We start from the raw sequence: 129,635 nt of genomic DNA, 5'->3' as shown, positions 1-129,635 counted from the left end.
TTAGCTTCAAGCTAAATAAGTAGCTTGCTAAATACTTACAAAGCTAAATATGCAGTTAAAATCTTTACTCAGGTGTGCAGCTAAATATTTAACTTGCTAGCTAAATACTTTGTTTGAAGCTAAATATTTAGCTTGATAAATAAACTTTTAGTTTAAAATAAATATTCAGTTTTAGATTGAAGCTAAATATTTAGAAGGCTAACTAAACATGGACATACAATTTAAATATTTTTGTTGTTTGTAATTAGCACACTAAATATGTAGCTTCCAAATAAATATGTAGCTTGCTAACTAAGTATTTAACTTGCTAATTACTCTTATGACAGGCTAAATAACTCAAATTATTGCTGTTAATCTTTGATTGTGTAACTTTTCAAATGGCTAATAATGAAATGAACTAATAGACTTTAGAAAGGTAAGACGTTTTTCCTAGAAAGGATCCTTCAAGCTTTATACACTGTTGGTTAACCTTTAGGTGTTAAACTTTCAGATTAGTTTGTCATTCCTGCATAATCTCTGGTCAACAGGTGTTTGACATCCCAATGAAACTGGAATATCTATTCCTGCTTTTCAAAATCCAACACATTTCAAAGACAAATGTTTCAGTGACGTTTTCCCACTTGGTATCGAACCTCCTCACTAAAAAAGTATCGAACCCTGGGAGGCAGCAGCTTCCTGGTTTTCAGGTTGTTGTTGATTAGAATCATTGGTGTTTTGGAAACTGTTAGAGCCAAAAATAAACCCTGATTAGATGTGGACAGATTATCTGCTGCTGGTCATTTCAGATCCCTGAAAGCTGATTTTCATAGAGGTGAAGTGAAACCAGCAGCTGGAGGAAACTAAAACCAGATCCAGATCAGTTTCCTCCAACAGAGGCTGATAAACGATAAACGAGACGGCCTTCTCTCAGATCGATCCGTATCATTGACTGTAAATCATCAGATTTAATTTTTTATCAGCTCAGAGGTAGATGGGTTCCTCTGTTTGATGCTGCAGGATCTAAAAACAGAAACAGAGTTTCAGCTTCCTGTCCCCACAGATAAACATCACAATGATAAATCACTGCAATGTTTGCTGCTCCAGCATTTATTCATGGCTCTATGTGCTGAGAGAAAATCAGGACAAACAGAGAAAAGGTAACAATTTATGTACAATAAAGAGGAAATGTTTTGAGAAATGCACAGAAAAATGGCAAAAGGCATTTTTTGATCCAGAACATTCAATCTACGTCAAATTGGTCCAGTAAAAGCTAAAAATGTCCTCAAAATGCAAATTCAGGGCCAACCTGAACAGTTCATACAAATCATGATAGCTCCAGTTTTTCACATTATAAAAGCTTAAATCTGACTCTATCTGAATGGTGCAGATGAAATCAGGGTTCATTGAAGCAGACAACATTTTTCCAATCAGTCACCATCTAAATTTGGCCATTTTGTTTTAACTGTGGCTTCAGTTTCCAAAACCTTAAATTTTAGAGGTTTGATGATGAAGTCTGCTTTAGTAGGACAAAGTTTCTCCAGAGTTGGACGATCAATGATTGTATTCTGAATATCTTGGTTGAAAGAAGTAGGAATTTGAACATTTGATGAACAGAGTTGCTGCCATGTGAGTGACTGAGTCATAAAGTAGCAGAGCAGGTGTACCTGATAAAGAAAATGGAGAGTGCATTTGTAAGATGAAGCATGAAATCCTGTCCTAAAATGTAACATTCAAGGCTTTTTAGAAGAATTTATATGGTGGAAAACTGATACGTCAACCTAAACAAGTTTTCTAGTTCTGAACTATAAAAATGTCAAAGTGTTAACTAGAAGGCAACTTGACATTCTGTATTATCTTGTTTTGAAGACATTTCATCTCAATTCTAAAAGAATTTTCAAGCTACTTTCCAACTATTTACGGACTGAAAATCTACACCTAATTTAAACGTAAAAAAGAAGGATTGTAAATAAAACAAAAAACATTACAGATAACCCTGAGCATCCTCTTCATCAGAGTGTCATTTAACAACAAAGTTTCTTCAGTCAGAAGCTTCATCAGAATCGCTGTAACACTGACTGCTACAGGAAATCCTTCCTTCTTAATGCCATCAACATCTTTGAAGAATATTGGATATTTTCAGAGAGAAAAACATCAAATCTCTCTTAAGGGATTAATAAAGTATTTTTGAATCAAATCAAACTAAACAAGATAATTTAGATTTCAGCCTGAACTGAACATTTAATGTCTTCAAGTGACCAGAGGACCAATCTCCAGAATAATTGATCAGTCTTCAAAACCTTAAATTTCAGATGAAAAGAATGACTCTTGACCATAAAAAGTCAGTAAATTCACTGAAAGTTGACATTTTACAGCTAGTTAAAGATACCATGAGTACATAAATATCGATTCGTGACAATAAGTCAGTAAATTCACTGCAGGTTGAAATTTTAATTAAAGACTCTATGATTACATAACCATTGAAGAAACCCATCAGTGAGTGTTTGAATCACTGAGGCGTCGCAGGTTTATCTCCGTCTTAAACACCAGCAGATGTAAAGGAGGCCGAGGGAGGATAAATCTCGTTTTATCCGACATCAGTTTCAGCTGGAATTCCCCTTTAAGCTCCTCTGAGGCCGTCTGTGTGTTTTGGTGCAGCAGCAGATCAATGCAGGATGAATGGAGGGAGGGGAAGACAAGTTCAGAAACACGGCTCACATTTCAAAGAGGCAAAGCACCAGAAACGTCTGAGCTACATACAAAAAACACAGAGGACGATCCACTGGAGAGAACATTTGGTTCTGGACTCAGAGTGTCATGATTTTTGGTCTTCAATAGTTTGAATTATAGATTTGAGGTTCTAATTAGCCCGATATAAACCAGTATCTTGTTCTGCGATATTTGCTTTGTACAGAGGGTCTGGATTGATTACCCAAAGCTCAAGTATTAAACTTTATCCAATCAATAATGTTTTCACCAGTTTCACCAGAAATTGCCTATGCTGTAAAGAACCATCCAGTGCAAAGAGAGAGGGGCCGAGCTGAACAAGATGGCTGTCCCTGGTGTATAAGGGCCATTGTAGATAGAAAAAGGTAGAAAATTTCAACCAAAAAACTCAGAAATGTTGAGATTAATCTACATTTTTTTAATGAAAAAACAGAAACTCCTGAGCTCCAAAAGTTGAGAATATGAGTGAAACACCCCCAGACATTTTTACATTATATTTTCTAGAAAAAAATGCAGACATTTTTGAGTTTTGAAAGTCAAAAGTCTAAAATCTTTGGCTTCTCAACATTTTTGAGTTTTGAAAGTCAAAAGTCTAAAATCTTTGGCTTCTCAACATTTTTGAGTTTTGAAAGTCAAAAGTCTAAAATCTTTGGCTTCTCAAACTCAGAAATTTCCAAGTTCTTTCTCTAGAACATGCTTGAGATTAAACTAAACATTTCTGAGTTTTTTCTAGAAAATTTTCAACTTTTGAAGTTCAGAAATTTCTACTTTTTTCTAAAAAATTAAAGGGGTATAGAAATAAATGTGTTTATTTATTTATAATTGTATATTTTGCTCTGTCTGATTTCTAGATATTTTTAAACATCAAATGATTGATGTTTTGATAACTCAGGACTTGAGTCGCCTTTTTTCCAAATACCTTTTTACTCTTACTTGAGTCTTGGACGTCTATAACTTTTACTTGAGTAAAAATATGTTGAAGTAGTTATACTCTTACTTGAGTACAATATTTGATAAAACTCTGTGGCCCATCTGTGGTCCTCAGTGGATTTAATATCCCCTTTTTCCTGAGGCTGTCTTGGGAAACTACCTGTGCACGGCCTCCAGCTCTGGCTTCGGACCGAGGAGGTGAGCAGAGCCCAGGTGACCAGCAGGGGGCGACACGCCAACATCGCGCCTTCTTTAGCGGTTCTGGTTAACTCAGCGCAGCTTCATGCAGCGTCATGTTGCTGATGAGGATCAGAGATGAATGAGGATGAGGAGAGGATCTTCAGAGGTCTGAGTGGAGAAACATCAGAAAGAAAAATGATTATTTTAATAATCGATTTTTTCATTGATTATTCTGTAATCGGATTAAAAAAAAGTCACATTCTACAGATTTTTCATTTAGACTCTTAGGCTATATTTATATATCCATCCATCCATCCATTTTCTGTTCACCCTTGTCCCTAATGGGGTCGGGACCCCATATATTTATATAATTTTAGAAAAAACAAGTAATTAAATTCTTAAACAACAAAATAACCATTTTAACCTCTAAAATACAATAACATAGCAAACCTTTAGTAATTTATTTTGTACAGTTGTGCCTTAATTTAATCTCTGAATATGTTGCTTTTTCAGCAAATTATTTTTTTTGAGTCTGTATACTCCATTTAGTGATTAATTGATTACTAAATTAGTTAACAATTATTTCAATAATTGATTCATCACGATTAATCAAGTTAATCATTTTAGCATTAATAAAAATCTGAATTTATCCTGTGTTCCTTTTTATTTCATAAAAAAGTGGAGGTAGTTAAAGTGATATTACATTATTTACCAGGATAAATCAAAGTTGTTGGAGGTTTTCCAACTAAATATTAATTAGTCTAATTTGCAGTTTTCAGGAACAAAATGGACCAATCAGAGACTCCTCTGTGTTGTCTCCAGGCAGATTTTGAGGAGGTGATTACTAAATACGGGATAAAGTTTCTAAAATAAGTGAAGATTTAGCTTCATCTTTTTAGATCTTTGGATCAATTCTGCTCAGATGTTCTGGTTTCAGATGAATAAATCTTCTTCTCTTGCCATTAAATAAACTGTGGAGTATTTAATAAATAAAAGAGCCAAATTAGAAGCAGCGGCAGGAAGTTTCCTTCCAATAATCTGAGAGAAACTTTCACCTATTAACCTATAAAAACGTCATCAGGGTCTTTGTAACTTTTTGACAACAAGCCAGAGCCTGAATTCACTCAACATGCAAACAGGAAAAACTACAGGTGAAGCTAATTTTACATCTTTATTTCATGCATGTAATAAAAATTATTATTTAAGTGTTTATAGAGGCGATCCTGAATAAATTAAGCACCTGATCTGCCCACTTAACCAAACTTCCAGTTTCCCAACAAAACAAATTTAATAATAATAGTAATAAGATAGACAATCAGCTATAATTTAAGAGCTACAAAAATTGATTAAATATTACATGGTTGATGGATTGATGGATGGCTGCTCATTTATTGCGTTTTATAAAGTACAATAAAAGTCTCATAAACGCCAAACTCTACTGTAAAAAATCTTTATTTAGCAATTAATAATCCAGTTAATGTCTGATTACTCAAAATATTCCATATTTTTATTGTAATCAGTAAACCTTTTAATACATCATCAATCTGCAGCAGTGGCTTACATTCTCCACACAGAGGGTCTCCACTATTAAACATGCAGAAAAACAGAAAACTGGTTTAATTTGTCATCTTATTTGTCTCCTGGCGCCCTGCTAAGTATGCCCTCCTGGGCAGAGAGCCATATCATCAATATTAATAACCATGACTGCATGTATAAATGCCTTTGTTGGACGTTAGACGTTCATACATGCAACAAAAACATTTCAGAGTTTGTTTTTCTTGTTGTTACATGAATGACAGTTTAACAAAGGTGGTCATGAAAGTAAAAAACTCACAATTTTTCAAAAAAAGTTATGTATCTTATATCATATTTTCTTTAAATCCAGACCAGACACAAGATAAAACACATCTTAAGAGTTTTACCGCCAGTCTTTGTGGTCCAGATTGTATTGAGCAAATTCTTTTAATTTTATGTTTTTTAGGCAATAATTTAGAAGCTTTCAGTTTTGTAAAAGTGAAACAAACAGAAACAAATCTGTAATTTCTTGATAAGACTAAGATAACTCTGGAAATATTTGAAATGTAAAACTTTTTAATCTGTTTAAAAAGTTCAGAAGAATTATAAATCGGCTCTAAAACAAGTTTTTATCTCCTTGTTTCTTTAGATCAGCAGATTCTGAAGCTTTTTAGTAACATAAAGTCAAACCTGGCTGAAAAATTATCATTGAAGTCCAGTTCTGGTTCTGGTTCTGGTTCTGGATCTTCTGATGTTTAAGAGCAAATCCTTGTCATAACCAGTCCAGATGGAATAATCTGGTGTCAACCCGTCAGATTTAAGAGCATCTAAAAACAATCACAGAAATAAAGATGACTTTTTTCATTTTGGTCTTTAAAATGTTTCTGATCTGCTAAAAATTCAAAAACAAAGCAGCCGAGTTCCAACCTTAAATCCTAAAATCAGAACGATGATGATCCATTTTTAAAATTCCTGTGCAGAGTTGAGTAGATCCACCTGTGCAGGTGACGGCTGCTGTCTGCAGCTGATCTTCAGGTGGAGTCCCACTGAGGAGAGAGAGAGGCTTCACCTGCAGCGGGACGAGCTCGCACGACCCACATTTAAATATAAAAGAGAGGGAGGAGCTGGGGGGCTGAACACCTGAACACACCTGGGGAACAAACATGTCAGATCAGTGATCCACCTGCCTGGACACACCTGAGGAGGAAGATTCAGATGATGATGATTGTGATGCATCCAAATGGTTTGAAGCAGATTGATCTGAGGATGAAAACAGGTTAAAGTTTTAAATGTTTTAAATTAAACGGAAGAAAGTTTGATTCTTTTCAGCATTTCTGCATTCAAACACAAAAGCAACATGTTCTGTAACTGATGTAAAAAGAAAAAGATTTCCTTAGTGAAATAATTGGACAGCTTTCAGAATATCATCTGCATATCTGATCATCACTAAATGGAAGAGGATTAGGGTCACTGAAAAAAAAGTTCTGATTTTTTCCCCCTCAGTCTTCTGATATTTTCCATCAGAATTTTGAGGGAAAAAAAGTCAGATGTTACAATTTTCAAAAAAGTAAGAATTTTGTGACCAAAATCAGAATTTTAAGATCAAAATCTGAATTATTAAAATCAGGATTCAGTTTTTTCTTCATATAGGCCCTGATCCTATTATTTATTCATTATGAACTGAATAGCAGTGGTTCTAGTAGGCATCTTTGTGGCACTCCAGTAGACAGATGCATCCACTGTAATACACCAAAGAAGAAAACTGAACTAAAAATGGTTTGAAGTACTGCCCTCTGCTGGCTGTCGGACAGACTGCTGGTTTGTCATCATTTTGTAAATATGAGAGCCGATACCTGTTCATACATGTTGGTCGGAGGCCCTGAGGCCTTGTTTTCAGCTCGCTTCATGTCACTCCAGTGAGAGCTGTAACACATCCACACCTTCTGGGATGATAAATGAACCTCTGAGATGAAGCGGCAGCGGCGGCAGCATCCGGGACTCTGTGGAAAACAGCAAAGCTGCAGCTGATCTGAGGTCCGTCCAACAGACGGATGTAGCTCCGCCCCCTCACCTGTCTCACACTCCTACAGGTGTGTGATGTCTTAAAGTGTGACAGCGTGTGTTCTCAGATGTGGAGCTGTGAAGTTCGAACTGGGTAACAGGACGGAGCGGCTGGGATCTGAGAGCTTTCAATCCCAGTAATCCCAGTTTAAACATGGAGGTGGATCCAGTCCGGCAGGCTGAGGCAGGACTGCACTCAGGAGACTTTCGGAGTCACGTGACCGCACCGCACTGTGGTCATGTGTACCATTACGTTAGTAATCGATTATTCTGACGATTAATCGGGTAAAACCTGGCCCATTCTGCATTTTTAAGTTAACCACAAAAGCTATTTTTATACATTAGAAATACTACATTAAAATGCAAATAAACTAATTAAATTAATTGTTTTAATGAATTTAGTTCATTAAATTCATGAATGAACTAATTAATAAATTAGTTCATTAATTAGTTCTTTAATTTAATTATTTTTTCTTTAATTTTAGCCAATTAAAGAAAAAAACATTTAATTGGCTAAAATGTAATAACAGAAATCCTTTAATGTATGCTTGATTATTTGTAGCACAGGATGCATCTGCAGCTAAAAAATATCATATGTCATAAGCCTGATGTGTGGTTTATTTTTCAGCCTAAATAATTAATAATTTGATAGAAAAAAGTGCTTAACATCAAGTTTATCTACAGACTTTGAATCAGGCGAAGCTAAATCTGACACTTGAGTTTTGGGTAAAACATTTACAGACAATGAAGGCAAAGGCTTTTTAAAGTTTTAATTGCAAAATATATATGTAAATTTTTTGTACAGTTTTGGCTTAATTGCTACTCTGACGATATTGTTCTTTTTAGTAAATGACTTGTTTTTGAATCTCGAGTGAACGATTAATCGATTACAAAGTTGGTTGATAACTGTTTGTCATCACAATTAATTGGATGCATTTTTTCAGTCCTAATGAAAATGTGAATTTAATTTATTATGTTTTTTAAATTTATGGACAAATGAAGATAATTAACGTGATGCTCCTTCATAATATACCAGGATAAATTAAAATTATTTTAGACTTTTCAGTCTGAATGTCATCTGCTTTGCAGTTTTCAGGAACAGAATTGGCGAATCAGAAATTCCCCTGAGTCGTCTCCAGGTAGATTGAGAGTGACCTTCAGTCTACAGTTTGATCATATTTTAGGAACGCTTTGGTGATCTGAAGTGCAAATAAAACACTAATAAAACTGGAGGTGATGATCATTACTGCAATTAATATTTTCTACACCTGTCATGTGACCAGAGATCAATAAACCAAAGATCCTAAAACAGAAACGCTGCTTTATTAAGTTTAAGTCAACATGCTATAAAATCAGTTTGACACCAGAAACAGAAACAAAAAGAAGCTCTTAGTTTCTCAACAAAGAAACTAATAAGAAATCAGAGAAACAAAGAGATCAAAATTCTGTTTTCAACCAACTATTTGTGAAAGGAAACTTAGAGAAACTCCTTCAGCTCAGCTGTAAAAAAAAAAAAAAAACAACAAACTGAAGTCCACCACGGTGACCACCAGGAGGAGATAAAGTGCAAACAATCCGCTGAGAAACTTCAATCTGAGCCAACAGCAGGGGAAGAGGGGCGACAAACAGGAAATGAGGTCATGACAGGCTGCTGCTGGGTCTCCTGGTGATGTCACTGTATCCTATCAGCCTCTGATCCATCAGTTCATTGAGGTATCAAACTGCAGCTCTGCGTGTGTGTGCGTTGAAGGTTTCCATGGTAACAGTGTTGATGCTCCACAGTCTGTATCCGAGCTACGCGCCACCACACACACGCAGAGCGGCGTGATGACATCATCTCTACAGGCCCAGCGACTTGCGAACGATCTTCTGAGCCAGTTTGTAGAACTGCTCTCTGTCCTCGCGCCACATTTTAGACGCATCGACGTTCGCGCCGCTCTCATCGTTCGGCTCTGAGGAAAAGAAGAAGAAGAAGAAAGAAGAGTCATTTATACTATATGATGACTCATGGCAGACGTGTGATGTGGACTGAGGATCTTATTGCAATATTTTAGTGGTCTTATTGTGATAAAGACAAATATTATGATTATGACAAAGATTATTTTCCAGGTAACTGTGGTTTTGACTGCGTGGCACAGAAATCACAGCATCACACCTCACATTGTTCTTGAAAAACAGGATTCTTCAGGATGCCACATGCTTAAAAATCATGACTTATATCACTAACCTGCACACACTTCGTAACTGCATTTAATTATATTTTCAAATTTACTGATATTATGCTGGAAGAAATAAAAGAGAAAATACCACAATATTTCTGAACATACTGCGAATTTTATTTACCATCAAGTTTCTTATAAATCAGAAAGAGAAGTCTTCTTATATAACTTTCTCAAATTTCATTAGCTTATTTAATTGAGTCAAATGTTTTCTATTTATTGTTTATATTGCTTTTTGTTTATTTATTTTGTATATTTGGAGTTAATTGCTCATTAGAGTTTATCAATCTTTGAGAATGTGCTCATGCATTGTTACGCCATTACTATTATATAACTTAAAAATGATCTTAAAACAACAATAATATTGTTTGTCACAATAACTTCTGGGATAATTTGTCATCCTGTGACAGATGAGAAGTGAGGTGACTTTCAGTTTTTATTTGTGTTTTCAATTAATCTATAGAAACAAAGTGTATCAACTTGCTGCAGGTGTGAAATAAAACCTGTCAGAGATTTTAAATAAATTATTAACGTGTGTTAATCATGTAACAGATGTGTAATAAATACATGACAGTACGGTTTGGTTGGTCATGTGACAGGTGAGCTGCTCTACCTGCCAGCATGCTGACCACAGACAGCAGGATCTTCTCCACACTCTGGACCGGACTCCACCGCTCTGCGCTGCTCTCATATCCCATCGGGTCGTCACCCGGAGCGTGAAGGATGGAGATGCAAACCCGGCCATCTGGGTAGACTGAGGAGGGAACAAAGGAGCAGAACAATTATATTAGAAATCATTTATTCCATCGATTAGTCGATTAATCGAATAAAAAAATTGGCAAATTCTGCAGATTTTTCATTCAATCTCAAGTTTTTTTTTTACAAATAAAAATGTTCAATAAAATGAACATTTTATTCATGTAATAAATAAAATGCAATAATGTAGTATTACTTTAGCAAATTTGAACCAGGTGAAGATAAAACTGCCACTTGAGGAATTTTCGGTAAAATATTTACAGAAAAATAAGGTTTTTATGTAAAATGCTAAAGGTATATAATTTGTGTAATTTTAGCTTAATTACTGCTCTGAATGTGTTGTTTTTTCAGCAAATGGCCTTTTTTTGAGTCTGAATATTTAACAGTTTATCGAATAATCACGATCAATCCAATTAATCGATTCAGCCCGAGTTAAAACATGAAGAGTGTTTAATGTCAGACTTTTGTGTTCTGATTGGATGAAACATTTCACTTTCATTGGGCTCCACTATGGCTGGATTATATGGCTTAAAAAAACTAATTACAATTAGCGAAAATATTTTCAAAAGGTGGGTTTTATTTCAGTCAACCCTTCTAATACTTTTACTCCATAGTTGTACGATGGAGTATTATGACCAGGTTACGAGAGTTTTGATTTAATTACAAGAATATAGTAATAATGTTAGCAAAAAAGATGCAATTATACAAGAAAAAGTCTTAAAATTACAGGTATTTCTGTCTGATAAAACAAAGTTTCTGCTACCAACATTCAGACATTTTCCATCATATCTAATGAACAAACTGCAGGTTCTGATTGGTCCAGCTTTCTTCTTCATGTGTTTATGATGTTGATGCGGGTCCAGAAGATACAGTTCAGCTCAGGGCCATGATGATTATGATGATGATGATGATGGTGGGGAACATGATGACGGGTCAGAACCGAGCGCGCTGTCCTCTAATCAGAACTGCGCCATGACATCATGGCTCCTGCCCACTAATCTCGGCGTTAATGACAGCAGGCTAACGAAGCGTGTTCTGACGGGTCCAATAACAGGGTCCAGACACAGGCTGTTTTTATCTCGACGTTCTGAGCATCTACACCCGCCGTCGGGGGCGGAGCCTGTGGGAGACTTACTGTTGGGGTGAAACATGTCACAGGTGAACCTCATCTTCGGAGGGCTGAGAGGATAATCCGAGGGGAAGCTCAGGATGGCGGGGAAGACGCCGCCTTCGAAACACGTGTCCTCTGGACCCCTGAGACACAAACAGAGAAAATCACTGAGAATGTCGCGACGCTGCGGCAGGAAACAGAAGCTTTTAGTTAAATGAACCCAGTTTCAGTTTCTGATCACGACACCCTGAGTCATAATCAGGACTGAAGTTTGAATATCTGATCTCAGATCTGCCTGACCTCCTTCCCTGAAGTTATTTCTGACTCTTTAAAGCATCAACTGATCTCTGACCAGATACCGTCTGTTTATCAGGACAGTAGTTGGGAGTAGCAAGTCTTCACACTGCAAAAACATAAAATATTACCAGGGATTTCCGTCAAGTTTCCAAAGCAAATATCATAGTACACCTGAAATAGAACAATACCAACCTATATGTAACTTTTCTGCAAAAAAAGATGCTTGTTTAGAGTCAATAACTCCTCAACATTGATGAAAAGGTTCTAGTCACAATGGCAAAATATTTAACTTATAACTCAGACTCGGATATTTATTTATGTCCCAAAAGGCATAAATAAAGTCACAATAAAAACAACAACACACCAACAATTAATATAAAACTGGGAGGTGTTCTACTAAATTTCACAGTTTCCACTAATGGAGGTTAAAAACACAAAACTTGTCAATCAAAAAAATAAATAAATACAGATGCTGGTAAGACCGAAAATGTGAACAAAAAATAAACCAATAAATAAATAATATTTACAATTTCAAATTTCTCACTTTAAGAGACAACTATTAAAACTCAGTTTGTGTTAAAAACACAAATTGTTTTCATCAACCATAAGACTACCTGACTAACAAGTTAGGTTTCTCTTACTTCAAGTGTACTAAGATATCTGCACTAAAAACTAGATCAAAACACTTGGTAAGATTTTGTGTTTTTACAGTGCAGAGTGCTTCACCTCCTCTCTATGAGCTGAGGAGCAGAAAAAGGAAGACAGAACAATGAGGGACAGAGGACTGAGGTATAATGACAGGTGTGGTGTCTCGGTGATGTCACTCTGCTGACTGAGCCGGTATGTGGACTTGGACTTTAAATGAGCAGCGGGGTAAATTGAAGGGCAGACTGAAGCTGCTGTCACGCCGGCATGGAGCAGGAAAATCTAATGATGGTGCTTTCAATGACATCACGGACTCTGCAGTGTCTCCTGTCAGCCATGCATCAGGCTGCGGAGGATTTATTTTAACTAAGAGTCATCACTATAAAAACACAAAATCTTACCAGGTATCTTAGTCTGATTTTTATTGCAAATATCTTAGTACACTGAAAATAAGACAAAACTAACCTACAAGTTACTTTCCAGCAACATATCAGAGCTTGTTTTAAGTCAATAATGATTGAATATTGATTAAAATGTTCTACTGGTAGATTACTTCTCTTATAAAAAGATTTTTTTCTCATGTTATAAATTAAATAGTCAGCCAGAACTATTACATTTTCATGAATATTAAGGAATTAATGCCTCATAACAAGCTCCTATTTTGTATGTTAGGTTTGTCTTATTTCCAGTGTACTAAGATATTTGCACTAAAAAAATAGACAAAAATATTTGGTAAGATTTGATGTTTTTGCAGTGAGATACAGATGAAAATATCTGATTTAGAGAACTAGCCTGGTCTTAAAGGGACAGTTCGGTTTTTTTCCAGTTGAGTTCTACTGAGAGTAAATATTTTTACCTCCGTTAGATACTCTGGCTTGCAAAAATATTCACCTCCTTTGCACTTTTCCACATTCTGTCAAGTTAAAATCACAGCCTTCCATTTATTTTATTAAGGTGTTTTTCTTTATTTTAATCTATTTTGAAAATTAGCCTCACCTCAGTGAGATTGAACAGAAAGCATTCTTCAAATGTTCCTGCTGACTGTTAACTGGATTTAGGTCTGGACTTTGACTAGGCCATTCTAATACATGACGTTTGATCCAAACCTTGGATATGTTGAGATTTTTAAAGAACTGCAATTTTATTTCTGTTTTTAGAATTTAAAATAGAACATTTAGCAAGAAAGAACGGATCTCTTTCTTCTGTGGGATGGAAAATGATGTAAGAAATAAAAGAAAAACACAGATTACCACCTCATGGTAAGAAAATCCCATAATTTCACAATCAAGCACCGCTTTGTGTTGATTTATCTGATAAAATCCAAATGTAAACACGTCTGCCTCAACTTTGAGCTGCTGTCTGAATCAGCAGTGACACCTGCTGGTCAGAGTGACACATTGCACCTGGAAACACGTGAAGAGTTTGGCAGGTTGGATAAAATCGGTTTGGGTTCTATGAGCATCGAGCATCTCAGGTTAAATTATTCTCAGTGAGAATCAAATTAACAGAAATGAAGAAGGGCAGTGCATCATGTTGGTTTCCATGGAGACGTCCTGTCATATATGAGTAAAAAGGCTCCAGCCTGTACTCACATGATGAGCGCCTCCCATTCGAAGAAGTTCTCCTCGTTGGCCGGACCTGGAGAGCACACAGAGGGAGAAATCGGATCATCGTCTCATCCTGATGTTCTGTTCTGATGTAACCTGTTCGGTTATGGGTCAAAGGTCGGATCAGGAGGGCTTGAACTGAGCTTTTAACCGCTCAGGTGTTCAGATGTAAAGACGGAGTCTCACCTGCGACGATGCCTTCAGGTGGGTTCAGGGTCAGCTCTGAAAAACCAACATTATGGATGAATCCAAGAATTTCACAGAGACAATTGGAACCCGTTTAGAAAAACTGGTGCTTTTCTAAATAAAATCATCATTATTAGTGAAAGTCCAACATATCTTATTTTTCTGAAGCATGATGTAATGCAACATGTACACACTCACAATAAACTGATTAAAAAAAACAAACAAACATAGTCTCAACCTTCTTAGGACGTTTTTTTGGCGACCACATTGATCTCGGGCAGCAGATGGAAATCATCTTGCTCCAATCAGAACTAGTCAACACCAGTAATGTGATTAAAATATTTTTTTAAAAATGTAATGTTTTCACCCAAAATTAGGAAATAAATGTGGAAATAAGTGTAAGACTAATCTTATTTTACAGTATCTTTACCAAAGGTGGCAATAAATGGAACTGTGTCTCTTTTATTCAATATGACAGTTTTTAATCCGTCCTTTAACGCTATATTTTAAACGGTTTGCATTGTAATTAATACACTTTCTTACTTTAATATAGACTATAAACTAAAAATACAAAATAAAAACAAAATAAAATCCTAAACATTTTTAGTAAAAACGCTACGGTGGCAAATTTATTATGAAAGAAAATATTAATAAACAAAAAACGGATGTTAATAACCCGGACTGTGACCAGCTGCCAGTCAGACTTTAACAGTTCTTGTATTAATCCTTCAAACTGAGTCCAGATCCAAACATGCAGATCATCGGAGAGTTAACCGGTTTTTGAAAGTTACTGGCTAGTTTGATAGTTTCTAATGTTTGCAGCACTTCTTATCTCACAGTTTGAGTCTCAGTTACATAAACAGTCAGGGAAGAAGGTTCTGGATGAAGCTGAACAGTCGCACCAACAGATTATAATAAAATCGCTAAATGTGTAATTCGGAGAGATTTAAGTTAAAAAAACACTGATGCCGAATCGATCAAAGTGATCAGTTTCCATTGAATCTTTATAGATTTTTCATCTAACTGTGTCGAATTTAAACCCTGGAGCAGAAAAGCTGTTAAATCTGTGGAAACTGTATCGGAGTTTGGTTCAGCCGAACTTCCCCCTAGCTTTTCCTCACCAGCTGGAGCTTCAGTTACTCACGTTTGTATTCAGCCATGAGCCTCTTTAACGCGGTGCCGGCCATCTTGTTTACCGGACACAAAGCGTAGACAAAAACAACTAAACAAAAACAAACAGCTCCGAGCCAAACCGCTAACACCAGGCTCAGGACCTTTCCGCTCGCTGGATGAGCAGACAGCGCCCTCTGCTGGTGCGGAACCACCACAGAAGTCAGCGTAAAAAGTGGATTACCGCCACCTACAGGCCCGGAGGGACAACATGAATTTAACAGAAAAAGCTACTTTTAAGTTTCTCAAACTTGTTTTAAAGTTTAAAGTTTCTCAGACTTAAAACAAGTTTCTTAAACTACGGTTCACGCTTCCTTATACTGGCTTTGTAACAGAAATTCAATTTTCCAACATAAAATGTCCTAAATAGACATTTTATGTTGCTTTTTCAAATTAGCTCAAGATTTGATTTCTATCAGGCAATTAAAAAGGTGAATCAGTAACAGTAATTCTTTTTTATTTCAATTTGTTTTTACATACATTTTTTTTTTACAAACCAGGAAGGCTCCAGATGAAGAAATAGGGCCTAAAACCAAAACTATTATGTAGATTGAATTCCGTTTTTTTTATCCTTAAATATCAAAAGAAAATACTTTAATTCAATCAGTTTTCCTGCTGCCCAGCAGTCGCTTGATGTATCCGGTGATGGCGCTCATATTCAGGCCGTACACTACCGGGTTGAACACGATCTGAACCAGAATGACCAGCACCAAAGTGAGCATGGAAGCTGCAGGCTGGTTTCTCTTCTAGATTAGCAAAATATTTCATCCTTCTTTTTACATTTTCACGTTTACTTCTCATTTAAAAAAAAGAATAGGGAAAACGTTCTATTATGTTTCTCAAAATGGTCTATCCACTCTTCTATTTATCCCATTTCGACTAGACCTCTTTCTCAAAACTAAGTCATAAACTGATATTTGCCATAACAATTGTTCAGGGATGTTTTTTGCTGCAAGAAATAAGGCAGTGGTGATTCAACACTTTAATTTTAATCCATAAAATCAAAATTTCTTCTAGATTTTTTATTTATCATTGCAGTTTAGCTCAGTTTTCTTACTACACATGTGACAATATTTCTGATCAACATAAGCTGTTAATCATGATTACTGTACAGATCAGGAAAAGGTCATTCTTAGTTCTGAGTTTATTTTGATTAACAAATAAAAACCTATAGAGAACAAAATCTACACATATGTAAAAATTTCAAGCAAGAAACTCCTGTAAATGCAGAAATATTTCACAAAGCAGCAGTTTCTATACATATGTTCTTAAAATCGGTGGAAAAACGCATGGAAAGTGCAAAACAGAATTGCATCAGAAATGTTAAAAATACATCTGTAAAAAAGGACGGAGTGATTTATTTTCTTTAAGCTATGACTCTTTATCCTGTAAATATCCAGAAACAATCTGTTAACATTTTACAGTCGTTTTAAATCAATCGGTTTTCCTGCTGCCCAGAAGCCGCCTGATGTATCCGGTGATGGCGCTCATATTCAGGCCGTACACTACCGGGTTTAACACGGACTGAGCCAGAACGATCAGAACCGAAGTCAGCACAGAGGATGCAGGCTGGTCTGCGCCTTGCAGGCGGCGCTGCAGCAGCTCCACCGCAGTGCAAACGCTGTAGTTTATGAAGACCAGCAGGTGCGGCAGGCAGGTGCGTAACGCTTTGCCGCTAAAGCTGCGTGTGCGGCACAGGCAGACATAAAGGATGCTGCTGTAAGAGAAAAGTACGAAGGCGACGGGCAGCAGGGCAGTAGCAACAGAGGTGAATACGGCGAAAACGTCGCTAACCTGCGCCGCATTTCCGCCGCAGCTGAGTCTGTTTAAACTGTAAAGGTCACAGAAGAGCCGGTTAATGTGAGAGCGGCAGAGCGGCTGAAACGCGGCAAAAAGCACGATGATCAAAACCATCGTGGCGGGCAGCAGCCAACAGAACAGGAGCAGAGCGGCCACCGCGCGCGGCGACACCAACGCGGCGTAGCGCAGCGGGCGGCAGATCGCGACGTAGCGGTCAAAAGCCATGGCCGCAAGCAGCATGAAGGCCGAGCCGCCCACAGTGTATACAACCCACGCCTGGCACGCACACGCAGACAGTGTCACCAGGACAGAGCCGCTCTCCCACAGCAGCTCCCGCAGCAGCCGTGGGTAGACCGCGAAGCCACCCAGCAGCGAGTTCAGCAGCAGCGCGGCCACGAACACGTACATGGGTTTATGGAGGCTGTGGCGCGTGCAGATCACGATCAGCACGAGGCCGTCGCTGCACAGCGCGAACACAAAAGCCATAAGGAAGAGAAAGAAGAAGAGCAGCCGGTGACCAGACAGCTGCTGCAAGCCTTCAAGCGTCAGCGACGTCTGCGCGACGAACAGCGAGACGTTTAAAGCCGCTGCGGACATTAGATGGGCGGAAAGGAAACGAACTAGATGGAGGAGAGCAGATGAACTTCACCGCAGCTGTAGACCACACACACACACATTTGATGAACAACATATAATTACAAACGTCTAATCAAAACATCTGAACAACAATATTGAGAAACTGGATCATCTGAACAGGAAACATTTAAAGTGATTTACAAACATTCAACCATCATTTAAATAATATGAAATGTGGATCCTAAGTGACTTAATCTTCACATCTAAGACATAACACATAATAACACGTTGACCAGCCGACCATAACAGAGTCGGAACCTGAAGAACTTCTGGTCCGATGAGCTATGAGTTACTTTATGGGTCTCTGGTCTCTGTGGAGCTAATTAGTGATTGATTTTTTTCATAACCTGAGAGTATGAAACAAGCACTTTAATGTCAAATCATAGAAACTTTGTAAACTATGAAAGTCTATGTGCAAGAATGAAGCACAGAAAGTGGGAATTAAACAAACTCAATGTGTAAATCATTCAGTTAGAAGGATCCTAGATTAAATTTAGCCATTTTTAGCACCTATAATTCAAAATGAGGAGGCCACCACTGAGATGGTTTTAGGTAAAATATTGCAGAACTACATAAATCTACACAAAAATGTCATATTTTGCAAAGAAACATAAAGATAACACTCCTAAGAACCAATTTAGACAATTTATCAGGAAAATAAAATCGTTGATTTGGGGTCAGTTACACTTTAAAACTCGTCACTTGCCCCAAGATTCAACTAAATCTGTATGGAAACTATGGTGGTGATGTTTTTAACAGGAAAAGGGCTAAATCAAATTCAACAACCTTGGGTCAGTCCTGGTTTGGATCATAAACAATCATTCTGGTTTTACATTCATGAAGATATGAATCTTCTTAGTAACAGCAGAAAACTACAACAGATTTTAATAGCAGTAGAAACATTTCAAAAGGTTGTGCAGGATGAGGATAACCCTAAAACCACCATAATTACTCCACATACCCTTTGACTTTAAAGCTGCAGCATGCAACTTTTATAAAAATATTTTTTACATATTTGTTAAAACTGTCACTATGAGAAATATGAGACAGATAATCTATGAAAAGATCGATCGCTTCCACCTTCTCCCTGAACTGCTGTCTGAACAAATACACTGTTAACAACCAAAAACAACCAATCAGAGCCAGGAGGAGGATCTTAGCGCTGTCAACCAACCTCATGAATGAGCTGCTAAAAGTGCTAAAGGGGAAGAAACAACTTACTGTTTCAGGAAAACTAGGCTAGCATTCATGATAGGCTGTAATATCAAGAAAAAGCTGTAATGTTGTGCATGTAAGGGTGATTGACAGCGCTAAAACCCGCCCCCAGCTCTTATTGGTTGTTTCTAGTTAGCACTGGGAGAAGTTGGAGGAGGTTGATTTTTTTTCACAGATTATCTGTCTCATACTGTCATGAGATAGGGACAGTTTTAACAAATATGTAATATATATATATTTTAAAATGTACATGCTGCAGCTTCTTTTCAGGGGTTGAAGGATTAATTCTTGCGCAAGTTGTCCTTCATTTTATTTGGGTGACATCTTTGAGACTAGCAGCTCTACTGGGTTTTTCAACGCCTACTGACACACAGCCTGATTATAAGCCCAAGAAAACGCCCGTGTGGATTATTGGTCCTACACCTTTGGGTCAAGGCATTTCTGCAGAGATATATTATCAAATAAGCTTCAGTTTCTGTCAAATTTATTGCTTTCTCAAACTGTAAAAGATTGCAGGAGTTTTTAGGAAGGGGTAATTTTACAGCCCTTTTCTCCACATGGCAGCAAAATTTCTACAGCTGCTACAGAAAACGACAGCATTGACTGGACCCAGAAATGTCTCCAGACATTTTTCAATGCTATAAATCCATGTTTGGCCCACACCTCACCATTGGCGCAGATCTTATTTGCACCTTTTGGTGCTATAAGCTAAGGAGGTCTATCCCCACAGGTTTCCGTCAATCCAAATGACTGTTTCTTTCTCGTTTAGGGTTGAAATAGAACACAAATAATACAAACTTAAAACAAAAAAGAGGCAAAGCAAAAGTAAAATAGTCAAGAATCAGAAAGTAAAGTTTAGTTGTGTTTTGATCCTCAGAGGAAGATTAATGGAAAAAACCCAAGAGTCAACTAACAAGAATGATGCAACAGCGTCCATGTTGTCCTGAGAGGACGGATTAACGAGCTGCTGGTCCTAACAGAGACATTAACGAGCGGCTCTCAGGTGAGCTCATTAAAGCCGATACAAACTGACCAGGTGCCGTCCCTCAACACACACACTGATGTTTTTCATGAGACTAAATCAACAAGGTTATTAAAATAAACTGATCTGTATTTGTACCAGTTTTGCTCATCGATAGCTTGTGTCCATTCTGATAATCTGAATTCTTAAACGTAGATCTCTTCTGTCTTACAAAGAAAAAAGCCAGAAATAAACTTTTTAAGACACTGTTCATCATCTTTGGAGTTCCTCAGGATGTAACCATCATCTCAGAAGAGAGGGAGACAAATTCAGAGGCTGATTGATTTATTGTTCTCTTGCATTGAATCACACCTCTCATTAATGGAAAAACATACATTAACTAACAGGGATAGTACAAGAGACCTAGTTAAGTTCTCTAAACTATATACTAACCAAATCCTGTTTTAACTGGAAGAGTAAGGATGGGTTGACAGAATTACCCTCAAATATCTACACAGTAAATAGCCAGGTCATTGTGCTAAATGGCATTTCTGCACATTAAAATGTTCAGTAAAACACAATTCTTTGAGGCAAATTAATACTTAGCACACAAAATGAAATGAAAGTGACAATGAAAAGGGTGACAACACTAAACACATCAATATTTTAGCGAAATGTGACAGATGTGCAAAATTAATCAAGAGAAAGAAAAATTGCAAATATCTGAAAATAACAAAATGTCCAAATATAGAATACACATGGCCTTCTCCCTGTACTACCTCTGATAAAATATTTTGGCGTGTGAATGAGAGTAATTCTGAAATATCAGTGAAAACCCTGTCCTGATATCTAATTGCTGCTGGCGAGTCTGAAGGAGCTGCTTGAAACTGCAGCTCTGAGGAGGAGCTGCGTCTCAAAGGCGGAGCTAGGTACAACCAGGCGTTTTACACAGCTGAATGGTTGCCATGGAGATTAAAGGACTCTCAAACATGAAGCAATAAGAGCAACACTCCAGATATGCTGTTGAATCACAACATAACATGATGTAAAGCTAAAAACTATATAGACATTTTACACACTACCACCCTTTAACATTATCTGGATTCAACAACAGCAGCTAATTTACAGTTTCATTGCTAAAAAATGAATTTTACTTTTTTTTTTACCTTCGGTTGGTTTCTTGAACATGATTCTGGTCAACAGGATGTCTCAAGGTGATCCAGATGTGTAAAACCACTGTTAGCATGTGTACACTCACGGTGCATTTAAAGACAGTCGAGGCCAGCTAGCTAATGCTAGCTAGCTGGCATTAGCATGTGTGCATTTCAAGATGGCGGAGGCAGCTACAGGAAGTAAATTTTTCTTCCCCCATTTATGTTCAACTGTTCATTCTTGATAAGAGTTATGAGTCAAACAGTAACATTACAGGCTTAAAAATAACTGCTTTGCTGCATAAATGAATGAATTACATATGAAGAGGCTCTTATGGGCTGTTTAAAGAAAAGATATTCTATGATAAACAGAAAATATCATCCATAAACCTGATTTTGACACATACAAGACTACATTTGTTTAGTGATAAAAATTTATTTGTTTTCTGTGAGTAACTACAGTCGTAGTGTTCTCATACAGTTCATCAAACTGGTATATTTTTATAAAAATTAAAGTAATTAAATCTACATACATCTAATACAAAAACAAAACAAAGAGTGAGTCCACCTCTGCTTTAATAGGCGAGGACATGAAGTGCTGCAACACCTTTCTGGAATAATTATCATATAATTAAAAATCTGTGCATTAAATAACAAAAAAACAGACTCCGAACACACAAACCGGATGGTTGAAAACTGCAGAGGAAACACTCACACACGCATACACGCGCACACAAACACCCCTGTGAGTTAGCAGAAAAAACACAAACATCTTTGGTGTCTGATTTTTAAGAGGAATCAGATTTCATGAAAAGGTTCAAACACAAACAGCTGGAATGTGACTTTCACCCAGAGTTTCTGCCGCCACACAGAGAGACTTCACAGCAATCCAATGAAACATTTAATCTGCTCCTATGCGATGCTTGGAGTCAGAAACTGGGGAATTCATGCTGAGGTTTGAGATTTTCCTGATTTATGAACAGTTTTTTAAGGCCACAGAGGAAGAAAATCGTCCCGCAGCGTGACGGAGAAACTCTGACTCAGGGTGACGCTTTAAGGCTAACAGCAGGAGGCCAAACGTGACTGAAGCTTCGCAAACCTGCAGCTGAAACACAAAATGAAGATAAAGAGTGAAGCTGGATTGTCGGATATCAACAGGAGAAGCTCAGTTGCAGAAGATAAAGAACAAATGTGATCACTGCAGAACCTCCAGTTCAGACTGGGCTCAGCGCAGCGTTAAGGCACAGAAACAGTGACCTGAGCTGAGTAAAGATGGCCGCCACACCTTCCTCAGATTAAAGGAAAGTGTCAAACGTTTTTCATTTGTGTTGGTGTCATTTTAAAGATATTAATAATTGTCAATGTATAGTACTTATTTTTAGAATTATTTGATAGATTGTAACAGTTTTTATGTTTTTGAAAAGTATGCTGCAGGCGCCTCTTGTAAATGAGATAATGAGTTTCAAGAGATTTTTCCTGTGTAAAGGAAGGATTACATTTAAATGCTTCCAGAGGTCAAAGGTCAATCAGCAAGTCCACGTTTACAAAGTAAAGAAAATTTAGTGTCAATAACTGAACAAACTAGCAAAAATAATTTAGATCAATTTTGTTAATGTGGGAGTGGAAGGGTAAGTTAATTTCTGGTGGCCTCTGGAAACGTTTGTCTTTAAATCTTACAAATTATAGCAGCACAAACAAAAACGCTATGCAGCACAAACAGCTAAATTAACGTATATTAATTTTGATTTAGTTAATGTGGCACTGTGAGGGCAGGGTGATCTCTGGTAACTTTTTTAAATCTTGAAAAGTATAGCGGGACAAAAGAAAATTTTTGCAGCACAAATATCTCAGGTAACTTTTTTACATCTTCAAAATAACGGACTCTCAAACAGTTATGTTTGAGCATAAAGTAGTTTATACTAGTTTGTTTGCAAACTAGCATAAACATAGCACATTTGATTGACACCACATTTAATTTGATATTGTAAATATGTAAATTCTGCTTAACCTTTGATGACGTTTGGAAACATTTATTAATGTCTTTAAAATCAAAGTGGCACATGAAAATGTTTGCTGCACAAACATTTGACTCTAATCATGTTTAATTTAAAGAAGGCGGGTCGGCCATCTTCACTCTGTTCCCTCCTGCACTTGGATCAGACAAAAAGGTTAAACTTAAAGTGTTGGCAAACTTTCCTCATGCTTTGGAACGTTGTTTTCAAATCAAACAGGGACAAAGTGAGGCATTATGAATTAAACATGTACAGGTTAAAGTTCAGTGACATCACAGCTTCCATAAACTGAACAATCGTATGAAAGCAAGCTGTAAGGCAGGAAGGAGCCTGTTGGAGGAACCTTCAGAGTCCACGTGAGAAAGATATTTGATGTTTTTAAATTGTGAATCTTGTAAAATCAGGAACTGGTTATGGCTGATCTTCATGTGAAACGGCAGGAAGTGTCTGTGTGGTTATTTTGGAGGAGCAGTTGTTCACAGGAAGACAGTTCAACTGATGTGACCTCATATGAGATGGGATGGTGGGCGGGGCATCAGGTGGGCGGAGTCCAACACAGGAAGCTGCAGGGATGAACTGTTTGGTGCATTCACACCAACCCTGTTTAGTCCACTTTAATCAAACTCTAGTTCATTTGTCTAGAAAGTCTGATTTGTTTGGAGAGATGTGAATGTAAAATAAACTCTGATGCAAACTAAAAAGCCAGAACTGGTCCGTCTACAAACTTCGGTCTCGGTTTGATTGAAGTGAACTCTAGTGCAGTTCGAATGTATATGTGAAGGCCAAGCTTACTGGAGACCGAAACAAAAGCAGGAAGCAGACTACAATGCAGGGCATTCTGGGTAAATACAACCAAAGCAAAGGCAAGAGTCTACTGCTACTGGGAGAAATGGCTTTTGTTGAAGACTGAAGAGAAATCCTACAACCGCTAAAATCTGATGCTACTCCATTTGTTTACATTTCCTGAAGAAGGAAGTTGCACTCATCTCTTCTTCAGAGGTTTTTGTGCTGTTTCCTTCAGTAGTTCTTGTTGCAGCGCCCCCACAGACTGGGAGGGGAACATCTTTTTAAATTGTTTTGGTTCGTTTGACATAGTGAACTGCACCTCCTGAAAATGAAACAAATGTTGCAGTTTTGGTCTCCAATTGAACGGAGTTTACCAAACTATCATGTGTGAAAACACCCTAAAACAGAGTGTTAAAGCCAAATATAGGAGCTTGTTGTGTGAAAAAGACATTTTGGTTTATAATATGGGAAAAATTTAGCATGTTTCAGTCTTTTACGCTTTACTTCCTGTTGGAATCAGGGCCCAGCTTGATGTGCTTTAAGATTGTCACACATCAACCGACCAATCAGAGCGAATCGGCTGCAGATCTGCACATGCTCAGATTCAGGTATGAGAAACTCCGCCCACCTGTACCTCCCACCCCTAAATGTTACTGTGGGTGAATTTTCTGACAGGCTGAGGAGCAGCAGGCCTCCTAAATGTCCAACAGGAATCTTTATTCTTCCTCTTCTTCCTCCTCCTCGTCCTCTCCAGCCATCACCTCCACCAGCAGATCTGCTGTGCACGTCGCCTCGCCGAGACTGTTGACGGCCTTCACCATGTACTTGGCATCATCGTCACCTGAAACCTGCAAGTTAACACCAGAAAACAATAAAGCACTGCAAAAATATACAATCTTAAGTATTTTTGGTTTAATTTTAATGGAAATATCTTAATACACTTCAAATAAGACAAAACTAACTTAAAAGTAACTTTTCAGCAAGCTATTGTAGGTCACTTATAGTCAATAATTCCTTAATATTGAAGAAACGTTACCATTTCCACTTATAACTTGGGAAAATGTTTTGACAGTGAAAAAATCTGCCAGTGGAACTAGAACTTTATAAAATCAATATTAAGTAATTATTGATTTAAAACAAGCTCCAATATATTTCAGAAAAATTACTTGCAAGTTAGTTTGTCTTATTTCAAATGAACTAAGATATTAGCACTAGAAACTAGGTGAAAAATACTTGGTAAGATGTTGTGTTTTTGCAATCAATAAATATAATTCATTTAAATATAGCAACAATATGTTCAGAAACACTGTTGTGTCATGTTACAACCATATAATTCATTATATTTCAGGCGGATTTTATGTGATGCAGCAACACAAAGTACAACAAAACTGCATGATGGAAGGAAAACAAAACTTTAAGTTGCAGAAAAGTTGAATTGTTATTTCTGACCGACACAGCAGCTTCAGTTTCCGGGTCGTTCAAACTAAAAAAAGCGGTGCAGCACCAGATGAACTCTGACCTCTGAAATGATCAAACTGCAGTTTCCTTCTTCATCGTAGTCGATCTGGAAATGTCGGGTCTCTTTGATTGGCTGGTCGTCTTTGTACCAAACCACCTCAGGGTCAGGGTATCCTAAAGCAGAAAGTTTATAGAGTTAAAATCAATTTTTATTTGTATAAAATCAATTAATATGCTTGTCCTCCAAAAAGTTACGTTTACTGTAAATTGTTAATAGCATCTTATCTCTTCTTAATGTTTCACAGTTTCCACTCTAATAATCATCCTGAAGAATGTTAATCTAGAATATATATCAGTGAGTGTAAAACTGGAACCTAAAGATCAGGATTATTTAATACTGAACTGAAGGACTTTAATAAAACAGAGCCAGGTTTATGATCATCAGCTGATCAATGTGTATATTGATCGGCTGTACCTTCTATTTTGCAGTCGAAGCGAGCGGCGCTGCCTTCCACCACCTCCACGTCTTTAATGACTGAAGTGAAAGTGGGTTTACTCTCCGTCTTCTGTTCGTACTCCAAACACTCCAGGAACTGATTATCCTCTGAAAACAAACAAGATCAATTCTGTGGCTTAGAGAGACGGTTTGTTTGTCTTGTTTTATATCAGTGTTTGTTGTTTTCTGTCTGTTGCAATTTTGCCGATTTTCAGGCATTTTGAGCTTCTGATCTTCAGATTTTGCACTGCAAAAACAAAATTCTACCAAGAATTTTATTTAGTTTCTAGTGCAAATATCATAATACACTTGAAATAAAACAAACAAACAAAAAAAAATAACTTACAAGTAATGTTTAAGTAAGATATAGAACCTTGTTTTAAGTAAATGATTCCTTAATATTTATTAAAAACACACTAATTCTACTGGCAGATATGTTTACTAATAAAGTGGGAAAATGTCTTTTTATAAGTTAAAAAAATCTGCTATTAGAATTAATACTTAAAAAATAGTAATATTAAAGAATCATTTAGGAGTTTAAAATAAGTTCCTAAATCTTGATTAAAAAATTACTTGTAAGTTAGTACACCTAAAATAAGACAAAACTCAGATATTTGTACCAGAAACCAAAATACAAAAATACTTTGTAAAATTTAGTGTTTTTGTAGTGTGTTTACTGTATTTAGTAAACAAAACCCATAAGTTTAGAAGAAACATATTTCACCTGTTTCGTAACTATAAGGTCATTTTTGAGTTGTTTTTGGGTCTCGGTGTTTGTAATTGTTTTGAAGACTGTTGTCCATAGTGAGCCCGGTTCTGCTGAAAGTTTGTTCCTGTTAAAAACTAGTTGTTTCTTGTCACTTCACCTCATGCATTCCTTAGATACTTTTTACCATCTGACATTAGACGGTCAGCTGAATATGAGTCCTAGTCCTAGTGTTTGATAATTAGGATTGAATGGTGACAAATGACTCGATTGGGTTCGGTACCTTCAGTGGGTGAGCCTTTCTTTGCACTAACTCCAGCCATCATGGCCATGGAGGAGAGTCTGCCAATCGCTCGAACAGCGTGACCCGTTTTCTGTCAGAGAAAAAGAAACATTCATGTTCAAACATGATAGATGACGTTTTCTGTAGGTAACGTGTTAAACTTAAAGCCCAGCCCGCCGTAGCTTTTTATATGTGACACACACAAAAAAAGAACCTTCAAGGTAACAGTGGTGACTCAAATATTATTTTATCAATCAAATCAAATCAGTTTTTATCTGTACACTTCCACATTACATCAATCAGTCCATCCAGTTTTTAGCCATTTTGCAATTCTGGAACAAAATCAACAAATCCCTGAATTTTTTCGAGCTAATGCATCATTTTGAGTTTACTGCAAATTTTCTGCAAAAATGGTCAAAAACATTGAGTTGGAGTGATGCTAACGCACACCTGCAGGTGACAGTATTTCTTCCTTCTACTACAATGCTGCATCAGCCTTACTAGATGTCAGGTTATAGTCTGATTGACACGAGTAACAAAAACTCAGATCTATTGTCATACATACACAATTAACCCTTGAAAACATTCATGATCTTGATAAAAATGGCCCAAAGTGAAACTGAGTTTTCCAGTCCTGCTGTGGAGTGTTTCGCTGCTAAATATGATTGATCCTCATGTTGGTGTTTACCTGCCACTTCCTCCTCAGGATGTACTTCTTCATCCTCTCCTTGGACAGCTTGGTAGTCTTCATGGTGTTGGTGTCCTGTTTCAGCCAGGGGTGTTCAAAACACTGAGGGCAGGACAGCCGAGCCCTGAGGAGTCGCATGTTACACTGTAAACACTCAGAGTGATTGCAGATATTCAGCTTTTATACTGTAAAAACATCAGGGTTACTTCATGTCTTTTTTCAGCAGGTTGGTGATGAAGTCTTTGGCGTTTTCAGAGATTTCATCGAAGGCCTCGTCCTCAAAGTCCCAGGTTGCCGAGGTAACATTGGCCAGAGTCTCGTTGTCGTTGTCGCCCATGAAGGGAGAGAGACCGCTCAACCTGAGGGAATGAACAGAAAGAAAACCTTAGCCAACGTTTAGCTAGCTGAGTCGGAGTTAACAGAGTGTCGTTTCCTCACAGGATGTAACAGATGACTCCTATACTCCACATGTCTGTGGGGTAACTGATGGCTTCATAATTTATCACTTCAGGAGCCACAAACTCTGGAGTCCCAAACAAAACCTTCAAAGTTCCAGCGTTTGCTGTAGGGGGATAAAAAAAAAGTTAAATAATCGCCATTAGAAAAAGAAGAAGAAACAGGAAGAAATACTGACAGAAGTTGTTAACGGTTTGTGTCAGTAGCTGCGTCTGTTTCCATCAGAAATGTACACAAGTCATTTTATTCAATTCCAAATCAATTCTCAAGTCTTCAGGGAAACAAGCCTGTTATATTTTTGTAAACAATTAAGAAAAAATGGTGTAGTAAGTGTGCCGGGCCAATCGGTGGCGCTGTAGCACTGCCAGAGAACAGCATCAAAAGCACCAAACTGCATTGTTGCTTCTTTTAAACACGTTGGGCTGGAAAAAACTAGTTTGTGCAGGTTACTAATATTTAGACTACATTTCACAACATTTGATGAGTTTTTAGAAAGTATTCAGATAAAAATGATTTTGAAATGCTTGTAGCTGTGCAGAAGAAAAGCACAAGACTTGTACATTTAAATAAATGGTGTTCTTGCACCAGTTTTATTAATTTATTTTGAAATAACTAGAATCTGTTGAACTTGGCTAGTCAAGTGTTATGTAGTTATATTAGTGATATTGTAAAGCAGAAATCAAAGTGCAAATTCATGATTTAAAACGACATGGCGGCACAAAAATATATATATAACACAAAAATAAAAAATAAGTCTGGTCGTGTTCAAAGAGTCCAATTCCTCCGCAGTCCAAAGAGGATATGGTTCTGGACAGAACATCATAAAGGACAACCAAAACGTTTGGAATTGCAAATATAATTTTGCTTAATGGAAACCGGCTAATTCTGGAAAAAAAAGAAGTTTTTTGATAAAAGGTTTTTGTGCTAGGATGAGGTGGATTTTCAGCTGCATAAATATTAATGTATTCTGCACAAAACTGCAATGACAAATTTTTTTGCATCATACGAGTCACATGACCAACAACTGGCAGAAAAGATGAAGAAGACAACAGGAAGTAGTTGGAGGACGATTGCGCAGCATGTTTTTAATGACCAAACTTATTTATGTCTGACTACAATTGCGTTTCTTATTTAATGGAAACTGTAAAATTGTGTTTTTTCAACATGAGCAGCATATCGCCAAAGTTTTGCATACATTTCTAATGGAAACGCAGCTGGTTATATTAATCTGAGTCTGGTTACCGAGCCGGCGGGCGAGGCCGAAGTCGATGAGTTTGATCTTGCTGCCGGTTTTGTTGACACACATGATGTTTTCTGGTTTGAGGTCGAGGTGGACGATCCCCTGCTTGTGGATGAAGTTGACGCCGTCGATGATCTGCAGCATGTATTTAATCACCTCCCTCTCCGTCAGCTCAAAGTCCTCGTCGATGATCCGCTCAAACAGTTCGCCGCCAGAGATCCTGCAGACAGAGGTAACGACTCAAACTGATTCATTACTCCATTTAGTTACTTCGCACCCTAAATGGTTCCTATATTTGAGGTTTTGTAATCGACCAGCACAAATTAGCACAAATATGAAAGTGTAATTTCTTAATACTGATGAAAAAGAAATAATTATAAGTGAAATAATCGGCCAGTCTAACAAGACATTATTATTTCATCGGTTCTGATGAATAAATTCTCAGCAATATTATTTTTTCACCAATGACCCCCATGACCATACGGAGGATTTTCTCAAAATAAAAAACTAAGTTTGATTCTCTGGTGAAACTTGTTTGTTTGTTCCTTCATGGTGACGTCTGCTGCTGTTTCCATAGTGAAGCTGCAGACTGAAATGCTGCAGTCAGATAATCCGACTATAAACACATCTCTTCCTGTTTGTATTCCCAGTTTTCATCGTGTCAGCACTTATTTGTTGCTTCCGTTCTAATGTTTATTTATCAGAGTTAAATCGAAAGCTAGATGTTGACTTGTTCCTGTTTGACATGAGAATTTCTTCTGAATGAAAATCAGCTGAAAGTTCAGCTGGAAAGCAGGAATGACTAAAAAAGAAATATGTTTTAGGATGAGATGAGGTCAAACTCTGGCTCTAAAATTAGCAGACAGGAAATATTTGCTCCTGAATTCCTCTCATAGCAGAGGAGGAAATTGTTTTCCAGTGTTTTTCACTGAAAAAACATTTTGTACTTGGAAAGAAAACAGCGCAGAGATCTGATCTGTGATATTCTGCTGCAGGTTGACATAAGGGATAAAAATGAAAAACAAAATGCTGTGATTTTTTTCATCTACTCAATAATAAGCCAGCGGTAAAACTTTAATCAAACAGTAAAGTAGTCTTATTTTTTTATGGAAGGGGATCTGTAAATTATTGCAGATCCAAAATGTAAAAATAGTTTTTGCAGGTTTGCCTCAATAAAAGAAAGGAATCCACTTTGGAAACTTTTAACGGGACTGAAAGTAATGCAATTTTCTTTTTGTCAATTCTGAGCAATAAAAACAAGATTTAGGTCACTTTTATTAAAAAAAAATTTTAAATTAAAAGAAGATCTGGGTGCATCACAAGAAAATACAAAACATTGCAAAAACACAAAATCTTGTATTTTTTATCTAATTTCTACTTAAAGTAATCTAATCTACTTAAAATGACAACATTAACTTACAATTAACTTTTCGACAAGATATAGGAGCTTGTTTAAAGTCAATAATTTCTTATTTTGATTAAAAATGTTCTTCTCTGGCAGATTTGTTCACTTGTGGGAAGAATGTCTTCTTATAAGTGAAATAATCCACTAGTGGAACTAGTCATTTTTAAATCTATACTTAAGAATTATTGACTTAAAACAAGTTTCTAAATCTTGCAGAAAAGTTAATTATAAGTTAGTTTAGTCTTGTTTTAAGTGTACACAAGAAACTGGTCCAAAAATACTTGGTAAGATTTTGTGTTTTTGCAGTGAAAGCTGATCTGGGTGCTGGATATTGAATACATTGTAGCCAAGATTTTCTGATGTGATATTTTCATTTGTCTGGACTAATTTTGCCCGGATTAAAGATCAAAAAGTCTCAAATGTCCCCCTGGTCTATGAGGTAGAAGCAAAGTAAAACCCTGCAGAGGGAGCACCTACATCTCCAGCACCATGACGATGTCGGATTTGCCCTCGAAGGCGTCGACACACTGGACCAGTTTGGGGTGATGCAGGGAGTTCATGATGCTGATTTCCTGTCGGACGTTCTCCTTGTCTTTGGCCGAATACGCCTTGATAAACTTCCCAGCCCAAACCTTCTTCGTGGATTTCTCCAGCAGCTTGAAGACCTGACCGAACTTCCCCCTGAGACAGAAACGACACACTTTACGCTGCGCTCGCTCAGTCGTGGTTGCTAGGCGACGGTGGGCGGAGCCTTACGTTCCCAGCCGCTCCTCCACGTCGTAAAGCTCCTTCACCTTCACATCGGTTTTAATGGTCACGTCTCGGTACTCTGGCTCTTTTTCCGAGTCTAAACACAAACAGGAAGCAGGGTGTTGTGGTTCTCATGGCTGATAAACATTGTGGTTAGTTTGTTTATGTGCAGACAGAGGCTCATACCTTCATCCTCCTCCTCTGCCTCAGCATCATCCTGGTTATCTGTTAGAGGAATTAAAGTAGCAGCCGTGTTAGTCCAGTTAGTCGTTTTAGTTCAGCCTCCGTAATTCAGCTGACCTGCTAAAGCCCAGTTAGTCAGATATGGTTCTGGTTTAGTAGCAGATGGATTCAGATTAGAATTGGGTAAATCAATTAATCAATTAATCACAGGATAAATTAAATTGAGCTCAACAATTTCCATCTGAATATTGTTTTTTCTCTCTCTTTCTACCAAATACAGGATAAGAAAAGTCTTCAGTCTGGTGCTTTGGCCTGAACTACCTCCTTATTTCAATTAATAGTTCATTTTATTTGTCGTTTCTGTTTTGTTTATTTATTTTGGATATTTAAAATGTCGTCCAGTTAAAATGTTATATGTAATGAGAAATTAAAGTTTATTAATTTCTAAAAATATGTTTTTGCATTATTATGCCACACTGCAAAACACAAAATCTTTCTAGTGCAAGATTTTGTTAAACAAATGTTTTAGTTCACTTGAAATGAGAGAAAACCAACTTAAAAGTAACTTTTCAGCATAATATAGGAGGTTGTTCGAGGACAATAAAAATACTAGTAGCACCAGCAGATCATTTCACTTGTAACAAAACATTTTTCCCGGGTTACAAGTCAAAAATCTGCCTGTGGAACTAGAAATTTTTCATCAACATTAAGGAATTATTGACTGAAAACAAGCTCCTATATCCTGATGAAAAGTTACTTGCACATTACTCGTTTACGACAATAAACAGAAACTGGACCTTCAGTCAGAAACCTTGTTACATGGATTTCTGTCAGAACATCTACAGAAAGTTTAGTTTGAGTTTCTCACCGTCGTCCACTAGTCCCATTGTTACGGCTTCAGACTCGGCACTCGGCTCTCCGATGCCGTAAATGTTCTGAGCTCGAATTCGAAACTTGTACTGTCGTTCTGGAAGAAGGTTCTGGAAGCACAGACACTCCGTTTAACCTCTGACCTGAACGGCTCCTGTGTTGGGTTAGGAGATGAGAGCCCACCTGGATGTTGTAGGAGGTGCTGTTGCAGGACACCAGCTGCTTCCACTGCTGGTCCACGGAGTCCCAGATCTCCAGATGGTAGGTCTGCACGGCGCTGCCGCCGTCGTAGGTCGGCCCGTACCACGACAGGGTCAGGCTGGAGCGCCGGATGTCAGAGGTCGCGGGGACCTTTGCTGGGGGGTCGGGCTTGTCTGATGAGGATTTACAATTATGAATATTATCACTGCAAAAAACACAAAACCTTAGCAAGTATTTTTTTTGTCTAGCCTCTAGTGTAAATATTTTAGTGCACTTGAAACAAAACTAACATACAAATGACTTTCCAACAGGAAAAAGCTTGTTTTAAAAATAACCTATAAAGATATTCATTACACTTTTTGCACAAAATCATCTCAGCTAATGATATTTTTATCTGTTTTAAAGCCTTTTATCACTTTAAATCCAAATAAGCTGCTCTTGTCCACAGCCTCCAACTCAACGTTTCCACTCACATATGAAAACAACTGCAAACAGATGGGAAATTGTACAACAGTACATCTTTGAAATGCATAAGTGGAGCCTCCTGCACAACCAACAACAATGCAGCAAGTGGTTTCTGGGTGGTAAGTCAACAACAAAACACTAGTCTTTTCCAGCAGCCATTGTAGAGCGTATACTGCAGTAAAACCAGCTGACCAAACATGCTGGAGTTCAGCGAGTGTTTTATAATTAGCTGGTTTCAGCCTCTCAGCAGACGTATTTCTTTACCAACGATGGTGAGGTTGAGTGCGGCCTGTCGGAGGCCGTAGCTGTTCCTCAGCTCCACGGTGTAGCAGCCGCAGTGCTCCTGCTGCCCGCTGGTGATGGTCAGCTTACTGCTGCTGTCTGTGCTCTCTATGGAGACGTCCGAGGATCCCTCCTGGATCTGACCCACACAAATACAGCAAACACTCCCAGTCAGAAGGTTTCAGGCTGAACCAGTGTGTGTGAATGAGAGACTCACTGGTTTCCTGAACTTCAGCCAGGTGCAGGTGATGGGTGGAGCTCCGGAGTATTTGCAGAGGATCTCCACCTTTTCTCCTGCCAGGATTTTCATATCTTCTGGGAACTGGAGGATCTGAGGAGGCAAAGCTGCACAAAAAACCCCAAATAATTAATAAAAACCAGTAGATAACATTCAGTTCAGATCCATGTATGTTTTTGGTTATCAGTTGGTGTGTTTCACCTTGTTTGGGAGGAGTCTTTGGAGTTGGCTTCTTTATTCTGGCTTCACCTGAAGGAAACAAACAGAGCCGTCAGTCAGCTACTGTTGTGACTTTTTAGTTGTTTAATTCAGTTAGTTTTTTTTTTTCTCCGAAGAGTTTTTGTGGCGCTAGTGGCTTGTATTTTTTGTGACAGTAGGCAGACAGGAAAGAGGGCGAGGAGAGGGAGGAAGACATGTGGCAAAGGTCGCTGGGACCGGGAGTTGAACCCGCGACGAGGACTAAGGCCTCCAAACGTGGGGCGTGCTAACCCCCTGCGCCACCACAGCAGTTAGTTTCAGTTAGTTTTCAGAGTGAGCTTGCTAGTTTTTATTAGTTAAATTATGCCGTAACGGGAGATGAGAGCCCATCTCACTCTTTGGTAGTAACCGGCTTTCCACCGGTGTGGAAAGCCGGTTACTTTCCACACAAGTAACAGGCTAGTGTGGAAAATACAAAATCAATTTAGCTTCAGTTCAAAAGGCTAATAAATAAATTCATAAGCATGAAAATGAAGGAGCAGAAGACAAAGTTAAATCCATCACAGTTAATTCTGTAAACATTCAAAATCTGCTCCTTCATTTTAACAACTCAGATCTGTTTCACTCTGGTAGTTTATTCACATTTTCCCATCAAATTTTTTTACAACTTGTACCATAAATTAAAGTTTGATTTGCTCTTCGTGTGATTGTTTCTTCATGTGTGCAGGAGTGACGGTCTTGGAACAGAAAGTCCGACTCCATCAGAGAAAAGCAGCAGAACAAAAATGTCAGACGGCAAAGGAGCGTCTCTGACGACCATATAAGGACAACCTATTAATAGTCCCTCGTGAGCAGGAAGTAGCTCATGGAGTTTGTTATTTATTCTCCAGATGAATAAGAGGCCAAAATCTTATGATGTTGAAAGGTGAAGGTCTGCCTTCTTTCTCCGTATTGTTTCTGATTTATCATTTCAGAGAAGGCCGCCGTCACTTTAGGTTCCTATAAACTCCACAATCAGGAGAACATCTGGTTTAAAAACAGAAGCACAAAACTTTTTCCACTTCACACACACTCACTAACTCATCTCTTTTACAAACCCTGCTGGCATTTCACTGTTAATAAAACCCGACATGTGACAGAAGCTCAGCAAACACCTTAATATGGGTAACAAAACTTTATTTACTGCCTGAAGGAAGAAAGGATGAAACAGGGACGAGAATAAATCAGACAAAACTGTAATTCCTTATAGCCCAGATGGTGGTGTTGATGCTTCAGTGTTTAAATACAAGCAGCATAAAAAACCCTTAAAGTGCTTCAGAAGCAGGAGGATTTATTTCTCTAAAAGTCTTTAATCAGAGAAAATAGACTGGAAGAAAAAACAGATGAGTCCCAGATTGATATACACTGCAAAACATCAACTCATACAAAGTATTTTTGGTCTAGTTTCTAGTGGAAACATTGTAATACACTTGAAATATGACAAAACTAACTTATGAGTAACTTTTCACAAAGATTTAGCAGCATGTTTAGAGCCAATAATTCTTCAATATTGATAAAAAGTTCTGGTTCCACATGCAGATTATGTCACTGTTAAATCTAATATAACTAAAGCAGAGTTATCACTAATGAGTGAATTTCTACCCAGAAATAAAAACTAAATATTACACATTATTATGTGTCTTTAATGAGCCAAATTCATGTAAATGTGAGCGCAACGCCCCCTGCTGCATGCAGGATTACTAACAAGAGAAAAACTGAGCTATAGTTTTCCAATTATCTTTTTCTACAGAACAAACAGAACAATTCACAGCTTTTATCGATAAATAAGGTTGTAAATATCTCAGATCAGAAAAATATGATCTACTTTGCAGAACAAACAGAACCAGAACACAGAGAACAAAACATTTCTTCTCAGCTACAGCAATTAAAGAGACCTGCTTGATCCTTTAAAAAAATCTTAAAGCCTTCAGTCAGAAATCTGGGCTTCAGTTTAATGTCGCCGAAACACATTTCAGGCTTTTTTCTCATTAATAATCTTAAATTTCCTTCCTGAACACCTGAAGTTGCTTAAATAAGTGACGCAGTTTTTAGTTTTTTAAAGGACAAAGTGATTTAAAGTGAGACTGAAGCCCAGAGGAACTTTTCATCAGGTTAGTTGCAGCCACAGTTAACGAAGTGCTTTCAAAGTGTCAAACAACTAAAATGAAAGTGTCAAACTTGAGGTCTGGGGGCCAAACCCGGCCCACCATAACTTTTTATGTGGCCCTCACTTAAACAAAACCTTCAAAATAACAGCTGTGTTCTTAAATTTTTATCAAATCAAAACCATTTTTAGCTGTATTCTGCCAAATTATATCAATATGAGAAGATGTTCAATATGGGAATAACTGATTGAAAGCAAATTCAACTATTTATAAATATTTTAATTGAATAGAAACAAGCCTAATTGCTCTGCACAGGGGAAATTCAAGCGTAGCAGCCGCAACAGGCAGAAAGGTTCACACAAAAACATTCTTCGTGTTAGAAACGATATAAATATATATAAAAAGATTAACAAGATCAATACATGATCAATACTTTCTGCTACAACTGACCCTTTGAGGACATTCATGATATTAATGTGAAACAAAATGAAAATGAGTTTGACACACCTGAACTAAAAGAAGAAAAAATAAATAAAATATAAAAATCAACAAAAGTAGAACAACAAACACTCTATAAACACTCTAGCTATAAGAGAAAGCTGCATTTCCATTAACTTTAGAACATTTTCAATATCAGTTTGCTTAATTGAAACATGCTTATTTTTTTAAAAAACACGTTTTTCAATAAAATTGTTTTTGTGCTGGACTGAGGTGTTTTTAACAAAACTGCAATGGAAACACTTTTTTCGCATCACACTAGTCATGCAATTTAACAAAGAGTACTAGTTAAAAAAATATCTTGTTTTATGTGAAATAATCTGCCAGCGGAAATAAATGTTTTAATCAATATTAAGAAATATTTGTCTTAAAACAATGATTCCTTCTGTAGCTTCTATAGCCAGCTGAAAAGTTACTCTTAAGTTTGGTTTGTCTTATTTCAAGTTGTACTGAGATGCTTTCAATAGAAACTGGATAAAAATACTTGAAGAGATTTTGTGTTTTTGCAGTGAAATAATAAAACAAAACCAGCTGAATGATCCAAACTTTCAATAACTTTCTGCTGTGTGAAGCTCAAGCTGCAGAGATGCACTTGTTTAAAAACAACAGGAAATGTAAGTTTCTGCCTGAGAAATCACTTATTTCCAGTCTGCTAAGTATTTAGACCCTAACTTGGAACCAGCAGGCTCAAGAAGATGAGCTTCTTAAAAGGAAAGCTGCTTCACTTTCAGGCTTTTCATCTGTGCTGTGAAGTAAAACGACATGCGAGTGAGGCAGAGAGCGCAGGCCTTAAATGGAAACGAGGGAGAGGAGCTCCCAGCCTCCATCTTCATCCCCCTCCAACCTCAACACCGCCATCCTTCCTGAGGGGAAAACTCTGCAGAGGAATGAGAGTCTCCGCAGATCCGACAAGCTCCGACCTTCAGGGAGGTGTCCAGGATAAAAATACTCTGAAAATATTTCACTTATCCTCCATTCAGTTCATAAATGAACCTTCACATAAATCAAACTGTTTTTTTTCTCCAGATGTTCTTGCAGTTGCAGGAATAATAACGATTTATGAATAGTGATGGTTTAATGTCTCTAAATTGTTCAGACTGTTATATTTGTATTTACTGAGAGCAAACAATTTCAGCAGGGCGTTGTAAACAGCCATATCACAGCCATAAAAGGACTGCAGAAGAAGAGTTCAGCTCTGAAGGCACACAAGAATGTGACGCAATCAGTCATTTTACAAGCCCTGCAGGGAGAAACACAACACTTATTATGGAACTGATGCAACAATTTCAGGAGCCAGATTCAATTTGAAAACTAAGAATAAATGCAGGTGGTTAATGGTGGCCTATTATGCTTTTTATGCTAGTATAAACATGTTCATTAACATTTCTTTGCACAAAATCATTCTTCGATAATGAGGTTTTGCTCACTTCTGTCTATTTTGAGTTCCATTTTTAGGACCTCGGTCCCTTTATATCCAAATAATCTGCTCCTGGCCACTCCCCCAAACTCAACGACGACACTCGCAAGTGCAAATGACTGCAAACAGATGCGCAATTATACAACAGTACATCTTTGAAAAGCATTAGTAGAGCCTCCTGCACAACCAACAACAGTGCAACTAGTGGTTTCTGGATGGTATGTCAATAACAAAACTCTTGTCTTTTTCAGCAGCCATTGTACAGCTCTCACAGCGGTAAAACCAGCTGACCAAATGTACTGGAGCTCAGCTTGGGTTGCCAGGTAACAGGCTAGGCTTCTGGAGTTGCTAGGTAACAGCGCAGTGATGTTACATCCCTGAGGTTTTTGAAATGGCTCAGTAAAAACATTTACTTATTGGCTGGATGTTATTTTTTTAAGTGCTTGGGATATTTTTTAAGCAGAAGAAAACTCAAATAAAACAGATGAATAAAACAAAATAGAAGTTTTTTTGTTTTTGCTGATAAATGAACTGCAGGTTGTCTTTTATGAAATTAAAATAGTTTGATATCTTAAACATAGAAAAAGGGGGAAAAAAGCACAAACAAGAACAACAAAAAATTGTGCAACAGGCTGATTTTTTTTTTACAGTACTGTACATTTATGAAGGTCTTGTATTGATTTCTAATATGAATTAATCTCCTTCAATTAAAGCTCAAGTTGCAAATGACAAAGCTTAAAATTTTTTGTTCTAACTTTGCAGGATTTTGCTGCAGGTAGGAAGATTCCTGGTGACAAAGCTGCAGTTTTATACAATCTGTCATTTCTAATGTTTCCCTCCACATTAGAGCCCAGCTGAAATAACAGCAGAGGCGTCGCCTTTAGTTTACATAATGACGGTTCCATCCGCTGACCTGCTGAGACCAAATCAGTGATTCCTCAGATGGGAACACCAGGCCTGTATTTCAGACCAGAACTGGTTCCCACCATCTAACGCTGGAAAATCTGTAAACAACATCAGTTTTATGGGGAATTAGGCCAATTTAAAATTAATCAAATAGAGCAGGAGTGATATAAACAGATTGAAATGAGCTGGCAGCGACTGATCCATGATGTCATCAACTATTTTAGAAAAACTTGCAAACAAATTAAACTTTACGGAACTTCATACACGTCTCATTTCTACGGCAGAGTATTAGGGCCATGTGAAGAAAAAAAAAATGAGAAGAAGGTTTTAGCAATGCATGCTTAAAGTTACACAGAAATAAAGTTGAAATAATGAGCAGAAAGTTGTAATTATATGAGAAGAAAGTCATTATTAGAATAAAGTCTCACAAGAGGAAAGTCGAAATAATAGGAGAATAAAATTACAATATTTTGAGGATAGTCATAGTACTGAGAATAAAGTCATAAAAGAATAAAGTTGAAATATTATAAGAATAGTTGTAATAATATGAAAATATTATTTTGAGAAAAAGTAATTATACTGACTTTATTCTTGTAATTTTATTAGTTTTATTTTCTTAGCTTTGCCCTAATACTCCGTCATACATCCCAGCTTTAAATCCTCTGTTGTTCTTCTGACTTTAATGTTTTAATTATCTTCTCTGGGTTCAGTTTCAGTTTTTCTCTCTCCGTGTTTTCCCAAACGGACCGTATTATCGGATCAGATCCTGCAGAGTGTTGATTTCTGGACGTCGCTTTGATGAGAAAAACTCTGCTAACTGACTCAGGATTTAATGCAATAACCCCACAGAGTCAGGTTTTATGTGTCGGTTTCTGTTCTGTGGAACAACAGAGAACGATGTTGCGTTTTATCATCTGGTTATTGGTTCCAGCTGCAGCGGCGAATCGGACACTTAGGAATGCACACGTGCTCAGATGCACATCAAGCAGAAGGATTTAGAGTCAGATCATAAAGATAAGAGCAGATTTTCCACTGAGGCTGCAGACAGAAAACAGAAAACGTCATAAAACGCTTGTGCAACATATGTTTAACTGATGCCATGTGATGGAGAAACTGACTCCATGCTGCTTCAAACAGGACAAATCGGAGCTATTAGTTTAAAACAGAAAGATTTTCATCATGGATACATGTTCACTTCTCACTGAGTCACATTTGTTTTCTTACAATATCAAAAACCTAAATCTAAGTAAGATTAAATATCTTAGATTAAGGGGAATTATGTTTTTTTCTTTTCTGAAAAGATCATTTTTCCTCACAGAGAGGCTTTTATGTTAGAACTTTTCCCTCATTTTAAGTGTTTTGTCAAGATATTAAAGCTTGATATTAAGAAAATACCACTTATTATGAGTAAATGTGTGAAAGAAGCTAAAATATCAATAATTACAAAACAAATTTCACGTCTAGAACTTATTTTCAAAGTAAAAAAAAAAATCTTATTTTAAGCACAAAAAAATCACTTAACTAAATCTCTTCAGATAATTAAAACAGAAGTTGTTGACAAATAGCATTCTGACTCTCCTAGTGCTGCACACTGTTAAAATTGCATATTTAAAAAAATATTTAAATGTTGTTCCTCTGATATACAGAACAATAATACCCAAAATGTTGCAAGTATTTTGGATCTTTACCTGGAATTTTGATCTAGACAAAAATTGTCACACTAGCGAGAAAAACGAGATTATTTTCGTTTTGTACAAATAACTTTGAAATATTTGACAATTTTCCAAATGCATATGAAGTTATTTTGTATTATCAATAGCCATATAAAGCTTTAAGTTCAGACCAAATGTCCACAAAATGGTTGTCATGCGGTGTGAGACTATAATGTACATTTTGAACAGGCAATAGTTTGGACAATCTGATGATGAAACTAGAACTGGAGAGTTTTGAATTGTCATGAGAAGAGATCTGTTATTTTGTATTATTTTTAGTCAAAAAACTATAAATCTGACACCACCTGTAGTGGTCGATGTTTGGTGTGACATTATTTAAATCAAATTTTAATATTTCTTACAGAATTTTTTTTTTTTTTTGACTAATTCTTAAAAATGATTGTTTCTACGTGGCTAATTATGAGCTAGCTGCAGGCTAGATGTTCCTAGCTTGCTAATAAATTAGCTTTAATGAAAATGTCATATGTTGTGACATAATGTTAGAGAAATGTTGAATGCAGACCCTGTGAGGAGAAAAAACCCAGTACTCATATATTTCTTTCTTACTTTAAAGCATCTGACTCTTTACCTACACTGCAAAAACAGAAAATCTTACTAGTATTTTTATCGAGTTTGTAGTGCAAATATCTTAATACACTTGTGATAAGGCAAAACTAACTTACACAAGTAATTTTTCAGTGAGATATAAGAGCTTGTTTTAAGAAAATAATTTCTTAACATTGATAAAAAGTTCTAGTTTCACTGGCAGATTATTTTACTTATGGAAAAAAAAGTCTTGTTATAAATGGAGCTAGTACTTTTTGGTTTGCTCCTATGTCTCACTGAAACATTACCTGTAAGTTAATTTTGTCCTATTTCAAGTATAGCCAGATGTTTCTCCTAGAAACTGGACTAAAATACTTTGTAAGATTTGGTGTTTTTTGCAGTGTGAAGCTGAGATCAGGAGAGAGATGTTCCAATATTCAGAGGACGTCCACCGTTTACTGCAACGGAGCTCTGAACAATAATCTGACAGTGATTTACGAACTGATGTTTCCAACGATACACAGAGTCGCTTTAAAATAGAAACCTCCCGCTGCGTGTGTGTGTGTGCGTGCGTAGGCGTGTGTGTGTGTGTGTGTGGGAACCAGTAATCCCAGTCTGTAGCTCCTTATTGGGACAAAAGGAAAGAGGCTGGCGCGGCTGCATATTTTGGAAACTCACTCTCTGAGGTCGGAGCTGCCTTCTTAGACTTCTTGTCTGTCGGAGAGTTTTCTGGTGGATCTGGAGGAGGACACACACACACACACACACACCCACACACACACACAGAGGAGACTTTAAACGCAGGACAAACAGCTTCACTCAGTGTCACAGTTTACATTCTAGGAGTTTTGGTTGGAAACCTCTCAGAATGAGGCAATAACAGCTGCAGAGCCTAAAATCAACAGTTAGTATAAGAAGTGAGAGTCGATTCTGATGATTCCAATGAACTGAAGCAGAGTTGATGGACTCAGACCTGAACCTTAAGAGCAACACAAAGATGGTTAGAAAGTCGGCCTTCTATCACTTGAAGAACATTTCCAGGATTAAAGAACTAATGTCACAGCAAGATCTAGAGAAACTCATCCACACGTTTATCTTTAGTTGCATTAATTACTGCAACATGTGTGGTTTGGATTTAATTTCTTATTTAATGGAAACACTGCAATTGCAAAATTGTATTTATTCCATTTTAACAGAATACGATCCATCCTGAGCCGATATGTTAACTGGTAAATATCATTCTGATGATTCTGTTACATCTTCACAGAAAAAAAAGAAAAATCAGAGAAGAAGAGCATCCAGCTGTTTTTTCTTTACTTCTTCTCCAGCAAACCAAACTGCTGTTGTCCAACTCTTCATGTAATGAAGAAGCAGCTGATTTCCAGTCAGCAGTTTCCTTCTTCCCAGTAACCGTTTGTGATAAATGCTGTTTGTTTGTGTTCATTTGTTCTAATTACAGGAAGCTGCAAACAAACGGAGGCTCCTTAGGAATCAGGGAGGAGACCTGAGGTTCCTGAACTGATCTCTCTCCAAACCTGCAGCTCCTTTCACAGACTCAGGTGTTTATATTAATTTGTTCATTTTAGCAAAAAATGCTCATTATTGCAGAGTAATTTTCGTTTTCATTTTAAGTCGATGCTGGAAAACGCAACTTCTTAAAGGCCTTTCACTAAATCTTTATGTTTACTCCCTCGCATGTTCTCTGCTCAGTCTATGGGTTGCGAAAAAACATAAAATGATTCCTACAGGAAGGAAAACTAAATGAAACCAATGATTTTCTACTATCAGTGTTTGTTGTACTGAATAAAAAGAAAACTTTTTTCCCTTAATGGAGGGATGAAAACCCCTCTAAGGCTGCAGTCACACAGCAGGTCTGGGTGCACAATTCCGATTTTCTGCTGAAATAAGGTCTTTTTTTGCATGTTACTAATTAAACATGACCGTAATCAGACTTCTGTGTGAACAATTTACGACCTCAAAGCGACCAGCATGTGCAGAAGAAGAATGTTCACGCAGCAAAACTTTTTTTATGGAAGTAATAATGGATATCGCAGCTTATGGATCAATTTTAAAGTTTATTCAGCAACAAGACCCGAGAGTATAGTCACAAGATCGTAAGAACCCGAAGGAAGATAAGAAAAAGAAAACACAACTAAGAGGATCAGCGTCTCAACTTCTGCAGAGAGTCTGTTTGGATATGTAGTCGGAACCAAAAGTGGTGGGATTGTGATGTGATGCGCTTCACTAACGGATTGCTTTCTAAAAGTGAATAATTATAATTTCATTCGCATCCTAATTTAAACCGTCTGACTCTTTCTGGTACAAAATGTTGACTCATGTCTCGCATCCATGACATAAATGCCAGATAAAATGTAGACATCACCGTTCTGAAGCTTTGAAAACAACTGGATACAAATCCAATTTAAACCCACATGTGGATGGTTACAGATTGGATTTTTTTGGAGTGAAAAGATCGGAATCGGGCCGCTCAAACTGTAGTGAAAACGTGAATTTGGATCATTTACCTGCTGTGTGAACATAACCTAAGGGGCTTCTTTGTGTCTGAACAATTCCCTTTAAACCACTAAAACCAGAGTTTATCTATTTTAAGTCTCGGTCACTTATATCTAAAGGTGTGAGAGACGATGAGGTTCTTACCGTCGACTAGAACCATACAGGAGCACTCCGCTCTGCCGGCCGAGTGCTCAGCTCTGCATTTGTACTGGCCTTCGTCCTCCGGCAAAGCTTTGTCGATGGTCAGAGAGCAGAGGCCGCCTGAAAAACACGACAGAAAACATTTATCACCCAGAACACTGAGGATTAACTAACCAGCTGGATTTACAGCATCGAGATACAAATCCAGCCCTTATTTGACCAGATTCCAGTGACCTTGATCAACAGTCTTCCAGATTTTCTGGAGATCTTTCAGACTTTTTCCTTTGACCAATAAAAATCCAGCAATAAAAACTCTCTTAAACATAAACTCAGCATTGAGCAGATACTCAGCTCTCAGGTGATCGTTATACGGTTTAATTTATACTCCACATTTCCAATTTACTTGTTTTGAGGAAAAACAACAGAATTTTGTGTTCATGACAGCATGAACCTGCTGTCATGTTCATGCATTTAAAAATAAAAGTCCCACAGACATATTTTTAGACTTTTGCCAACAGTAAAGGGATAAATCCCCAGCAGGATTGGATTCTAGATCATGAAAGGATTTGCTTTAATAAATCAATGTCACTATTTATTCATTTTCAGACTGTGGAAAATAAAGGGGACAGAACGTTATAAAAGAGCAAATAATAAACTGGCTGTAAATTTTTAAGTTAAATTTATAATAAAATTAAAACTTATTTCTTCACACTATAGTTGTTGCAGATACTTTTTATCTTGTGGAAGGAAATCCAATTAGTTCTTATATTGAAGAAAAAATATAAATCTGTTTTTGGGTCAGTTTGTGAATAAAGCAAACCCAGAAAGTCATAATGAAAAAAACAAAAACAAAACACAAAATCTTACCAAGTATTTTGTCTAGTTTCTAGTGAACATTTTTTAGTACACTTGAATTAAGATAAAAGACCTTAAAAGTCTTGTTTCAGCAAAGTAAATAAGTGTGTTTTAGGTCAATAACACTTGAATATAAATGCAAAAACATATTAGTTACACTTTTCCACTTTAAACAGGAAAAATGTCTTATGTGTGGAAATAATATTTATTTTTCTCCTACTGAGTCTGAGCATCGTCCCAACAGAAAAAAACCATTAAATCAGCAGGAAAATTCAAACCTCAAACATTTTATGATGCAAAACAAATGAATGCTTTGATGTTTCACCACACAACATCTGAGAGTTATTAATACTGCTGCCCATGTTGAAACAGTTTCACTATTACAACAGGAAATCTACTGCCTGATTCAGATTACTAAACACATTAGCATTTAAAAAACAATCTAGTAAATCAGTTGTGTCCAATTTACAAATAAATTATAGAAATTGTTTGGAGCCCTCGGTCTAAACTTGCCGCTACTTTACATACTAAAGTCCACTGTCTTATAAAAGACTCACATTCTAGTTATTTAATACTGGTTTTAGTTCGTGTATATATTTTTTTATTTCTTTTTTCCCTTTTGCATTATCCTGTTTTTCATTCCAATCATTGTAATCTCTTTGTAATGAAATTGGCATTACGTTGTGACTACATATAAAATTTGCTTCCTTGTGAATCAATAAAGATAAAATAAAAAGACAACAATGACAAAAAATACATTTTACACACTTTGAAGACTGATTGATATACTGAATTTAATACGTCAAGTTTTATTCCAACTGAGACTTCTTAAATAATCATATAGAGGTTACAGAATATGAATTTGTGTGGTAGCCTTTAGCAAAATATAACAAAAATTATGAGAAGTTTCTAAATGCTACATTGGTTCATGTGCCTGGCATCAGTCAGGAAAACTGTCATGCATGAATAATGTTCATAATGAATAATGAACATTTTTTTCACTGTTATTCTAACAGTGAAACTAAACAGCCTGACAAGAGTTTTCTGAACCAGAGATCTCACATGTTGTTTATGAAGGAAAATAGTTCTGCTTTAAGGAATGACAACTCAACTCGACTTTTTCTGCCGAGTCAGTTTGGTCAAGAGGTTTCAGGTCATCTGTGTTAAAATGTCTTAATTTTGTGGATGCCACCGTCTGACTGATAAACTTAAAGGAGTAGAAGGACAAATGGGAAACTCAGCAGGTTACACAACTGAGGATGGCAGAGAGAAAAGTCACCTTTTAGATCAGATTTCACCATAATCACACAACCACAAACACTCCATTAATTACTACTTGTCCTTTCATATCATACAAGATGATCTGTTGAGATCATGAGCCATCTGAGACTTCAGATCATGCAGCTGGAGTTGCAGAACCAAAACGGGGGTGGCCTAAAACTCACATCATTCATCTGTGAACATGCAGACATGTTAAAAATCTCTTAGTGCTTTTACACCGGATAGTCCAATAGTCTCGATTCGATTGGGGACCAAAGTTACATTTCTTAAATTTTGAGCTGCTGTGGTTCACTTTCACGCTGCACCAAGTCAAAACCAAACCCTTTGAGTGACCTGTTCCCCCCTGGACCAAGAACCACTGAAGGAAATGAAGTAAAAACGTTTGAAGACACTGAGTTCAACTTTCTTCTTCACAAAATGAAAACAAAAACGGAGTAGCATCAAATTTTAGTCATTGCAGGATTCCTCTTTTGTCTGTGCTAAAAGACTTTGAGTCATTTCTCCCAATAGACTCTCGTGTTTGTTTTGATTGTACCCAGAATGCCTTGTGCTGTAGTTTGCTTCCTGCTTTTGGAATGGTCTCCGATCCACTTGGAGGACCAGAGTTCACCTTTTTCACTGCAAAAACAAAATCTTACCCAGTAGTTTTGGTCTGGTTTCTAGTGCAAATATCTTATTAGTGGAAATACAACAAACCTCTTATAAGAAAGTTTTCAGCAAGTTATTGGTGCTTGTTTTAAGTCAATAATTCTTTGACATTGATGAAAGAATACTTGTTCCATTGGCAGATTATTTCACTTATAACATGTGAAAAATGTTATAAGTGTTATAAATGTATAATGTTTTATAAGTGAAATAGTCTGCCAACAGAACAAGTACTTTTGAATCATTATTAAGAAATTATTGACAAACAAGCTCCTATATCTTCAGAAAAGTAACTTAAAAATTCATTTTGTTTAGATATCTGCACTAGAAACTAATACTTGGTAAGATTTTGTGTTTTTGAAGTGTTGATCCACATCAAGAGTTTCATTATGCATTTACATGTTTCAAATCAAATCAGACTTTCAAGGCAAACGAACTGGAGTTTGATTAAAGTGGACTAAACAGATCTGGTGTGAATGCAGCCTAAAATACAAGCAGATCAGACACACTGAGCGCGCTTTGGACACAACTTCTCATCTTCAAGATATCTGAATGCAACAGCTATCCACATACTGAATAAAAATACCAAATTAAAGTTGAAACATCACAGAATAAACAGGGTAGAGCAGCTGTAACATGTCATGCATGTACAGTCATTGCCAATGAATTTATATTACTGTAACTGTTCGTGTTCTGATTGTGACAGCTGGTGAATTATATGCGTCAATCAAGGGCAATAAATCAGAGTCAAACAGGTGCAAATATGAATGTGTTGCAAAAGAAGGCAGCTGAGGAATGGCATGTGACTTAGAGGGATTCAGATTTATTTACTGATGAAGTGAGAGATCTCAGACTCAGTATTTATGTGTCAATAATATCAGGTGTTTATGTCACTTTGGAATCTGCAAAAGTCAAGCAGCATTTTTTTCTACGCAGTATTGTTTCCAGAATTTGTACCAGATTAGGACTTTTTATTCTTAGAGTTGTGGTTATGCAATAATCAATGCAAAACTGCAAAGCAGTCTCAGCAAATCATAAAATCAATAAATGTTCTCAGCCACAGATGAAATAAGAGATTTCTGACAATAATCAGAGGTGGATAATGAGAACTGATACTTGTGTTTAAAGCACAGCAGCACAGAGAGCGATGGAGTAAATTCATCTCGTGGTTTAAAACCAGAATGTTCTGATATTGTTTGTTCTGGAGCTGCTGACATCAGTTCCCTGCTGCAAATAACAGCAACAACACATCACTGCGTGTTTGAGGCTGCTGTGACCTCTGACCTTCAACATGGACCACCTCAATGTATGCCTGCAGAGCTGGAACAGAGGCTGTCCTGAAGGCTAAAATAACATGCTGAAGGATTACTGCACACACACACACACACACACACACACACACAGACGTTCATAAACACACACACACTGGGAGTCCCAGGCATTCGTAAACACACGCGTGTTCAAGCAGATCTAACTGCAAATCTCTACTGTGGCGGCAAAGTTTCTATCCGTGTGAGAAATTCTGCTCAGTTTATATCTGTGTGAAGGTTATTAGAGGATTTTATTTTTAAATTGATACAAATCGATTCAATTAAGTGCAAATATATAAAATCAACTCAGTTTATAGCAATTGAATGTAATCATTTAGTCACATTTTGATCAAACTTATTGACAGAGATAATCCATTGATCATTTAAGTTAATCAACTGCTAAAACTTTTTTCTGTCTCAGGAAGTTTATCCAGTTGATTTCAATCATTTACTGTGTGGCGATCATGAGGTGACAGTAGAAACGAACAATTCCCTTTAAACACAATGAAAGTGCTAGCAGAAGCTAGCTCAGTGTGGCGACTTATTTTATGATTGTGGATGTAGCTGTGATGCAATTTGGTCAATAAATGTTTTAAATGTGCCATATAAATAAATGTGAGGCTTGATAACTGCAGTAACAGTGACTTGGTTTCTTTAAGGGACTTTGAATCATCTGATCAACATCTGGGCCAGTTAAACAATCTTAGACTCCAGATTTCAGACATCTGAGAACTTATTTTGATTTGGGTCCATTTGTTTTTGGCAGGTTTTTAAAGTTTTCCTGGTTCTTGCATTAAACATGCAGTAAAAAGCTAAAGTGATCTGAGTCATGCCAGACCCGTTTACTTTGCTTTAATGAAACTCCAGTTCATCTAGAATCTCCGGTTCATTTGTGAAGGCGTGAAAGTGGAATCGAACTGTGATATGAACCAAGAAAGCGAACTGTGGTTCACCTACAAACTTCGGTCTCGGTTCGGTTGAATTGAGTTCTGGTGCGGTTTGAATGGATATGTGAACACCAGCGGACCAGAGACCGCTCCAAATGAAGGAAGTGGACTACAGAGCAGGGCATTCTGGGTAAATGTAACCAAAAGAAACTTGTGACTTTCTCTCTTTCTCATCCACAAACTCCAAAGTTTCTTCACTTATTAAAAAAACTGAAGGAGCAGAAAATTGGAAGCACTGGAAGCAGCTGAAGCTCTGAACATGCAGCAGATCTCAAACAGCGTCTGATTCAGAGATTCAGCAGGACAGATGACACAAAACTGTTTTTTAAATTTATTTTGTGCATTTCCACTCAGCATGTCACTGCATATGAAGCTTTTAAACAGCCATTGTTTCAAAACGGATCAAAACTTCTGTTATATAAATCCTTCAGTTTAAAGTAATTTTAATGAGATGCTAGAAAAGCAACAAAGTAACTAGATTAGTTTTATTTATCAGCTGCTTTGAGCACAAAGTACACACTGCTGATCAGCTGGCTGAACAAAAACTAATATTTTCCTAACAGGCACTGCTGCTGTTGGAAAAACAGAGGAATCTGTCACGTTTCTTCCTAACTGAGGATGACTAAAAATAGATCAGTACCAAGAGGAGAAGCTAGGTGGCGCTGTGGAGCGTTAGTGTAGAAGTTGATTTAGAAAATAAGAGATTGTAATCGCACAAAGCTGGAATATACGGAAGAGGATTAGGGTCATAAAAAATAAAAAAGGAGGAATTCTGACTTTAATCTCAATTCCGATGTTTTTCTCAATTTTGACTAATCTGCTAAGATCAAAAATCAGATTTCTGAGAAAAAAAATTTTCTTTTTTGTTTTTCAGTGGCAGCATAATCCAGATTCCAGCATAATCTAGCCCAACACTGACTTTTCTAAACTACAAAAATATTTTTTTAATTGAAATTAGTCCAGAAAAAAAGAAAACAGTGCCATTGCTGGAATCATATAAACCAGCTCTATGTTTATAGTTTATTAATGAAAAAGTTGAAGTCATGTTGTCATTTGTGATGTGGAGCTACAGGTTGACCCTTCGCCGTGCGTCAGGGGCCAGTCTGGATGTAAACAGAGCCGCTGCAACCTGCAGGAATGACGAATGTGGAGGCCTGGAGTACAGTTAATGCTGCGTGTGTAAAGTGATCTTTCCCATCTGAAATAGCCACAATACTCGGTGGTCTCACATCACATCCTGCATCTCTATGCTCTTTTGTTTCACATCTGCGATCTATTAATAGAGTCTGAATCCTTTGAGCTTCATCGGCAGCTGCTCTTGCTCCTCTTCCTCCTCCATCAGCATGGCTCACACCAACTTCTAACAAACAAGCCCTCCGTCTCGGCGTTGATTTCTAATTTCATTTCTGAAAGTGTGTGTGTGAACTCTGACCTTCGTTGGCGAGGATGATGAACTTGGACGGTTTGACGGTTTTCCCGTCCAGCGTCCAAGTGACGGTGACATCAGCAGCTGCGGCGGAGGCGAGGCGACACTCCAGCCGGAGCCGCTGACCGTCCAGCACCGTCACGTCCTTCAGCTTCTCCACGAACTCCGGCGCCGTCCCTCCTCCGCCACCTCCCTTTCCTCCCTCGCTCTTCTGGTCGTGAAGCCCTCCATCCACGCAGTTGTTCACCTTCTCTCCGTTCTTCTCAGGGGTCGCCGCCGGAGTCATCTTCTTCTTGTTGGTGAGGACGGAGCGCAAGTCTCCAGCGTTCTTCGGAGGCGTTTCGGCCGGCTTGTTGCCGTTGCTGCCAGCGGCGCCCTTCTTCCCCAGGACGCTCCGGAAGTCCACCTGCTGCGGGGAGTTCGCCTTCTCCTCCGCCTTGCCTTTGACGCCCCGGAGGTTGGCCTTAAAATCCATCTTCTGGGTGTTGGTGTCACCGTCGGGGGGCAAAGCTCGGCGTCCCAGCAGCGAGCGAAAGTCCAGCTGCTGCGCCTCCCTCTGTCGCAGCTCCTCTTCACCGCGCTCCCTCGTTTCCACGCTGCGCTTGAGGAGTCCTCGGGGATCTTCCTCCTTCTTCTTCTTCTCCTCCTCACCAGCCTCCTGCCTCTGCAGACTGACCCTCCTGCTTTCTCCTCCTCCTCCTCCTGGTCTTCCTCTGGCTGCTGCGGTCCTGCAGAAACAAGCGCAAAGAGAGATGGAGTGAAGTAGAGAGAATAAACAACGCCGAGGCTCCGCCCACTTTGGAGTCAGGAAAAAGGAGGATGAGGAGTTCAACTCAAACTGCTTGTTACATCACAGGTGACTCAGCTTTCCTTTTATGGGCATGAATGAACTGATCTTCATCGGGCCCATTTCATGACTGGGACTCCTCTTCACCTCGTTCTGCTCTGTCCTTGTGTTGGAGCTGCAGCTGGTTGCTTGCAGAGATCAGAGGATCCATGTGGAGGAAATGCTGGCTCTGATTGGTTGGGCTGATACGCTCAGATTAGAGAAGCTTTGGGAATTGTTGGATATGAAACAGGCGGATTGATGGGAACAGAGGGAGGGCTGGGAGTGGGACGGGTGAATGAAAACAGAAATGTGAATGTAAAGAACTGACTGAGGAGAATCACATCTGACAGTTCAGGTCATGCTGGATGCAGTAAAAAACAAGCCAACTGTATTAAAGGTGACCTATCATGCTTCATTGAACGGGATAGGAGAAGTCGGGGCTGTACAAAACATTTCAATTACATTTTTTGCTCAAAATCATTTTTATTTAATGAGATTTTAGTCTCTATTTTGAGCTCCTTTCAGAAATAGCCTTTTTTTGGGGCGCATTGTCACTTTAAACCCAAATAAGCTGCTGACCACGCCCCCCCACCTCAACGTTTACACTCACATATTAAACTGCTGCAAACAGATGCAAAATTATTCAACCGTACATCTTTGAAAAGCAGACGTGGAGCCTCCTGCACAACCAACAAGCGGCGTACGGTTTCTGAACAGTGTCTGCAAGATCACAACATCTTAAAAAGTATTTTCAACTAAATTCTAGTGGAAATATCTCAGTACACTTGAAATAAAAAATGAAAATTTACTTACAAGTAACTTTTCAGCAAGATATAGGAGCTTGTTTTAATTCACAAATTCTTGAATATTGATAAAATGTTCTAGTTCCACAGGCAGATTATTTCACTTATAATATAGAAAAATGTCTTGTAAGCAAAAATATCTGCCGGTGGATCTATATTTTGCTCAAAAGCTACTTGCAAGTCAATTTTGTCTCATTTCAAGTGAACTAAGATATTTGCACTAGAAAGTAGAATAAAAATACTATGTCAGAGTTTGTGTTTTTGCAGTGCATGTCAACAACAAAACACTTGTGTTTTCCAGCAGGTTTTCTAAGCCGTTTATATGAGCAGTTGAGACCCAAATAGAAATACAAAACTGAGTAAAATGTGAATTTTGCACAGTACATTAATAAACTTTCTTATACTCTGCCTGTCATTTCAGCCTGTTCTGTCACACTGAAATCCTTCATTCATTAAACATCTGTCGTTTTCTGCTTTTCACTCATTCCAGTGGGATGTCTGTGGGAATCGGAGTCCATGGAGACTCCAGCATGACTTCCTCTATAAAACTGTGCAACACCACTGCAATGAATTATGGAGCGAATGCCTAATGACAATCCACATCCACTTTGATTTTTACCTCACCCCTGTCTCGTTGTCCTTTGCACAGAGAAACTCTGTCTGACCTTCCCTGACCTTCTCCATCAGCAACTTAGGCAGAGATTTCCTCACTCAGCATGAAGCATCACTGCTACTCACTGATCATCGCCTCTCCTCCTATCCAAGCTCCAACACGTCTTTCCCACATATTTTCACCCTTGTTTTTTAAAATCAATTCCTCACTGACTTGCAGTAGTTTCAACATATTCATTGTCTGTTATTGTAAAAATACCAACAGCGAATGAATCTTCTGAGCACAAAACAAACATGACTGCAGGACGGCTGTGACCCGTGGGTTGAGTTGTTCCACGAGCCTCCATGTGTTGTTGTGTTTCCTCTGTTGGGATTTTCCTGCTACATCAGCAAAAAGCTGATGGTGATGGAGACGGATCCTCTTTCAGTCATCAGAGAAGTGTTTAAAGTATGAACAAGCGCTAAACCTCTTCATGCAGCAGCAGCCATTCAAAGCTGTCAAAGTCTCAAGCAGCTTTACAATGTGACAAGTTTTTATTGAATTGCAGATAAGTGATTTTAATTGATTCCTTAATTGCAAAAATGGTGACACAAGATATGTTTATGTCAAATTACATTAGGAGATGATGCACCATCTTTCCTGATTTTGTAATAGTGAAATAAATAAAATAAAATAAATAAAACCTAATAAATAAAACCTTCTTTCTACTCCACCTCTATCATCTTTATCATGTCAGAAGTCTGATTTAAAGTCAGATAATTATAATTTCACCATGCTGTATTCACACTTCAGTCACTTGCTGTAGAAAGACTTAAACAGATTTTTAAATAAAATGTATTTTTCCTCTCACCTCCTGTCTCCTTCTTCAGGTTCTCCTTCAGTGACGGACAGTTGAGCCACAGCGCTGCACTCTCCCACTTTATTCCTGACACACAAACACAACATCAGGTACTTTTCATTATAAGTAACTATTATACATGTTGTAAAAAAGTGTTCGCCCGCTTCCTGATTTGTTATCTTTTTTGTATGTTTTAAGTTACTTTGCTTCACTTTTTTTACACAAAGTCATTTGAATTTTTCTCCTTTAATAATAAACACCTTAATTTAAAAACTGCATTTTGAGTTGACTTGTTATCTTTGACTAATTTTAAAATTAGAAATTAGGAATGGGCAAACACTTTTTGACATCCCTGCAGTTCTGAAGGAGAGATTGGAATAGGACTGGATTGATAAATCAGTAAGAAACTGGAAAATGGTTACAAAAATAAAAACTTGTTTATGTGCGTTAGCAACAATTTCTGCCTCATTAACCTTCAGCTGAGGCTTTATGTTGCTGCAGTCGCCCAACATGAGGTTTCAGATATTTTAGGATCTAAACACGCCTGTGTGTGTTATATTTGACACATTTTCTCATGACTAAATGAGATGACGGCAGTCAGTCTGCAGTGTGTGATGGGGGTTGACAGATTATGGATATATGGATAGATTCAGACGGGGGGAGGGCGACTTTAATCCTCCAATCTGAACCGCAGATCATACAGGATTATTCCTTCATGTTTGCTCAGTTTCTGGTTTATTTCCTGCTTGCAGTGTGTTAGTGTGTCACCTCAGGGTGATCAGGAAGTCTCCTTCATGATGCTTTCTGACCCGTCTGAAACAGAAACACAGACAGTTTGTTCTCCATGTTCTTTCAGAAATGTTTCAGGCTGCAGGTGTAAAACTTTGAGACCTGATGAGCAGCGAGACGACGTCCTCCTTCTGCAGCAGTTCGTAGTCTCCTCCAGAGCTCAGCGCTCGGTTCTGGTCCACTCTGGTCCATGTGTACTGGGGGAACGGGTCTCCGGCGATGGCACAGGACAGCAAGACGTGTTGACCTGTGACGGCGCTCACCGCTTTGGGTTTTGTGATGAACCAGGGCTGGACGCCGTCCTGAGGTTCTGACAAAAATAAAAACAACAAAAAACTCCTAAAATCTGCAGCCGATTGAATCCGTCAGACATGTCAGCACTTAATCTCTACAACAGAAAATCCAGTGAAAAAATGTCAAAACAAGGGAAGACATGAGGATCAGATAATTAAACCCTCACTCCTTAGGAGAATAAAAAATGTTTCATTTCTTATGCAAGCGTAGTAGAGATGCTTTCCTAACGCCGTCAGCGATCACCAATTCACCTCTTCACTCTCTACTCCTACAGATGAAATGTGTCATTACCGACACATCTTGATTTTACAGTTTAAGCTGACTTTTCCTTTTCCCGACTAAAATTCTGAGAATTTCTCAAATATTTTTGAGGCTGTTTTTTGCACTAAACTGCAGATGTTTAATTTGAACGAGTTTGTTTACATAGCACCCATTCGCAATTTTTTTTTAATCTCTTTCACAAGGCAAACAGGACAAAAAGTTAAATTGTTAAAATTCAATACATACATTGGATGTTTTCCTGAGTTTAATAAGTGTCAAATGGTAAAAAATTTCCAGAAAGAAAGTTTGATTGCTTTGGAGCAACTTCCTGCTGTTTGAGCTCATGGCGACAGTGGAAACAAATAACTCCCTTTAAACAGGTAGAATAACTATTTATTTTAAAGTGAAACTAACCCCCAAATCAACTGTTTTTTGACAATAAGCCGTCTATTTAGGTTATTTAGTCTTTTATAGCTTTATTTTTTTAAGCAAATCTTGACATTTTCACCAAAACCCGATCTAGAATTTTTTTCCATATCAGGAACATTACAGATATCAATTTTGGATATCTAGTTATGACTTCATTTCAAATTTAATTGACCTTTCATATTTACAGACACATTTTTATTCATCCTCAATCGACGTTCTTCAAATGCGTTGCAACACTGACTGCTACAGGAGACCTTTTTCATCACCATCTACAATAAATTCTAAATTAAACGAGTTACGACAACATTTAGTTTTTGGATCAATAAAGTAATTGAATTGTTTAAGGTGTTATGTTTAACCTTCCACAGTGAGCCGGGCCTGGGTCTGGTCCTCTCCGTACTGGTTCCAGGCCCGGCAGCTGTAGGCCCCAGTGTCTTCTGGGAAAACCTCCTGGATCAGCAGAGTGTAGCGGCTCTCCTCCCTGAGGAGGTGGAAGTCCTCCGACTCCGACACCTCCTGCCCGTCATGGAGCCACATCACCGCAGGAGGAGGCTCACCTGCAGGTCAAAGGTCATCTCAGTCCATCTGAGTCCTCTCTGCAGTGGATCTGTGACTGAATTCTTCATATTTAAAAAAAGAAATACCTCTAGGAGTAATTTATCAACTCAACTCAGGAAAAACTGGATGCAGAATTTAAGTTTAAAATATGCATGAAATAAATTACTTGAATTTTATCCCAAACAGTAAAAACTAAAATTTTATTTTACATAAGATCAACAGGAAAGATTCAGCTGTTTTTGATTTTGATAATGCTGAATGTATAAAATAGTGAAAGTATAATAAAGCTTCTTCCTACACTTTGTGTTTTTGCCATTGATAGGAATTTAAATATTGTTTATCTATTTCTGCATTAACTTTGTCTTATCAATTAATCACATGATAAATTAAAACAAGCTGAATAATTTTATTATTTTATTTTTTTTCTCTTTCTACCAAAAACTGGACGACAAACGTTTCCAGTTGGTGTTTTGGTCTCAACTAGATCTTTTTTTTTTAAAGACAACTTTGTTTACAGAGTCTTTGTAATTAATTTTATTTATTGTTCCTGTTGTTTTGTGTATTTATTTTGGATATTTAAATGTCTTCCAGTTTCTGTGTTAATTAGAATTTAAAGTTTATCAATATTTGAGAATGTGTTCTTACATTATTAGTTTATTATCATTATATTAATTGAAAATGGTATCAAGATAATACCATAGTTTATCGCAATAACTCTGGGACAATTTATCCTCCCAGATAAATTTATCATTACAGGTCCACAGATCGCTTCAGAAACCAGCGATAGAAAAGAGATGCAGAGCGATCTGCAAACAGCTTATATGGAGAGAAGTCCCTGTGGAAACTCATTACATAACACACACACACACACACACACACACACACACACCCACACACACCCACACGGGAGTGATGATAAGAGGGATGTAACTTCAGACTGCAGAGAAAAACACACATTCACTGCAAAAACATAAAATCTTACCAAGTATTTCTGTTCTAGTTCTTAGTAAACTCAAAATGAGACAAAATTAACTTTCATCAAGATACAGGAGTTTGTTTTATATCAATAATTCCTTAATATTAAAGTGAAAGCACTAGTTCCTTTGGCAGATTATTTCACTTATAACTGGGGAAATATGTCTTGTGACAAGTAAAATAATGTTCCAGTCGATAAAATCAATATTAAGGAATTATTTACTTAAACAAGCTCCTGTTTCACGCTGAAAAGTGACTTGTAAGATATTTTTGTCTTATTTTAAGTGTATTAAGGTATTTAAACTTGAAACTAGAACTAAAATACTTGGTAAGAGTTGGTGTTTATGCAGTATTTAAATGCCTTTTAAACTTGATGCCACACATCGTGATTCTGACTCTAAATAATTTTACTACCGTTCATCTTTCTGCTCAGTAACCTGAACTTTACCTGACCCAAACACCAGGATCTATTTACTGGTTTTATGAGGACAAACCAGATATTTGTCCCAACAACAAGCCAAACACAAACAGAGGAAATGAAGAGGCAGGACTACAGTCAATCTGTCTTCATCTCATCTGCACCGTGTCCCTGGAGATCAGACAGGAAATACCACAGCGCACACACACACACACACACACACACAGAAACACACACCGCTCAGCTCCACCGTCATGGAGACTCTGCTGCCATCCATCACTTTCAGATCGCTTAGACAGCGAATGAAGCAAGGAGCCCGACCTGCTGCTGCGACCTCTGACCTCTGAGACGGCACCATACCTGCAGCACAAAAACACACGAAGAAGAAACAGTCAGAAATCGTCCAACATGACAATCAGCTGATCTATTAGATTGGCAACTTCACTGGAAAAACAAAAACTCTTACCAAGTATTTTTGATCTAGTTTCTAGTGCAAATATCTTAGTGCACTTAAAAAAAGATGAAACTGACGTACAAGTAACTGTTCAGCAACATAGAGGAGTTTGTTTTAAGTCAATCACTCTTTAATATTTGTTCCACTGGCAGATTATTTCACTTTTAACAAGAACTTTTCCCCATCTTATAAGTGAATTTATCTGTCAGTGGAACTAAAAAATGCACGTTTTAAGTTTTCACTTTTGTGTAACCAAGTTGCTATGTGTTGTAGATTTCTGCCCAGATCCCTCTTGAAAATAAGATCAGGATGTCAAAAGGATTTTTCCTGGTTAAATAAAGGAAAGAAAGAAAGAAAGAAAAGTATTTTTTCATCATTATTAAGTAATTAATATTGCAAAACAAGCTCTTGCTGAAATGTTACTTGTAAGTTAGGTTTGTCTTATTTCAGGTGAACTAAGACACATGTACTCGAAACTAAACCAAAAATACTTGGTAAGATTTTGTGTTTTTGCAGTGCAATCATCTGACCCAAGATGCTGAAGGACACAGAGTACTGGACGCTTCCTTATTGAAATGTTTCCCAACATCACTGCAGCAATACTCCAGCTCCAATGAGTCTGTTAATCTGAATCAGACGTTATTAAAATCAGATGTTTGACTTTAAGGCAGAAGCTCAGGCTGATCACTGATCCGTTTCCTCCATCATTTGATCACTGATCAGATGTACAGACGTGTGAATGGAGGTTTCCAATCTCCAACTGATGGAGGAAGCTACAATCATCTACGAATCAGTGTTGGATCTGATTCCAGATCAGATCTCTGGTCTCCTCCTGCAGCTTCCACAGATTTCCCATTAAACTGGGAATGTTGTCAGAGCAGAGGAGGAGAGTCAGCGACGGAAAGCATCACCGTGTTCCTCACTCAGCCGTTTCCTTATAAGGAGAAAGGATTTCCTTTTCCTCCCTGCATCTGGCACACAAGCCTAACGGCCTGTTTGCTGAGTGTGTGTGAACATACAAGAATATCTGTGTGTGCACGTGAAAGGTTGAACTTTTGTACTCAAGTGGTTTTTTTCTTCTGTGTACATATCAGACATACCAGAGAGGACACTGTGTGAAAGAAAGAGAAAGAGGGAGAACGGGAGAAAAACAAAAGTAGAAAGAAAGAATGACAGAAAGTTAGAGACAAAATTACAAAAGAAAAACAATGACAGAATAATAGAAAGACAAATATAGAAAGAAAAAGCTAAGACAGAAAGGAAAAAGAAAGAAATGGAGAAAAGAAAAAAGGAAAGATAGAATGACAGAAAAAACGATTGACAGAATAATAGAAAGGATAAAAGAAAGAGACAAACAACAGAACAAATGACAGAAAGAAAGAGACAGAAAGACTAAAAGAAAGAGAGAGAAAAAACTGATGTTTTTCTACTTTTTCTGAATATTTAAAGCTCTGACATCTGAATTGTTTTCCATTTGTAAATAATCTTTTTCTCTGTAGATTGATGAATTTAAAATACTTTGAAAAGTTCTCCAAGGTCCTGGTTCTGTTCTCTTTTTTGGCCTTTTGTTAACCCACCACAGTTTGATAAAAACTGACACACAGCTGATGATCAGCAATACTCATTCAACTATAATAAATCACCTCATGTTTTCTAACTAAGTGCAGAATAAACTCATGTAGTTTTTAACTCAACATATTTTTTTTTCTTTTCAACAGGTTCCACATAATTGTATTTTCTTAACAAAGCAAAACAAGATATGATAATCTTTTGTCTTTAATAGAGTAGAAAAATTTAGCACAACTAACAGTTGCTATGTGCTAACCGTTAGCTGTGCTCTGAATTAATTTGTTCGTTTTTGGGTGAAGAGAAGCTTGAGTGAATGAGTTTCATCATAAAGGCAGGAAGTTGTATCAAACAAAATGGCCGAGCTGTTTACTGTGAGCGGCTGAAAACACAGATTTGTTATTAACAGATTCTCAGGTTAATTCTCTGTTTTTGCATCGAGAAAGAAAAAGAGGAAGTGGAAAGTGACTAAAAGACTGATAAGAGCTATTATGCCAGTTCAACTGTTTGGAGAAGAAACTGAACTGAAAATAAAAAGCTGAATAAATCCACAGCTGTAAGACAGAGTTTTGTTTTGGTCTCAGATCAGGTTTTAATGTCCACACATGGACATCAGGAGGACTCAGTGGGCTGAGTGGGTCAGTTTGTGGGAATCTGCTGATATTTCACTGACTTTCTTTAGCTGGGGATTTCCTGCTTCTGTCAAATTTTCCTTCCATTCTCTGATTTTCCTTATAAAGCAGTGATGATGGTTTCTGTTTTGCATGCTGATGAATGATTGGCCGACTGATAAATAAATTTAGGTTCTTCATAAACAGCAAATCAGACTCATGAAAACTTTTATAAACTCAGTTCTGTTCAGACAGGAAAAATAAGTCAATAACTTAATTTTGATGAGTATCTTCTTGTGCAACAATAAAACTAATGCCACTGCTTCTTACAAGAGAGAAAGTCAGACCATTAAATGTCATAAAAATAAATATTTATATTCAATTTAATGAGAAAATACTTCAGCTTCTCTAACAAACCTTTCAGTGACTTTGATTTAGTATCTAATTTATTACAAGTCATTAACACTTATGTTATAAATACAACTTTTTTACACTTAGACATAATCTGCCAGTCATTATATATTTAAATAGAATAAAACAAAATAGAATATTGGGTGAAATAACCTGATAGAAATGAACCACTTTGATTAAATAGAACATGTGAATTTATTTGAATTCCTGAAATGAAACAACTTTTATAGCAGAGGAGTCCAAGTTGTGGCTCTTGAAATGATTTTGATCGACTCTCTGACTACAAGTCAGGAACGGTAAAAATCTGGCCAACAAACTAGAAATCAACTGGTGACCCAAAAATTTGGAAATTGTGTCAGAACATTTATTTATTTTTTTTTTAAAGTTTGGATCTTAAATGATTTATAGATCTCATAAAAATTAAAATTATTATTGAGCAGGTAAAAATTTTAAAAAAGGAAAGAAAACTTATATATACTGTATATATATCTTTTGAATTTTAAATTAAGGTATTTTGTGACCTGAAAGTTTCTTTCCTCATCAATGTTTGTGAATCGTCTGACCTTTGACCTGAACCTGGGCACTGCTCTCTGCCCGACCGTGGATGTTCTCCGCCACGCACACGTAGACGCCGTCATCATGGCGTGATGCGTTCTGGACCATCAGCTTGGCCACGCCCCCAACATGTGAGGACCGAGTCCTGGGAGGAAGAGGACGACCTGAAGGAGGAAGAAGAAACTTCATCATCTTCATCCCAACAGAGCAGATCTTAGATGCTCAACAACTTTAGTGTCCGGCTAATCAAGGTTGGTGGCATTAACTCAATCACTTTGGTTACCTAGCAACAATCTGGCTAAAACAGAAAAAGTCAAGCCACCAGTTTGTTGGTAAGTGAGATGTTTAAAGGCGACTTGTTATGTTTCTTTAAACAGGTTAGGATAAGTGGCTGATATAAAACATGTTCATTACATGATTTACACAAAATTATTCTTAGATCGTGAGATTTTAGCTATTTAGGGCACCTTGTCACTTTAAATCCAAATAATCTGCTGCTGGTCACACCCCCATTCAATGTTTACACTCACACATGAAAATACAACCATACATCTTTGAAAAGCAGAAGTGGAGCCTCCTGCACAACCAGCAAGAATGCAGCAAGTGGTTTATGGATGGTAAGTCAACAACAAAACACCTGTCTTTTCCAGCAGCCGTTGTGCAGCGAAAACAGCAGTAAAACCAGCTGACCAAAAGTACTGGAGCTCAGTTTGGGTTGCTAGGTAATAGCGATGTCATTTACGATTATGACTCAACAATGGGGCTCGTTTTCCAGACACTAAAATCCATTTATTGGTTGCCAAAAAGCGACTGGGTGTTCATTTAAGCTCTTGGGCTATTTTAGAAGCAGATGAGTCACAAGTACAAAATATGAATTTTGCATAATATCTTTAAAACAAAAATAAATAAATAAATAATTTTTGGGATGGACTGATATGAAACGGTTATATCATGATACATTTTTCAGCCATATCGTCCAGCCTGATGTTTTATATGGGAGTTAGTTTGACCAAAAGTGTAACTGATGACTGTTATCATTAGTCATCAGTTAAGTAGAACAAAGATAAGTTTACAATATTTAATTGTGAAGAAAGTTTCTAAGTTTTAGTTAGTTTAGCCGCAGCAGGAGGATTCAACCTTTACATCTGAGGTTTATACCAGTTGCTGTGTGAGCAGATTTATTTCAGGCCCTCAAACTGTGGAGTAACTCTGGACTTCAGCTGGAGGAGTGACTGGATTGGCAGAGAGCAGGAGTCCCACAGCATGATGGAGTGCAGCTCTGAAACACGGTGAACTCGCTGTGCATGCCCTTGTTGGGTCGGCCAAACGCTCTCAGCGTGTTCCCGTGTGTGCGCTCCCTGCAGCAGCATGTTTTGTCTTTATATGGTTTCCAGCTCTTGTCCTGAAACTGTTCAACCGTCGAACGAGAAGCTCTCTGTAAAACACGACTGGTTGTTCCAGCTCTGAAAATCTCTCTCCTCTTTAATTTGTCAGCTTTAGGAAAATACAGCAGAAACATTTTGGAAATAAAAAAAACCCCACCTCATCTGTCCTCCATCTCATGCATACATGTTTTATAGTACAACATAAGATAATCAAGCTGTGCTAAGGCCACAATTTACTTAGAAACATTTTAATGAAGGTGCTTTTATTTAATTTCAGATTAGAAATATCTACTTTTTCTCAAGCTTCTGTGACTTACAAAATGTAAATGTTGCCGACAGTTTCCACTGGTTTCAAATTCAAATTCAAATATACTTTATTGACCCCAAAGGGAAATAAAACGTTGTTGAAACTCATTAATTCAAAATTACTCAATGGTAATTGCAGACGGGGATGGCTTTCCATCTTTTCATTAAACATCCTTTTATTATAATCCTTTTTCGTCTTTAATATTTCTGCATTTTAAAAATTCGATCTGCAAGGTTTGGGATCCAGATAGAAAGAGAATCACATTTTTAAAATATAATTTACTGGACTGGTCTGTGATGTTTTACAGTGTTGATTTGATGCGTCTCTCTGTCTCTGATGTTTCCATTTTTCCATTCAGTTTTTTTTAATCACCTCCAGTTTTCTAAAAATAAAGTCTAAAAACAGAATCTCTTTCCTGACTTTAAACGGTTTTTCTCAGGTTTCCTCTCTGCTGCTTATTATCTTATCTGGATTCATGTTTTTCTTTCTGTGCTCAGCCAACATGCATTCTGCCCCGTCGCCCGGCACAAACTCTGTTTAGCAAATCAAAAAGTTGCTGGGAGCCAAAACATGATAACACAACATATCTTCATGTAGAGCTCAATAAATAAAAAAATATGAGAAGAAATGTTTTCTTTTGTGTTCCTGCATGTCTGCTGCCCTCTGCTGGACACTTCAGCCTCATGCATTTCATCCTGCTGAAACGTTTCTATTATTGCTGAGTGAGGACAACATACTACAAAGGAGGAAAACATGCAGAAAGAAACCATTGAGTAAATTTCTGCCAAAAAAGCCAAATATTTTCAGATTTATCTCAGAATCTCAGACATTTTTAAGAAAAAAATAAAATAAAATATATATCTATATATATATATATAGATATATATTTCTGAGCTCAAACAAATCAAAAATTTGTGCAAAAGTCTGAAATTTTGAGTTTCATCTCAGAAATGTTCTAGAAAAAACAAGCAACTTTGAGTTTCAAAAGTTGGAAATTTGCAGGAGAAAAAAACGGAAATTTTGAAATTAATCTCAAAAATGTTCTGGGAAAAAACCAGGAAATTCCTGAGCTCCAAGATGAAAATTAGCGAGAAAGAAAACTTGGACATTTCGGATCTCCAAAGTCACAATTTTGCAAGAAAAAAATAAATTTTATATATATATTAAAAAAAAAACCTTGTAAATCCCTGAGATTAAAAGTTGAACAGTTTTGACTTCCAAAACTCAAAAATTTCTGGATGAAATTTACTTTTTTCTATTGAAAATAGTATTTAAAATGGCCGTTATGCTCTGTTGCAGAGTTGTTTTTGTAACACTGACCATTGAGCTGCCAGCTGATGTTAGGGTCAGGTTTTCCCTCCACACGGACCTGCAGGCTGATGGACTGACCCTCTGACACGCTGCAGTCCTGCAGCTCACTGACGAACACCGGACACCTGGACGCACCTGAGGAGGGACAATGAGACACTTTGTCCTGTAAATGGACAAACGGAGGAACAGAGCAACTCTGGTGTGGAGGACGTACGATTGACGCGCAGCCTCCATGTTGCCGAGGCAACGTTGAGTCCCTCAGGAGTGGTGAGCTGACACCCGTACGTCCCGTTGTCCAGCTGCGTCACTCTGTCCATGGTGAGAATCAGACGAGTCCGGTCACGTCTCTGCTGATGTCCTGGACCCGTCCTCACTGGGTTCCCGTCTCTGAGCCAGGTTACCATGGCGTCAGCAACAGACGAAACTGAAGGCAGAAGAATCTGATCAGAGTCAATGATTTTAAACAGAGATGCCAATTTACTAGCATCAAATGTTACGTTTTTTTTTTTAACCACATCAGTCACATAAAAATGGTTTATTTCCCTGTTGTTGCTTTTTGTTTTTGTGATATTTCTTTGGAAATGTGACTGTAATAGTCACAAAGTGCAGGATTGGGGAATGTTTAGGTAAAACAAAGAAGCTGGCAGAGGAAATAAGAAAATTACAAAGAGACAACAATTTTACTTTAACAACTTTTCTGAAATAAGTTACAGCCTGAAAGGGTTAATATCAACAAATACTTAAAAAGAATGTAAAACAACAGGGTTTGTTAACCTTTGCTTGCATAAATGAAAGCCTTTGAACCAAATAAACTCTTCCTTCCCATGTTTGTTCTCTCCGTGGTTGTACCTTGGCAGGTGAACGTGACCTGGGCTCCCTCTGTGGCCTCCTGGTCCAGAGGAACAGCTTCAAACCGCAGACCAGAACCTGATGCGGATCTCCTCAAAGCTCTGAAAGCAAACAGCGGGTCTGTTTGACAGCTACCACGAAAATACGTTTTGGAGAAAATAAATAAATAAATAATAGAGCTGGAATAGGCTCAGAAACTATTAACACAATTTCACAAAGCCTGCATCTGCATTAAAATGATTATTTGCATCAAAACTCTAAACTGTAACATAAAATAACCGACAGTAATTGTAGAAGAGGCTCTAACCTGCTGCAGCTGGATGCAGATGGCGCCACCTTGATTGTTTGAACCGGATCAGCTCGACTGGACTGAATCTGCAAAAAAAATGTTTACATGATAAACGGAATCCTCCACATTCCTTATTTTAACATTTTAATGCAACTTGTAGCAGGTCAAAGAGTTTAGTTCAGATATTCTTAAAAACTAATACAAAGTGGAAAGAAAACACACATTCCAACACAGTCTTATTCTTAATTGACACCACGTCATTTTCGAAATGACGTCACTGAGACAATGGCGCCACCCGGTGAATATATTTTGCAATAAATAAAGTTTTAAAAAAAGAATATATTTTGCAAACCAGTAATATGCAAGGTGTTCGAATATGAATAATTTTGGTGGTCATATCATAATTTATAATATTATGAATTAAAATATAAAAAAAAATCAAAATCAGACAAAATTCAAATTTCGCCCAAATCAAACAAACACAGTTTGGGTTGAACTTCAATTGAATATATTGTATCTTAAAATTAAAGTTATTTAATCACTTAATATTATATTATTATTTTTGTTTCTTTTTTTCTTGTTAATAGTTTCTAATTAGAAGATCCTAAAATTGGATCGAGACTCACCATCAGTATTGAGTTTAATAAAATATTTGACGGATCAGATTTATTTGACCTGAGATGTAGTTTTACTGTCGGCCAACAGAGGGCTCTCTTGTGCAGAACCGTGTGGTTGTGAAATTAACAATCACTTTCTTTATTCCGTCTCAAATTGTCATTTAAGCGCGATTCTAATCATAATGACTTGCGTATTCAGCTTGGTTTAGTTTAATAATGACACAGTTAAAAAACCTGCTTGAAAAGAAAAGAAGTAAACATTTAATCTATGTTGCCTTTAGTTACCTGGGCGGCAGCAGTACTCTTTCCAGCCACGTGAGGGAGCTCTAAAGGGGGTTTGCTCCTCCGGGATGCAGTTTGTCCCTGCTGCTGGTCTGCAGTCGACCTGCCAGGACTGGGAGAAATGCTGTCCTCTACTGGTTTCCTGGCTGGTGGTTCCTCAGATGGATAAACGCTGCAGTTTTTCAACAGTGGGATGTTTTGTTTCATCTTAAAGTTTTAACATGTGGCATCCAGCAGGAAAGTGTTAGTTTTGTGATTATGTGCAGAAAAAACGACAGCTTAAGTCTTCAAACTGTGGCCATCTTTATAAAAAAAACAAACTCAAGATGTTATTTGCCAAAAAAAAGGAGAAACCTCTATAACACCTCTAAAATACAACACAGCAAAAACCTTAGTGAAAAGTATCTTAGAAAAATAAAAATATCTTTTCAGCCAAATATAGGAGCTTGTCTTCATTGAATAATTCCTTAATACTGAGGAAAATATACTAGTTCCACTGGCAGATTATTTCACCTGTAACAAGACATTTTCCTGATGCTAGAAGTGAAATAATCTGCCAGTGGAACTTATATTATTTACTTGTATTATAAATGATTTACTTAAAATAAGCTCCAATATCTTGCTGAAAGGTTACTTGTAAGTTAGCGTAGTCTATTTTAAAGCATACCAAGATAGTTGCAGTAGCAACTAGACCAAAAATATTTGGTAAGATTTGCATTTTGCGGTAAAAAGCTGCTGTATTTTGAAAGCAGTGGTTAGTGGTTACTGTGCAGAGGCGTTTCACTGATATGATCTTCTATACGTTTAACTTGAAATATAAAGTCTAAAAAGTTTGATATTTAGATTACATCCTGATCAGGTAGTTTCAGATAAACTTTGGTGTGTTAATGCTCTGAAAATGTTAGAGCAGAATGACTCAGCAAAGCAGCAGGGTGGTAATAGAGGCTGAGGAAGCTGCAGGAGTTTTATAAAACATCAACAGGCTGGAAGTGAAGTTTGTTAGAGACAGAAACGTGTCACCTGGACGAGGCTTCAGGAACACCTGAAGGAAACAGAAAGGAATCTTTCACACTGAAATTCACACCGAAGTTGGAACAAACACAGAAATCCTCAACAAAAATGTTTAATATTAGTTTTTATGTATAAAAACACCAAGATGGAGTTTTCCACACCCAGTTTCAAGACCTTCAACAGTTCTACTAGAACCAGGCTGAGCTGCAGCAGCTCCTCTATTAGATCAGAACAACATGCAGTTTCCCTTTAAGTTATTAATAGTTTGGAAGATTGGTGTAAAATATGGCTAGAATTGCTCATAAGGTGATACAAGCATAACACTTTGCACAATTGTTCTTTAAATTATAATTATCTAAGCAACATTTACTAGGAAAGTATTTTATTACAGTGATTAACAGTTTGTACTCATAGGTTTCTGTTACCCTGATCACTGTTTAAAAAGTGGAAAAGCAACTTTTCCATTTTTGTTCCTGTTTGAGAAAAGTTGTGTTCGTCCTCTACGTTTGCTGACATCCTGTGAATCTCCGGGGGGATTAAGCCCCTTTGTCCTTAAAGCCTAGTGACGCCCCTGCTTCACATGATCCTAATCTCTGGTTCTCTGCTTTTCTCTGACCTGTCTGACCCCTGCAGGAGTAAAGGCGTATTGAACACTAAACCATCCTGGGCTCTGATTGGTTGTCTCACCCTGAACTATAAGCTCAGCGCTGGCGGTGGCCGCTCCGGTGCTGTTGATGACTGAACACGTGTAACTTCCTGCATCCTCCACCTGGACTTCCTTTATCTCCAGGAAGTGACGACCAGAAAGTTCGAACACGCTGATCCGACCAGAAGACTGAAGCTCTGCCTCCCCCTGGACAAACATATAAACACATAGACAACCTACAGTAAGCAGCTTAACAACATTAATCATAAACCACCTTTATAATTAATAAAGGTGGTTTATTAATAAAGGTGGTTTATTAATAAAGGTGGTTTATTAATAAAGGCGGTCTCAGGAACAGAGACCAGCAGCAGCTGCTTCTGATTTGGGTGAAGACGGCAGATGCTCAGGGCGGCCTCTTCTCCAGGGCGGTTTATATTAAAGAGTTTTGCAATTTAATCTGTAGCCTATTTGTTGCTTGAAAAGTTATTAATTCACAATAATAATTTCTGTTTCTAGAAGTGGAGTTATTAAAAAATGGATGCTAATTGACAGTTGTGCAGTGAAATTTATATCTTGATCAAAATGCAGCTGTAGTACACATAATTATAAAAATATTTGACTAATGATGCTATTTACTTTAGTTGTACTCATTTTCTACAGTATTTATTTTTTGTATTTGTATTGTACATTTTTAGCTTCATGGTATCCGGTGTGTTTTTGCTTTGCTATGTGTGTTTATAGTAATATTCTCGTTTCTTCCAGAAAAAACACAGAACAACCTGTAAATTTTGTCAGCTGCCATGATAAACGACGTGCGAAGTGCTTACTTCTCTCCGGTTTTCTGATTTATCTTTTTTGTTTCCTCCAGTCTGCAGCAAGTCATCCAAATGTTTCTCTAACATGTCTATAAAAATCTGTTTTGTTTTCTGAGTAAATCCTCTGTGCAGAAGGTTCCAGCTTCTACAGTTTGTTTTATTCAAACCATAATGCAATATTTTTAAATCCTGATTATAATCACCTGTAGACACAGCATATTTCAAATACCGTCATTGTTTTTGCATCATTAATAATCATGAATTATTTCATTCTGAATGTTTTTTGGCTCCTTAAAGTTTGCAGGTCAAACTAAATGTTAGAATAATTGAACTTCTCTGTATTTTCCTTCCATAAAAACTTCTTAGAGTAAAATGTATCATCTCAGAAAGGATTGATGAAAGAAAGAGCAACATAAATGTTTCAGTGCAGAATCCTTTAGTTCCTCCTGAGATTAAAGACGATTCTGGATTCTGCAATATTTTGTAATTATATGTAAAGACCATTGGATCAGGGCAAAGACTAAATTATCAGAAGGTAATTTAGAAGGTAATTCCTCAAGTTTTATTTTCAGATTTATATTTGTCGACTAGTTGACCATATCTCCCAGTTTTATAAAGTTTAACAGTGAATATAAAGAATTATTTTTGCTTCTTTTATGTGTAGTTAAATGAAAAGGTTAAGAATTAATCTTTCAGGTTGATTTTGAGGTCATGAGAAGCTCAGCTAATTTTTGAAATATTATGAAGCTGATTGGTTTGTAAACACTGATCTTGTTCAACATAAGCTGCATTTTTGTGTGCAAAACATATTCCGCTTGTCAAAAAAACAGCTTTTCAATTAGAAATCATACGTGGATAAGTTTGTTCACGCAATAAGTAATTTCAGAAGATGCTGCTCCATGATTCTCCAACTACTTCCTATTGTTTTCCTCTTTGTGGTTTGCAGCAGTAGTAGCATCCGGTTGTTGATCATGTGACTTGTGATGTGAAAAAAGTGTTTCCATTTCCATTAAACAATTTGTTTTGCAAAACAAACCAAATGTAATACAACCAAAAAAAAACCATCTCATGCTAGAGGCAAAAATTATTTATCAACAATGAAAGGTTTTGTCAGAAACTGTCATGTTTCGATTCAACGAATTTATTTTTGAAATGTCAAATTATTCAATTATATGGTCAAAGGAAATGCAACTATGCATTCATTATTTTACTTCTGCTCAGATTTCTGGTCTTATTTTCAGATAAATTCATCAAGCTATGAAATCCAAACATGTTTCAGCTCTGAGCCTCTGTTAGGCTCCGCCCACCTTGTACCATGTGACCTGCGGCTGAGGCCGTCCCGTGGTTTTAGTGGAGAACTTCCCGCTCTGTCCCAGCCTGACCACCACTCTGCTGGGTTTGGAGATGAACTTCGGTGGACTCTCGCTCCAGATGCTGGTCCGGTTCTCCATCGCTGGGATCGAGGAGCGGGACCTGGAATCATGGGAGATGTAGTCACCTCTCCGCAGCGACCCATACAGCTTAATGTGAACTAAAGCTGTAAATAATCTGTGGTTTTATAACGTCTGAGATGTTGCAGAGGAAGCAGCTGTAACGGTAAATCTGCTGATGCGACTTCAGACAGCTGCAGGTTCTGAGCCTGAAGCCTCCAGAGGAGGTTCTGACACATTTAATGGACCTTGGTAATGATTTAATGGAGCCGCAGCAGCAGGGGGAGTTAGTCTGAGGCAGGAGATCCTCCAACATGACAGAGAGACTCGAGGAGCTCACCCTGATCTCTTCCAGGACGGCAGGATGTATTGCTTCCCGTAGTTTTCTGCAGGTGGAAAAACATTTGAACATCAGAGAAAAAGTTCAGGTTCTGATTGAGTTGTAGAAACTTTGATTGGACTCAATATATTAACAAAAAAACCAGAATTCCTTTACTTTCCATTCAGCTGCAACATGTTTGTATATTCTGGCACAAAGATAAAATTTCCTCCTGATTACAGATCAGAAAATAAGCTGAAACAAACCATCTGCTGAAACAAGTTATATAAACCGTCGTAATCGCTATAATAATAATAATAACACAGTGAGTTATGCTGCACGTTAGTGAAACAAATTCTTTTCCAGTTGCTGAACAATGTTTTCTCAGCTGGATGCTGATCAGTGGTTTAGTTCTGCAGCCCAGCGGAGCAGAAAACGCTTCACTTAGCTCAGTGGGTCATTTTTCACTGAGGTATTTAATGTGTCTCAAAGTGGCAAATCTAAATGAACTGACCCTGACTGTCCATGTTTCAGTGAAGTGCTATGAATGGATTCAGAGGAAAGCAGCCAGGCAAACTGCTTGACACTGATAAAGCCTATGATTAGTGATCTGCTGGAATCCGTTCATTTTGAAGAGGGAGAAGAGATTAAAGCGATCAGCTGACTTTCTGCAATTACAAAAAAAACAGTTCAGAGACGTTCAGGAAGTTTAAATTCATCCAGGAGGAGTTTGACTGATATTCCTGCAAACAATTTCTCAAAAAACAAATCAGACAGCTAAACTGTTGCTTAAAAGTATGAATGCATTAAAAATCTAAATGAAAACCTTAAGATTGTGGAACGTTCCTACAAATGCTTCACAAATGTAGATGTGAATAGATTTTATTTATAATAAACCAGAAAAAAAGCTGTTTGTATTTTGTAAATAAGGTGCATTGAGGATTATCCGAGGATCTGCAGTCAAAAAGAACAATAAAAAGTATGTTTTCTTCTCATTCTACTTTACTGTGTCTATTGTGTTTTATCGGCCACCTGATGCAATAAACAGGTGAAAATTACTCCAATCTTCTTGACTTGATGAGTGTTTACTCCTTCAGGTATTTAGGAAAGTAAAGACACAAACCAACACAGCTGTAAAAAATAGAGGACATTGATTTAATTTATGAATTCCTTTCTTAATGTGACTCTAAAAAGAATACAGTTTCTTCAGGAGTTTTCTGTGGAAAGAATATGTGTATAAAGATGAGCCAAACTGCAAACTGGAACCAGAGGAAGGTCCAACTGGACCAATAATTTACTGAATCTTTCACCTACAAACTGCTGCAAAGTTGTGGAAGCGTCTGTTCATCTGATTATCTCTGTTTTTCTCAAACAGCTGCACAAATTTATTGCATGAATCAAGTTTATAAAACTTACAATCAGGGCAAAAAGCAATTGAGTTTTCAAGACCACCAGAGTGCAAGAAATATTTACAGTTTCCTGTAAGTTGGTGGTACCATGAAATAGAGAATAAAAGTGAGAGAGGAGGTCAGAAGATGATTAATTCATCCTCTCTTTCCGTGAAATGATGGATGGGACAGAAAGCTTCTGTTGCTGCTGTGTTTTAATTCACAACAAAATCTGTATGAATCTGAAACCTTCCAACAAATTATGATTTAACTGACAGAATTCAATATTAACTCTGACCAATCAAATTAGCTGAGACTCGATCTGAACATTAAAAGCTGCATTTTGATAACAAATGTGAGTCGATATTTCGCTACTGTTGGAAAAAACACAATTTTGAAATTGTGGTGTTTTCATCAAATAAGGAATAAAATTAAACTCACACGTGAATAAGTTTGTTCACGCAATAAGTCATCAAAAAACATGCAGTATTATCATCCTTCTACCACTTCCTTTCGTCTTCTCCGTCTTTTCTACCAGTAGTAACATCCACTTGTTGACTCGTGTGATGCGAAATGTGTGACACAGCTGAAAAACCACCTGACGTGAGTTTATTCAAAATTGCCATGTTTCCATTAAACTAATTTATTTTTTCATTTCCAATTTGCACAATTTTCAGGTCAACTGAAAAGCAACGACTGACAGGAGGAATTTCTTCTGTTTCAGGACTCTAAGATATTCTCCTGTCATCAGATCATCTCTGTTAGTTTCTGTTATTTTGCTCTCAGAAGTGAGTGTTAAATACGAACTGGTACCTTCCAGCAGGATCTCCACGGTAACCTGCCGGCTCCCCGCCTCATTGGTCGCCTGACAGGTGTAACAGCCCAGATCCTCCTCTGAGACTCCGCCCACCAGGAGGCTGAAAGTGCCACGCCCACCTCGCTCCACTGAGCAGCGTCCTCCACCAATCACAGGCTTCCCGTCTCTGTACCATGTGACCTGCGGCTCAGGTTGACCTCTCACCTGAAACACAACGAACAGAGTCAAATATCAGATTTTCATCCAGCATAGAGGAGAATCATGACAGTTCTGGTTTAGAGTTTAGATGACCTGAAGGAAGCGGAGTCAAAGTTCACATAAAGTTTATAAAAAATATATTTCTCAGTAAAAAAATAAAAATAAAATAAACCCTCTGTTATGGATGTATGACATCTCATGTCATTTTTGTGTCTCTTTTCACAAAACACAAACTCTTATAAAGTGTTTTAGTTTCTAGTTTAAATGTCTAAGTAAACTTGAAATAAAACAAAATTAACTTACAAGTAACTATTCAACAAAATATTGTGTTTTAAGTTAATTGCTTAATAACGACATTTGTCCCATGTTTTAAGTGAAGTAAACTGACAATGAAACTTTTTCATCAATATTAAGGAATTAACTTAAAACAAGTTCCTATATCTTCATAAAAAGTTACTTGTATCTTAGTTTTATCTTATTTTAAATGTACTAATACATCTTCAGTAGAAACTAGATAAAACTTTGTAAGATTTTGTGTTTTTGCAGTGTTCTCCTTATTTTCTCTAAGGTTATATATGTATATTCCAACATAGCTGATTTAGCACAAAGCTGCTCTGTTATGTTTTCTTTTCGTTCTTTACATCAGATCACCAAAATGTTGCATAAAGTTGATCGAATGAATATTCATCAAGATCTAATTTGCATATTTGAAACCACATCCTCTTTTTTAAGTCTCAACTTCTGTCTTTCAATTTGATCAAAACATCTACAATGACTAGGCAGAAAGTTTCAAAATGGCACAACGTTTTGAAAATTTCTCTGCTTTTCTTCCTCTCTGACATGCATTCATCTGGATGAACTCAGTAACAGCTGTCTGCAAAAACAAGCATGCAACCTAAATTTTCAACTTTTATTGTTAAACCATGAACTCTTAAAACAAAATCTCTTAAAAAAAAAATTTACTGTATATATCTGAGATAAAATGCATAACATAACGTTTCAAAAGTCTGATTTTATAATCTCAAGTTTCAGACAGTAATCCTCAAAAATAACTTTTTACCGTTGCAACAATAAAACACACTCAGTTAATCTTCCTTAAGTATGAGCAGACATCAATAGAAAATATGACCGGCATGCATTTCCTCACATTTCAACATACTGGGCCAACAGATTCAGTCATTTATGTAACTGCACACATTGTTACGAGTAAAACATCCTGTTCTGAGGGAAGAAGCAAAAAACAAACTACAGAAAGCTGCAGGAATCCTGAGACTGACAAACTAAACAGCTCTACTCAGACTTCTCAGTTTCAAGTCTTCGCTATGAACTAATTCAAGTTTTTCCAACCAGAGGTTTAAGAATCAACTTTCCAACAGGTCACTGAAAGCACCGTCTGAGCAGGAACTGATAATAAATATTTTCAAAATAAAGTTCTATCAGCAACAGCTCCTAAATTAACTTGGAAAACTTATGCAAAGTTCACATTTTGCACAGTTTTGTTCTTCCATTTGAGCCTGAACTGCTTCTAAAAACAAAAAGCAAAAACAGACAACAAATGGCAACGAGTTAATGGTTTTTGGTGTCAGAAAAATTTGCCATTTCAAAAACCTCCAGATTTTTAAGTCAACATTGACAGGCGCAGCTACCCAGCAACCCCATCCAAACCCGTTCAGCAACCCAATCAGATCTCCATCATGTTTGGTCAGCTGGTTTAACTGCTGTATATTTGCTGTACAATGGCTGCTGGAAAAGACAAGTGTTTTGTTACTGACTTGTCATCCAGAAACCACTTGCTGAATTTTTGTTGGCTGTGCAGGAGGCTCTACTTCTGCTTTTCAAAGGTGTACAGTTACATAAATGCACATCTGTTTGCAGCCATTTTCATGTGCGAGTGTAAACATTGAGTTAGGGGTGTGGCCAGCAGCAGCTTATTTGAATTTAAAGTGACAGGAAACCCTAAAACAGCTCATTCTGAAAGGAGGTCGAAATAGTCAGAACGAACATAAATCTCATCGTCTAAGAATGATTTTATATTAAAACATGTAATTGACAGGTCTTGTGCAGAATAACAGCTTAACTTGTTCAAAGAAGAATTTGAATTATTCTGTTGGCTGCAATCTACAACTTCACCACTAGATGTCTCCACATGAGACAAATAAAAACTTCCTGCTGAACCAGTTTAATACGTTTAGATGTCAGGATTTCCTGCCAACAGGCAGCTGAAACTGAGGCTGGTGCTGCTGGTCTCTGACTGACCCATGAAGACCAGAACCAGAAACCCAAACAGCCTGAAGCGGGACTTGTTTGTGCAGCACGTGAAGTACAGATGTGGCGACTGCTTGACGACTTCCAGCTCAGCAGCTATCAGGGCTTACGGCTCCATCTATCATGCTTGTGGACTGACGGTGCGTTCAGGTGCTCTGGGATTAGTCCTACATTCTTCTTACAGATAAATCTGAGGCGCCGGAGCAGAAATGCTGTTTCTAAGAGCGTCGGACCTTCATACAAGCAGGAGTAAAAACAGAGCAGACTGAGTCAGCTGACTGATTCACAGTTAGACGGTCCTGATCTGACCTGAGAGCAGCTCTGAGTTTTGTTCCTGATGTTGAGTTCAGAGGCAAACAGACGAGAGATGCTCCTCGTTTTCTGCTCCAACACTTTGATGAAGAGTCTTCTTTAGATTTTGAAAACATTTAGATTCAGAACAACGAACAATGTATTCAGTTGAAGGTGTCAGTTTATGGAACAATCTTGACATTCATTTCGATTCAATTCAAAAATACTTTCATGATCCCAAAGGGAAATTAAATGTTGTTATAACTCAAATAATTCAAAAGGGTTATTGAAAAACTTTCTAAACCTATTTCTGCCTTTAAAATACATTTCAAAATAATGTTGATGAAGCAATATGGGATGGAAAAAGCTGATGTATTGTGTACTTTTGGTTTATTTTTGTATATTTGAAATATGTCTAATAATTTCCTAAGCTGAATAGCTAATTTTCTCTATATGTGAATGGGTTATAAGGTATTATAAGCTTATAAATCTTTCTGCTCTTTTTCCATTCATGATTTTTTTTAGTTGACACATGAACTATTCATATCTATTATCAAGTGAATGAACTAAAAAATATTTGCATGTTCCAGAGATTATAACTGAGCAGTGATAGAGTGTTATTAAGAATAAGAAAACCTTCTTATTAAACCTTTAGCAGCTTTATTCTCCATCATAAACTAAGTTTGAAACTGTTAAGTCTGAGATGAGAGAGACTGTAAAACTATTTACATTCTGCAAAGTCATTTTCTTCATTCAACTCGGAGGCTTTGATCTAAACTCAGAGAAAATAAACATGAAGAAAACCACAAATGAGGAAGAATTAAGCAGCTCTGTTTATCAATCAGCTTCCTGTCGTTTGAACTGAGATCCACACCCACAGCGGTTTTCTGTTAAAGCGACTGCAGCTTCAGTAAAGTGATAAATTATTTAGAAACATGTGATGTTGACCTGTTAGTGTTGGAGTTAATGCCTCACCTTCCCCTCCAGTCGGGCGTCTCCCCCCAGACTGACCCTGACGTTTCGAGGCGGCAGGACGAAAGCTGGAGGCTCGTTGCTATGGAAACCACATCCTGTTGGTGAAGCTGTGACCTCACAGAGAGGAGGAGGAGCAGCAGACAGTCGGACATCACTCATCATGCTGTTAGGAAGAAACACACACAGAAGTCTGCTTAATTATCAGATCATCAGTTAATGAAGAAAACTTCAACTTTCATTATAAGTTTCAAACTTAATATATTTATTATTACTATAAATATATATTTCAACGTTAACCATCAGAAACTGTCAGGACTCCAGTTAAAGCTGCTTTCCAACAGATCAATTTAGAGTTAAATAGCATTAGGAGAAACATAACAAGAATATTAGTCTAATAAATGTGGAAATTAAGAAAAAAAACAATATTTAAATCTTTTTCATGTTTTCACAATAAAGATTAATATCAGGTGGATGACTGGATGCTAACTGGCTGGTTTAAACTGAATATACTTGAGATCAACAATCCAACAATTTTAAGATCAGTCTTAAAATTTATCTGTCATCTTTTTTTTTTGTGGAGTCGCAGTTTGGAGAACTATGATTAAGTGTCAAAGTCATTGTAGATAAAGAATTAACACAGAGGATTTTCTGACATCAGTGAATATTCACATTTTTTTTAATTATGGGGTTGAAATTTCCTCCAAATAAACCTCATAACCCTGAGTTTAGTTTCTTGTTTACAAGAAAAATATTGGATACTCTCTGATGTTGAAAAGTCTTAATTTGCAAGTTCAAGCATCAAAATTCTCCCAGTCATTGCAGCCATGTTGTAGCTTCTTCTTCACCTTCTCAGGCGTTTTGCTGTATCCTGTTTCAGGCGTCCACTTCTAGTTTTTTTCTTACAAATTCCACAATTTATGTCAGAAAATATGTTTCGTTTTATGCCTTTAATCATGGAAAATTATATTTTTTTCTTGCCAATGTAGAATTTTTCCACATAAGAACATAACCACGTTTTTTGTAAATATGTGAAATTCAACTTAAAATTATTTTTTTTCTATCAACCATGGTACCAATACTCTGTTTTATAGAACAGACTAATGACCAACTTTGACTTATTTTAGGGATTAGCTGAATGTTTTCTTCATGTCTGCTGGATGTCGTAGATATTTGGCCAAGTGTGGCTGGTTGGTTATTTTATTTGTCTTTTCTGAACAAACAGCAGCCTGCTGGTCATTTTCCTGTTCAAACTCTCTGCTGCTGCCATACAAGGATTTTAAACCTTCAATATTTGCTAAAAACAACCAACTTTCTCTAAATGAAGCATTTTTATCTAAACATTGATCTTTGTTTCCCTTTAAGTCAACAGAACAACCTGAGTGAAGTTGGTCTCCTCACCTTCTTCAAATCAAACAAAATTGGTGTCAAAATTATGCAGGAATTTTTTTTGTTTTTGTGCTGCTATCATTTTAAAGATAATAAATGTTTTCAAAGGTCATAAAAGGTCAATTGGCCCCATCACATTTTATGACATAAAACTACATAGGTGTCCCTCAACTTTGCTACATTTGTGCTGATAAAATTTGTTTTTGCTGCTTTTGTTTTGAAGATATTAATGAAAACAAACATAATTGTTGTATTGCAACCAATTTTGTTTGTTCTTATATCATTTCAAAGGAATTAATAAAAATGTTTCCAGAGATCAGAGGTAAACCAGACCCCACTTTTTTAAAACTCAAACTAAATTGGTGTCCATCAACTCTGCTACGTTTGTGCAGCAGAAATTTCCATTTGTGATGCTTTTGTTTTGAAGATATTCCTGGCTGCCCTCTGATAAACTCTGGAAACTATTTCATTAGTATCTTTAAAATGATAGCGGCACAAATAAAAGTTTTTGTGGCACAAACATAGCAGAGCTGATTGACACCACTTTTGCTTGATTTTGCTAAAGTGGGGTCGGTGACTGGTTGACCTTTCATGACCTCTGCAAACATTTATTAATATTTTTAACAGCAGCAGTAGAAACAAAAACTTTGCTGCACAAACATTTCACACAGATTTTGCTTGATTTGAAGACGATGAAGGAAACAGAAGTTTGTAGGATTTTCTTCATGTGATCCAAACAGAAAATAAAAACAGATTCCTGCAGAGAAGCTGAAGGTCACAGAAACTCCTCGGTTCTGTTGGTACCGGTTCCGATGAAGTCATGTGACCTGCAAACAAACAGCTGATAGCAGATCAATAACAGTTTCAGCCTCAGATAAAACCCAGCACTGTGACTCTGACTGATGGGAATGTTTGTTATCAGCAGGTTCTGTTGATTCTGTCAGAACCAACAGAACCAGGAACCAGAGGGAGAGAGAGACTGAGGTCAGCGAACGCTCTCAGCCGTCTGTGTTTGTCATTAACAGAGTTTATCAGGACGGAAACAGTTTGCTGCTGATTCTCACACTGAACCACAAACACTGGAAACTAGAAGCCAGAGCTCAACGTTTACTGGTGAAAACTCATTTTATTTAAATGAATCCAAAAATCCGTATAAATCTGCTACAGACGTAGTAACTACAGAACACAATTCAAAACAAGAGCAGCTCTGATGGTCCAGTAAAAGAAACTGTTTTATTTCCAGATAAACTGATGTTCAGTTTGCTTTATGTCACATCAGGTCATGATGTTGCCATCTCAGCTTCACAACCTTAGTCCAGTAACAACCACAGTCTCCCAGTAACAAACTGGATGCAGGTCAGACCTGAGCCTTTTTTGGGTCCTAAACAGATTTCAATTCTGTTAAAGACCAAACCAACAAGTCAACAAAAGATGACATGATGGTATTGATTTCGAACAAGCAAAGATGCTCTAATTAATTAGCATTTTGAAATGCAGAGTGAGGCATATTAATTTAACTAAATGAAAGCGGTAATTATTTCAATCATTGGTCAACTAATTTAGTAATTTATTAATCATTAACTGTAAAACACATTTTCTGAAAGAACAACTCAGAGCAGTAATTAGGGTAAAACTTAACAAAACATGTTTTCATTTTGCATTTAAGATAACACAGAACTCATCAAGTGACAGTTTTAGTTTAAATTCTGTAAAATAAATCACCATTTAAACACCTTTTGCTGCCCGATTATTAAAATAGTCAACAGATCAGCCCAACACTGTATTGATGTTGAGTTAAGCAGAAAGATTCTCATATGTTCATGTTTTAAAGTATTGTTTTAGCTGCAGATGTTTCATTTGCTTTAAACCAGCTAATATTCACTAAATGAAACCTGTAATTGCACATTAGACAATGAAATGTTTTTTATTTATTATTTAAAAATGAATTGAATTATTTAGATCAAACTTTTGTTGCAGTTTTATTATAAGGAGCTTTAATTTCTTCAAACTCTTCTCTCCTGAACTGACCAGTTGAAAATTTAATGATGATCAACTTGATTAAAGATCAATAACTTCATCAGCTGCACTGAGAGTTCAACCTCAGGTTCATCTGAAGCTTTTCTGTCCTGAAAACTTCCCATCATGCTGCAGGTTTTAATCAGAGCAGATTCCTTCCTGTCAGTCGACCGTTTCACAAACATCCTTCACAGCTGAGAGACTCAGCTTCTGGTTCCCACATTCAGCCTCAGAGATTCACATAGAAACGACACGTTTGATTCCCAGAGCAGCTTCAGAGTCTGAGATCAGGAGGAAACCATCAGCTGATGAAGCTGCTGGTTGATACATGATGTCTGACTTTAAAAAGCTTCAGCTGCTGATCTCACTCTGATCAGTGACCAGCTTTGATCTGGTTCTGGTCATCAGCTCAGGTTCTTATGAAAACAGCTAGATGAGACACATTAATGTGATAAAACACATTTAAAGAGTCTCCAGGTGATAATTGTCCATCATGTGAGACTGAATCACATCTCAGCTCTGAACAGGCTGCAGCAGTTCAGTCTGACTGATGATCCTTCATCTACATTTCTCTGCAGCAGCCAGAAGAAAACAGGAAAACTGAAACAGACTCTTCATTTCATCACCAAACATCAGGAGAACATGCAGCAGAAAGGCCATCAGACTGACCTTTGACCTGGAAAACTGAGATAATCTGCAGGTTGTTTTCAGACATGAAGACATTAAAGATGAAGATGAAGCAGCTCTGACTCCGCCCACCTCAGAGGTTGAAGGTAAAAAGCAGCTAAAGGTGAAAGTTAGTGAGCAGGTCTGACCTGATGCAGCAGCAGGAGGAGAACTTCAGTCCTCTGAGCAGATCCTGTTCTTCACTCCAACAAGCTGTTCATTCAGCAGCAGGACTCCTCCTCTTCCTCACTCTCTTCCTCCTGCTGCTCCTCTGAGATCTCCTCTGTCTGTCACAGGAGGAAGAGGAGGAGCTCAGATCATGATGAAGGTCTCTGTTCAGACTCAACTTCTAGCGGCTCTGACGTCATTAAATGTAGCGAAACTTAAACCAAGATAAACCTTTTCTGCTTTAAGTGCGCCATCTAGTGAATAAATGTGTTACTACAGGTGCTGCCTGTAGGAAATGTTGAGTGGAATTACAATTAAAAATAATATATAATATTGTTTTAATGAGTGGTTCATATATTTTATCTGTATTTTTATTTTTCAAAAATAATATATAATGATTACATACTCATTAAACACATAAGAAAACTAGTTATTCAAAAAATATCACATCCAGATTCTAATTAAAGTGCAACTGTATAAATATAAGACATGAACAATAAACCACCTCAAGATGGTTAATTAATCAAATATCAGTTTTCTAAAGCTCTAATTATATAAGCAGCACATTAATAAAATGATAAAAACAAGTAAACTTTCAGGGAGCAACAGTAATTTATCAATTTAAGTTTTAAAACATTCACACCTGCATGTTGATCTTTCAGGTCCAAACTAACTTTTTAAACCAAAAACCAAACGGCTCCAAAAACAGAATAAAAACCACAACAAACAGAAGGGAGGCAGAAAAACCAGGTTAAATAAAAAATAACTTTTATTTTTAATTCAGTTTACAAATTCAAGACTGATTTATTGGTTTCTGGTTCTAAACAGAAAAAGATGGACCATGGAAAACGTTTTACAATTATATCAACTAGTAAAACAAACAGACCACCCCCCCCCCCCCCCCCCCCCCCCAAACAGAAAAACAAACAAACATACAGAAAACAAACTATGCACATTGTCTGGATTATTCAGAACAAAAAAAGAGAATTAAATCTCATGATAAACATTTGAACCAAGCTGGATGTTTTCTCTAAGACTCCACCAACTTTGGGTTTCTCCCCAACTCTACGGCTCCTTTCAGGATCGCTTCCTGAGGTCTAAGAGGACACAGGACTTTATACTGAGGTCCAAACTGATCAGTGATGTTCTGATGTAGAATCTGGCTCTCAGCAAATCCTCCCACTAACACAATATAACCAATGTTGAAATCTTTGTTTAATATTTCTCTGAGTTTCCCGGTGATTCCCTGCAGACTCTTATCATAGAAAGATTTGAGTTTTTCTCGGGAGATTCTGATAGATCCATCATCCCAGGAAGCTCCTTCCACTGAATCAAAGAACGTTTTAATCTCTTTCTTTTTCTGAGCCAACATGACCAGGTTACCTGGGCAACTGATTTGAATATCTTCACCTAAATGTTTGAGGCGAGTAAAATCATACATCATCTTCTGAACCTCTTTGGGGAATTTTTCCTCATATTCCCTCCAGACTTCATAGGAGAAAATTTCTCTCAGGAACTGTTTGAATTTTTCATCCACATTTCTTCCTCCCAGATAGTACCTAGAGTCATTGTGCAGCTTCTTCATGGCTCCTCCTTCCAGGACTTCATGAACAGTGAAGTGACTGTAAGCTGTTGACAAACGGAAAGAGAATAAATCAGATTAAATGATAAATCTCAGAACAACTTACTGAACATTCTAATTCACATTTAATAAAAAATACAAAAAATGACTTCATTCATCCACTATATAACCCAATTATCCCTGCACAGTTGTCAGGGTGTTGGTGCCTATTTCCCCAGTAATCACTGGGCGAGAGACAGGTCTCTCTTGGACAGGTCACCATCAGAGGACAACACAGAGACACACAGGACAGACAAACACACTCACATATAAAGATGATTTACAGAGACCAGTTAACCTAACAGTCATGGTTCTGGACTGTGGGAGGAAGTCGGAGTACCCAGAGAGAAACCAGACATTTACAGGGGGAACATGGAAACTCCATGCAGAAAGACCCCAGACTGGGATTCAAACCCAGAACCTTCTTGCTGCAAGGCAGCAGGGAAACCAGCTGATCCACAGAGCAACACAACATCACTTCAATAAGTTTATTGTGAACACAAATAGTTTTAAAACTCGTCTCTCACTAAACATTTAAATAACGGTGAGTAACTTTTACCTCCACAGTCGACAACAAGGTACCGTTTCCCGTCTCTTTGGGTCTCCAGCAGAACTTTGGTTTCTTCTGGTTCCACAGTAAACTGTACGGCCTCCTGACTTCCTGCTGGATCTGTAGAAACACAGAAACTCACTGAGTTGCTCTGTGATCAATGATCAATGTTTTTACAGGTAGATTCAGGTTTTGGTTAATTTATCCTCCATCTCTGTTGCCATGGTGATGCTGTAAATCTCTGGAGAAGAATTTTCCAGATCAGTGATGATCCAGAGTTAAAGCAGATCCTCAGACCGATCATAGAAAGATAAGAAAATAATAAAATGGAAAGAGAGACTTTAACAGAAATCTGAGTACAAAAGATGTAGAAAGTGTGTGGATTCAATGTTAGAGGAAGTGATGTCACTCTCATATTAATGGGCCTGAGGTGTAAAATTTATGCATCCACATGAAGCCTGCATCAACTTTAAAATATTTAAAAAAAATATTAAAGTTGCTGACAAAGAAACTTTAACCCTTTTATGCATAGTGGTCACTACGGTGGACAGTTATCAAAAAGCCATTTTCTTGTGCTTCTTGTGGATTTTTATGTTATAAATGCACACAGACCACTGAAGTGGACACTAAAGCATCATAAAATACACTATCATCTACTGGCCATCAGCTGCAAATGCAAGAAATTATTTTTGTTAAATCCAATATGGCCGACAGACATAAAAGCATGAGAACCGACCCGGTTCCTCCTTCGCCTGTAGACGACTCTTGAAAAATATTGTGACATCAGATAACCTCTGAAGAACAATACGACTGATGCATTTTTCAAATAACTGTATTTGGAGAAAATTACAATTGATCACCTAAAAAAAAGAAACTTTTTTTTGTTTTTTTACAAACTTTTTTTCCTACTTTAAAAATAAAAAATGGAAATGGCAAAAATTCTGACACAAAGGCTCATAATTGATGCATGAAAGGGTTAAATTATGCCATCATATTTAATCAGATTATGAGTTCTGATAATACAATGTTTTCATATTAAAAGACCCTTTTGAAAATAAAAACCCTAAGTTAGATATTAAATAGACTTTTCATTAAGCAAAGGTTTTATATTAAAAATGTTTTTTAAAGGTCTGATTTGATATCATAATCCTAAATATTTTAATACAATTCATTTACACAAATAAGTTTTGAAACATCAGTCTGGGGCGTGCTGTGGTGGCGTAGGGGATAGTGTGACCCACGCCTTGAGTCCTCGACGCGGCCGTCACAGGTTCGATTCCCGGACCCGGTGATATTTGCCACATGTCTTCCCCCCCTTTCCTGTCAGAATACTTTCATATAAAGGACACTAGAGCCCACAAAAGGCCCTGGAGGGGAAAAATAAACAAAAAACATCAGTCTGTGTGTAATTAATCTATGTAATTTTTTTTTTTTTACTTTATAGCTGATTTACTGAAATTCATTTTTAAATAATGTTGTAATTTATTTAATCTTTTTGTATGTAGTTAAATATTTTTATAGATAATTTTATTTTGTCTGGTTATTAATTACTTCATATGAGGATTCTGAATTATTTGCATCATTATGTCACAGATCCACTGGTGTTTAGGTAAAATATAATTTAACAGTCTATGGCTAAATTGAGTTTCATTATGGGATACTTGAAGCAATTAAGATTTTCTGGGTTTTTTTCTTTCTAAATAACTGAAACAAAACAATGCGAATGTTTATTTATTTCCTTAAACTTAGAAACCTGAGAGTTGACAGTGAGGTTTTCCTCCAAGCAGGAGGAAGGATTTAGCTCTGCAGAGCTGCAGATAGAAGTTAGAGCAGCTGGAGGAGGAGAAGATAGAGCTGGATGCTGCTGCAGCTAGAAAATAAAACTGGAAGGACTTAAATCCAGATTGATGGTTAAAAGATTAATGTTTCATCCTGTGGTTAAATTTTAACACCTTAAATCTTTAAATTGATGGATTCACAAAAAGGTTATTTCTTTTGTTATGATATTACATTCATAAAGAGCAAATAGAAATAAATATTTAAATATGAAATTAAAAATATACAATTGTTGGAAGAATTTTATATTTTATTATCATTTTTTTGCTTTACCTTTATTTTATATTAACATCCTTTTATTTACCATTGTATTTACATTTTAATGGTTTGCCTTGAGTGTTTTGAAGTGCTTTGAGTATTTTTGAAGTGTTTGCAGAAACTCTGGAAGCGGCCTGAGGAGTGAAAAGGACCATGAAAGAGACGACCCAGCAGCGTCCATGACCCAGAGGAACTGCAAACCGATAGTCTTATCCTATGAAACCTGCTTTTGAAGACTATAAATGAGTTGTATTCATATGAGTGTGCAGCTGGTTTTTTGCTCCCCTTCCCTTCAGGGCTGCACACTGCCATGTAACTAGGGTGTTCCTAATTCTAATAAAAGCAGGATGAGACTCAATTGAAGCTTCAGAGCATAGGCCGAAATCTGTAACTGGGTTTCAACTGTGTTCTCTCCCTGCAGGTAAAACTTAAGTTCTGACTCTTGTCTCTTTTTTGTGTCTGTGTTCAGGTACTTTAGAGCTAACATACAATATTGTGCAAATGTTTCTGAAGGCAATTTCTTGCCATTTTCCCTCTGAGAAATACAACTTTTTATTTTAACAGTCTTGATCATTTATTTTTCTGACTTTTAGAAGAAGATTTTACTTTTTGTCCTCAGCAGATTAACAGAATCTGAAAGTCTTTAGTCTTGAATGATCCATCATCCTGATCGTCTTCTAGATGCCAAGTTTTCAGCTAAAGACTCTTTGGAGATAAAATAGTTTCTGTCTATCAAACGATTTTCTATATTATTTTTATCACAAAGTTATTGATGATCACTGATGTACATTTTAAGTTCAGGGGCTTTTTCTGATGGCCAGAGTTAAGAAGTAAAGACAAATTTATCTGAAAATGGTCAAATAGTGAAGCAGAAAGAAAATGTCATGAAAACTAAAATCTTTAGAAAACCTGAAAATCAAGCGATCATGATCACATTAAAGATAGTCTGGCTCTCCTTTAATGATGTATCAATTATTCTGATCGGTTTACAGTCATGTTTAATTATAATGATAGATTATCTGAAACAACAGCTCTGCTGGTTTTACATGAACACATTGAGAATTAAAAAGCCTTAAAAGTATTTTAACAAACCAATAAAATATTTAAACATTTTATTGGGTATTTAACAACCTGGTGTTATTTAACTACGTTGTTAAAAACAATCTGGTTATGTTATTTAAAACACACCAGATTGTTATTTTAAATGATATCAATGAGAGAACATCTATGAGTTTGTGTAGAAAACTTAAACTTAACTGTTGTTTCCTGTTTCTTTTGGTTTTCTGATCAAATCATCAGTTTTCTAACTTTTTTCCAGCATCATGTTTGAGACTAAATTCTAATTAACCATTCAGCCACATTTTTAAATTCAATTTCAGTACTAAACCCAGATCTGATTACTGTTAAACCATCAGAATCAAGAATTCAGGTAAACAGAACCTGCCTAACAACATGAAGTAGGCGATGTCATAGTTTATTCTAAATAAAGTAAAGAACAAATGAGAAACCAAGTCATTGAGATCAGTCTAGAAGTTCAAATTCAAAAATACTCTTTTGACTCCACAGTGAAATTAAATAAAGTTAGAAAGTCATTTCTAAGGTGGTAGAGCCTCAGTGAACAAAGTGAAAGTTATGATCCATAAATAGAGAAAACAGTGAACAGTGATGAACCTTCACAGGAGAAACTGACCAACCAAAATGACTCCAACATCAACGACTCAAAGAAGAAGAAGAAACCAGAAATATCTAAAGGTCTGCAGGCCTCACTGCCTCAGTCAAGGTCAGAGTTCATGTCAATGTCAAATTTATTTGTATAACTTAAACGACAGCAGATGTACAAAGGTCAAAGTTTAGGAGCCACAGCCGAAAAAACCCAAACTCCTGTGACCTTCATTCTGGTTTTTGGAAAACCAAAAGTGGCTGATAATTCAACAATGAGAAAAAGAGACAGACTTGGTAAAACTGACCTTCATGGGAAAGTTTAAGACCAGAAACTAGTTTCATGAAGGCCCGGTCCACAAGAGGTCTGATGAAAAGCTGAAGGAAACCAGGAAGTCTGGCCCTGATTGGTTAAAAATCTGTTTAAGATGCTGAGACATCGCCTCAAATATGAACTAATACTGGAAAACTCTCAGCAATAAAGAGTGAAGCAAAATTCCCCCTCAGTGATTTAAAGGATTTATTCCCAGATTCTGGGTCAAGATTGAAACAATCAGTTATTAGATTGAGGAGGAAATTAGAATTTCTCAGGTTGGTTTTAAAGATGTGGTGAAACATTTAGGAACAAAAATGTAATAAATACTTTTACATGACTTGATTCCAAACAATGAGTCCAACAAACCACCTAAAGAATCCATTCATATATTACATTTGTCCTTTACTACAGACCAAAACCTGCTAGATGTTAAATGCTTGTTTGCCAGATGTTATAGATCCACACAGTACCGTTACAGCTGGTATCAGGTTCTGCTGCTCCTGCAGGTTGATCCTGTGAGTCTCTGCTGTGGTTCTGTGTGATGAAACCATCAGGTTGAAGCTTCAAACACCAGGTCAAAGCTGCTTCTGACTCCAAAACAACCATCACTTTGCTTTTAGTGTCGTCTGTTACAAGACCAGCCTGGAGGAGAAACCAAATGTCTGATTCTGCTGAACATTTCAGAGCTGATGTTGACTTTAAAAACATGATGTTACCAGAGCTGCAGATTTTATTATGAGCTCTTTAGTGGAATCCTTTAAGATGTCAGGAACAGTCAGCACCCAGGTGAATTCAGATGCAGTGAACTTTCCACCTTCTGGTTGAGATCTGATGGTTTTCAGAGCATCGTCCTTCAGGAATCTCAGAACTTCAGTAAAAACCTCCAGGGTCAACATCCAGTTATTGTTGTCTGTGAAGGTTCTCTGCCTCCAGTATCTCTGTGAACAGGTTCAGTCTGTTAGTTTATATTCAAACCCAGGTTAGTTTATCAAATCTACTGATGGTGAACTACTGTTAGTCCAAGCAGAAACTTATTTCTTTAATGTGCTGAATAGCAATTATTTTTCTGTTTAGGTTTCTCTGTTTGATTTAAATATGAAATAACAGATTTTACTGTTAGACAAACAAATCAGAGATGGATTCTGTGTTTATTTAATTTCATTTGTTGCAGATGGCTTTATGGTTCAATTTTAATTTAATTTATTTAAAGACATATATATATATATATATATATATATATATATATATATATATATATATATATATATATATATATATATATATAGGTGTGTGTGTATTCTTTTTCTTTTTCTGCTGCCCACCAGCAGAAATTACATTTGAGTTCTTTGTGTGTTCGCTTTAGTTCTGTAGGTTTGCTGTGCTGTTCTTGTTTATTTAGGTTCTCTAACAGTTAATAAATTACATTTTAAAAATATTCTTAATATTTCTCTTTCCAAGACTTTATTGAAAGGTAACTATGGGAAGAGAGCTGAAATATTTGGATCCCCCCTTAACCTTGATAAATAAAGAGCAAATGTTTCCAAATTCTCAATCATTGTTATGTGTGGACCAAAAATGAGCAACTAGAAATGTATTTTCTCCAGTAATCTGTCATATTTTTCATTTGAATTGGATTTTCCAGAAAGCCTACTCTCTCATTTATTCAGGAAGTCTAATCTTTGTGCCCTGCTATCAGCCAGCTTCCCTCCCCTTATATTAGCAATGAAATATTATAAATACACACAATGTGTTGGAAAACCTTTCTTGGTGACTGACTTATTTGTCAGGCTTAAGTGACAAAAGTTGGAAAAAGACTGATTCTCTTGGCGATTAGAAAAAACACACAACTGTGTAAGAAGACCTCCACAAAAACCTAGTTTATTTATTTAACAATTTTGTTATTGTTGTTCTTTAAGAGCAGCTGCCAATAAAAGTGAAAGTTACAAGTTTAACATGATTATACGAGTTGTTTCACTGAGAAATCGACCAGAAGTGCCGTGAAAATGGTCGGATCCGCCTCTCTGGCTGCAGTGACGCCCCGACAGGAGGAACAGATTTTCACACAATCGTCTGAATCAGGTGATGCATTTAATTACACCTCATTATTCATGAGGTCATTTGCATTGAGGAGGAATTTTGCATGAAAAGAAGTGCAGGTGTGATTTAAAAGGGGGAAATTGCTTTCTGGTGTGCATGCAAATGTTTTTAGAAATCAGGCTTTTTTTGACATAGAATATTTTTGAATTTTGGGCGTACATACACATTTATTATGATTCCTGTGGATTTGTTTTATAAATGAGACACTAGGTAAAGTTCTGCTTTTTCTGAAATGCTGTTGTGCAAAAGTTCAGAAACTATCAGACATAATGAGTTTGAGTCCTCTCTACCTTTGCTGCTTGTCTTTCCCCCCTTACTGTCAGATTACTGATGAATAAAGGCCACCAGTAGAAAAAACAAAAAAAAAACAAAAAAAAAAGCTTTTAGACTACAACTGGAAATGAAAGAGATATTATTATAATTATAGAGACCCAGTGTTAAGACCTACAGCAGGTGAAAAACTGTGAAAGGAGAAGAGTTCAGGTTTAAAATATCTCAGATAATTCATATAGTGACTCAGTATCAAAATGAGAAAACTGGTGTGTTCATAGAAAACATGATAGGATCCAAGAAAAAAGAACATTTATCTGTAGTTATTTATTTTTACTTACCATGTTAAGGACATTCCACTTGAAGTCTTCAAAAAAATAATGTTTCTTAGTTTCTTCTCCTCTCATATTATTAAATGCTGTTTTAGCTTCATAACCAAACTTCATAAATTCTCCATGTTCATCAAACAGGATGCAGGTTGGAGTCTTTGGGGTGTCTAGTCCAAGTCCATTACTCCATCTCTTTATCTGGGTCTCACCTCCTTCCTCTCTGGGTTTAACATTGAAGGCGTAGCCACTGAATCCTGAACCAAAGTCTATGGCTATGATGAGAGAGTCAGGTCCAGCTGGATGGAGAAGAGAAGAAAGTTAGAATATAATTAAAGAGAAGTTTCTGACTGTTTTTACAATAAGTTGATACTGTAATAAAATCATAGACACAACTACATTTACTAGTTTAATCCTGCAATTGAAAAACTAAACTGAAACATTAAATTTCAGTAATTTAATATTTATTTTACACGGATTATACTGGTCCACCTGTCCTATGATGAACTGGTGACCAGTCTGGACTGAACACCAGTCTCAGTCAATGGTGATAGGAACCAAAACCTCTATTTCATCCTGAATGGATAAGTGGGTCTGAACAATAGATGGATGAAAGGATGAATACTGATACTGATTAAAATGTAACAGTTCTACATAAAACCCAGGAAATACATTTTGCTTCATAGTCAATTATAATTAGTATTTCTACTGTTTATTACATAATTTTTTTCTTTATTATTGAATATTATATTCCTGCAACATATTTCCTCATTCTAACCTTCATATTAATAACTCATAATAAGGACAAACACCATTATTAAATATATTATCATTGATATATGATCTATATTTACTGTACTGACCTTTGACATCAAGCAGCACCTGTTTCATGATCAGGATTTTGTCTGACCAGTAATCGTAAACGGTGCAGCTGTAGGTTCCTGTGTCTCTGTCTGTTGGTTTCTTCAGGATCAAACTGTAGTCTCCAAATTTACCTTCTTTCACAATCTTTGTTCTGTCTTTATACTTATAGTGTTGAACAGGCCAGTTCTCAAAATCCACAGAACACATAAAGACCTCCCTGTAACACCCATGGACCATCCTGCCAGTGTTGTGTCTCCATGTTACTGTGACGTCTTTAGACAGACAGGCTGCAGTTTTAAATGGCAGCAGAACAGACTCCTCTCCTGAATCCACCTCCACCCTGTAGACTGAGAAACAAAACAGATGAGCTGCACTGACAGCAGTAGAACTGATGATGTTGATGTTCACAGTAATGGAGCCTCAGTGATATTCCAGGAGAAAAACACTTCAGTCACAATGTGGAACTCAGGATTTATTGACCAGATGCTGACAGTGGATCCATGGGATCTAAACTTACTTTCAAAGAAACACAGAAGAAAAAACTCACTATCATCCACATGTTAATTCATAAAGAGAAATCACTGCAATCTTTCTGCGTTTAACCAAAAGATAAACTACATTGTTGTTGTTTCCAACTAACAGAAGAGAAAAATATTTGATGGATCCAAAGCAGCGAAAAGTTTCAATGACTTCATGTCATCATCCTGTAATGTGGGTTTGATTTGTATTTAGTGGATGAGAAAAGACAGCAGGAATATTCAACAGGAAAGACAGAACTCTGGTTCTGGGAATTTAACAGGATGAGTGGGTTAAACATTTTGATTAAGGAACAATCCATTAGAAACGTTTAACATCAAGTTTTAATCATTATTAGGTAATTATTATGTAATTTGAAAGTTTTGTGCTGCACAACATAAATCTTCCAAATGATAATCACTCTGATAACTAGCTGAGTGATTATCATCACATATTTTTGATTTATAAAAACTTGCTGGTCTGCAGCTAAGTTGCTGTGAAAGTTATCCAATCAGGTAACTTTAACTTTAAAACTTTAACTTTAAATACTTTACACTGTTTCTGTTTCTGGCTTTATTTTGCCAGAAACAGAAACAGTTTAAAGTATTTCATCATATACCGTAGCAGAGGAAATAAAAAAAACTGTAAAAATATTCATGTGTAATTTTGACGTTTTAATCTTTCATATATAATTATTTCCAATTTTGAATTTGTCAGTTTTGGCCTTTAACAGCAGGATTATATTAAAATCAAGAAAGATAGATTAAATCAGACAGGATGGGGAAAAATGGAAAATGAAAGCAAAACAGAAGAAAGCCTTTTCCCCAGCATGGACACAGTGTTTGGTTAGAGATGATGGGAAGATGGATGGAACCAAACTCAGGACAACCCTAGAAGAAAATCTTTTAGAGGCTCAGAAGAACTTGAGACTGGAGTGAACGTCCATTTTCCAGCAGAACGACCCTAAACCTAAAGCTGAAGCTACAAAGTGACAGTTTAGATCAAATCAGATTCATGTGTCTGAATGACCAACTCAAGTTTTAGTTCTAAACCCAGCTTGGTTTTTGTCGCACAGACTTATAAATTACAGCTTACAGACTCTGTTCATCCAGTGTGACTGATTTCTTGCTTTGGTACAAAGATTTCAGTGAAGCTCATGGAGATAAATCTCCAAAAACCAGGCAGATGTGATATCAGTGAAAGATGGTACAAAATATCGACTCCAAGGTGCTGAATACCATTATTTGACAAATTGTTCATGAGTTTATTGTTTTTTAATTTAGAAAACAATTATTGATTTCTTTTCATTTGACAATGTTGTACTGTGTGTTGTTCTTTTGCATAAAATCTCTAAAGGGGAATGAAAACTTTTGCAACATATTATGTTACTTTTGGCTTGAAAAAGTCCAGGTGAACCTGGGGAATGTTGATGGGAGGAGGGAAGCCATGATTACTTTATCTTCATAAAACACAAGATGGGTGAATTGATGTGTTGATAAAATACTTCAGTACTTTCCATTATAAACTTGTACATTATTTCTATTGTCATTAACCCACAAAGACATTTTGGGTTGGCTTCATGTGGGTTCAGTTCCTGAGCATAGAAACATTGAAAACTCAACATTTTAGGGAATCCAGCCCAAACCTGTAACTGATAACATTAAAACCATGACAACTCTGATGCTTCCTTCCTTTATGTATGAGTTCATAGGTCATTGTCTGAAATGGTCACAGTCTGTCTCAGGAAAACTCAGAAAACCTCACCATGTGTCAAGAAAACTGGCGTAAGGGTATGAGATCTTTCCAGGTACACGCAGAAAAAGGTGCATAATGGCATGGAAGAAATAAAGTAATCTTGTGGTTTGATTAAAAGTTAATTAAGTTGAATAAGTCTGAATAATATGAGTATAAGTAATCACTCCATAACTTTCTGCAAAGAATCTCTGATTGATGATCTGTGATGATTTAACTATGTAATGATTATGTTAAGGATTAACAATAAGAAAAAAGATGTGATTTATTGTCAATGAATATGAAGTTGTGATCATATGAAATCAATTCAAACAGGTTTAACAACAGATTGAATGTGTTTACTGAGTTGTAATAGATAAAAGTGAGTTATAGAAAGGACGAATATGCAGTACAGCCCTGATAACAGGAAATGTCGCAAGCAGTTCTGAACAGATGGCCAGGGCGCACAGGATGGGTGGTGCGGTGAGTTTGGCTGAGGCAACGGAGAATGGGGAAGTACGGGACTTTCCCCTACGGTCAGCAAAAACAGGTTGGGAAATGTGGGGACTTTTTCATGAGACACAGCAGATGTGAAGAAAGTCACGTAGACCAAACCTCCCCATACACACACATGGTGGAGAAATGTATAAAAATGGGCTGAAAAGAGGAACCAGTTGTTCCCAGTCCGGCGGCGCAGAAGAAGAGACAACCTGCAGGAGCAAATTGAGCTACGGACCGCACTTCAGAACCACGGGGGAGCTCGGACTTCACACCGCTAAGAAAGGACTGGGTCCCATCGCCCCATCTCTGGTTCTTTATTCGACCGTTGGTCTCGTCTCAACCCAGCAATTTCAAACTCTGCAACAAGACTTGGAGGAAGGACAGAGGTCCCTCAGGGATGAGGAACTGGGTTTTGCAAAAAGATTCAGACCCGTTCTGCTTTGTTTCCTTTCTAAGGAGGATTTTTCCACACAAGGCAAAGACCTCAACCAAGGATGCTAGAAATTCCTATTGCTAAAAGATCCACCATCGTCTGGGTATGAGTTGAATCTGCTCCTTGAAATTCCACTTCAGAACGTGCGACTTAAAGTTAGGGAAAGGAGACAGGGTAGTATGATTGTACATGTAAATTTTATTACACTGTTTTTGAATTATATCCGATTGATTATTGATTTGTATGTCGCATATCCCTGCTTAAGCTTGCTTAATAAATTTATACTATAAAATTCTAATGAGGTTGGTGGACATTGGAATTACTAGAGTCATTTAATCTTTGTCCAGTTCTTTTAATTAAGGTAAAACTAATGTACATGATTCCAGTGAATAGGAGGCTTCATAATTTCCTTTGGTGAGATTAAATAATGACCCTGGGACTTACATCTAAGTCACTAAACATAATCTAGCCGGTTCCAAGTGCAAGTTATGATTTAGAAAGTGAGCTACCGTTAACAGAAGTGGTTATTGGAATTATGCAGCTGCGAGGGCTACTCAGCTGATTGTTTCTTAACTGTAAAGGGTCATAACTTCTGGATTGGAGGTAGTTAGAGCTAGACGAATCACTTTCGCCACCAGTTTAAATAGATTATCTCTTATAGAGTACTTTTAGGGTAATACCCAGGTCTCAGAGATTTTCCGGACCTGTTAGACGGAGAACTGGTCAGTAGGCAGCCCTGGGAAGTAGTGAGGAGTGGGCGGGGCTGACTATTGCAGGATAACCTTCACATGTTAGACATTAGTGTTGATACTGATGTAAGAGGAACTCACCTGATATTAAATAATGTTGGAAATGAAATAAAAGGCCTCCAGAAACAAGAAGTAGAACCAACAGAACCAGGAAAATTCTAGCCCAAGTTGGAAAAATCTCTATGGAAAAACAAAGACCAGTTAGAGGTTAGACATTTTTCTATTCTGAGAACATTTGTTTTTGGGTCTTTTTCCCCCCTTTTTGTTTCCTTTAGTAATTTAGTTTAAAAGAAGAAAAATCATATTTTAAATATATTGTCAGATTTTACAAACAAAATGTTTTGTCCAAATAGTTACATCTTAAGAATTCAATTTAGTTATAAAGTGTTGATCCAAAACACAAAGTACATTTCTGTAAATATTTATGTAGTCAGTTCAATCCACTCACATAAATACAAAAGGTCACATGAGTAAGGTCAGATACATCACTGTCCACCTTGCAGGACATTTTGGCTTGGAAAAACCAGGTGAACCTGGTAGAGGAGGATTGTCATGATTTCTTAATCTATCTTCATAACACAAAATATTATGAAGATAGATAAGTTGTATTTTATAATGCAACTCCAACATACTTCATAATCCATTAGAAAATCCATTGTATTTTTAATGGGTTATGAAAACCTTTTTTATTACTTTTTTTCTCATATTTATTGTTATATCTGGGTTTTTAGTTTCAGTGGGGGATGGCGAGAAACATAACTTTAATTTAGTTTGCCTAGTATGTGATGAACTGACAATAAAATGACTTTGATTATGAATGTAGATACATGAAAATGTCTCTCTGTCATCTGAAAAGACCAAAGAAATAAATCCTAAAATGTACAAAACTAATAGCATCAATACATCAGCTAACTACATAACCCCAAACAAAAACATACATAAAGGTATTCATGTCTGAAAAAAATTTACTATTTCAATGTTTCCTTCTTTAAAAAGTTACATCTAAAGTGAAAATGTTTTTCATAGCAGTTTTTTCAGGCCAGAAAATATCAAATCTTTTGCCTGATGGAAAAAACTGAACCATTGAGTAAAAAAAATAAAAAATCTTTATAAACCCGACGGCTTTCTTATGGATGGATTTATCATATAATTATTGGAGTAAGAATTGTTTAGAGCCAATAATCTTAATTGTCTGACTGATCAGCTTTTCAGGCAAAACACTCAGTAAGTAACTTATAACCTATGATCAATGTGTGCTTACTGACAGTAAAGCTTTCCAGTTGTTTCAAGATAAAGATGTGTTTTCCTGACTTTAAATAAGAATAATCTGCACAGAATTCAAAGAAAATCTAATTTCCATAGCTGTCTTCAGGTATTTAAAATCAGTGACCTGTTTTACTTGAAGCTTCACAAAATATAGAAGATTGAACTAATTGCTCATTTTTTTCCATCCAAGTCTCAAGTAAATGCATGATAGTCTCATATCAGGTTCAACAATCATCATCAAGACATTTAAGTTGAGTTGAGTCCTAATCTTTTAACTAACTTCAAATACAAATCAAGTTGCTTGGCCCATTACATATCTGCCAGTCAGTTTGTGTTTTCTGTCTCATTTTTTCTTCTCCTCAAGGTGCAGACTGAAGTCAATTTGGGATTTTGAGTTCTGATTGGATGCAGAACTTGAAAGGAACCAATAGATTAGCTGGGACCATCCATGTTATGTTTTGGTGAATATTTTTGTTAAATATTCATAATGGTTGGTTGTTTTTTATTGCCATCATTAGATGACAGTTAGAGCCTGTTTTATTTTGTTTAATTGATTTGGCAATAAAAGAAAATCAGTCATTTTGAATCAGGGAACTGAAACATGTTAGATAAACATTCTGATTATTTAAAAGCCATTCTGTCTTCATTTATCACTTTAAAATGGAGTTGGAAAAATTGACTTTATAAGCTGTGTGACTAAAGTAGTGAGCAAAAAATTATATTTAACGCTGCAATATGTAACTTTTGAAAAAAAGCTTTTTTACATATTTGTTAAAAATGTCACCATGTGATGACATTTTGCTATGAAACAGATAATCTGTGAAAGGTTCGAGCTCCTCTGCTTTCTCCCAGTGTTCCCAGTGCTAACTGCAGAAATGCACCGCTCAGTCAGAAACAACCAATCAGAGCCAGTTGGAGGGTCTTAGCGCTGTCAATCAAGCTCATGTACATGCTGCTCACACCCTCCCCCTTGCTCTCTGAAATGCTACAGCTTTCTCTTGATAGCATAGCTTGCCATGAATGTTCAGGCTAGTTAGCATGGCTTTTGACAATAATGGTTTAACAGTTTTCCTGGAACGGTAAGTTGTTCCTCCACTGTTAGCAGAGTGAGCAGCACATTCATGAGCTTGATTGACAGCGCTAAGCACTTTCTCCTGGCTCTGATTGGTTGTTTCTGACTGACTGGTGTATTTCTGCAGATGGCAGCAGCGCATGGAGGAGGTGGAGGAGCGTGATCTTTTCTGTCTTATACTGTCATGACATGATATTTTATCAAATATGTAGAAAACATTTTTTGTAAAATAAAAGTTACATACTTCAGCTTTAAGTATTGTATGAAAATTAGATATTGTTAGCTCTCTATTCAAGTTTTCAAACCATTGGTTTTTCTAACAATAGTTTATATTTGTTTCAATTATAAATTTGGGAATTTTGAGGAGTTGCTAGAAATAAGCTGCAAATTAATAAATCTTTAACTGATTAAAGAAATTTATAAGTGACCACTCATAAAATAACGAGGATCATCTGAACAACAATGTATTTCATTCTAACTGGCAATTTGAATCTTTCAAATTTGCATGTGAAAAATAAATATTTTTTAATAGAGTCACTAAAGTAGGACATACATTTATGATGCGTTACACCTCAAGATGCAGCAAGCATGTTGTAGTAACAGGATCCAGAAATACTGGTAAAAAGTGAGGGTGCTGTTCAGTAGGTAAGTTTTCATTGCAACAAACCTTCTGCTTTTTCTAAGATATCAGGGTCCAAGTCAAAGTGCAGTCCACACTTCAGCAAATCAGTGTAAATTAAAGTGAAAACTGATTCTCAACACATTGAGCAAACGTCTCTAATATCACTTCAAGATTAATGCAACCAGCTTCATGCTGAGCGATCACACTGTTGTCTAGTAGAGCCTTTTATGCTCATGATCTTAAGAAGACATAAAAAAATCTGAAGCATAAACCATTAAGCGTGGAGAATCCTACAGAAATCATGATGGTGAGTTGCACAAGTCTGGATGTCCATTGTGCATCCAGACTTGTGTTGCATTAACATCGGTACATATTGCTGTGTGTCATTCATTCCCTGTCTCTTCCGCTTTGCTATAGTATTTCTAAAGGTTGACAGTAGAATAGTGACCAGACTTATTCCACAGGATTCATCCTGTCAGTAACTCGATGCAATCTGCTGGGTTTCCTTAGCTAACTTAAAGAACTGTTTGATCTCCAGAATGAATTGTTATGTATGACTGAATTTTAATTATTTTTTTGTAAAAAAACACAAAAGACAAAATTTGTTGTGATTTGATGCTCCAGAAATAAACTGAATTGATCCTGAATTGGATCCTGTCAAGATGTCATTTAGAATTCACTCAGAGCGACCCGTCACTAATGTTTGCTGTAACCTGCATTTCTACTTGCTGGATTTTATACCTGCAACCAAGGAAGTCACTGAAACATCTGAATTCAATTCAGTGACGTGCGGTGAGGTTCATGGCTGATGAGGCACGGACTTAATCAAAATCATAAGACCCCCTGCATGTTATTGTTTACATACGGAAATTTTGAGCATGTGGACAACATTGAAGGGCAAAACGACTATACTTTCACATGCCATCCATAGCCGCGCTGCCAAGGTAGAATAATTCTGTTAACTCAATAGATATTATTAATTTAGTGCTTTGCTGCACAGCAAAGGGGAAACCCGTTGAAGTACAACTCAAACCACCTTTTTCTCTCTCTGTATCAGCCAAGCTACACTTAGACTCTGCGTGTAGCTTCCCTTACTTCACAGGTGTCAAACTCCAGTCCTCAAGGGCCGGTGTTCTGCAGTTTTTAGATGTGCCACAGGTACAAAATACTGGAATGAAATGGCTTAATGACCTCCTCCTTGTGTAGATCAGTTCTCCAGAGCCTTAATGACCTAATTATTCCATTCAGGTGTGATGCAGCAGAGGCACATCTAAAAGTTGCAGGACACCGGCCCTTGAGGACTGGAGTTTGACACCACTTACTGTATCACTAGCTCGCTGTCTCTTACGCTGCAGAAGCTGAGGCCCAATGTCTGGGATCATGAGCGCCCCCTGCCATGAGGCAGGAGAACTGCCTGCCTCACCTCGAATCTGTTCTTTCTATGATCGCTCCTCAGCACACGAATCACGTTACACACACAGTTGGTGACAAACACGATATATTATATAGATAAGCTAAATGATGGAAAATCAGTTCATATATTAAATGTTTTTTAGCCATTTTATTGGCGACGTACAGACAGGAGGAACATCCTCCCATAGAATGGCAGCCAGTGCAGTTAGCTAGAGGTTGCACAATCTCTGGTGAGGCTCAGCTCGCTGCTGCCTCACCGGCTTTTCAATGGGAAAATGGGAAAATTCAGCGATTTTGAAGAAAAAATCATCAAAATTGGTTAAGCTAAATGAAAAATAAATACTTTATAGTACAAAACACAGGGTGAAAAGAGCAATATAATTTATCTTATCATTATATTATTCTTCCATGATGACAGGTGAGACTCTGCCTCATCTGCCTCCCCTGACCGCACGTCACTGATTCAATTATTGGTTATGAACCAATGACACATTACACAATACTTTTGGATATATACTGTGTGCGTGTGCGGGTATCAAATTAGCTGACCTTTAACATTCAGCCGAATGCCTGACAGCATTTTTTCTTCTGTCTCCTGATGAATACTGCAGATGTAGACACCGCTGTCTAAAAGTTGAGGTTCTCTCAGAGTGAGGCTGAAATCACCAACATCTACAGCATCAGACCTCATTGATGTTCGTCCACTGAAAAGAACATTTTGAGCTTGTAGGTCGTCTCCTTCTCGCCGTAGATGGACAGTGTTGGGGTTGAGGTCAAAGCGACTCCATTTCACTGTGAGAATCCCTTCTGATGATTGGCTGTTCTGGCAGGGCAGAACAACAGATGAATCCCCCTGATAAACATCCAGAGACACATCTAAAGAATCCTGAGAGGCTGGAAGGACAAATAAAGAGAATAAATGTTTTAAATCAGCATATTGAAATGAATACATTTAAATATTAGACACTTTTCTGTCAACCATTTAACTACATAATCCAACACGCTCCCAGTTTGCTACATAACTACTTTTTGCAGGGTTATTATGACGGGATAGGGAAAAACTCCAGAGTTAATGAAATTCAGAAAAAGGATCACTTTCACAATTTCAGCATATCAATTGTTATGTGAAGAACAGTAGATAGGTTAACAGTAGCCCTTTGGAAATGCAACTGTTTTCATCGCCAACAAAAAATCTCCCATCCACCCCAGTTTACTGTAAGCATTGGAGTGATAATATCATCATTAGAATTGATTATTATTTGTTGGATTCCTTTAGACCAGTGTTTGTCAAACTTTTTCAGGCAGATGACCACTTCACCCATTTAACAGTCAAGGATCACCTAACCTGAAATTGCCCTCATGATGACACATCTTAATATATAATGCAACCCAGAAATGAAAATATTAGACTCTTGACTCACTGTTGTTGTTTTCTTTGTTCATCCTAATGAGAAGAGTGGTGCTGTTTGGTAAATGTGACTGGCCACGACAAAAACAGGTCTACTTGGGCATTTTGAGTTATTTACAGATTATGAAAGTGTCAACTTTCCAATGATGTCAGACACATCAAAAAAGGTGTTCTTTACTATCACGTGTTGTGTGCATCAATAACATTTAGGGCTATTGGTAAATGAAGAACAATTAAAGAATAATAGACTTGAGTTGCTTTAGCAGAAACAAAAAATCCTTTTCTGCACCATTAAATATAAAAACAATCCATCAATTTCTATCAATTGTACTTATTTGTAGTATTAATTAATTGAATAATTTCTAATTAAATAAAAATAACAATAGCTGTAGACGTGTAAGCAGAGCATCTTAAGCAAGCAAAGTCAGAAAAACATAGAACAGTTCTCACTAACTGAGGTCAACCGCTCACCCCATAGAGCCGTTCAAAGGAATCCAATCGCTAGTGAACGACACTTCAACAATCAGCAGCTGTGATTCCGCTTCCTCTGATCAGAAAAGTAGTCCTGGAGTTTTTTTGTTTCCACCGGTATCTGAAGCTTTTCTTTTATTTTGAGTGTCTTGGTCTGAACAGTTTTCCATTATTATTTTTAACACAATTCTTTGGTAAGCGTCACACTTTGATCTCACGTCATGGCAAATAAACGGTCGTTTACATGCAGTATCACTAGCGGCGCCCTCTAGTGGCCCTCCCCTAACGGACTGAGAAAGACTGCTTCAGACTAATCCTGCTAGTCAACAACCATATTATTTGGTTTTGATTAAACTATTATTTTTTTCCCTTCCAGTCAGTACATTTGGTACAATTCTTCAGTATGGGGATTACACACTTTGCCAACCTGAAGAAGTGATTTCAATACGCTGGTCAAGGCCACTGAGACTGAACAGCACAGAGGCTCTGCTGCCCTGAGCTGGATGTTGAACAGCTCTATAATCTAATCTATAAAATCTTTTTACACTTAGCCTAGCTAAACTAACAGGTACCTTGGATAGGATTGGGCTCCCTGTCTACAGTGTTGCTTTAGGGTTTTTCCCCAACATGGTAAAAACCAGGATTCCTCTCTATTTTTATTCCACCTTGTTCATGTTCTGCTCAAAATGAGTCTGAAGTCAGGAACTTGATATCATCAGCTGGACCTCATTAGATTAGCCTGCTTTCTTTGTTTTGTATCACAACTAGAACCTAATTGGACTGTAAATAATTGTGATTTACATCAGTTATCTTTACTGCTGATGTCTCCATGTAATAAGTTTCCTTGTCATCCACCAGTGGAATCTCATACATTTCAGGCAAAATATGTTGAGTCCACAAGTAAGGAAGTGATAAGATATTTAACTAATAGATGATGAAAACTGTCAGCTGTAGGAATTAGTTTTTCTGCCAACTACAGAATGATTATCAGGACATGATATCTGTCACTGAATAATTATTGAACACTAAAAAAAATCTATAGAAAAATAAAACATTTTAGGAGACAAAAGTCAGTTTGATGACTCTTTATCACTATTCTGTAAAACATATTTTTTACTCAGATATGTTTCTCATTTCATGAAAATTATTTACCAAAACTTTGACCATAAATCAGCTTAATGGTTGCTGAGTGACCATATTTAACTAAGATTATTTATTAGACATTACAAAACAGGAAACAAACTGGTTTCAATAATTGGGAGTTGTGAAAGGTAGCTGACCTTTGACATGCAGCTGAACACCAGACAGAGCTGTTTCCTCTTGATTCTCAGTCATGCTGCAGATGTAGATGCCGCTGTCTAAAAGTTGAGGCTCTCTCAGAGTGAGGCTGAAGTCACCAGAGTCCAGAGCATCAGGTATCATTGAAGTTCTTCCTCTGAAAACCTGATTTTGTCCATGTAGGTCGTCAGCTTCTCGCCGTTGATGGACGTTATTGGGATTGAGATCAAAGCGGCTCCATTTCACTGTAACAATCTCTTCTAATATCTTGCTGATGTGGCAGGGCAGAACGACAGACGGTTCTCCCTCCTGAACCTCCACTGTCACAGCCAAAGAATCCTGAGAGGCTGGGAAGATAAATAAAGGACATCTTTTAAATTAGTTTGTTAAAATAAATACATTTAAACCAAAGACATGTAGTCTGTTGAATATTTAATTTACTATTGACCAAATTGTGTCACAGTTCTTTGTTTTCTAAACACTTTTTTAGTGTTATGAAGACAAAAAACCCAGAAAATGATCACTTTCACAATTTCAACACATCAAGTTAAATTATTTACAATAATCCTGCATTTCTTCATATATCAATAATTTTATGTATAGCTGAGGATGTAAGAGTCAGAGAGGACAGAATCATCTAACAACATGTAGATCCATCCATCCATCCATCCATCCATCTTCTTCCGCTTATCCGAGGTCGGGTCGCGGGGGTAGCAGCTTCAGAAGGGAGGCCCAGACTTCCCTCTCCCCGGCCACTTCTTCCAGCTTTTCCGGGGGAATGCTGGGCGTTCCCAGGCCAGCCGAGAGACATAGTCCCTCCAGCGTGTCCTGGGTCTTCCCCGGGGCCTCCTCCTGGTGGGACGCGCTCGGAACACCTAACCAGGGAGGCGTCCAGGAGGCATCCTGACCAGATGCCCGAGCCACCTCAACTGGCTCCTCTCGATGTGAAGGAGCAGCGGCTCTACTCTGAGTCCCTCCCGGATGACCGAGCTTCTCACCCTATCTCTAAGGGAGAGCCCAGCCACCCTACGGAGAAAACCCATTTCGGCCGCTTGTATCCGCGATCTCGTTCTTTCGGTCATGACCCAAAGCTCATGACCATAGATGAGGGTGGGAATGTAGATCGATCGGTAAATCGAGAGCTTCGCTTTTTGGCTCAGCTCTCTCTACCATGTCTCCAACATGTAGATCTTTGAAATGAAACTTTTCGTCAACTATAATTTCCCTCCACTTCACAGGAAGTAGAGCAGTTTATTAACAGCTTCAGGTCTGGATGTCATTTCCAGTTATTCCGTCTAATAATGCATAAAACTCTTTGGGCATTTATAAGTCAATAAGAAGATTTTAAAATATATTCTGTAGTCATAAGTTCAAACCTATGAGCTCCTGTTAAACGCTGAGCTTTAACAATCTGAACAAGCTGCAGGCATGAAAGATAAATTTTTTCAATCTTTTAACACCTGAAAAATGCAACCTCAGCCACTTTTACATGTAAATCAGATGCATATCCGATTATTTTCAAAGTATCTGACATCTAAACATGTTGCATTTTATATGACTTTTATGTCATTGATGTGAGACATGCATTATTATTCTGTAGCAGAAAAAGCCAGAATGTAAACATCAGATGAAAATTATGCTTATTATTTTATAATTATGTAAGAAGGTTGTGACACTGGAGCGAATTAAATCAGAATCAAACCCCTCCTGGCTCTGACTACAGTTCCCTACAGATATTGCAGTTGATGCTCCACAAAATGTCTTTACTATTAGTTATACATTATGTTTATTAGCTTCCCTTTGTCATGATGTTGAGATGATACTGTCAGCTCTCTTTACTGAATAAACTTTAACACTGAGCCTTAAATGGCTCCATCCATTATTACTTCCATAGACTTTCTTCTTCTGTACAATCGGGTCGCTTTGGGAATGTAAACCATTTACACCAAAGTCTCATTGCAGTTGGGTTTAAATAGTCGAATGAATGGCCAGGCAAAAAAAAAAAAAAAATCTGAATTGAGAACCAAAACCTGCTGGGTGAAAGTAGCCATAAAGTGCATTATAATAATTAAATCAGGTTGTAATTAAGGCACAAACTATTTTCTCAAGGTCAGATCTAGTTAATACTGGTTAAGTTTAGCTATCTGTCTCAGCAGGAAGAATAGAAGAAATATCAGTCCATGTCTAGAGCAGATAAATCTGGTAATCATCTGCTTAACAACAAAATGTGAGCAGAACCAATCTAATGCTGCTCCTGTAATCCTAATCCAGTGTTGTAATCATAATAAAAGGAAACTGTGACCACAGCTAGCCTGCACTGCTGTATCTACTAATGAGGGGAAAGAAAAACACCAAAAAAGTTACATTTGTGCCTCTCTGAGGTAGAATTATCCATTAAACAGTTTCCTGTTTTTACTGTGAACGGCTACTTTCAGCTCACTGGGAGGCAGTGCATAATCTCTTGTGTGTAATTGACCGTACCAGAACTTGTTATAGTAAAGGTTTAAATTTTATTTTGACACTATTTGTTCTTAAGCTTCTGCAAGGACATGATGCTGCAGTGATGCCATTTGTCTCTGGATGATGTAGTTACTGTAAAGAAACTCTTTATTTCCCATATATTTTATACTGATTCTGAAAATGACTTGACAATAAACTTGAAAATCAAAATTTTTTATGACCAAGAGCAATATTTTAAAACATTGCTGAGGGCTTAATTGTACCTAGTAATTATTTTACTGGCAGCAAATAAGGGGAAAAAATAAATAAATAAAGATCGACTGAATAAACTTGAGCTTTGAGAGAGAAAAAGTATCTTACCACAAAGGAGGAACAGAAACACAGCAAAAAGCTCCATCTTCCTCAATATAAAATCACCAAGTCTTTGCTAAATGATTTCTTTATAACTTTCCAAAATAGTTTCTCTGGACAAACTGAAAGCAAACTGAAAACTCACTCTGCTGTTGATCAAAGATCTCCCACTAAAACCAGTTTTCATTGTTCCGGGTTGGATCATAGCAGCTGGTGGAATGTAAGCAAACCAAGTCTGGACAAGAATGACAGATTAAATGATGGTGAGATCAAGTAGAGAAAATATATATGTAACACATATGTTGGTGCTGTATAGATTTACTTATTTGAACTGAACTAAAGAGAATTTCTTTTAGGTGCATTTTGCTTCCAGCTATACATTTCTTCCTAAGTGGGATGATGGACAAAGATATTTGCAAAACCATTTTTGCCGTGGTTTGGTCTCAAGTCACTGCTGTAGTTTAGAGTGGAATCTCATGTAGCAAATATACCAGTTAAATTTAACTATACAATAATCATCCACCTGACAGTAATGGGAATTAGTCTACCTGCCAAAAATAAAGGATGAGTGAATTTTAAACAAAAATTAATTATGATCCACTCTTTTAACTGATAAAATTATATGTAATAAGTGAAGGCTTGTAGGAGGACAAGATGTTATTGAAAGGTAATAATAATAAAATCAAAGAAACTTATAACGATGACATAAGAACAGGACATGTAACTGAGACGACCACAATGGAAGAAACCAGAGAAATGAAAACCAAGGAGCTAAAATACTGAGAGAAAAGTAAAAAGCTAAAGAAAAGAGAGTCTAACCAGAATCTACAGAGAACAGAAGACAAGAAATAAGTAAAACTAAATTAATTAAACTATATGGTAAGGCATTATAGACCAATAATAATGAACAAACCATAAATGATCAGAATAGAAACAAACAAATATAATATTTCTTGGACATTGAAAAACATTAAATCCACTGAATATGAAACAATATCATGTTTCCTAAAGTCATACAGGGTGAATGTTAACAGATAAATCAGTTAAAGTTTAGGAGATCAGTTTGATGACTCTTGTTTCTACAAAACACATTTTTCCCCTCAGGTGAGTTTCTGGTTTGATTCACAGTGAGTTCTCTGGAAATGAAAATAAAAAAATGCCAGAAACCGGATCAGCAGGTCCAACACACCCACACACACTGATGTTTACCAAACCCTGACCTGAGATCAACTCTGCAGGATCTCACTGAAACATTATTTATTAGATGTGATCAAACAGGAAAGAAAGTTTCTAGACTACAATTTGTTTAAACCAAGGAAATAAAAATCTCATTTTGTTGACTGGGTAATTTTGTTGCTCTGATGCCTGGCTGTGGAAAATACAGACACTGTACATCACCAGAGTTCAGGTAATTATTGTTAATCAGAAGCATTTTTACAGATGATTTATGCTCTAAAAATCAGCTCTGATTAATAAAAAGTTTACTTATACCTTTTCTCTGATATTTAAAGATTCTCACTGTAGAAATGGGTTGATCCTGTTTTTAACTCAGTGTGTCCTTGGGGAGAGCAGTGGGAGGATCAATGTGAAAACAATAAGATATTTTCACACTGCAACTGTCAATTTGCTGGTATTTATTCTTCAAAACACGAGGAAAAGTTAACACATAAAATTCTGCTGAATAATTTTTAAAAAGTATTTATTTTATATATTTAACATCAAATGTGACTCAAAAAATGAAGACTTAATGAAAAAGTAACATTTTTGTCTCTTGTTTCAGAAAGTGACACTAATATAGATTCATAAAGCAGAATGAAATATTTCAGATCAAAAATGAAATTATATTTAAATGATCATGGAGCCATGAAGAATATCAGCCTGTGGTTCTGCTAACATGTTCAGGAAGTCCAGGTTGCTTTGACAACGACCTTCAGGTCAAATACATTTTTGGTTCTGGTGCCTCATCTTCCTGTTGAAAGCAAAGTAATGAACATACTTTATAGAAACCTGATATTTCTGCTTAAAACATTTTTAAGCAGAAAAAAAATATTTTTTCTATAATCTTCTGTAATATTCAATCTTTATAGAATAGAAAAGAAATTATTGACAAACTTAGAAACACCAGCAGTGACAGGAAAATCAAAACATGCAAATTAACACAAACTTAGAATAACATTCTGTACAGTAAGAACAAATTCACAGCATAAGAAACACAACTTGAAATAATTCATGAAATTATTAAACCAAAAAAATGTTTGAATTGTGGTAAACTCATATTGTTCCTATATTCTAGATCAATGATTAGTGACAGTTAATCTAACTAGAACTAATTATCATTATTCAGCCTGTAACACCAACCAGGTCTCTTTTCCTGCCAATAAGGCTTTATGCTCTGGATATTATGAATCAACACAAAAACTGAATAAAATCCTCAGTGCAGTTACTGACTGCACAACACAGGAGGGATGCAAATGTGTTTTTATTGTTATTGTAAAGAAGCTTAGTAGGTTATGACTTCAGTAATTTGAGCCAGGTTTCACAAACAAACAGCTCCTACATCAGCGTCAAACTATTAAATGTGTGCATCGTGTTTGATTTTTTTAATGGTAATCTAATTTTATTTATTTAAAATAAACAGATTTGAGTCATAAAATAAATGAAGGAAAGAAAAGATGGGTGCTGTGGATGAGATTTCTGTTACATTGTGCACCCAGTAGTGAAAAGTAAGATGATGAGAAGATGCGAAAGAAACTGCAGTCCCTGCTTGCTGCCACCAGAGGTCGCTCTCAAACCGAACATTACACAAAATTCTTTGACAATCAGATGTTGTGACACCAGGGTCCGTTAAAAAAAAAAAAAAACTGTGCAGAAATTCATCCATCCATTTTTTATTCAGATTTCAAAAAATTTAATGTCTGGACTGAACTTAAAAGACATGTGAAGAATGAGAAACTCGATAAGGAGAAAATATTCTTGTCATTAATAATAAACCATATCAATCTTGGTACAGAAAATGTGAACATGTTCAAAACTGTGAAGGAAGTTTCTCTCTTTATCAAGTTAAATGTGAAGGAAAAAGCATCTACCTGCAATGAATGCTGTGATATATTTTAAAATCATAACACAATCATAATTTGGTGTGGAGATAAACTGAAGAGCTTCAAGAGGAGCAGAAAGAAATTATTATAAATGAAGGACAGAAAAATGATATTGAAGAACAGAGATGGATTTTCTTTAGGGCTCAAACGATTAATCAGATGAATCATTATTAATCGATTATTTAAATAATCTACAACCAATTTAGAAAAAGAATCATTAATTGAAGTTTACAGACAAAAAAATAAACATTTTCTGAAAGAACATCACATTGAGAGCAGTAATTAAGGTAAAATTGACAAATAAATGCAAGCATTTTGTATTTAAAATAACCCAGAACTCTTCAAGTGGCAGTTTTAGCTTCAACTGGATTAAATATCATATCAAATATACAAATCACCTATTAAACACATTTTGCTGTGTGATTATTAAAGTAGTCAACAGATCAGCCCTAAACTGTGTTGACATTCAGTCAAACAGAAAGCTTGTCACACGTTCATAAGTATTGTTGTAGCTGCAAATGCTTCCTTTGCAATAAATAATCAAACATTCACAAAAAGAGAGCTGTTATTGCATTTTAAACACTGAAATGGTTTTTTGTGGTTAAATTACAAATTTGCAGAATGTGAAAATTTTTTAAAAATCTGATTAGTCATCAGAATAACTGATTTCTAAAATAATCATTAGTTGCAGCACTAATTTTCTTTGGAGTTTTATTATGAGGAACTTTAGTCTTTTCAAGCTCTTCTCTCCTGAACTAGTTAAACAGTTAATTACTAGAAAATTCCTGAAAAAATTTAACCGGGGCTTACCAAAGTGTGCCCGTCGGTTTGGACCCAGCGTTCTGATGCTAAAAATTAGCATTAATGCTAAGCTTAGCTAAATTGTAGTCAATAACCTGTGGAGAGTAACAAACATGTTGACTAACATGGACTTGCACCATTCAGTTTGTTAAAATTAGTGTATAAGCAAAAATTAGCCAAAATGCTAATGTTAGCATGAATGCTGTCAGTAGCATGTGGGATATCATTAGAATGTTGTCTTACATTGACTTCCTACATTCAGTGACCTAAACATGGCTAATAAGTAAGAAAAACAGCTAAAAGTTTATTTAAGCTAAAAGGCTAATGCTAATGAACTGCCTTGCTGAGCAAGTCAGCGCCTTAACATGAGAGAAAAAGATAATGGAGGTAATTGCCTACAGTGCACTTACCTGAGAGGAATATTGAGGCTTTTATTTTGAAATTTTCAGTAAGCCTCATATTAAATGGCCACACTAATCCAGTCCTCAGGCCCCCCTGCTCTGCATGTTTTAGATGTGCCTTTATTCCAGAACAGCTGATTCAAATGATTGCATGACCATCAAGCACTGCAGAAACCTGTTGATCACCCATAAATTCAATCCAGGTGTGACAGAAGGGAAACACCTAAACATCTCCTCTGAGATCTCCTCTGTCTGTCACAGGAGGAAGAGGAGGAGCTCAGATGATGATGAAGGTCTCTGTTCAGACTCAACTTCTAGCAGCTCTGACGTCACTAGAATGGCTAGAGTTAGTCCACTTTGACGTATACCTATATCGGCTTCGATAGTCCAACTGGCCTGAAGGATTTTCTCTAGCAGGTGCTTTTGTTCTGTAAATAGGGCCATTACCTTATCAGTACCCTGGTAATGGCCTCAACGCATCTCACAGTTGCACAATAGACTTAGACTTCGACTTCGACTTAGACTGACTTTGTTGTCATTTTCAATGCACAGGGTGTATAAAGAACGAAATTTCGTTGCATACGGCTCAGGACAATGTTTGAGGTTCCAATGTATTAGCTGTTTTCAACAGGCGCTTTTGTTCCGTAAATAAGGCCATTACTGGCGCACCCAAGCACAATGAAATCATTATAACCTCCTGAGACCCAGATCTCTTTTGCTTACACTTTTTCCATGTTTTTTTGAGGTGGATCAACACAATTAATTTGGTTAGTTTATTTCTAAACTGTCATTTTATACCCTCTTAGCTTTATTTCAAAGAGAAACATTACTAATTTAGCACAACATCATGGATCAGCTGCAAAAGGTCACATCTCTCCAAAAACACTTCATGTATGCTTCAAAACTAAACTGAAGAGCACTACCTACAGGAGACCTGATCTCCTGCAGGTATCATAGATACCCACCCCCAACATGGACTATTCACACTCCCACCTTATGGCCCGACGGTCAATGGCCACATTCACACTTGAAGAAGGGATGCCAATCTCAGTTTCTGTATAGTCTTTTGACCCTCTATCAAAACTTCAGGGGGGAGGTCGAAACCCCCGGTAATGACCAGATAAGGGTCGTTTTACATTTCTACCTTTTGTAGCCCAGAGATGGGTCGTCTGACCTGACCTGAAGAACTTTAGCCTGCATTCCATAATCTAGTTTCATCAGGCGTATTGTTCTGTAAATAAAGCCATTACTGGCGCACCAAAGCACAATGAAATCATTATAACCTCCTGAGACCCAGATCTCTTTTGCTTACACTTTTTCCATGTTTTTTTGAGGTGGATCAACACAATTAATTTGGTTAGTTTATTTCTAAACTGTCATTTTATACCCTCTTAGCTTTATTTCAAAGAGAAACATTACTAATTTCTTTTAGAAAAACCTTTGCACATTTCTTGAAACAGATTGTATGTTTTGCAAACTCTATGTACATTTGGCAAAATGACCTGGATAATGCAGCACAACATCATGGATCAGCTGCAAAAGGTCACATCTCTCCAAAAACACTTCATGTATGCTTCAAAACTAAACTGAAGAGCACTACCTACAGGAGACCTGATCTCCTGCAGGTATCATAGATACCCACCCCCAACATGGACTATTCACATTCCTACCTTCTGGCCTGACGGTCAACGACCACATTTACAATTGAAGAAGGGATGCTAATTTGAGCCATCAGAGTCGTCAGGGTGGACTCCGGCCTTTTGGCCCTGGTAAGCCGATGTAGGCAGGACTCGAAAACTGTATCATCCTAGAGTTAAATGTGACGCTATTTAAACCAAGACAAGTCTTTTCTGGGAAAAGTCCGCCATCTAGTGACTAAATTTATTACTGCAGCAGTTACCTGTAGGAAATGTGAGAAGAATTAGAATAAAAATATTTTTATGTATGGCTCATACATTTTCATATGCATTTTTATTTGTTTCTGAAATAATGTCTAATTACTTAAGATGATATACTTGTTAAACTAGGTAAGAAAACTATGGTAATTAAAAAGATAGCACAGGCAGATTGTAGTAAAGACGTCTGACACAGAGTCACAGATCCTAATGTCCTCTGCCTCTCTCTGCACTGACTGGTGCAGCTGCTGCACATCTAGTTACTGCTGCCCCTCGTCTCCATGCTGGGTTTGTTTTGGTTTATCCTACTTTGTCTCCTCTGGTTCTGGTCTCTGCTTCTCCTGGTACCATCCTCCCCACTGCTGTGCACCATTGACTTTTAAAACTAAACCTGCTTCCTGATTGGTTGTTTAGTCTACACAAGTTTAGGTAATTTTTACAGTTGCTAAGATTTACTGCAACCTCAGTCTGATTAGCATCAGTCAGCCAAAAATAAAAATAAAATCTAAACCCCAACAAAGTGAAGAAAGACAGGAGCAGGTTAAAGTTAAACTAACTTATTTTTTTATTTACTTTACAAATTAAATTCTGTAGAACTGATTTGTTTGTATCAAGTTCTACTCAGAGAAAAATGGACAATGAAAAAAAGTCTTACAAATATAAATGTAGTGTAAAATACAAAATACATATTAGGTATGTGTAAACTGACCCCCCACCAAAAACAAACAAACAAACATAGTGTCTGAATTATTCAGAACCAAAACATACAAAATAAAAATCTGACTTTTACAGATGTAATGTTGCCAAATGTTCTGGAGCCCAGAAGAGTTCATGTCCAGTTTAACCACTGAAACACTGGTGGATGTGTGGAGGAGTCAAATGTAGACATGATAGAAGTAGAGGTGGAATCATAGAGAAAAATATTTAATGACTAGAAAAGAAAGTTAGAAAATAAAAGAAAAAACGTTAAACCAAATAAATCCAAGAATGGAAATCAGAACCATTTTGCTCTTTCCTTTGGTTTGTTATTTTATTTGAATTTCCCTTTTAATTTATGTAAAGCACTTTGAATTGTGTTGTTGTTGAAAATGTGCTATATAAATGAAATTACCTTGTCTTACCTACCTAACAATTATCAGAGTGGAAACAGCTGTGAGAAAAACTGGGAAAAGAGAAAAGAGAGAATCAAAGAGAATGAAAGGAACAACAGGAAGTAAGCACAAAAAGCAGAATCTGATAAATGGAAACAGACATGAGAGTCAAAACCAACCAAACCAACAGCAGAAACTCAGAAATGAAAGAAAGCAGGAAGTAGAGAGAACAGGAAGTGCCGGGCTCACCAAAATAAAACTGATGAAAAAAAAAGAGTCAAACTAAAATACAAGAAACTTCAATTACACTACAGAATTAACAACATTTAACATTATACTGATATTTGATGACTGTCAGCACATTATTTTTAATTCGGATGTTAAGAATTTAAAGTTTCTTATTTCTGTCAGTTTATTTTAACTTTAATCTGTGATTAAAAATCACCATTAAAGTTATCATTATTTTTTATTAGTAGTATTAGTTGCTGGTAATTTGTTGTATTTATGAAAATGAAAACTTCACTCTTTGTACCTCAAAGACTACTTGCATTAAGAAATTATAGTAAAAAACAGAAAAATAAATCTCATGATAAACATTTGAACCAAGCTGGATGTTTTCTCTGAGACTCCACCAACTTCGGGTTTCTCCCCAACTCTACGGCTCCTTTCAGGATTGCTTCCTGGGGTCTAAGAGGACACAGGACTTTATACTGAGGTTCAAACTGATCAGTGATGTGCTGACGTAGAATCTGGTTCTCAGCAAATCCTCCCACTAACACAATATAACCAATGTTGAGATTATTGTCTAATATTTCTCTGAGTCTCTCGGTGATTCTCTGCAGATTCTCATCATAGAAAAATCTCAGTTTTTCTCTGGAGATTCTGATAGATCCATCATCCCAGGAAGCTCCTTCCACTGAATCAAAGAACGTTTCAATCTGTTTCTTTTTCTGAGCCTCGTCTTTCAGGTTATCCGGGCAACTGATCTGAACATCTTCATCCAAATGTTTGAGACGAGTAAAATCATACATGATTTTTTTAACCTCACTGGCGAAGTTTTGCTCATATTCATCCCAGACACCATCACAAAATATTTCTCTCAGAAACTGTTTGAATTTTCTCTCTACAGTTTGTCCTTCCAGATCATTTTTAGGAGCCTCGTGCTTCGTCTTCAGGGCTCCTCCTTTCAGGACGTCATGGACAGTGAAGTGACTGTAATCTGTTAACAGGAAGAGAATAAAACAGATTAAATGATAAATATCAGAAAACGTTAAACAATTTAACTCATATTTAGCAAACGATCAAAAAGATCAATTCAATATGTTTATTGTGTCTCTTAGTGTGAACACAGATTTTTAAAACTCGTCTCTCACTAAACATTTAAATAACGGTGAGTAATTTTTACCTCCACAGTCGACAACAAGGTACCGTTTCCCGTCGCTTTGGGTCTCCAGCAGGACTTTGGTTTCTTCTGGTTCCACAGTAAACTGTACGGCCTCCTGACTTCCTGCTGGATCTGTAGAAACACAGAAACTCACTGAGCTGCTCTACGAACAATGATCAATGTTTTCACAAGTATATTTAGGTTTTTGGGAAAGTTCATTTATCCTTAGTTTCTGTTGCCAAGGAAATGCTCAAAATCTCTGGAAAAGAAGTTTCCAGATCAGTGATGACCCAGAGTCAGAGCATTTCCTTGAACCAATCAGAGAAAGAGGAAAAAAGGCAGAAAAATTGTGAGGTTATGTCTCATAATAAAGCCTTTAAGTCTGTGTTGTGAAATGGAGTTGCCTGTGTGTGTCCACATGCAGCCTGTGTCAAGGTCTGAATTTCAAAATGTCACGTTGCCAAAGACAAACAAGAGCTAGTTTTTCTAAATCATCTGAGTGGCTTAGTGAGTGACATGAGCTACTGAAAAAACAACTACATGGACTATATGTAGTTCAATATTTACATCAATTGACTTTGTTGACATTCAATCTGGCTACTCAAGTGGTAATTCTGACATTTATATGAAGTTTTCAGATCTCTGTGGAAATCTTCAGTCAGATTCAACTCTGGACCTGGGCAAAGGTTCTGAAGCCATTGAGATCTTGGGTGGTTTTTCTGCTGAACCGTTGGCCCAGTCTGAGGTCAAGATTGCTCTGAAGCAGATTTCCATCCAGAATGTCTCTGTACATTGCTGCTTTCATCTTTTCCTCTGTTCCCATTCCCATTTAATGCTGCCACCACCATGCTTCAATGTAGAAATGGTATTGGCTACTAATGAATCATGTCTAGTTGCCTCCAAAAATGATGGCATTCACACCAAAGAGTTCAATCTTTGTCTCGTTAGACCAGAGAATCTTGTTTCTTATGAGAGCAAACTCCAGATGCTCTGCCATATGCCTCTTCTTACGGATTTGTGTTTGTTTGGCCACTCTACCATCCAGACCTGGTTGGTGGATTGTTGCAGAGATGGAACTTTCTAGATGTCATTATAGAAAGATTTCCTCTCTCCACAGAGGAATTACATCTCTGACAGAGTGACCATCAGGTTACTGTTTAGAATAACACTGTAACACAGTTACATGTATGAACTCATGCTAGAAAACTATCCAATGTGGCTGAATTAAAATGATTCAGCAAACATCACTGGAGCAACATTTCTCCTCAGTGAGTTTGAAGGCTTGCCATGAAGGGTGGCACTACCAGGTGTTAGGAGATAAATTACTGTTTTACATAGAGTCAAGTTGGTTTGGATAGTTTGTTTCCCTTAATACATGAAATCCATCCATCTATTACTGTACAATCTTATCACTAGTGGGGTAATGAGCAGTGCTGTTGCCCATCTCCACCGGCCAATTTGTGAGAGGTTGGGTCACCCTGGACAGTCCATCGCAGGACAACACAGAGACAGACAGACAGGACAAACAATCATGCACACACACTCACAGAATTTACAGAGATCAATCAATTTGACAGTCATATTTTTGAAATATGAGTGGAAGCCAGATTACCTGGAGAGAATCCACAGGGAGAACATGCAAACTCCACACAGAAAGACCCCGCGCTGGGATTTGAACCCAGGACCTTATTGATGCAAGGCAACAGTGCTACCAACTGTTCCACTGTGCAGCCCTAATACATGAAATCATTATTTGTATTTAGGATAAGTCCAGGATATGATTAGTCCAAACAAATGGACCCAGCCGGAAACGTTACGGGTTCATGGAGTAAATGGAAGATATGTAAACAAGACACTCTTCTGACCTTCCTCCTCTGACACATTTGTGAAACTGTGGCAGGGTGCTCGAAGGATACTTCGATAAGGATAAACTACCACAGTATCAGAGACTGTTGGCTGGGAGAGCTGACTGTACAGGGTTAACAGACTTTCTTATACTACACATTAACACACACATTTAGTGGTTATAAACACACCCTATCTTATCGCACCGTCTTCGCTGGCATGTTGTCTCTAAATGTTGCCTATACACTATATTGCCTAACGTATTTGCTCACCCATCCAAATTATCAGAATCAGGTGTTCCAATCACTTCCATGGCCACAGGTGTATAAAATTAAGCATCCAGGCATGCAGACTGTACAAGCACCTGTGAAAGAATGGGTCGCTCTCAGGAGCAGTGATTTCCAGCGTGGAACTGTGATAGGATGCCACCTGTGAATCAAATCCAGTTGTGAAATGCCCTGGCTACTAAATACTCCACAGTCAACTGTCAGTTGTGTTATAAGAAAATTGAAGTGTTTGGGAACGATAGCAACTAGGCCACAAAGAGGTAGGCCATGTAAACTGAAGGAGCGGGGTCAGCGGATGCAAAAGTGCATAGTGTGAAGAGGTCACCAACTTTCTGCAGAGTCTATCACTACAGACCTCCGAGTTTCGTGTGGTCTTCAGATTAGCTCAAGAACAGTGAGCAAAGAGCTTTATGGACTGGGTTTCCACGGTAGATCAGCTTCATCCTAGCCATACATCACCAAGTGCAATGCAAAGTTTCAGATGCAGTTGTTTAAAGAACAACCCCACTGGACTCTAGAGCAGTGAAAGAGCATTCTCTGGTGAATTACTCTGGCAATCTGATTTACTGCATTGTACCAAGTGGAAAATTTGGTGGAGGGAGGATTATGGTGTGGGCTTATCTTTCAGGACAATTTTGGACAATTTCATGCTCCCAACTTTGTGGGAACAGTTTGGAGCCAGCCCCTTCCTCATCTAACATGACTGTGCACCAAAGCGCAAAGCAATTTCCATAATGACATGGAAGGCAAAGTCTGTTGTGGATAAACTTGACTGGCCTGTATAGAGTCAGCCCAATAGAACACCTTTGGAATGAATTAAAGAGAAGGCTCAGAGCCAGGCCTTCTCGTCCAACATCAGTTTGTGACCTCACAAATGTGCTTCTGGAATAATGGTCAAAAATCTCCATAAACACTCCTAAACCTTGTGGACAGCCTTCCCAGAAGAGTAGAAGATGTTCTGGCTACAAAGGGTGGACCAATGTCATATTGAGCCTTATAGATTAGGAATGGGATGTCACTTAAGCTTGTATATGAGTCAAAGCAGGTGAGCCAATACTTTTGGTTACAGAGGTTTTTTGCAACCCCTAATAGTACGGGAAATGATTTTTTTCCCCCTCATCCTTCCTGATGTTGTCATTTCATCTAACCTAATGAATGTCTACAGCCCCTGGCAACTCTCTTTGTTGACTTCGCTTGTTTATGTGTCTTTCGTTGGATGTGTTGTACTGAAATTAATTTTGTTGTGCATCTGTACAACAACAATAAAACATTCTGATTCTGGATGTTTGTATGCCAGACGTTATAGATCCACACAGTACCGTTACAGCTGGTATCAGGTTCTGCTGCTCCTGCAGATTGATCCTGTGAGTCTCTGCTGTGGTTCTGTGTGATGAAACCATCAGATTGAAGCTTCAAACACCAGGTCAAAGCTGCTTCTGACTCCAAAACAAACATCACTTTGCTTCTAGTGTCGTCTGTTACAAGACCAGCCTGGAGGAGAAACCAAAAGTCTGATTCTGCTGAACATTTCAGAGCTGATGTTGACTTTAAAAACATGATGTTACCTGAGTTGCAGATTTTATTATGAGCTCTTTAGTGGAATCTTTCAAGAGTTCAGGAACAGTCAGCACCCAGGTGAAGTCATCAGCTGTGAACTCTCCACCTTCTAGATCTTTAATGGTTTTCAGAGCATCGTCCTTCAGGAATCGCAAAACTTCTGCAAAGACCTTCAACGTTGTCATTGACTTGTCGTTGGCTACTTTAACTGTCAGCTTGCTGAAGTCCTGGGAAAAAAAATTGACTTTGATCTCGCTTTGCTCACAAGAAGGACATTTAAAATAATAATATAAAAAAGGTTTGCTATATGTACAATTAAGTTTGTTACATTGTGGCTTTCTGTATATTAGCAGATTTTTCTGTGGAATGTGATTCCAAGTAATTTGGGTAAAATTATACTATTTGTGAGTTTTTCACATTCATATTTAAATATCCCAAAGAAAATGCAGCTTGAGAACTTGCAATGCCAACTGGATTGCTATTGGTTCACAGTTGCAAAGGAGCCAATCCAGGAGATGATTTTATTTTCCTCTGCAGTAGTTGTCTTTATCCCCAGAACAGAAATAAGAGGAACTGTAGATGTTAGCTTCTGCAGTAGTGCTAAGACGTTTTTCACTTTATGCATTAACACATATTAACATATAGTTGGTGCTTGAGTTATTAAAATTGGCAGTTCTGAGCGTTTTTAGAGGTGCCTCAGCTATTCGCAGGAGGCTGGCCCCTAACCCTGGGGTCAACTGTATAAGGACACAGAGATAAAACCTATTTACATGTCAGTAGGTGGAAAGCTGTGAAGAGGGTAGAGTTCAGGTTTAAACTATATTCAGATTATTCAAATAGTAACAGAGTTTCAAAATGAGAAGACAGGTGTGTTCATAGAAAACATGATAGGATCCAAGAAAGAAGAAGATCTTTCTGCAGATCTTTATTTTACTTACTCTGCTAAGGACAGTCGTCTTGAACTGTTCAAAGAAATAATGTTTCTCAGCTTCTTCTTCTCTCATATTGGTAAATGCTGTTTTAGCTTCATAACCAAACTTCATAAATTCTTCATGTTCATCAAACAGGATGCAGGTTGGAGTCTTTGGGGTGTCTAGTCCAAGTCCATTACTCCATCTCTTTATCTGGGTCTCACCTCCTTCCTCTCTGGGTTTAACATTGAAGGCGTAGCCACTGAATCCTGAACCAAAGTCTATGGCTATGATGAGAGAGTCAGGTCCAGCTGGATGGAGAAGAGAAGAAAGTTAGAATCTGAAAAAAGCAGATACTGTTTTTATAACAAGCTATTATTGAAATAAAACCACAAATAAACCTTTGTACACATTTATAAATTTAATCCTGCATTTGAAGAACTAAACTGAAACATGAAAGTTTATTCTAATATTTAATTTTACACAGGTTATACCGGTCCACATGCCCTGTGATTGTGACATCTCTAGACTGTACCTCTGTCTCACCAAATGAATGCTGGAGACAGAAACCAGCTTCACATCATCCTGAACTAACAAGTGTTTTTGCACAATGGCTGCATCCTGGGACTCCTAAATATCTAATAAAGTTCTATAATAATAATTTGTTTTATAGCATCCATCATACTATTCTGTGTTACATTACTTTTGTTAGTATTATATTTCTTTAACACACAGTCTCACTCAAACTTTCGTATTAATAACTCAGAATAAAATCCCATTCCCCTAGTTTTAATAGGTATGTTATCAAGGGTAAAATGTGATCAGTAATTATTGTACTTACTTCTGACATTTAGCACCACTTGTTTCTGGATCAGGACTTTTTCCGAACTGTTGGAGATGGTGCAGATGTAGGTGTCTGTGTCTCTGTCTGTGGGGTTCTTCAAGATCAAACTGAAGTCTCCAAGATGAAATCTATTCTTCATTTCTGTTCTGCTTCTGTACAGCCTGTATTGCTCTTCAAGCCTTATTGAGTTGCATGAACACCTCTGATCCATGTGGACGATTCTGCCAGAGTTGTTCGTCCAGGTTACTTTGACATCTTTAGGCAGTGTTGTTGCGCAACACCCCCCCCCTCCTTCCTGTCTCTACTCTCTCACTCTCTGCTTCCTCTTCTGAGAGGGGAGATGTGCTACCAGCTCTCCATCTAACGGGTTAATTGAGTTTCCTAAATCTGCCGGGATTTACCCTGTCCAGAACTGAAGTAAACTCTGTTTAAGCTGGTTTCGAGAAACGATTCACCTGATTTTTAACGGCCTACATCCAGGTGTCTCACCCTTCTTCCCTCTGTGAATTAGCCAGACTGAGCAGCCTACAGCCAACTAGTTTCACAGAGCACACCTGTTAACGGTCGCTCGTTCTCTTATTTTACAACTTGCATTTGTTATTGAACCAGGTAGGTTTTAGTGACTCGGGCGAGTCCCAAGGATGACGTTTTAAATTTGGGCTACCAGCAACTTAAAAACATTTTAAACTTTTTCCTCTCCAGAATCAAACATCACAGCTATTTTACAACCATCAAAGAACTTTAAGGTGACTCATTAACTGAATGTCCACAACATCTTTTAGATTTTCTTTATGCTAAATATTTTATTAGTAAGGCATTTTTGCAAGGGTCAGTACAGCTTAATTCAGTAGCAGAAATAATCAAATAAGTAAAATCAGTCATCTAGTCTGTCTTTCCCTACTGCTGACTGAGAACTAAAAAAAAGGAACCTTTGAGAGAGACGGACGGAGCTTGACGCCTCGAACCCCAGACCTGGCACGACGACGAAGAAGGTGCTGCGGCAGGAGGAAGACGCCGATCGATGAAGGCCAGGATCTCCGCAGGTCTGATGATGAAGAAGGTGTTGCAGCAGGAGGAAGACGCCGATCGATGAAGGCAGGGATCTCTGTAGGTCTGATGAGCCTCCTCTCCGCATGGATGGTGAGGTCACACAGGACTTGGTGCTGGCAGGAAGGAAGGCACCAGTTCTTCTTCTTTGTCTTTGCCTTTGTCTTCATCTTTGTCTTTGGGGTCTGAACCCAGCCGATGAGAGAAGTGCGATTTGAAGCCACAGGTTGTGGGGCTGACGGGTTGGTCCCCATGGCCGGACAGTCTTCGGCTCCGTGGCCCCGGCTCTTCTTCAGCTGCAGAGTTCTTTGTCCATCTCTTGGCTCGAAGCTGCCCGGAGGATCCAACGAACGGTTCCTCTTTTGCACTCACCTTTTATAGGGTTTCTGACTGCTTAGACAGATGATCTCATATCCATCACTGTCTTACAGACATTTCCTGATGTCTGTGCTAATGTCTCAGGGTTGCTCAACCTCCTATGTCCATTGCCTGCACAACCTTTCACCTACTCTCTAAATAAGGCGTTGATCATCTCTGCTCTCCTGTTAGTTCCTTGCCTTTCACCTTTCACCTACTCTCTACCTCCAACATATCAGTGATGTTTAATTGCAGTTACACCTTTTACACCATTTCAAGTTCAATGTCAAAATCACATTTATATCACATTTATTTTCTTTAGCTTCTCTGATTTATCATTCATTTATGATTTTATAACCATAACTTATTAATTATACTTATTATAATCTTAATGTGAGTTATTACAGATGTTTTTCTGAAAAGAAACCAAGAATAATCCATGATTCTAATTATTTGATGCCAAAGTTACAGTTACTTGTTTTTCTTGTAAGTGTTCCCACAAATGTAACTGTAAGTATTATTACAAGTAAACCAATATTAATATAAGTATTTTACTTTGAATCTTATCAAATTACTCAAAAATGTTTAGATTTCATTCTTTAAAACTTTACCTTTGAAATAAAGAATAGTCTCAGCTATTTTTATAAATCTGCAGGCTGGAACTTACTTCCTCTTTTTCCAGGAAACCTGCTTTTCCTGTTTAATGACTCTCTCTGACTGACTATGATTTCTTATGATTAGATAGAAAAAAGTAAAATTAAAGCAAAGTTTGCATGAGACAAAAACAACACACACAACCAGATTTATTTTATTGACACTTAAGTCTACTGTTGGGCCTAGATATCACTTGAGTGATTCATTTTAAAGATAACTTTATTTATTATTACTGTTAAACTAACTTTATTGACACTTAAGTCTACTGTTGGGCCTTGATGTCACTTGAGTGATTCATTTTAAAGATAACTTTATTTATTATTACTGTTAAACTAAAATCTCCAGCATGGGGAAGTGGGATGAGCTCGGATTTTCTTGACACCCCCTCCACGAGGTCAGACCTTTCACATGCTGGGAGTCCATCACCCTCCTGCAGTTCGCCGTCCTCATCCCCTGGAAAGAGAAGATGTTCGTCTGGGATGTGAAGATGCAGATTCTTCATCCTCAGTTGTCACAGAGGGCTCAGTGTAGTCATCAAAACTCCACTTCTCTTGACACCCCCTCCTTGGAGTTTTGATTTCCCCCATGAGGTGATGAATGTCGAAGAAAACTTGGATTGCTCTGATTCTTCTACAGGAACCTTCGCTGGATGAACTGTCGGTTCTTCAGGATGTGGGATGGTTCTTTAGGGAAGGGAAGATGGGCTGAGACAGAAGGCCTCAAAAAAAAAAAAAAATTCTGGCTGTTCAGCAGAGCAAAGCAAAAAGCATAAGCATCATGACGCTTTATCCGTAATCATGATCCTTTTCCATTTTAATCCATCAGATTGTGACAGGAGTTCTTCTTTAGCATAGTCCAATTTCTTCACGGCCCTCCCAGTCCAAAGCCTTGAAGTTGTTCTTTGAACGGCAACCTTCCTGTAATAGTGGCCAGTCTACTGTAGGATGGCATGGTGCTTGATTCTCTGGCCATCTTCTCGTAATGTTCTGGTTTGCTGTAGCTAAGAACTGGCTTGAGCACTGCTTCCTCATGGACCCCTTTCTTCATCAGTAGTACTGTGTTGAAGTTCAGTACTTGCTTTACAAAATCTCGGGCGTTGAATCTCAGCTTGATCCCCGTAGTTGCAGGCCGATCTTGAGCTTTAATCCAAACTCTCTGCCCTGTTTTCAGTGACACTTCGAGCTGCAACTTCCCTTTTCCTTCTCTGAGCAAAAAGGAGAAGTGTCTTCGCCTCCCTGCTTTCTGTGACGTGAACGGAGTTCCTCTGCAGGGGAAGACCTGCTCTTCTAGCAGTTGTCACTGTGTCCATCAGCACCAAGAGGTACTTCTCACCTCTCTTTCCTGTTGTCCCCATTGGCTCTGCTACATCCATGCAGACTGAACCCCATGGGACTGTGCTCTTGATGAACAAACCTTCCATCCGCTGCCCTGGGTGCCCTGCGTATCGACCACATACCTCAAAGTCACACAGCTGCATCGGATGGGCTGAAGGGACATCCAGCAGTCCTGCTTGCTCAGTTCTTCACGGGGGTGTAGCACGCCTGCATATTCGAGGGCCTTATGCACGCACCGTACTACCTGGTCCCCGTGCTACTCTAGGACCACCTGTCCTTAGGTGTTCTGTCCCACCTCGACACCGGCAGAGACAACCTTTCTTAGTGGCACGAAAGGTCATCATCTTTGCCCCTCCATAGGGCTTCTTCTCAGGTGTGCGCCTTGTCGCTGCACCTCAAGTTTCGGGCGGAGCCTCAGTTCTGCTTTCTTCTTCCACAAATCTTGATTTTCCTTTTCACCAGCTCCAGCAATCCTTCCAGTACTGCCGTTACTTCTCCGGCTTGAGCACTACCGGGAGCTTTTCCTTTCTGACGGCATCTCTCTTTGCCGTCTTGCTTCAGAATAAATCCCCAGTATGCCGACTGGTCGGACCCCTTTCTGGATCCATCGGTGTAGATTGTCCCTTCCAGTTGTCCTGGCTTCTCAGATGTCGCTTGCGGTCGTTTCTTACTGGTGGGTTGTGCTGGCCCAATTTCAAGCTCCGGGTCCAGCAGGATGTCTTTAACCATGTCTGCGTCTGTGTGATGATGTCAGCTGCTGGTGTTTGTTCCTCTGTTGCCGGATGTCTTCTCGATGGCTGCAGTGGAGGACGCGGTGTGCTTCCTCATCCATCGTCAGCTGATGATACTTTTCTGTGTTTCTTGTGCATGCTTGCAGGCTGGTCTTTTCTTTTCTTGTCAGCATTACATCACGAACCACTCCAGCAAGACTGAGCCAACTTTCCTTTGTCAGGGGTTGATGTTTCAGTTCCTCATTCTTGGAACCAACGTCCCCCCTTGCTTCAGGTCTGAGTCACAGTAGCTGTGTAGAAAGTTGATGCAGTTCTGTTGAGGTCTCCTCCTTTTCCAAACGATCTGGGCGGCCGGCTTCCTCCGGTTTCTTCCCCAGATTTTCCTCCTCGAAGTGATCATCCATCACTCCGTCTCTCTGCCGGTTCGAGTTGTCTATCCCCCAAAGCCTCTCTTTGCGCTCTCGAGCAGGGATGGGTCTAGACTATGTTGGCTACTAGCTTCACTGTCTGGATCCGGTCATTTATCCTCAGTAGAAGCTTTCCCTCACCTGTATGCCATACAGTTACTGCAAGGGTTGTGACTGACGGCCATATCAGTCACCATTAACTCTATTCCCTAAGAGTTAACAAACCAAGTGAGCTATTCAGATCCTCACATCTGTTTTTACTGACTTGGCAGGGCCCTCCTACTCCGTTAGTCGAGTCCCTGTTCGGGCGCCACTTGTTGTTGCGCAACACCCCCCCCCTCCTTTCTGTCTCTGCTCTCTCACTCTCTACTTCCTCTTCTGAGAGGGGAGATGTGCTACCAGCTCTCCATCTAACGGGTTAATTGAGTTTCCTAAATCTGCCGGGATTTACCCTGTCCAGAACTGAAGTAAACTCTGTTTAAGCTGGTTTCGAGAAACGATTCACCTGATTTTTAACGGCCTACATCCAGGTGTCTCACCCTTCTTCCCTCTGTGAATTAGCCAGACTGAGCAGCCTACAGCCAACTAGTTTCACAGAGCACACCTGTTAACGGTCGCTCGTTCTCTTATTTTACAACTTGCATTTGTTATTGAACCAGGTAGGTTTTAGTGACTCGGGCGAGTCCCAAGGATGACGTTTTAAATTTGGGCTACCAGCAACTTAAAAACATTTTAAACTTTTTCCTCTCCAGAATCAAACATCACAGCTATTTTACAACCATCAAAGAACTTTAAGGTGACTCATTAACTGAATGTCCACAACATCTTTTAGATTTTCTTTATGCTAAATATTTTATTAGTAAGGCATTTTTGCAAGGGTCAGTACAGCTTAATTCAGTAGCAGAAATAATCAAATAAGTAAAATCAATCATCTAGTCTGTCTTTCCCTACTGCTGATACTAAGAACTAAAAAAAAGGAACCTTTGAGAGAGACGGACGGAGCATGGCGCCTCGAACCCCAGACCTGGCACGACGACGAAGAAGGTGCTGCAGCAGGAGGAAGACGCCGATCGATGAAGGCCAGGATCTCCGCAGGTCTGATGATGAAGAAGGTGTTGCAGCAGGAGGAAGACGCCGATCGATGAAGGCCAGGATCTCCGCAGGTCTGATGATGAAGAAGGTGTTGCAGCAGGAGGAGGAAGTTGATCGGCGAAGGCCAGGATCTCCGTAGGTCTGATGAGCTTCTTCTCCGCATGGATGGTGAGGTCACACAGGACTTGGTGCTGGCAGGAAGGAAGGCACCAGTTCTTCTTCTTTGTCTTTGCCTTTGTCTTCATCTTTGTCTTTGGGGTCTGAACCCAGCCGATGAGAGAAGTGCGATTTGAAGCCACAGGTTGTGGGGCTGACGGGTTGGTCCCCATGGCCGGACAGTCTTCGGCTCCGTGGCCCCGGCTCTTCTTCAGCTGCAGAGTTCTTTGTCCATCTCTTGGCTCGAAGCTGCCCGGAGGATCCAACGAACGGTTCCTCTTTTGCACTCACCTTTTATAGGGTTTCTGACTGCTTAGACAGATGATCTCATATCCATCACTGTCTTACAGACATTTCCTGATGTCTGTGCTAATGTCTCAGGGTTGCTCAACCTCCTATGTCCATTGCCTGCACAACCTTTCACCTACTCTCTAAATAAGGCGTTGATCATCTCTGCTCTCCTGTTAGTTCCTTGCCTTTCACCTTTCACCTACTCTCTACCTCCAACATATCAGTGATGTTTAATTGCAGTTACACCTTTTACACCATTTCAAGTTCAATGTCAAAATCACATTTATATCACATTTATTTTCTTTAGCTTCTCTGATTTATCATTCATTTATGATTTTATAACCATAACTTATTAATTATACTTATTATAATCTTAATGTGAGTTATTACAGATGTTTTTCTGAAAAGAAACCAAGAATAATCCATGATTCTAATTATTTGATGCCAAAGTTACAGTTACTTGTTTTTCTTGTAAGTGTTCCCACAAATGTAACTGTAAGTATTATTACAAGTAAACCAATATTAATATAAGTATTTTACTTTGAATCTTATCAAATTACTCAAAAATGTTTAGATTTCATTCTTTAAAACTTTACCTTTGAAATAAAGAATAGTCTCAGCTATTTTTATAAATCTGCAGGCTGGAACTTACTTCCTCTTTTTCCAGGAAACCTGCTTTTCCTGTTTAATGACTCTCTCTGACTGACTATGATTTCTTATGATTAGATAGAAAAAAGTAAAATTAAAGCAAAGTTTGCATGAGACAAAAACAACACACACAACCAGATTTATTTTATTGACACTTAAGTCTACTGTTGGGCCTAGATATCACTTGAGTGATTCATTTTAAAGATAACTTTATTTATTATTACTGTTAAACTAACTTTATTGACACTTAAGTCTACTGTTGGGCCTTGATGTCACTTGAGTGATTCATTTTAAAGATAACTTTATTTATTATTACTGTTAAACTAAAATCTCCAGCATGGGGAAGTGGGATGAGCTCGGATTTTCTTGACAGCAGACGGACTGTGGTTTTAAAGGGCAGCAGAACAGACTCCACTTCTGAATCCACCTCCACCCTGTAGACTGAGAAACAAAAGAACAACAACATCAGCTGCACTGACAGCAGTAAAACTGATTATGTTGATGTTCACAGCAGTGGTGACTCAGTGATATCTCCATTTAGGTGCTTTCGAATGTGAAAGGGAGATTTATAGAATCTGTGTGAGCAATGATGATGGTTTGTCATTGTTCAATGCATTAAGCTAGTTGTAGAAACACCTAGAAGTGGAGACATTAGGACTGACACCTGCTGTTTAATGCATGATGGTGAATCATTGAAGACCTTATATTTATGCTAGAAACTGAATAAACTCTGTTCTGTAGCAGAACAGTGCTTTAACAGTATTCATGTTTATGGTTTTAAAAATTGTGAATATTTTTAATTATTTTCTTACAATGAGTAAAGCCCGATGAAAGTCAGTTTCACTTTTTATCCTTTTCATTATTAAAAATATAAAGTAGTCAAATTATTTTTTCACAACCACCCACCTTAAATGTAAAGAAATACATTTTCAAATCAGTTACAAATATTAAGCTTTATAAACCAATCTGATTTTTTTTTTTAACCCGGATTAACTTTGTTATTAATGGCTGATGGTTTTTAGAAATCTTCAGATTTTACTGTCTTATCTCTTGAATTTGAAAAGACACAATCAGAAAGAGTAGTGAAGACCATTTGTTCATTTTCTTCATCACACAAAATCACAACATTGATCAAGTTGCTGGCCAATCACAGTAACCATAACAATTAAAGCAGGTTCTGGTACTTTTGGCAGAGTGGTTTGGTACCAAGTACTGCTAAAAGATGAAATCAGCATCTCCATAAAGTTCTAACAGTGGAAAAAAAGCATGAAGTGCTCTAATTGTCCAGGTAGACGGCTGTTTCAACTGCGGACTTCAGGAAACCCAGTAGACCAACACCAGTAACACTAACTAATCAAGTTAAGGCTTATATTTGCCAGACACAGTTCTGCCAAAATGTTAAAATATTTCACAATACATTGTAAAGAAAATAAGGTGTTACCAGAAAAATTATATTTCAGTCTGATTTTACAATATATTTGATTAATATTTTAAATAGAAAATAATAAAATGATTATGTGCTCTCATGAAAAATCACAAAACATTATTATGTTAAACATTAGCATTGATACTGTTGTAAAAGAGACTTACCTGACATGAACTGTTGCCGAAAATAAAGTAAAAGACCCACATAAACTGTGAGAAGTAGCAGAATCCACAAAATCAGGAAAATTTTGGCCCAAGTTGGCATTTCTATGGAAAAACATAAAAATCAGGTACATATAAGATATGCATTGTTAATACAGACCCTTTTTTCTGAAAAGTTTAATAATTTGCAAAATAATATTTACATATCTCAGGAATTGATTTAAAATTAAAAATAAAATAGTCTCCTTGGAATGTGGCAGACCAGGGATGAAATCAAGAGCTGAATAGAATAGAAACATTTTTTATTGTCCCCACTGATGAATTTTAAGTGAATCAGCAGCAAAGTAGATTTACACAGGGTCATAATATAAAAAAGGTGGAAACAAGAACAACAGGCAGTAACATTAAATTTATAACATTAGAACATTTATAATGTACAGATATCAACTAAAGCCTACTCAGATTAAAAAGAATTGTTCAAAAGAGTAGGGCATTTTAAAAAATGTACAAAATGTACATGTAATTTGTGCCTTCAAAAAAACAACACTCTATGTACCAATAGTAAAAAAAAGAAAACAGTGAAAACAACGGTAGGGGTGTAACTCGTTTACTGGGTTTGTTGGTAGTATTAATGGTTATGAAGTCTAACAGCTGCTGAGAGGAAGGATCTCCTATAATGCTCCATTAGGCATTTAGGATGCAGCAGTCTGTCACTGAAGGACTTCTCCAGTTCAGCAACAGCTTCATACACAGACATGGTCCAACAGTGATACTATTTTAGCCAGAGTCCTCCAGTCTCCCACCACCTGCACTGGGTTGAGGGCATGTCCTAAGATACAACTTAGGACATGCTGTATCTTAGGTATGTTAGATATGAGCATATAACCTGAGCCTCTCAGCTATAGATAAGCTGCTGCTCCAAGGAGGGAAGGAAACCCAGATAGCAGAAGATGTAAATTCAATGTTGACTTATGATCAAAAAGGTTGATTTTTGGTTAAAGTCGACTCCCAATTAAAGGTGCTTATTTGCTTAATGTAACAAAACGTATAGTAGTGTGAATACTTTAGCAAGGCACTATTTATCTTTTAGCCCCTCTTTTGGTAATGGTAATGCTTAGGCATAGGGTAGAAATGAAAGTAAGTCAATACAAAGTCCTCACAAAGATAGGAAAACATAATGTTTATGTGTGTGAATGCAGTAGATGTGTTTACTAATTTGTCACAGTGGGGAGTAGCCCTATGACCTAGAATAGCCCTATGACCTAGAATAGCCCTATGACCTAGAATCCACAATGGTCCCTGGCAGATAGCCATCAGGCACCCTCCCGTCCAGGTCATCAGGTCATCAGTGAGGCGCAGAAACAGCAGCTCCCAGGCCAATTAGGCATCAAGAAAGACAAAGGGCACAAAGGCCTCCCTTCCCACTAAGTCTTTCCGTCATGTCTTCCAGGTCAGGTCAGGCCCAGGACTCAGTCAACCTGGTAATAAGATGCCTGTGCAACCCTTCATGTACTAGTCCCTGACCCACTGGGCTGGCACCAGCCATTCATGGTGGCCAGGACCCTGAGAGATTGGTGAGGGGAGAATGATGTCTCATCTGGTTGGGAATCTTGAGTGTAAGGAGTAAAGATGGATCCCTGGGTTTCTTTTAAATCTGTGCTCTCTTCACAACACAAGATGGATGAACTGAGATGAACTGATGGGTTTATGGAATTCTACAGTACCTTTCTTTATACATTTGTACATTGTTGATATTCTCATTCAAACAAAACAGTATATTGAAGTTAATGTGATTTCAGTTCATAAAAATATAAAATAATAATAAATAAATAAAAAATAAAAATCCATATTGTTAGGGAATTCAACCTATAATTATAAGATCATAATTATGACACTACAGCATCTCTGAAGCTTCCTTCACCTTTCTGTATCAGCTCATGGGTCATGAAATGATCAAACTCTACCCTGATAAAAACTATCCCTTTGTCCTATGCGTTGATTTGTCCAGAGGATCTGAGCCCTCAGCTAATGAGAAAGGATTGCTTCCTGGAGGCATGGACTGTGTTGATGTTTCAAATTTTACACAATCGCTAACGTTTGTCTGTGATGTACGTAATGCATCACAGCTGTTAATGTTAATTTCATATTTGGAAGCATGGTCAACACAGACTGAACGGCTTCCTTCACTTCTTCTGCTGCCATTGCTAAAACTACAGGCAGACTAAACAGTGCAAAAAATCAGTATCATTGTTCACAACTTCTCCTTCTGTTTGCTGATTGGCCCAGTAGAAAATTTACTAGGGAATGCAAGTGAGCGGGAGGAAGGTCAGACTGTGCTGTGAAGTGAGACTTGAATCACACAAGAAGACATTGGCTAGGATAGTCAAACTCAGGAAACTCAAAACTTCAGCATTAGACATTTGAATTGATACAGTTGTAACAGGGACTTACCTAAAGTAAACTCTTGTTGAAAACGGTAGAAAAGTCCAAAATGAACACAATAAACTACCAGCAGAGATAGCAGACTCAGGAAAGTTCTGGCACGATTTGAAATATCTATGGAAAAACATAAAGATCAGTTATATATTAGAAATGGATGTGGAGAATAGGTGTCTTATGTTTTCAGAAAAATTATTGTCCACCAAATGTACATAAAAACAAAAATTAATCTTCAACATCTAACAAGACTAGCTGAATAAATCATAAAATGCATGGCAAAATAAGTAGGTTTAATACCAAACAGATGATCAGAAGGTTGTAGATTTAATTCCAGCTTCCTTCTTGCCCAAATTGCCTACTGATCTGCATATTGGTGTATAAATGTGTGTGCAAATGGGTGAATGTGACTCTAGTGTGAAGTGCTTCGAATAGTAAAAAATTATTGAAAAAATGCTTTAAAAGTTTAGTCCATTTACCATTTTACCATCACAATTGAATCAATGGGAAGGAATTGCAAAGTGTGATGAATTTTTATTAATTTGGTGTATTGCATAATCAAAATCAAAGAAATATATGCTATTTAATTTGCATAGGTAACTAGATTATTACGCAATTCAAAGAATATACTCTATGTATTTGAAATAAATACACACATTATTAATTTAACATACAG

General features: G+C 37.4%; 5 protein-coding genes across 10 annotated transcripts; all 5 read right to left on the bottom strand.

Moving 5' to 3' along the window:
* Positions 1 to 8,693: 8,693 nt before the first annotated feature.
* ube2g2 (ubiquitin conjugating enzyme E2 G2) lies at positions 8,694 to 15,500 on the bottom strand. 2 transcript variants are annotated; one of them, XM_005798157.3, is made up of 6 exons: positions 15,355 to 15,500; positions 14,211 to 14,246; positions 14,010 to 14,055; positions 11,500 to 11,618; positions 10,222 to 10,362; positions 8,694 to 9,341 (listed from the first exon to the last, which is right to left on the bottom strand). In XM_005798157.3, the coding sequence occupies exons 1-6, from the start codon at positions 15,395 to 15,397 to the stop codon at positions 9,229 to 9,231; spliced, it is 498 nt and encodes a 165-aa protein (XP_005798214.1). In that variant the 5' UTR covers positions 15,398 to 15,500; the 3' UTR covers positions 8,694 to 9,228. The 2 variants fall into 2 exon arrangements, with proteins under 2 accessions (XP_005798214.1, XP_023192932.1); XM_023337164.1 differs by lacking the exon at positions 14,211 to 14,246.
* Positions 15,501 to 15,591: 91 nt separating this feature from the next.
* On the bottom strand, positions 15,592 to 18,896 carry LOC102220846 (olfactory receptor 10J4-like). Its single transcript, XM_023337163.1, has one exon. It carries the CDS (start codon positions 17,775 to 17,777, stop codon positions 16,815 to 16,817), a length of 963 nt encoding a protein of 320 aa, XP_023192931.1. The 5' UTR covers positions 17,778 to 18,896; the 3' UTR covers positions 15,592 to 16,814.
* Positions 18,897 to 24,159: 5,263 nt separating this feature from the next.
* Positions 24,160 to 80,155, bottom strand: mylk (myosin light chain kinase). 4 transcript variants are annotated; one of them, XM_023337153.1, is made up of 37 exons: positions 80,019 to 80,155; positions 75,802 to 75,964; positions 72,069 to 72,276; positions 69,889 to 69,934; positions 69,426 to 69,591; positions 67,345 to 67,510; positions 66,667 to 66,688; positions 65,650 to 65,818; positions 64,766 to 64,833; positions 64,459 to 64,559; positions 63,824 to 64,033; positions 63,619 to 63,744; positions 60,615 to 60,770; positions 57,247 to 57,369; positions 55,418 to 55,615; positions 54,177 to 54,384; positions 54,054 to 54,098; positions 53,298 to 53,372; positions 50,209 to 50,930; positions 43,742 to 43,858; positions 41,762 to 41,821; positions 33,864 to 33,911; positions 33,642 to 33,769; positions 33,407 to 33,563; positions 32,660 to 32,850; positions 32,475 to 32,586; positions 31,610 to 31,648; positions 31,430 to 31,520; positions 31,151 to 31,354; positions 29,271 to 29,488; positions 28,011 to 28,134; positions 27,779 to 27,931; positions 27,573 to 27,696; positions 26,885 to 26,975; positions 25,875 to 26,003; positions 25,461 to 25,573; positions 24,160 to 24,789 (listed from the first exon to the last, which is right to left on the bottom strand). In XM_023337153.1, the coding sequence occupies exons 2-37, from the start codon at positions 75,961 to 75,963 to the stop codon at positions 24,658 to 24,660; spliced, it is 5,202 nt and encodes a 1,733-aa protein (XP_023192921.1). In that variant the 5' UTR covers position 75,964; positions 80,019 to 80,155; the 3' UTR covers positions 24,160 to 24,657. The 4 variants fall into 4 exon arrangements, with proteins under 4 accessions (XP_023192921.1, XP_023192922.1, XP_023192923.1 ...); XM_023337154.1 differs by lacking the exon at positions 80,019 to 80,155 and adding an exon at positions 79,873 to 79,999; XM_023337155.1 differs by lacking the exon at positions 31,610 to 31,648.
* An 815-nt stretch (positions 80,156 to 80,970) lies between these two features.
* Positions 80,971 to 104,268, bottom strand: LOC111609326 (heat shock 70 kDa protein 12B-like). 2 transcript variants are annotated; one of them, XM_023337157.1, is made up of 10 exons: positions 104,115 to 104,268; positions 101,297 to 101,641; positions 98,687 to 99,031; positions 93,846 to 93,944; positions 89,834 to 90,181; positions 88,986 to 89,269; positions 86,994 to 87,215; positions 86,748 to 86,919; positions 82,218 to 82,328; positions 80,971 to 81,666 (listed from the first exon to the last, which is right to left on the bottom strand). In XM_023337157.1, the coding sequence occupies exons 1-10, from the start codon at positions 104,149 to 104,151 to the stop codon at positions 81,068 to 81,070; spliced, it is 2,562 nt and encodes an 853-aa protein (XP_023192925.1). In that variant the 5' UTR covers positions 104,152 to 104,268; the 3' UTR covers positions 80,971 to 81,067. The 2 variants fall into 2 exon arrangements, with proteins under 2 accessions (XP_023192925.1, XP_023192926.1); XM_023337158.1 differs by lacking the exon at positions 93,846 to 93,944.
* A 6,716-nt stretch (positions 104,269 to 110,984) lies between these two features.
* LOC102217489 (heat shock 70 kDa protein 12A-like) lies at positions 110,985 to 118,173 on the bottom strand. The gene is made up of 5 exons (XM_023337162.1): positions 117,403 to 118,173; positions 116,473 to 116,691; positions 116,227 to 116,398; positions 112,797 to 112,907; positions 110,985 to 112,610 (listed from the first exon to the last, which is right to left on the bottom strand). The coding sequence occupies exons 1-5, from the start codon at positions 117,505 to 117,507 to the stop codon at positions 111,976 to 111,978; spliced, it is 1,242 nt and encodes a 413-aa protein (XP_023192930.1). The 5' UTR covers positions 117,508 to 118,173; the 3' UTR covers positions 110,985 to 111,975.
* Positions 118,174 to 129,635: the final 11,462 nt, after the last annotated feature.

This window comes from Xiphophorus maculatus, chromosome 7, assembly GCF_002775205.1.
Source record: "Xiphophorus maculatus strain JP 163 A chromosome 7, X_maculatus-5.0-male, whole genome shotgun sequence".
Lineage (NCBI taxonomy): Eukaryota > Metazoa > Chordata > Actinopteri > Cyprinodontiformes > Poeciliidae > Xiphophorus > Xiphophorus maculatus.
Note: the sequence above shows the minus strand (reverse complement) of the source record. Positions and strands in the feature narration are given on the sequence as shown.

Bases quoted from the DNA above. Each gene is read 5' to 3' on its own strand.
- LOC102217489 (XM_023337162.1), bottom strand. From the start codon at position 117,507: ATGAAGTTTGGTTATGAAGCTAAAACAGCATTTACCAATATGAGAGAA. The intron at 116,692-117,402 runs GTAAGTAAAATA...TTTTTTTCCCAG, and splicing joins AGACGACTGTCCTTAGCAGA to GACTTCAGCAAGCTGACAGT. The intron at 112,908-116,226 runs GTACTGTGTGGA...GTGTTTCTACAG, and splicing joins ACCTGATACCAGCTGTAACG to ATCCAGCAGGAAGTCAGGAG.
- ube2g2 (XM_005798157.3), bottom strand. From the start codon at position 15,397: ATGGCCGGCACCGCGTTAAAGAGGCTCATGGCTGAATACAAAC. The intron at 10,363-11,499 runs GTAAGTCTCCCA...TTCCCTCCTCAG, and splicing joins TGACATGTTTCACCCCAACA to TCTACCCAGATGGCCGGGTT. The intron at 9,342-10,221 runs GTAGAGCAGCTC...TCTTTTCCTCAG, and splicing joins TGTGGTCAGCATGCTGGCAG to AGCCGAACGATGAGAGCGGC.
- LOC102220846 (XM_023337163.1), bottom strand. From the start codon at position 17,777: ATGTCCGCAGCGGCTTTAAACGTCTCGCTGTTCGTCGCGCAGACGTCG.
- mylk (XM_023337153.1), bottom strand. From the start codon at position 75,963: ATGATGAGTGATGTCCGACTGTCTGCTGCTCCTCCTCCTCTCTGTGAG. The intron at 53,373-54,053 runs GTGACACACTAA...TTTGTGTGTCAG, and splicing joins GACTTCCTGATCACCCTGAG to GAATAAAGTGGGAGAGTGCA. The intron at 31,521-31,609 runs GTATGAGCCTCT...GTTTGTGTTTAG, and splicing joins GGCAGAGGAGGAGGATGAAG to ACTCGGAAAAAGAGCCAGAG.
- LOC111609326 (XM_023337157.1), bottom strand. From the start codon at position 104,151: ATGGAGCTTTTTGCTGTGTTTCTGTTCCTCCTTTGTG. The intron at 82,329-86,747 runs GTACTGTGTGGA...GTGTTTCTACAG, and splicing joins ACCTGATACCAGCTGTAACG to ATCCAGCAGGAAGTCAGGAG. The intron at 81,667-82,217 runs GTAAAAGTTACT...GTTTGTCAACAG, and splicing joins CCTTGTTGTCGACTGTGGAG to CTTACAGTCACTTCACTGTT.